Raw genomic sequence first — 144,179 nt, forward strand, 5'->3', positions numbered from 1 at the left:
ACCTATTTTATTCAGTTCAGTGCCTTCCCAAATGTACTGAATGGAATGAATTAAATTTTCTTCTCTTACTTTCACCTTGCCCCATGTTAAAGTAAAGAATAAGATGGTGTTGAAAAAGTAATTGACTCTGTGTGGTACCCAGCATTCTAAAATGACTCAAGATATCTGCCCCCTTGTGTCCATTCAATACATAATTCTGTCCCCTTGAATGTAGGCAGGACCTGTGAATATGAGGGGATATCACTTCCCTGATTAGGCTACGTTATGTGGCAAAGGTGAAGTGATTTTATAGATGCATTTAAGGTCCCTAACTTATCAATATTAAATCAATCAAGAGAGATTATACTAGGTTGGCCTGACCTAACTAGGTGAGTCCATTAAAGGATGGAAAGGATGGTTGTGAGGTCAGAGATAGAAGTCAAAATGATAAGAACCATCAAAGATTCTCTCCTGTCAGCCTTGAGGAAGTGATATTTCATGTTGTGGAGAAAGCCACAATGTGGGGAATGGTGGGTAGGCATAGGAACCAAAGATCTCAGTTCTACACCCACCATGAACTCAATTCTGCCAACAACCAGTGAATTCATACCAAATCCAGGCAATACCACAGCCCCAGACAATACCTTGATTTCAGCCTAGTGAGACCCTGAGCAGAGGTTCTGTGCCCAGACTCCTAACCCACAGAAACTGTGAAATAATAATTCATTATAAATATTCATTATTCATTGTCATTATTCATTCTGCATCAATACAAAACTGATTTAACCTAAAAGGTAACAAGATAAGCCAATATACTTGGAAATTAAACTCTGTAAAAATAATGAATATTTATTACCCATAATTTATTAATCAAATATCCCTTTGGGGTTCAGTATCTTCCAATCTGTGAAATGGGAATGTGAAGAAAAATATTATGCTTCAGCCATGGCTCCTAGACTTTTGGCTCTTATGGACCAGTAAAAAACTTCAGAAAATTACTTTTAAGACCAATTTATAATTTTCAAGTACTTATTTTACAAAGAAAGTATATAACTGTCTATTACTATTAAACTAGTGTGAAAATAAAGAATGTTGTAACGTAAAGGGTGATGGTGAGTTTTCTGCGTCAACTTTATTAGGCAACAATCCCCAATTATTCAATCAAGCTGTTGCAGTGGTGGTACTTTGTAGACATAATTAAGGTCCACAATCAATTAACTTTAAGTAAGGGACATTACCCAGCATAATCTGCGTGGTCCTGATTTAATCAGTGGAAAGGCTTTGAGAACAGAACTAAAGTTTCGCTAAGCGAGAAGACATTCCACCTGTGAATAGCAACTACAGTTCATCCCACAGAGCTCTAGCCTGTCCTTCCTGACAGCCTGCCCTGTAGATTTCAGACTTGCCTTGACCGTCTCCACAGTTCCTTAAACCAGAATCTTGCAGTGTATCTTTTAATATATACTCCTATTGGCTCTGTTTGTCTGATGGAATCCTGACTGATAGCCCATTATAAAATAATAAAATAGTAATAAATGTAAAGTTGAGGTGACCTCCTACACCACAATTATTTTTTATTTATTTCCTCCTGACTTGTCATTGAGATGGGGTTAGCCTCAGCACTCAATGGATTCACAAACTGCTTTGAACTGTATTCGTATCATTTTAAGCACCCATAATCATCAGAATAAAAAACCAAACCAAACCACCCAACATCTTTTACTTTGTCTAGCCCTGGCAAATGAGAAAGCTGAATAGGTAAGGTATATGAGTACCCAAGGTTCCATAGTACAGAGAAATGAAGGAGGAAGGGCGAAGGCAGGAAGAGAAAGAAAGCAGGCCTGATCCAGCTGCCTGACTCCTCCATCTTCTGAATTAATCTTACCAACAGTTGAACGGCTGCATCAAGTGTTCATTTCATCTTGTGAGTCACAGTTACATCAAACTCTACTCCTGGTTTAAACAGAGAAGAACAAGATTCACAGTGATTGGAATGATCATGTTCTGTGGTGACGTTCTGCAGAATTGCTATTAGAATTGCAATAAGCAATTCCATTCCCCACTTTTGGGAAATGTCTGGCCTGCTGATTGCTTAAATTACACACATTACTTTCAAAAGCTGGGGTTGACTTTAGGAGAATCTGCATCACAAAAGTAGTGCTGTTCAGAGGCAGTGCTGTGTTTTCTTAACAATGACATTAGTCCTCAATAAGTACTTTATAGAGCACATGAGAGAGGAATATCTTGTTTAGAAGCATAACATTTTATTGACACCTCCGTATTCTTGGAACACTTTTGTTGAAGACTTGGTAAGCTAGATTTCCTGGTCAGTACCTTGGCAATGGTTTTAGAGCTGTACAGAGGTTCTTAAACTGCATTAAAATCCTTTAGGCCATGAACGCTTGGTTCTGCTCAAGTGATGTTTATTAGGCATCTCACAATCCAGAGAGGCAACTTGTAAACAAATAATTGCAAGAAGGTTGATGGGGGCAATAATATGGGACCTAGAAGTTGTGAACTCCTGAAGATCCTGGGGTAACAGCAATAACAACGCAAACAAAAATAGAAGCGTCTGTCCATTGAAGCTTGGAAACCGTTTTTATACATCTGAAGACAGAAGAAAATACAGGGGACTTTATCAGGCTGTTTTCAAACTTGTTCCTTTTGATGGAGTTTAATGTAGATCACAAAAATTCTCTTTCATCACTGTCCAGGAAGATGGAGGGGTTTTAATGTGTTTACTTTCCAGAATCCTATTCTTACTATATTTGTGGAAAATAGCCCCCTTAGACATTTATCACCGTCTTGATTTTCTGGAGCCCAAAACAAGATCTCACTTTGGTGGATCTGAAATTATTGGCCTACTAAAATTTTAAATGTAAAATGAGTTATTTAAAATTTTCAAGAAGATATAGATCCCTATCCAGCCCATAAGAATCTATAGCCGATGAGGTCATAGAACATCATCTAGAATTCCCCAAAAAAAAAAATTAGACTAATGGGAGACGCGAAAGTCTCCAATTAGATATCCGCCCATCAAAAACAACTAAAAAAAGTGGGAAAATATATGAAGGAACAGTTTTAAATATCAGACAACAGCACAGAGATGCTTGGGAGAGGGAAAATACACAAAGTCTCTATCCATGTTCCAAATTGCTGAAGAGGGCAGTGGAGCCCACATAGAGAGCACGATCATCTCGTTTAACTGTATAAACAAAGGTCATCATTTTGAGGGGTCCGCTTGTCAAGCAACCAGCATTTGCAAGCTTAGGTAACATAGAAGATATTTTGTGAATAAAATAGGGTCTACAGATCTGCCCGTCAGTGACTTTGAGGTTTGGGCCAAATATTAAGTTGTGTCTTGATAGAGTGAAACTCTGCACGCTATGGCAGAAAACAGCTACCTGGAATCTGTGAACTGAATAGAGCCGTGGAGGTGGCCTAGTGCTGGAATCAGCCAGAGTGGAAAGACCTAATTTGAGATGCGACATTTAGTTGCTACCCTAGCAGGCCACACCTTAGAAGGAATGCTCTACTAGCGTTAGAATGAGGGCTCTCCTGGATCAATCCTAACAAAGATTCAACCCGGGCTTCAACAGTATAAAGCTAATTCTCCACTGTATTTACAGGTTGCCAGAGCAAAACTCAACATTCTCTAAACGAACAAAAGATCCCCTTTCAACAAGGTAGTACTCGTTATATCCACTACTAAATTAAAATTTACCAGACATGCTAAGAAACAGGGAAACGTGACCCATACCAGGATAACAATCAACAGAAATATGCAGCAATAGCACAGTTGTTGGAATTAGCAGGAAAAGGACAATTAAAATATCTATTATATATATTCAAGTACTTAAATACACTCCTAGTGAAAGAAGAAATTGTAAAATCCCAGCTGAGAAAGGAAAACTATAGAAAAGAAACACGTGGAATTTCCAGAACTGAAAAATAGAGTAAATAAAATGAAAAAAATCCACTGAAGGAGCTTTTTAGCAGATTGGACACTGCACAAGAAAAGATCAGTGAATATGAACACATGTCAAAAGAAACCATCCAAATTACAGCACAGAAAGTAAAAAATGATCATTCAGTTTTTTTCTTTGGCTAAGCTGCTGCTGTAAATATTGCATGCTACGCCCTTCATGTATGGGGCGATCAATGAGTAGGTTGGCACAGAGGTTAGAAGGGCCCCAGTTCACTGCTGTGGGCCCATGTGTGGCCTCCATGGCCAGAGCAGCTCCCACCCCATCTCTGTGACTACAGTTCACGGTTCTAAGGTTAAATAGCCAGGTGCTGATTTATCCTCTAATTAAAGATTCTCCTGAACTTAATTGAACTCATTGGTGTGGTAGCTGGAGTGGGAGTTGGCCGTGGGCTGGGCGGTCTCTGCGGCAGACCCCGGCTGTCTGACGATCGGCGTGTCTATGGCTTCTCGTGTGTACATTAGCACCCCAACAGTCCTAGCTGCCACTGCAAACACAGTGTCCGCACCCTCCCCTCTCATATGACTGCAATCAGCATGGACAATGTCAAGATTTCAGTGGAATGGTCATGAGAGTCTGAGTCATAGGCAGGGGCCAAAATGAGCCCCAAAAGAATCAAAGAATGGATAATAAGTAGAACTGGAGGGAAGAAAAAACAAAACAAAACAAAACAATGATGTTGAAAACTTTAATTCCACCAGATGGTGTCTTGGCCTCAAGGAGCCACTTTTTAAGTATGAGACATGTTGGCCTCCAGCTCTTGCTTGAAATTATAAAATATGTGTGGGTCTTTGATATCAGTCAAGAAAAACTAAATGAAAGCCAGGATTTTGGCCAGAGAGTGGAATAACTAACGCTCAAGGCAGAGGCTGCGAACATTGAGAAAATAGACCCTATGTCACTTGAAGTCCTGAGAAGAAAACCAGAGTTAGAGTATATTTTCTAAGAATCCCACGTATGATGGGGGCAAATGAGATTGAGAGTTTTGGTAGTAAAGCTGAGGTGAGTTTTCTGAACTCAAGGTCAAATACAAACTCCTGTGTAAGAATCAGCCATGTAGTGACCAGAGATCCAGGCTGCAGATAGCTGAAAAACCCAAATGTATGGATAAGGACCTAGGTTGACGTTCTACCGAGATATGAGCAGGAGCAAAGAATAGAGTTTGAGGGTTTTATTTATTTATTTTTGTGAGAGAGAGAGAGAGGAAGCGCGAGCATGAGTGGGGGGTTGTGGGGGTGCAGAGGGAAAAGCAGACTCCCCGTTGAGCAGGGAGCCCGAGGCAGGACTCCATCCTAAAAGAATAGAGTTTGGAATAGAGCTGTGATTTTTTAACATTCCTTCTTTAAAGCAATAAAACCTTTTTATCTAAGATGAAATCTCAGTATCAGAAAGAAAGGAGGGTTCTAGCTGAAGTGAGGGCCGTGTTCCAGGAGACACATAAGCTCTGCCCTCTCAGCTTCCATTAGACCGTTTCCAGGAGAACTTTGATCTTTCCCACAGAAATCTAGAGCTTCAAGAAATGCAGTTTGGAAATCCACTGGACCAGGAGACTGAAGGTACCATTTCAGAATCAGGAATCTGAGGAGAGAGAAAGCCAACAACCTCAGTGTGACAGAAAGAGCAAGGGTTTTAGAGTCTGACAGACGTAGTTTTAAAAGCCAAGTTAAGCTGAGCAACCTCGGGAGAGAAGCTGCTCCCTGGGCTGCAGGCTTCTGCACTTTGGCTTGTGGTAAAGGGTCCAGAGGCATCTGAGTTGCTCTCCGAGACATCAAATGAGGACTTCATCAAATTTCTCCCAACCGTTTTTTCCAATTCTATCCCTTCTGTTTCCTACTACCTGGGGCTAGTACTCAACTAGTATAACTTAAGCGGACGGTCTCACTTGTTTCACGTTGGCACTCGTACTGACTGGATGTGCCTGCGTCCTACTGATGTTCAATATTTTGACCACTGTTCCAGCCAACAATGGCTTAATGACTGCCATATGTTGTGGCAGGCACTGTGCTAATACGGTGCAGACGTGAACTCAGATTATCCTCATGTTCACCTTCTGAAGAAAGCATGGATATGATCACCACTTTATAGATGAGAACTCTCTAGTTAGATCCTTCCCCAAAGTCTCTTAGCTAAGAAGTGATGGTGCTAGAATTTAATATTTAATATGCCAAATTCTTCGATCTCTTCAGCAAACCATATTCTCTCACTTAGCATAGATATTCGACAGTGAAAAAGCCCTAAAACAAATTAAAATAACAACAAGTGACCTATTATATAGCATTCAGGAAAAAAGGCACTGCCAAATATATCCACTGATACTGAATTTCAAGGGCTTTTTAAACGGGTTTCCAAAAAAAAAAAAAAAAAAAAAGGAACGAAATAAACAAAAACTGATTGTGTCAGTATGGTAAGATTTTTTTTCATCAATTCAAATAGGCTTAAAATATAAACAGTGTCAAAACCTTAACTACAGCAGTAAAAAGAGGGTCTTGGTAATTTGTTGATTTAACTAGCTTTTGCAACATTAAGCTGGATAAGATACAGATGTTATCAAAAATCACACGGGAATCTAAGAAGATCTATTAATAGTTTTAAATATTGGCTTAGTGACTGGGATATAATTGGTTTTTGTGTCTTTGGGTTCATAAAGCATTGGTTTTATGGTTAGTAGCTTATCTGCCTTTGAGCTAAAAAGACTTTATATTTTAATTGTGTGTCCAAATACATTTTATGGTGAAAGGATCTCTCATCAAAATGTCTGCAAGTTATTTTCTTGCTCCTGATGGCTAAGGACAAGGCCAAGAATGATCTAGAGCAAAAAGGAACATTGACCATTACAGAATTTCTGCTTAGTTGAAGGAGAAGATGATCTTTAGTTTTGTTTATTTGTTTGTTATTGAAACAAATGTAGCCACCTTTCTATAGTTGGGCTCTTTAGAAAAAGACTCCATCCCTGGCGACCTCCTGTGATTCTTTCACAGTTAAGTGGGCATTGTAAAGGGCTAAAAATATTTGTGTTGGAGATATGAAATAACCTGGTTCCATTAAATTGAATCTCTGATTTCTTTGGAGCAGGCCAGAGGAGCCTAGCATCATTTTATAAAAGCTATAGGATCCGTGAATTTGGTCAAAAGCACTGAGTTTGGTAAACTGGATTAGGTTCTTTATAAATGACAAAGGTCCTGTTAAGTCAGCACATCACAAATATTACTAGATTCCTTTCTTGAATTAGTATCTACCTACCCCCAGATTGCAGAATTCTATAACAGTTTTGCTCTCAACTGAAATCTTACTTCCAAAGAAAACTCCTCTGGATTTTGGAGGCCTCAAAGATGGCAGCAGGTGTAATCCTCTTAGTTCTCGCACGGGCCTCATTCCTCTCGCTGATCCAGTTTATTTTGTGTCCCACCCCCAAATTCTTTTTTGTGTTCTTGCAGCATTCAGAAAGAAAAAAAAAAAAAGACAGAAAGTCCTCTTTGAAAAAATATATGAGTTCCTATATTTTGGCAGGGATAAACACTTACTAGGTTAGCACCCACAGTAGCAAGACATCCTAGGGAAACCGGGGTTCAAAGAGATTTCTCACCCCACCCACTGAGCTCTTCAAAGGAGTCCTGCTATGTTATTTGCTATGGAAAGAACATCCTCACGACTTAGCATGTTTCAACACAGACTCAGGGAAAAATCTGCAAGCGTGTGTCTTTGTTTATCCAAGACGACAAGAACGGCTTTCCTGTTTATTTCTGTCTCTAGTTCTTAAATTCCTTGCTCAGCTCTTTTAGTTCAGGTAACTAACATAGGGAAATGCTAACACAGTTAGCTTCCCAAACTAGAGTGGTCTAGTGGTGACCTTTATTTTTATGCTGATTGATTTTTGTGTGAATAATTTCAAAAAGCTGTAATGCTCATGATGAATCCATATACCTAAACAAATTAAGATTGGCATTCCCATAATAAGAGCTCTTTACTAGTGAAATTCTGCTTGTCACAGAAATAATTGATGTTCATAATGATGACTTAAGACTTTCAGAGATTCCCAAGTGTCATCTGTATCATCAAAAAAATTAAATTATGTTCAATGGAGATGCACCTGTCTACTATTAAACTTTTAATCTGTTATCTCGTTATACTGTATAGTTATACTAATCACATTTTATATTTAATGTACTAGGAAATTCCCTTCCATGACCATGCCATACAACAGCAAGTATACTGAATTGAACTTGGGCTGTGTTTGACATAATCTATATGGTAAAGAGGAATTAATACTTCTTGAAAACCTACTATATTTGGAAACCCAGTGTTTTGAAAAAAATACATATTATAATGTAGAATTATAATGTAGAAAAGTTTTAGATTTACAGAAAAGTTGTCAATAGAGTACACAGACTTACCAAATGCTCCTCATCCAGTTTCCCCTATTGTTAACCTCTTGTATTAGTATGGGTCATTGGTCACAGTTAATGAATCAGTATTGATACATTACTATCAGTAGGGTCCATGGTTTACATTAGGGTTTGCCTGTTATACAGCTCTGTGGGTTTTGATAAGGATATAATGTCATGCGCTCCTCATTATAGAATCATACAGAATATTTTCATTGTCCTAAAACTCCCTTGTGCTCCCCGTTTTGGGTGTTCTCTGAACTTCCTGGATCTGTAGTTCTGTAATTAATTTTCTAAAGTTCTTATCTGTTATTACTTCAAATATTTCTTCTACTCATTTTTTTTTCGGTCCTCTGCTTCCGGTATTCCAATTATGTGTGTGCTATACTTTCGATATTGTACACATTTCTTAGATGCTGTACTCTGTTTTTATTTTTATTTTTTCTCTTTACATTCCAATCTGGGAAGTTTCTTTTGACCTATCTTCAAGCTGAATGATTCTTTTCCTCGCTGTGTCCAGTCTACTGAAGACCCCATCAGAGTCATTCTTTATTTCTGATACAGAGATTTTTATTTCTAGTATTACCAGTTGATTCTTTGAGTTTTCACCTCTCCGCTTACATTACTCATCTGTCCCTACATGTTGCTTGCTTTTTGCATTAGCGCTTTTACCATTTTAATCATAATTCTTTAAAATTCCCTGTCTGATAATCCTAATATCTAGGTTATATGATTTTGGCTCAAATGTTTGCTTTGTCTCTTCAAACTGTCGTCATCGTCGTCGTCGTCTTCTTCTTCTTCTTCTTCTTCTTCTTCTTCTTCGCCTTTGTCTTCATCTTCCTTTTTCTCTTCCCCCTCTTCCCCTCTTCCTCTTCTTCTTTCTCTTCCTCTTCTTTGAAACTTCCCTTCTCCCTTCTGCTCCCCCTGCTTCTTCTTCTTTTCTTTCCCCTTCTTCTTCCTATTTGACATGCCTTGTAATTTTTTGTGAAAAGCCAGACATATTGTACTGGGTAATAGGAACTGAGGCAAATAGCTTTTCAGTGTGAGGATTTAGTTAATGTGCCTACGTGTTAGGCTGTGTTTAATGTATTCTGCAGCTATACGTGCCAAAGGCTTCAAAGTCCTCTAGTATCATTCATTCATTCATTCATTCATTCATTCATTGTCTTCCCTCCTCACTTTCAGTTTCCCTAAGTATTCCTTCTCAGAGGCATCCCATGTCATGAATCTTTTCAGCTGAAGTCCACTGTTACTTTACTGGAGACTTCTTGGCATTGTAGAAGGAACTTTCTACGATCTTGCAATTAAGTCTCAGTCTTTCAGCGGGCCTGTATTTTGGTACAGTGACCTTCACAGATGTTTCTTCAGCAATACAGCTTTTTTTCCCTCTGCTTCTTACTCCCTTCCCTGGCTGCAGTATTGCCAATCTATTTCTATGAAGCCTGACCCTTGTTGAAAATGTATTTTTCCCTCTCTCAGATGAAATAGGAAGGCGGGAGTTGACTGGAGTGAGAGGAATTACCTTCCTCCAGCTAAGATAAGGCCTGGCAAAGTTCTTTCTGCTAGAGAGTAGGTCTTTATTCTGAAAAAGCTCTGGATGTATTTCATGATGATTACTCTTCTTTTCCCTCTGACAGAGCCACTTGGAGATCTCTCTCACTTTCTCAGATCATCACCATGGGAACCTAATGGGGTTCATGGAGGTAAAGGCTGTGAAAGTGTGAGGGCTTCCCTAAGGCTGCAGCCACCAGGAAATTCTCATTTACAGATTAGTCTCCAAGTCATCAAATTTCACATTTCTGTTTTGGGTAAGATCTCAGCTGTGTCTCTCTGGCTATGCCTGTCTCTCCAGATTTTGGAATAAAATTTTTGTTTAGCAACCTCAGTTCTCTGACGGGTACAAGAAAAGTCACTGATTTTCAGTTTATCCAACTTTTTCTTGTTTTGAAGACTTGGAATGATGACTTTCAAGCTCTTTACATGTTGGAGCTCTTACAAGTTGGACAACAGTATTTTAAAGATACAGTATTCACTTAAACTTCACATCAGTACTAGGATATAGGGAACTAATTTTATTTTATTCTATTTTATTTTAATTCCATATAGTTGACATACCGTGTATAGGGAAGTAATTTGACAGATACTATCTGTAAGGCAGAAGAGAAACCAGGATTTAAATTCAGATAATGTAAATCCAAAACCTTGTGTCCTCCCATTACCACACGCTGCTTTTGCATATTTCACGTACTGCCCCTTCCGATTACCAACAATGGCAGGGGAAACATGAAGCGTTGATGTGAATTCAGAAGGCAGTAGCTTAAATGGGCATCTCAGATCTGCAATTATTTTCAAGCTGAAAAATAATTTGATCCAGTAACTACTATTCAAGGAAAGGTCAAATCATTTCCCAGTGTACTTAGTGATGGATATTATAGTTCAATAGCTCTCACATGGAAAGTTTGTAATGTGGTCATTGACCTTGTGTATTGGCACCTGCATTATAAAGGAGTAAATTTACTCTATAACTGAAAACTTGGAAACATTGCAATAGGTCAACACCATATATCGCACATCCATTCAAAGGCCAATAAAAGCAAATGCTATAGCACTTGAGAGCTTGGGAAGGAGAGCAAAATAGCAACAAAATGAAATACTGATTCTCCAAGTAAATTTTTAAAACATTCCATTAGTTCTCATATACGTGAAAACATACACTACTCTTATTATTTGTAATCATCAGTTTTATGGATTTTTGACTGTATTATTTATAAATCTCACAACACATGCAAAAACGGATATTTTTATCCGTCCTCTGCAACTAAGGAAAGCAGAGAGAGGTTAAGTAATTTGCCTGAGTCATAGATTTTAAGTATTAGGGCACCAAGAATTGACCCTAGATTCATTATTAGCAAAGCTCATCTTCCTTCTACCAAATTAAGCTGCGAAGAAATTGATTGTCATGTGTTTTACGTGGGAGGACTGCACAAGCAGAGTGTAGTGGGGAGGGAAGACTGGCTCATCCTGATAAAGTCATGAGCTACACATCTTCTCACTCCTTTTCACCGGCACTCTTCAGCTAGATTTTCTCTGAGATGTTGTGAAGACAATGACAAAAGTCAGTGCCTGGCTTTGGTGAGAATAAACGCACAAACAGACTGCAACAAAGACTAGTTCACTACCACATGGATTCAGGAATGTCCTGGGAGTATATTTTTGTCATTTGTCTGAATGAGTATTCTATTTTCTCATGCATATGTGGTCTTGCAGAACAAAATGTGATCCTTAGTCACTTTTGGAACTTCTTTCTATTCACGCAATAAACCAGGATCTCTTTTTGTTTAGTCCTTTTTATTTTCAATGCCAAGTCAATGCTAGTTTCAAATGTCCGATTACATCTGTTTTGGTTTATATTAAGCCATACTCCCATACAAATCCTGATTAATTGATACTATAGGATAATGATATAAACAGTTTTACTGGTCCTACATATAATAGGTATGATTCCCTTACTTTAAATTCAACTTTAAATAAATAAACTTTAAATACATTATTATTGTTGTTTTATTAATATGATAGCAATTATTTGTTTTATTTAATATTTTATTTAAAATTGTTTATCATTTACATAGTCATGCTAATTATTATAATTACATAATCTCCACGAAGTCGTGAAAATTCTAGCCCACTCTACACACTTAAAAAGAAGATGCAAAGCAGGAAGACTTGTGAGCAGAGGGAACGGATGTCTGCCTGCACAACCTCATGTTTAATGTCATTGTCATTAGAAAGTTACCTACCTAAAAGTATGTGCCTTACTAGCCTGGTTCAGTATGGGTTTTCTAACATTAGCAGTTTGGTCCTTTGGTTTATTAAGAATTTACAATCTGAAGATTTAAGAATACTTTTGTATTCAGTGAGCTCTTAATATATTAAAGTATTTCAATTAGTGCAGAGGAGTGGGAGATTATAATGAACATGGAACTAAGACATGAAAATGAATGTATTATAAGGTAGCATGTGATTAATACCTTTTTAATCTCTCTCTTTTTTTAAACCACTTAGATATCTCTATGATATCATTTCAGGTTTAGGATTCATTGACAATGTTTGTAAATGATACTAAAATATATGTCATAATATAGATATGATCTAAGGGCCATTTATCCATTTATCCATAAGGAAAAATAAAGTAATTCTGTTTGGGAAGACTAGAACCGAGTGATTTCTGAGGGAAATTAGATTTCAGCTGGGCTTTGATGAGAAGATAGTGGGAAGCATGGTAAATACTGTGCTTAAGTGGAGTGGGATGCATGGGCTTTGGTTTGTCCTACCACACTTGGGCACATCACTTTTCTTTTCTTTTTTTTTTTTAAAGATTTTATTTATTTATTTGACAGAGATAGAGACAGCCAGCGAGAGAGGGAACACAAGCAGGGGGAGCGGGAGAGGAAGAAGCAGGCTCATAGCAGAGGACCCGATGTGGGGCTCGATCCCGTAACGCCGGGATCACGCCCTGAGCCGAAGGCAGGCGCTTAACCGCTGTGCCACCCAGGCGCCCCGGCACATCACTTTTCTGAGGATTATTTTTCTTATTTATATAAAGGGGAAATGGGGGTAAATTGGTACCAAAAATAGGTGCATGGTTGCTACCGCTGTCCCTTCTGTGTCCCTGACAGATATCACTAATTAAGTATAGCACTCTTTACAGATAAGCCTAGATAAAGCCTCAAAATCCTTTCCAAAATAGCAAGTGGATATAGATAAACTTATGGAATCTACAAAAAAATTCCTAGAAATAATAAGCAAATTAAGCAAAGCTGTAAGATACAAAAATCAATATACAAAAATCAATTCTATTTCCATATTCTAGCAATGAGATATTGGAATGTGAAGTTAAAGTTACCGTAGGCTACCTCAGAATAACCCTACGTGCTCTACATCCTGGCCTGTGCTTAGCATGGCCAGTCTTTCATTTTAACCATTTTACAAATATACAATTATAGCTCATTGTGGTTTTAACTTGTATTTCCCTAATGGGTAATGACGTTTACCATCTTTTTATGTGCCTATCCACATATCTTCTTTGATGAAGTGTCTATTGATACTTAATCTTACCCATTTTTAATGGGTCTTTATATTATTGAGTTTTGAGAATTCTTTGTATATTCTGGATATAAGTTTTTTTATTATACATATGATATGTAAATATTTTCTCCTAAAATGTGGCTTACATTTTCATTTTCTTAAGACTGATTTTGAAATCAGAAGCTATTAATTTTGGGGGTCAAAATTACAAATTTGTTATTTAATATATTTGATATATCATGTTTTTAATGTCAAAAGAAAAACAATTTTGCCTCACCCAATATCACAAAATGTTCTTCTATATTTTCTCCTAGAAGCATTAATTTTAAGTTCGTGATTTGTTTTTTGCTAACTTTTGCATATGGTGTGAGGTATAGAATGTCAATTTTTTTTTTGCATGAGTGGCCACATTTTCTGGTTCCATTTTTGAAGACGTTATCTCATCCCACAGAATGAATGATCTTTGCAACTTTATCAAAACCCAGCTGACCATATATTTATGGGTCTGTTTCTGAATTCTATCCTGTTCTATTGATCAAAATATCTTAATGCCAGTTGCATATTACCTTGATTACTGTAACTTCTTTACACATGTACCAATCAGTGCTTAATTGAATGGCTGAGGAAGACCCTGTAGAGTTCTCTGGAATTCTCTGTGGCACTGTGTCCTATGACTTCCTGCCACTTTGGCTTCCACATACTCTAAATTCCATCTTCTTAGCTCACTGAGCACAATGGACTCTGCTTAAGATCTGCCTCCCTGTGCTGCAACCTATAAACCTGAGCTAAAGAAATTACATGGTTTCCCTCATTCTTTCCCTATATTTCAGGGATCATTCTCCTTTGTTGCCTGATGTCCAGTAACTTGAGAGTCAAGTTTTCATACATTGTTTTCAGTTTCTAGGTTGTTTCAAGGAGGAGGGTAAATCTAGTCCCTATTCCACATTGGCCAGAAATGGAAGTTTTTCACATTATTGATTATTGTTACGTTAAATGAGTGCCTAACATGAAGATTCTTGTTAAGAGAAAGTAGAGACTTGAATAAATTAAAGGAAGAAATGAATCTTCCAGAGAGAGGGAAGACTCTGGGCTAGAATAAGTCTCTGCATTTAGGGAATATCAAGAAAGCTGGTGTTGCTGAAACAGAGTCAATGAGGGGAGAATAGTAATGGACAATTTTACAGAGGTGAGAAAGAGATAGGTGACTTGGATCCTTTAAGAACTTTGGGTAGTTTTCTAATCATCCTGCCCTATTATGGTTCTGATCAGAGGGATGATTGTGCATACATTTTTAAGAGATCACCTTAAGTGTTGTTTAGGGAATTAACTCTAGGAGGCAAGAGTAGGAATAGGCAAGAGATTCAGAAAATATAATAACCCAAATGAGAGAAGATAATGGATTTGATTAGAGTGTTAGCAGAGGTGCTAAGTAGTAGTTAGATTCAGAACATGTTTTATGGATAATAACTACAAGAATTTTTAATGGCTTGCAAGTTAGGAATGAGGAAAATAGATAAAGCAAAACAATTCCTAGGTTTTAAGCAGTAGCAACAGTGCCATTTATTGAAAGGAAGTTTAGAGGAGAAGGTACTTTCATGGAAGAGTAAATTAAGAGTTTAATTTTGGACATGCTCAATTTGAAATAACTATTAGATATACAGGTGGAGATTCAGATAGCCTTGTACAATCAAAGGATAGTCTTCTTCAAATGAATGTTATACTGTAGCAGTGAAAACTCACCTCATTCAACAAACTGTTTCTGATTACCTCCTCTCTCTACTCTCCATCTTCTATTCCTAGAAGTTGACACTGAGATTTAGTCTCCTGAAGCAGGACACACTGTAATCCTCCACCATATTCCTTTTTGCTATTCATTATGTAGTCCTCAGTACTTTCACCCTGGAGGACAAGACCTGTTCTGTTCATATTGCTCCTTGAAAAAAGAAGCTCTTTGAGGGAATTATATAGTCAGGGTTACTCTTTTCAGATAATAAAACTGTACAACCACTTCCACCAAAGCCCCAAGGTCTGAAGTGAGGCTTTGTTATAATAAGGAAAACTTGATTTCCTTCAGGAAATCCATTGGAATCCCAGAAACAAAGACAGAAATAACCAACATCTCCTCTGTGTATGACCTTTCATCATGTTATTTGGCTTTTATTCCTATGTAACTCTGAAGCTGTAAAAAATGTATTCATCTTGACAAAACTGAGCAATTCAAGGGTGGATTTCTTCTCTACTATCTTTTTCTACTGTTCTAGATACTTAGTAAGTTGGAAACAAGAGCTTAGATATTAAAGCATATGAGAAGATTCTGGAAAGTAGTAAGAAGAAAGAATTTGTTACTGCCCAATGTTGATGACAGATTTGATAGTCAAATGTTAATAATAGCAATAATAATTATTGCATTCTTTTTTTAAAGATTTATTTATTTGAGAGAGAGAGAGTGGGGGGGGAATGGCAGATGGACAGGGAGAGGAAAGAGAGAATCTCAAGCAGACACCCTATTGAGTGCGGAGCCCAAAGCTGGGCTCGATCCCACAACTCTGAGATCATGACCTGAGCCAAAATCAAGAGTTGGACACTTAACCGACTGAGCCATAGAGGTGCCCCTAATTATTACATTCTACATTGTGGCATTTTGTGCATTTCTATCACATTTATACTAGCCATCACATGCTATCATTCCGGAACAGATAGTCTCATTTGCTGGATATTCTCACCTTAAATCCTCTTACATGAAATTCCTCTTAAATTTTTGTTAAGAATAAAAATATCCTAAACTAACAATGACTATTATATATCAGTCAATGCATTTAAACTAAGTAAAAAAAGGAAATGTTCACTCAAAGTAGCACAACTTTAAGAACTTGAAGCAGAATTCAGACTAGCAGGCTAGATCTAAATAAGCTGTTAAGGAGTTAAAGATAGTTGTCATAAGATGAATTAGTTTGACATGATTTAGCGATGTGATGCAGGCATCTAGATGGCTCATGAAAATATTTTCTTTATTTATGTGGCCAGCATTATGGAGCATAGAGTTAGTTTGTTATCTGAAGTGTCAGCCCTCCTAACTCGGACATTATTTTTCCTGATTATATTCCTCCACATCTGTACCCACTAATCACCATCATTCTTAGTCTCATGGTTTCCAATTCAACCCATGATTGAATAGAGTATGAGTGGTTTAAGTTCCTTTTCCCATTGTGTATTGTGATGGGTGGGGTTGGCAGACTAATTGTTAAAGTGCTTTGCCTATTGGTATCAGAAGGAGCTAATGTCTGTATTAGTCTGACTAAAGACCTTCTTGTTCTACAGTTGAATTAAGGATACTTTGTTTTGCCTAAATGAATAGGACTTTACACAAAAAGCACAGTTAAGATCAAAGAAAAGGAACTTTTAATACTGCTTCTCATTCCTCATAGATTTAATGATTTGAAAGGGGTGAATCTCTCACCCTAAAGAAAGCAAAGGATTAACAGCTTCTCACATTCTGTTATATTAAAGTGGCTTTAAATGCCGCGGCTAACAAAAGGGACATTGTTCAAGAAGCAAGTGCCCATAGACCAGGTAAATGTATGCAGTTTGCTCACTTTGACTCTACCTACCTTTGGAAGATACCACAACATTATTTTGGGTCTAAAATGATTTTTGATGGCCATACACTTAGAGACCCTATTTATCTACTCTGTTTTAGGCTAGGCTTGGTCCTTCTTTAATCTGTTCCATCTTGCTGAGTACAGAATTGTGCATCTGTGGTTCAGAGAGAAACTGTAAAACACAGCATTGTGATTACCTCCCAACATCCATTCACCCTTTGTCATAATTAGCCTATGGAGAAGGATGTCCATGTGATACGTTTATGACCAATGAAGCATGAAGGAAAGTCACTGAGGTGGGAGTTAGTCTGAGGGAAGTCTTCCCATTCCCAAGAGAAGGCCACAGGCAGAGACTATCCCACTCTTTTGTCTGGATGTTGTTCTCTCTGACTATATTTCAATAAGTACTGAGGTCATCTTACTATACAGGCTGAGGAAGAAATCTCCCAAAGAATGAAGACTAAAAATGTAGAAAGAATATGGATCTTAAAAAAAAAAAAAAAAGATTTATTTATTCATTATTTTAGAGAGAGAGAGAGAGAGAGGATGTGGGGAGGAGGAGCAGAGGGAGAGTCTTAAGCAGACTCTGTGTTGAGCATGGAGCCCAATTCGGGGCCTGATCTCATGACCCTGCACGACCTGAGCTGAAACCAAGAGTCAGACACTTAACCAACTGTGCCACCCAGGTGCCCCAAGAATATGGATCTTTAATGATCCTGTTGATCCACTCATAACATCATTCTGGAACCCCACACTATTTCTCAAATTCCAATTATGAGATGATACATTTCTTTATTGTTTTCTTGCATTTTGAAAGAGGATTATTCTTGATGGGGACAAAAGAATCCTAACTGATATGTAAGTGTTTCAGTTAATGACTGTGCCCATGATGAAGGGTCATTTCATGTTCAAGTCTATGGCTTCTAGTAGGTGTCTTAATAGAAAAAGCATCAGTAGGAAGAGTAGGTTTTCTTTCTCCGCATTTATGAAGTGTTATCAATCCCTAAAATTAATTCCTTAGGTGCCTGGGCCCCATGTAGCTTCTTTCAATGATAGCTATAGTTATATTCTTCTGAAAGTGAAAGTCTGAATCTTTAGATTTGAAATAGGGAAGTGCTATCAATGGAACCTTTTTAACATAATCTAAAGAATTATACCTAATCTTACCTGGTTCTGGTTTTGAAAATACCAGTCAGTATTTAAAAAAGGAAGGCATGATATTTTATTTATAGATTAGGTCTCTAAGAGTTGTTGAATCAACTGAAGAATGACTGTGAAAAAGAGAATTTAGATCAATTCCTTGGTGCCTAACACTTTCTGGATGTAGCTTCCCTTATATCTGTCTGAGCTTGCTAGACCTCAGGGGAACCCTGCTGAAAACCTACTTACCAAAATAGAAATTAGGACATTCTAATCATCCTCAGGATCAAAATGAAAAAGTGGCAATGATTGGGGATTGGGAGGTTTATATGTTTTCATTTTTAGTTTCTAACTAACAGATCAGTTTGTTTTCTTTTTAGTAGATAAAATTATTGATAAAAATATAATTTAGCCTTTTTACAGGTTAGTTTATTGCATTGTTTAATAGAAATTTAATGTCCTATATATTGTATTTACTATGTGAGTCTTCCATTAATTTGAAATGTTATATGGCACACCATAAGATGTACATCATAGTATATCGTAGATCACATATGGTACATCGTTGGAGTAAGAAAGCAGAGTTCTCATCATTTTTCTGGGTGGTGTGGGGCAAGCCAGCTTCTGTGAATGTCATTTCTCTCATCTCAAAAGAAAGCTGTTGCAAGGATCATATACAATATTGTAGGAATAAGAACGCTTTGTAAGTTATATACATAAAAAAAGGAGTTGTAACTCTGGCACATTGGCAGCTTATTATTTAATGCATAAAACAAATATGTTGTCTATTTTATAAAATAGAACCTTGAATGTGAACTAAGCAAATGCATATGAAATAAGCAAAACACAGGAATCAGAAGTGATACAGAGGGAGTGGTGGGCTCAGGCTGAGGGGATGGTGGATATTCACCAAGAACTGAACACCTGAGCTGGATTTGGAAGTCTCCTTTCACAGAGTTATCCTTTTCCTCATCTACGTAATAGGATGCCCTGTATATAAGCATGGCGATAGCCAAGAGCATGTTATGTGCAGGGAACGGCAAGTCAGAGTAGCCCAAATCTAGCAGTCCTAGAGGAAGGAGGTGGGGTGGTCAGGTTTACCGTAGATTGTGAGGAAGTGTGGATCTGAATGGGAGCAAATCGGAGGGTTCATTTATGCTGGTGAGGGACTCGGGCACATCCTGTAGGCCTCGTTCATCATTGGAATGAGCAGAAGATTTTGGAAGTTATTATTATTGGCCTTATCCCAGACTTTCTGAATTGAAATCTTGGCAAGGGGATGGAGTGGGCGGTGAGACTCAGAGCTACCTCTATACAACCCTGATATCAGTTAGGTTTCAGACCCACCTGGATAAAAGGAAGCCACTAGAAGAATCTGAGCAGGAAAATGACATGATCAGATTTGCATTTTAAAAAAATGACTCAAGCAGCTGTATTGGGCATGGCAGGAGAGGAGCGCAACCCAGGGGATAGAATTCAGGGCATGACAAAAACCTGGGAGCCAGATAAGAAGGTTAAGAGCAGCAAAGCAGGTGGCCGGAGGGTGCTGAGTGGGCTGACAGAGGTGAAGGGGGGCAGAAGTAGGAGATGAGGTTGGTGGTGCAACAGCCTGTAAGACAAGGAAGGCCCTGTGGCCAAGAATAAGAATGTGACTTTTCCTAAGAAAGAGATGGGGAGCCCTGGAGCATTTTAAGCAAGACAGTGACATGATCCCCTGCTGGGAAATTGATTTTGACCTGATTGCAGGGAGTTTCATCAATGAGCGACACCTTAGCAAAGGTTCTCAGCTTGAAGCAAATGCTTCCTTAGCACAGGGGCCCTGAGGCAGAGAGCTGGAATGGCTGGTTCCTGCCATCGCTGTCAGAACTCCAGCTTCTTGGGGCACCTGGGTGGCTCCGTTGGTTAAGCAGCTGACTCTTGATTTCAGCTGAGGTCATGATCTCCAGGTCCTGGGATAGAAACCCAAGTCAGGCACCATGCTCAACAGGGGGTCTGCTTGAGGATTCTCTTTCCCTCTCCCCCTGCCTCTTCCCCCGCTCTCTCTCTCTCAAATAAATAATTCTTTTTTAAAAAAAAAAGAACTCTGGTTTCTAGAGCATGTTAACCCATTCAGGTTAATAAAGACAGGGACAGAGGAAACAATAAGGTCTGACTTACAGGAAAATATTGAAGAAAACCAAAGACAAATACCCCAGGGTAAGTAAAAGAAAGGAAGATCTCAATGTCAAAAAATCAGCCAGGTTTTCACTCAGGGAAAATGAATAATGTCTTATGATCATTGAATGTAGTCAAACACAAAGAACTCTGTTGTCCATAATTGGTTGCAGTTAACTGTAAATCTTTGGATGTCTTCTAAAAGTCCCAGATTTAAGTATTCAGCATTGTGGTCATGTGCCTATCTCTGTGTCCTGTGTTTTTTTGGGGAAATGTTTTTATTATAAGTCTAATACTGACTTTGTTTCTAGTTTCATTTGGTCTTGTGTAAATCATTTACATCTTGAATTTATTATAGTGAACAGAATTGGATTTGCAATTAGATCTGTATTTTTTTTAATTCCAGTGTAATTAACATACAGTGTTATATTAGTATCAGGTGTACAATGTAGTAATTCAACTGTTCTATATATTACTTAGTGTGCCTCATCATAAGTCACTCCTAATCCCCTTCACCTATTTCACTCATGCCCCCACCCACTTCCCCTCTGGTAAAACCCAGCTTATTCTCTAGAGTTAAGAGTCTGTTTTTTGGTTTGTTTGTCAAAAATATGGAACGCTTCACAAATTTGCATGTCACCCCTGTGCAGGGGCCATGCTAATCTTCTCTGTATCTTTCCAATTTTAACATTTAGCACATGTGCTGCTGGAGTGAGCATGATAGATCTCTGTTTTTGTCCCAAGTTCTTCCAATGGACATTTGAACGTGTTTTATAAACTTTTGAACCTTAATTTCCACTTCGATGTTTAAGGTCAACATGAGGGTCAAAGAACCCAAGTTTAGATAATATATCAAAACAAAGACAGACACATAGTAGGCCTCTGTAAAAACGGGTTGCCCTTTTCCAACTGCTGTTCCTCATTTTGAAGATGGGGCGATAGGGGAGAAGAGCAGAAGTGGCCAGCATGTGGCCCCCAAGACATTTTCACTTCTTGACACTCTATTTGCTGACAGCACTGGAGGAGATAATGCTAAGTAAAATAAGTCAAGCAGAGAAAGACAATTATCATATGGTTTCTCTCATCTATGGAACACAAGAACTAGGAAGATCGGTAGGAGAAGAAAGGAATAAAGAAAGGGGGGGTAATCAGAAGGGAGAATGAAGCATGAGAGACTATGGACTCTGAGAAAAAAAATGAGGGCTTCAGAGGGGAGGGGGTGGGGGAATGGGATAGGCTGGTGATGGGTAGTAAGGAGGGCACGTATTGCATGGTGCACTGGGTGTTATATGCAACTAATGAATCATGGAACTTTACATCAAAAACCAGGGATGTACTGTATGGTGACTAACATAATATAATAAAAAAATATTATTAAAAAAAATGAAACCAGAAGGAACCTCAAAATCCTCCCAACACAGAACCTTGAGCTGCATGGATGTGACATTTAAGATAAAACCTGTTTGTTATCCCTGCACTGGATAATCTCTAAGGTTGTAGCTGAGACACTATGAGCCCACAACAAATGGAGCCCAATTTTCAAAATCATACAACTGAGTGGAAAGCAAATTTCTCAAAGCTCAGAAGACACAAGCAATAAGATACAGAATGGGATAGTTTGCTGAAGGAGGCTTTCAGAAAACCCTGAGTGTGGAGATGAGATTGGCATTGGTCATTGTGGAAGTAGAATTTAGACCCCACAAAGTTGTCTATGTCTCAATTCCTGGAACCTGTGAATGTATTACCTCACATGACAAATGGATTTTTTGGTTGTGATTGAGAATCTTGAAATGGGAAGATTGTCCTGCATTACCTGGGTGAGCCCACTGTATTAACAAGTCTCTACGAGAGAGAGAGAGAGGCAGGCGCATCAGAGTCAGAGGAGATGTAAGGACAGAAGCAGAGTCAGAGATGCAGCCAGTCGAGGAAAACAAGCAGCTTCCAGAAGCTGGAAAAGGTGAAGAACTGCCCCCCCAGAGCCTCCAGAAGGAAGGCAGTCTTACTGACACCTTGATTTTAGCCTTGTAAGACCCATTTTCAGCTTCTGACTGCCAGTACTATAAAATAATAAACGTGTGTTGTCGTAATCCACCAAGTTTTTGGTAATTCTTTACAACAGCAATAGGCAATTGCTCCTTATCCTAAGTGCACTCCTAATCCCTTCCACCTATTTCACTCCTACCCGCCCTTCTTCCCCTCTGTGCTATCATCAACAGTCAAGTGTCAACAGTCAGGACTTTAAAGAAGGGCTTGGATAGACAATAAAAGAGGGACAGTTGGGGTGAGTAGTAGATGATAAGCAGGGGCTTAAATGTGAGAATAAGTAAAGTAGACAGTGGGAAGTATGGAGCCTGACCAGTTTGAAGCAGTGGGATAGGCTGCTGCCAAGAAGGAACCCAGCTCAAGAGTTAAGCCTTGGACAGATTTGGTACCCTGAATTTGAATCCTACTTCTGATGTTTTCTCAGTAACCTTGGTCCAGTTACTTAACTTCTCTAGCATTACAATGTTGTCTCTAAAAGTAAGAATAACAGTACTGCCTATTTCATTGGGTTAAATGAGATCGTAGCTGTAAAATGTCTAGTACTGAATAGGGCTCCATAATGGGAAGTGCTGTTTTTTTATGAATGGAAGACAAAGGTGAATTGCCACTTCATTAGATTATAAAAAACCCTGAATACCAGAGTGAGATTAGGAAGCTTTACTTCCAAGACATTGTGTGACCATCAGAAGATCTTGAATGGGAAACTAACTTAAAAACGCAAAAAGACTCCTGTGGTGAATTAATATGGCAAAGACAAAAGACAGGAAAACCACCCATTTAAAGGGCAAGTTTGAAGGATAGAGGTTGATCTTCACATTAATATAGGAAAAGTTAGGCACATACTGCTCAAGCATGTTGGCTGACTCTAAGGGTTTATTACAGGGGTAGAATGTAGTGGAAACATCCTTAGGCTGGTAGTTCAGTGAAAAAGGTTCTTGCTCTGGCTGTGTCAGCTGCTCATTACCACTTTGAGCGAGCCCCTCATGTATGTGGTGAAGTCAGCCCTCATGGCTCAGCATCTGCTGGGGCCCTGCTATTTCCAAGTCATGCTTCTCTTGGGCTTCTCTTTTCTGTGAGCCTGAGGTCAAATGATTTCTCTTCGGAAAACTGCAAGGATAAAAGACGCTTCCTGAAAAGCAAATTAGTCCTAATTGCTATGAATCTCAGTAACTATTTAAACCCTGCACTTACCAAATAATTAGATTTTTTTACAAGGTTATGCAGAGTAGCTATAGGACATTCAAAAGGTATAGATCAACATGTAAATATTGCATTTCATATCCAATCAGATTGTTTCTATCCATGCTACGGGAGGTATGGCATCTTTCGGACAGGGCCATTTGCCTAAAACAAGCCAAGGAAAGCGAACAACTATTTCCCCAGGTACTGCTGGTCAACCAGGATGGCACAGCTAGGCATCCAAATCGCAAATTTGTTTCTGGCTCATGAATTATTAGTTCAATAGAATTAACCTTACCGAGGAGAAAATCTCTAATAAAAATTGTCTAAATAGCATGTGAAAAACAGCAAAAGGTAAAAAAAAAAAAAAAAAAAAAAAAAATACTTGGAATAGTTTTAGGTCCAATATTTTCCAATAATAAGTGAGAACAGAATGCTTCCTGCCTTTAGCCAGTAACCCAGGGCCTAACCTCCACTTTGGTACAGAGTGAGATGTTGACAATAATTTGAAGAAAAGTGCTATCATCAACAGTCACGTGTCAACAGTCAGGACACCTTTGATGCTAAAGAAAGCTATTTAAATCCCTCATTTTTAGAAGAGGAAATAAATAATACAGCAACAAACAGGGAAGAGAATCATAGTTGTTATTTACACTGTCCAGCCATCACTGGATCCCCCACCTGGCTTTAGTACTTAAATAAAAGAACCCCAGACCCCAGTCTCACAAAGCATAAGAAGTCAAATGCTTTGCCAGGGGCCTGAGAATTCCTGGACTGGGGGAGGATGCAGGCTGTTCACTGCCCCAAGGACGGGTCCAGCTTCCAGCTCAGTTTTGACCTCTCTCAGATGGACCCTGACACCCTGCCAAGATTCGGAGCTGTTCCAACTCTCAATTTGGTCTGCTTTGATCCAAAACTTAAGCATATTGCCCCTCTCCCACGGTGTATTTCCTCCACATTGGTTATAGAAGCTGTCTAAACAGAGTTCATGGAAGATGGAGGGAAAGCAAAGCAGAATTATAGAACCAATCAGAAAACACCTTAAAATTGAACGGCAGCTCTCTGTGAGGTTAAATTTTGTGGTTACCAACTTCTGTGGGCTCTGGCTTCTCACCAGGTTGCTGAGGCCTCACTTCACCCTCTCTCAGAAAAAGTGTCTTCAAATCCTCCCTTCTGCAAATGTCCAGAAACATTGCTTCTATTTCCTTTGTTGGTAAAAGAGAGACTTAAAAGTCCTAGTCCTTCATTGCAGAGAGCCATTCGGCTCCTCTAAACAAAATTGCTGGAGCAGCCGTTACATCAGACACCTGCCCAGGTAATGCCTTTTCTCAAACTCAAGGGCCATCTAGCTGAGCCTCGAGCCTTAGCACAAAGCAACCGGCAGCATGGAGGTTAGGTGTTTAGGGCACGGCCTTAGGATTAGGGACGTGGGCGCATGTTTATCTGGACTGTGTGTTGAGTGTGGGAGACAGTGGGGGAAGAGTGGGGGTGTGGAGGATAGAAAGCTCTCTCCTGTCTCTGAACAGGCCCTGGAAATGCCGGGTCTTTTGTTCCTGTTGCTGTTGTTCTCATTCTTCTCCTCCACCTCCTCTTCCCTCTCATTCCTTCATCCTCCTCCTAGCCTTCCTTTCTTTCTTTCTCTTCTTCCTTCTACTCCTTTTTTAAAAAGGATTTTATTCATTTGAGAGAGTGAGAGAGCACAAGCAGGGGGAGAGGGAGAGGGAGAAGCTGGCTCCCAGGGAGCCTGATGTGGGGCTCGATCCCAAGACCCTGGGATCATGACCTGAGCCAAAGGCCACCCAGGCTCTTCCACCCCCTTCTACTCCTCTTTTATACCTCCTCTTCTTATATTAAGTTTGAGAAAATCACTCCTAAAATGGATAATGTATTTTACTAAAGAAAATCCAGATCTCTAACCTGTCTTCAAAGCTCTCTGTAATAAGGCCCAGACCGCCTTAGTTCCCAATTAACCCCTTTGTGTAGTCCATGTTTTAGCAAAATGGAATCATTTACAGATTCCCTGACCTCTCCGCATGGTGGAGGCCTTGCTCATTCTATTTATACCTACATAGTCAGGATTCTCCAGAGAAACAGAACCAATAGGAGAAAGAGAGAGAGAGAGAGAGAGAGTGTGTGTGTGTGTGTGTGTGTGTGTGTATACACACACACACACAGAGAGAGATTATATAGATAGATAGATTTATAGATAGATATATAGAGAGAAAGATTATATATAGGTATTATATATTTAGGTATTTATAGATATAGATATATAGAAAGATATAGAGATATAGATATATAGAAAGAGATATAGAGATATATAGAAAGAGAGAGAGAGAGATGATTAGATAGATGATGATAGAGAAATGGGCTTATGCCATTCTGGAGGCTGAGAAGTCCCATGATCTGCCATCTGCTGGTGGACTAATTCAGTCTGAGTCTGGAGGCTGGAGAACCAGAGGAGCCTATGACATAAATTCCATTTGGAGGGCAGGAGAAGAAGAGATGTGATTTCAAATAGTGAGGCAGGAACAAAAAGGGGGTAAATCCCTCTTCCTCCACCTTTTGTTCTATTCAGACTGTCAGTGGATGGGATGGGACCTACCCATGCTGGGGAGTCCACCAATGCAAATGCTAATCTCAACCAGAAACACTCTCACACAGAGACCCACAAACAATGTTTAATCTGGGCTCCTATAGCCACTCAGGCTGACACCTAGATTAATCAGCACAATACCAGTTCCATAGTTCCAAACCCAGCCCACGCTTGAAAGGTCAATTTAGCATTACATTTCTCATTATTCAAGTATAGATAGTAATCCTACCCTGACCACCTCCCAGGCTCCCATGAGGTTCTGCCTCCAGAATAGAGGTGGTGGGTACCTTCAGTCTGCTCTCCAGTTCCGCTACTTTGCATCAGATTATGGAATCAGAAGAGCTGGATTTGAATTGCAGCCCTGCTTCTTCTTAGCATTTATTTGTTTGTTTTACCTTGGGCAGACTATTTTACCTCTCTGTGCCTCATTTTGCTCATCTGTAAATGGGAATAAAATAATTCTTCAAGAGTTGTTGAGGGGATAAACGAAAGAATGTACACACCCTCCTTAGCACGGTACCCAACACACACAGAGCTCTACAAGCGTGAGCTACGCAGCACTATTTCCTAACACTTGACAAGCCTCCGTGGTTTAAAACCACTCCTCTGGATTTATAAGCCCCAAACACCCCATGAAATAGGTAGAACAAATTTTTATGCGTATTTTGCAAATAAAGAAATAGGGTTTTAAAGAAAATGAGCAACTTTAACTGGATTCTGGCAAAAATTAAAGGCCAAGCTAACTGTCAGCTTCATCTGTTTTTGACCCTGAATTTAGTTACAGATAAAATGCACTCACCTGAGCAGGACCTTTGTTCTTTAAGGAGCCTCTCACACAAATGTTCTAGAAATAGAAAGTGAGGGCTGCATGGACCCCAGTGCTACTGTTCAGGAGACTGAAATAGGGATGGGAGGAAGAAAGAAAGGTTGCATGTTGGGTTGTAAATTCCCCAGGGGAGAAATAATTGAAGAACTGTTTATGGTAGAAAACTATAATTAGGAGTAATGGGATGAAATTAAGGAGAGGGAAATAACAAGTTTATAATAAGGTTCCAGTATGAGGTATTCAAATTTAATTGTGTTTTTTAAGTAATGTCAGACTCCCAGATGCTGTAGCGATGAAGACTGTATACAAATGGGTGCATAAATAAATGACTTTATAATCCACGCAATCCAACTAGTGTGCCTTATAAGCCAAGATGCCGTTTTGCAATTGCACATTTAGAATTGGCACGGCAATGTGCAAAAAGAAAAAATCTTTTATTGGGCTGAGAATTTGATTGTTTCCTATGTCTTATAAGCTTACAACTTACTAAGAGGAATGGAGAAATCCCACTTCCTCTACCAAAAAAAAAAAAAAAAAAAAAAAGCCCAGGCTCTTCAGCTTATTAGATCTGCACATGTTGCGATCCATTTTTGAGTTGAAGCATCACACACTAGGAGGTTAATTTAACCAATCGAATGTATACAGTCAACCACTTCAATTGCATTGTTCAGACCGTCAGAGACCTAAGGAGTGAAGGGGGAAAACATTCATACTAATTTTTACATCTCCCACACTGGAGACGTAAGTTAATAAAGCCATTCAGAACGAGTGCTACAGGAAATGTGGGAACTTGAAGAGGATGCCCTGCTTTTCTGTTACTGGCTTCTCTGTGGAATTAAATTATTTGGAGTTCTTTGTTTTAAGGTCATTATTTTTCAGTAGACAAGCTGCTGCTGTTATCCAAAAGCTAATAGTGGGAAATGTCTGGCTGACACAACAAATACAGCCATAGTTCCGTTATTAATGCCACTAACAATTTAGGATACGATAAATGTGCGCCATGGCATTTAGCACTCACGCAGTAGCAGGGAACTTGCGGCTGCTCTGTCTTCTTAAAAGAGAACACACACACACACACACACACACACACGCAGGCGCATGCACGCACACGCTGAACCCATAACAGTCACTTGCTGATGGCTACCAAATACATCATGGCAACTAAATGGAATTTTATAAGTGTATTGTGTCCACGTGTGATTCACGATATAAGAAGAGAAATTCTGATACAAAGCCCTGGTCTGGGAATTTGCACAGCTTAAGGCAGCATTGACAGTCCTATTGCGCTCCTCCAAATGGTAAGGACCTATGCAAAGACCTCACTAAAATGTTTGAGAATCCTTTCCACCTGGATATTCCCAGTGGGAATTGTGTGACTGGCCAGTCGCTCACTGGTTCTAATGCTAAATGGGTCAACTCTAGGCTAGTCCTGGCCCCATGCACAATAACAGGATTTTACCTTCCTTAGAGATTTATGAGATGCATTGGCATGGTAAAGTCTCCATGGAGCTCTGTAATACATGGACACAACATTTTCAAAATTATTTGTGCATTGAACCCTTTCTGTTTGAATGACTAATTAACATTTTGCATACCAGCATTTAATGATTATTGGTTTGGAAACAGGATCTTAATCCTTCTGCCCCTTCATATACACAAACACACATGGGGAATTTTCATGATTCAGTAGAAGTAAGGCTGCTCCCCGGAGCTCTCCTACTGATGAAACTCGGATGCTCCAGTGCTTGGAGCACTATGGCCATGTCAGAACCCTTCTGCTGTGCATTCTTCCTTCTAACCCCAGTCTGGAGAGTTTGCTGGACTCACTTGGGTTTGTTGGGTTTCTCTTCTTATTCTATCCCAACAAAACTTCTGTTATCCAATTTCCAAACTGCACCATGGTTGGGGTACTTTCTCTCCTCACAAGAGCCCCCACATATCATCACAACCAAGCCAACTAATACGACGGATACAAAGCTGCTTGAGAGAAGCAGTCATTGCTGTATCACTGGAGTCTAGCTCAGTGCCTGTCGCAAGGTCAAGGCTTACTGACTGTGACTAAATTAAATGAAAACCACCAGGGCTTTTCATAGGTTCATTCTATTGGCTAGAATAGTGGCCAAAGATTTTCCGACCAACATTTTCAAGGTGTATCACTGTACTCCCAATTCTAATTATTCCCTGCTCACCAGCAATAAGCACGTATTCAGCAACCCCATGAACAGCTGAGTGCTTCGCTGGACAAGTTTAATTGACTTATTCCCTGCCCTTTGAGAGCCGACAGTCTCCATTTCTTTTCCTCAAAAGAGTCCATAACTTAATTCAGTTATGAGAATGTGACAAATTACTACATAACTTATATACCTTTTCATATTCAATAGTTCATCTAGTCTCCTACCCTATCAGGTTCCCAGGCAGATCAGCTCTTATTCAATACAGACTAAATACGTCCGTAAACCAGACGGTTCAAAACACAGATTAGCCGCTTTCATTTTCTGATTAACTAAAGGTTGTACTCCAGTCTGCTGGCCCGCTTTGAGCCTGGATGGCTTCCTGAGTCGGCCTCCTATTGTGTGGGTTCTGTGCTGTGTTAGAGATGGGGAATCATGACGCATAGGAGGTCGGGAGTGAGAGGCTCTTAGAAATTGTCTAGTAATAGAATAGTTGTAATGTGAATGGTAACACTTTCACTACATTATCTTTGCATAAGCTCCTTAAATCAGGATGTTCTCATTGTTTCAATCAGCCTATGAGACTGGCAGAAAATAAATACAGGGAAACACGGTGATTTGCTCAAGATCACGTAACACCAGGGTTTGGCACAGATCTTTTGCCTCTGAGTCCAGCACTCTCTATTATCTGAAGAGGAAGAAGAGGAGAAGGGGAAAAAAGAGGAAGGGAAGGAGAAAGGGGAGGGGAGAGGAGGAGTAAAGAGAAGAAAAGATAAAAGGAGAGAAGTACTTGACCCAAAGTATGTGCTTAGCAAAGATTTTTGAATGAATGATAATAATTCTTATATGCATGTAAACTCTTTGTGCTTTAGTTTCCTCATAATTAAAAAGGATAATATTCTCTACCACATATTGTTGTGAAGATTAAATGAATTGCTATCCAAAAATTAACATATGTGTATATGTGCATATATACATATGTATCTTCGAATAGTGCTCCGTATATAGTAAGAACTCAAATAATGTCAATCATTATTAAATGCACAGTACTGTATAAGTTATAAAAGTTTTGAAAATATTACCATAATTATTCTTCAAAATAACTACGAAATCTGTGATTATATCTTCATTTTATAGATGAGCAAATGGAAACACAAAGAGTTTAACTGACAGTGTCCAGGCGGTGATAGCTGGATACCTGCCCACCCCACAGCTACCTCCTTCAACTAGCCACAGTTGGGAGCAGAGACTTCACAGCATAAGTGGACGTATCCATGATTACACAGTTCAGTTAGGTGCAAGATGTTGGGCTCCATGTGTGCCAAACCCAGGACACAACCTAGATACTGGGAACATCTTATTCTGTCTTCAACTACCTAAACTGTCAGCTTGTTATCTCAAAATGTGTCTCTTTCTCTTGATGAGAATAGTTGAGAAAGAAAAAAAAATAATCTGCTAAACAAATGATCTAGTTAATTAAGCTCTAGCTAAGATTTTACTTTCTGATTATACCTTCGTAGTAGAACATTTTATAAACATCGACTATAAGGCAGAGAGACACACTAGGAAGGAACAGTTTAACCAGCCTGAATCTTCATTGGATTTGTAACTCAACCACTGGCTAAAACAGGGAGCTCCCCCAACTGCAGTCTGGAGCTTTGTCTTTTTCTTCATCCCTTCCTCCCTCCCCCCAATTTTGTTACTTTAAAAAATACTAATATACCGTCTCAAGGCAATTGGATCATAGCCCAAGCTAATTCTCACCAAGAGGGAACACAAAGAGCTGCCCTCCCAATGTCAACACAAGCTTCGATTAGGCCACTGCAGATGTCGTCTCCTGTGCGTTCTGTCTTGGGTGGATTGATCGGGTGTGCTGTGCTGAGCTCTGTCTCTCCTCTGGGTAGGAAGCACTTCCCAAAGTGTCCACTGGCAGTTTGCTCACTGGTTAGCGTCTTCACTAAATCAGCCATAGTGCGATCAGTGTCATTACTTGGAATTAGAAAGGACCGCCTTAAATCGTGAACCCACTGTTCACTTATTACATCTTTCTTCCTTGAAGAGTCAGTTGAAGCTTTTGCATCTCAGTTGCCCTATCCAAAAATATAAATAATAATATTCACCTCTGGGGTTGGTTGGAGAATGAAACAAGCTCATGCATTAATGATACTCAGTCTAAAATCCTGTTATTCACTATTCATGGGTAGGTATGTTGAATAGCTATTTTTGACTGTGAGGTATTTGGAATAAGTTCAATCTAGTCCCTCACTTTTTTAAGGTCCTGAGTCTGAACCACCCTGATGAACACTGCTAGCAACCACCTTCTGAAGGTCTGAGAGGAGCAATGTGTTAAAGAATTTAGGGAGACTTATTTAACCTCGCAATGAGATGAAAACCAAACTCTCCCAAGTCGGTTCTCAGCCCTGTCAACATCTCTGCCTTTGTCTCTCTGTTAATTTTGTCCTGTTGGCCTGGACTAATACTACAAGGCATTTAGCTGTGTTAATTAAAAATACCAGCCAAGCAAGATGCTTAAGGATGTTTCTGCCAAAGGCGGTCTCCCGTTTTAAACAGCCAGATTCGTTTAAGAGTTTTTAACCAACTGCTCTATAAATTTCCTGGCCAACAGCTTCGTGTTGGGGAACAGTAAGTGGGGCTTGGAAGCCCAGTGGTTTGCAGGCTCTTTGCCATATGGAGGGGCCACAGGGAGGGGAGTGAGAATAAAGCTTATCCTCAGGACAGTGGGAGATAGTCTGGAAGAGGACAATGAAGGGAAATTAAGAATGTTACTTCAGATCCAGGTGCAGAGTGATTCGCTGCTGTGTCTTACTTTGGTCAGAACTTTGGAGGGTGCTGGAGCCCTGCTAAGTAGACTGCAAAGTCTCAGTAACCCAGGCTAGCGGCTGGACACATAGAAATGAGGGCACTGCCTGGCAGTGAGGGTGTTTGTTTACTAAAGTCAGGCTTATGAGCTATTGGAAAAGGAATAGAAGATGGGACTCTGTGGTTTTCAGTCTGGAGAAAATAAACCACTTCAGTGCCCCACGGTCCAGATGGTGGGCCATGGTGAGCGACCCTACCATGAGCAAGGCGCATGCTGAGGCTTCAGGAAGCGGATGGAAACTGTGTGTCTCCACACTGCCAGTCAATCTCCAATAAGTTCATGACAAGGGAGTAGAATCGAGTCTCCTCTGCCTCTGACCCCCCAGTGGGGTAAGTTTAGGCAGGGTGTCAGGGTCTCAGCAGAGCTGGATTGGATTTAAAGATGCTTCTGAACGCTCTGAAACATGTGGGGACTTTCTCTTTGTGTTCTAGAATTACAGTCTAGATTTTGCCTACTTTTTTCAACACTTGAAGACATGAAGTCTCACACTAATATATTGCTTATCAGCCTTTACTGGGCTCCTAGAAGTTCATTAAAATACAGATGCCTAAGCCTCAATACAGACCTATTGGATCAAAATGGTGGTGTCCAAATGTCTGTATGTTTAAGAAGCACCACGGATGATTTTGATATTTACCCAAGGTCGAGAAGTTTATGGGTTTTACTCTTGACACAGTAATGTGAAGACAATGCCGGTGGGAGGTCCATACGTCCTTGCAGTTCAGGAGTCCTAGCTTTAACACTTATTACATAAGGGATTTGGGTCAATTACTTTACTTTTAAAGTCCTCAAATTCCTCAAATGAAAATAGGGACGATGATAGTAACTCCACATAACATCGATACAAAGATCATTAAATGAGTTTACATACATCGAAATTATTTGCTCACACAGCATCAGTCCTTTGTTCTCTCTCAGACACAGTCATGATACAGATACCCCTGAGAGACGTAAAATGTCAACCAGAGGCACCATATCAGAGTGGAAAGAATAAACGCAGGTCTGGATCCTAGTTTCCCTCTACTACTCTCTCCTTTTAGCTAAGAAATATAAACTCCTGACCCTTAGTTCTTTATTAGTAAATTGGACTCATAAACTACAAAGTGATCCAAATCTAGTGATTGTCTGTCTGATTTTGAATGTCCCAACCTAAGAATTCTTTTACACTTCTAAAGCGTTGTAAAAAAGAAAAAAAAAAAAAAAACCCAAAGAGAAAAATTATGTGACAGACCACACAGAGCCTGCAAAGCCTAATATATTTACTGTGTTTTATGTCTGTGTTTTTAAAGAAAACGTTTGCTGATGCCTGGTCCAATCTTAAATATGCACGCGAATCATCTGGAGATCTCTTTAAAATGCAGATTTTTATTTAATGGGTCTGGGGTTGGGCCTGGGGGTCTGCATTCCTAACAAGTTACTAGGTGACCCCGATGCTACTTACTCAGGGACCACATGTCGAGTATCAAGGGTCAGGCTAATTCAGATTTAACTGGTACGTGGTAGGCCTGGGCTCTCCTTATGTTTACAAAGCTTACCAAGTGACGATAACATGATGATAAAGAGTAACCAGGGCCTACAGCCACTGTTCTTGGGATCATCTGAGCAGAATTCATCCAACTGGCTGTCACCTTAGAAAACAGAATCAAGTCTCTGGAAATGTGATGCAAGACAGGTGAGTTGTTCTGGTAGCAATGAAGACAAAAGCAGATAGAAGGATGAACTTTGGCTGTTAATAGCCTATACATAAAATGCCACTGTTTCACTTCTGAATTTTTATGGGCCAGAATTTTTGTCTTATCCGTTCCTTTTTTGAATGGCCTTGGTTCTTCTTCTCCTTCTTTTTCAACCTATGGTATCTGCATGTCTGACCACGCTAAACTTGACTTCTGGTTCACTCAAATTGAATAAATATCAGCCCCCCTTCTGTCAGACTTACTTCATGGCCCTGACCCCAAACTGGAAATATGGACTGCTGGAATCTTAAGCATAATAGCTGGAAAAGAATCCCAAAGACTAACGTGGCAGTAAAATGCAAAACAATCTCTATTCTGATTTTGTCTTGCCCTCCCACTCTCCCTCTCCTATAGGCACACAGCATTATGACATAAACTAATATAATTAATTGTATGAACTGAAGGATTATTATTCCTCTGATATCCATCAAATGAATGAAAATACTGACAGTGAAAATAAAAACCCACCTCTCCCTTAGTACCCAAGAGAAAAGCAATAAAAAAGGACAGCTCTGATGCATCACACATATATCGCTTGCCAGAGTTTTTCAGGTGTAACTTGACATTCGTAGGTTTAAACTGTTCGGATAGGGTCTTTGGGTCTGCTGGCAGTTTTACAGAAGTGGAACTGTTCTAGAATTTTGTAATTTTAGGCATTTACTTTTATGGCCCTTTGATTGGCCAAGTTAAGGCTGAAATGAAACGTAATGTCACCAGTCTAAGAAGTTGGAAATAGTGACAAAGATCAGGCAAACAGAGCCACGACCTTTCACCGTGGCGTCTGGGAAGGAACACAATACAATAGAGGTGAGCCTTGGGCAGCGTAAAGAGAGATGCTGGGATGTTAGCAAGAAGAGAAAACAATTCAATTTGAGCTGTAAGCCTCAGAGCTGTGTTTGAGCCAACCACTGTCATCTGAGGCCAGGAACCAGTGCACAGGGGGAGACAGTGTGGCTGTGAAGCAAACAGATCAGGGGCCCGGGCCTCCAAGCACCAGCTTCTCATTGATAGCCAGCAAACACTTTATCTAACTGCCTTGAGCCGTTTTCTATAGTACCTTTTAATTTATATATGCGACACACCAAGTTGAAACTCCAGAAAAGGTTATCATTGGCCGTGGATTGTCCTTTGCGGTCAGACAAAGATGGTGGTCTCTGTCCACTGCAGGAAGGCTTAGCTTTGTAAATAGACCGATGGTCCCAGCCCAAGTATGGAGTGCTCAAAGGCCATTCCAAAGTAATCTTGAATCATTAGCATGCTTTGAAATGGATCTATTGTCGCCACAAATGTAATGTGATATATTGTCAACACAGATGTGATGCGTGACTTATAAATTAAAAAAAGAAAACAAAAACAAAAAACCAGTAACGCTCCCAAAAGGTAAGTTTGAGATACTTGGGCTTAGAGAATTGAATGGATGGTTTAGAAAAGAAAAAAAAAATCATACTAGATTTGGGAAAGCTCTAGTGCTTTTTGTTGTTTTGGTTTTTTCTTTTTGTGTTTTTAATCTTGATCATCTGGAATCAGCGTGGTCCTAAGTATGGTTTCATAGTTGGACAAGATTCACTGATCATTTTTTAGTTAAGTATGTGCACATTTGAAAAAAAAACAGACAAACAAAACCAAAACAAAAATCCAGTGAGCACATATGCTTATGCTGTGTCTAAACGTAAGATATGCCTTTAACGAATTCTAAGGGATCAGAGAAGTCATATGTACTTTCAAGAGCACAATAAGCAGAAATAGAACATTTACTCAGAAAAAAATCCGCTTACAAAATTACAGAGACCTGAGAATATCCACTGTCCCTTCCCTTGAGATCTTTCATATTGAATCTTTGTGAACTTTAATATGGGGACATAACATGTTCCTCCTTGTACTCTGCTGAGATTTAAAATGGAATTTCCTGTTTTCCCGACTTGAAAAGCACATCTCATTTTAAGCAATTTTTATTACATATGACATAGACGCTTATTGAGCTCTGCCTGGCTATGCCCAGAGTAAAATTTGGGGAAGGCAGTGGGGCCTGATCAGTGTCTATGGAGGTGCTTCTTCTGCATTCTGGAAGTCCACAGGTCCACAAACGCAGCCGCCCCCGGAACAAGTCCACTCAGCAGGAAGGGGCAAGGTTTTGCCAATATCGGCAAAGGAGCGGGACGGGAGCACAGCGCTCTTTTGGATCCCAGTCAGGAAGGAAAACAAAATGTGCCTCTTATGGCAGCAAATCAACTTTTGCTTAATCTAACCTCCCTGAGCTTCGATTTTTCTTCATTTATAAAACAGGGATAATGATAGCATCTTCATAGGTGCATTAGACAATTAAATGAGCTAGTATAAGCCAAACAAGTAGGACAGTTAAGTGCTACGTAATGTTAGGGATTACTAATAAAATACTCGACTATCACAAAATAGATAATCAACTGCTCATGATCACCTACCCTTCGGTAGTTACTTCTTTCTCTAGGATGAACTAAGGGAAACCACTTGAAGAAGCCAGACACCAATTCTTCTACTGCCACATCCCCAATTGTAACGTGTCCTGAGTCACACAACCAGTAGTGATTGGCACAAGAACCTGAATCTAGATCTGTCAACCTCCATAGCCCAAGACTCTGCTCTTTCAAATTCTTATCTCCCTGCACTTCGGTATTTCGTTAGAACTGAATTGATGAAGAGTGTTTGCAGCGAGGGTGAGCAGGCATGCAAGCCACTCACAGAGAGGGAGAATAGCTCGCAAGCCGGCGGAGCAGACACCCGCCGCATTTCCCCACCGCTTCAGCAGTCAGGGTTAGAAGCCTGTCCCAGCCATCCCCGTCAGTGAAAGTGTTTCGAGGAGAGAGGAGGTAAAAACCACTGGAACACTGCACTCTCAAAGAGGGTGCCCAATCAAGTGGCTCAATAGAAGTGGTTTAAAAACCTTAATCTTGTCTAAACTGAGACCAATCTGTTCAGAGTGGGCATCAAACCTAATGAGGCGGGTAGAGGTGACTAATGCAATGCAGAAGTTTTCCTTCACGCCTCCGGCTGCGGGAAAGCCCACACTGAGGTTCTGTAAAAGGCTGCTTCTGACAGCAGGTGTGACCCACGGAGGCACCTGCCCAACACACCTGCACCAGCTCAGCAGGACCCGCGGGCGATGTGTCTGTGCAAAGGCGGTAACACAGGGGTGAACAGAGCGACCCCTGGACGATCCAGGGACACTTGGGCCAAGGGAGAAAATGTCGACGGAGGGAAAAAAATGGCGCCCAACATTTTGAAGGCAGAAGTCTTCTCCCCTAATGATGTTGGGTCATTATGACCCTCGTGTTTATAAATCTAGACTTTTTCCTAGGAGAGAGTTGACAAGGCAATGAACGTAAAGACGAGGAGGTCTGGGTCTCCTTGAGATAGGAGAGAGGAAGAGATAAGGGCCTGACGCACCGTAGGCAGAGGTGGTGTTCTGCTGCGCTAGAAGAACTTTGGAATTGAAGGGACTTCCGGTTTCCGTTCATGCTTCAAGGCAAACACTGACAGTGCACTCCCAAGCCAGAGTACTCTCTCAGTAAAGGGAGTAACACTGGTTCTGTGGGTGAGCTTAGCAGGTTTTTCAGAATAAAGTTACCCAGAAACTGTGTGTGGAAGCAATCACCCCACTTGCATTTAATACACGTATTACACGGAGTTGCATGCAAATTAAGTATGTTAGCATTGTTTGGTGGCAGGAATATTTGTCCCGTATTTCAGATATTAACAAGAACGCTGAGAAAGGACAATTTACTGTGGCATGGTAATATTCCAGAAAGCTAATTACCCCAGAGAGAGTTTATGAAAGATTGCGGAGACTGTGGTTCTTCACACGCTTTTGCAAATGTGAGCCTTTTGCTTGCCGTTTTTCTTAAACCTCTGCGCCTTCATACATGCTGTTCCTTGCATGGAGGGGGTCACTTGTCCTTGTGTCTAGATAGTCTTGAAAGTGCTTACTTATCTTGTAAGACTCAGCTCCACTGTCACTTTTACTATGAAGCCTTTTATGACTGTCCTTTGCAAAATGGGTCAAGGCTTTGCTCCACGAACATGGAGCAATCGTAGCATAGTTGGTACAACATTGCATTTATTATTTAAATACCTGGTCCCCCTGGTAGATTAGTAACTTCTTCCTGGTGTAGGGGAATGGGGCTTTTTTTGTATCTACAATTCCTAGACTAACTCCTGGAACTTAGATATTATCTGTGGAAAGAGGGGAGAGAAGGACGGAGAGGCTGTGATTCCCCAGCAAGGTAAGGGAACTGCGCAGTGCTGAAAATGAACACATTACGGGGGAAGGAGGAAAAGCTTAAGACATAGAGTCAGAGCACATGGGCTTAAATTCCAATTTTTCCACTCACTGTCTCTGACTTTGGACAAAAGGTTAACCCTCAGTCTTTTAATAAAATCACAAGGGTGTTAAGATTAAATGAAATAATATACGTGAAAGCACAGGACACATAGTAGTTCCTCAAAGATTTAAATATTGAATATCGGTTGAATAAAGTATAGACTAATTACCTTTTAAAATTCTGAACAAAATAAAGCACACTTGGCAAAGACTCTGAACTTAGAATTTCTGTGTATCAAGATAATTTTCTTGTAAACATCAATTTACCTTTGTACTGCTAAAGCAATGGCAACAGCAAATTTTCTCGTTGAGAGCATGCCTCCCCCGAGCAGCTAATGTTATAGACTGACTTTTCCTGCCAGAATTAATTTTAAGGGGTGAGACATTTTTTTAAGTCTCTTTAGTCCATGAAAGTACATTGTCCTCATAAAAATCCCCAGGCTCATAAGTAAAGCAGAAGCCCTTAGTTAAGCAATTAACCATAAAAATAGAAAACTGATCAGAAGCACAGTGAACTGTATTGGCAGAGTGCCTTTCTACGCAGCAGAAACCCATTTCATCCCTAGCTATAATGGGCGTCTTGAAGAGGGGCCCATTTTTGTCAAACTACTCATAGAGTATATTTCGTAAAGACTCCTGTGGTCAATCAGCTGTGCTTGCAAAAGAAGGAGACAGCTTCCTCTTCCCCCTCTTTCTTTTCATACACTGCCGCCAGCACCATGCCAGGAAGATGCCAGCAGGAAAGGAGAGCAGGAAAAGGAGATACACATTTAATAGCTTCATCTTACATGTGACCTTCCACTTACGACCTCTGACCCTCATCTTCAGTTCCAATGCGGTGAACCTCTTCCTACTCTTTCATAGCTTCACATTGCATGCTCAGCTTCTTGCTCTGTACATTTGTGAACACTACTCTCTCGCCTTCTCTCTCTGATGTTCTTTGTTCTTCTCATTCTTACCCATCCTTCAAGACCCTTCCCAAGCTTCACCCTAACTGTGGAGCCTCTCCTGATGACTATGGCCTGCATCTTGTACTCTCTCCCTAAAACTTTCTCCTAAGTTTACATTCATACCTATCAACACCATAAGCAAGTCAATCTTGTTCTTTTATCACTTACTATATCCTACCGTTTCATAGCACACCTGTTGTGGCTTATCCTGTCCCTTATGCTATTTGTGTAGTCTAAGAAAAATTCCATTTCAGCACATGGGTAGGCACTCCGAAAATGACTGACTTTTCACCAATCAGAGAATCTTCCATCACTACCCTCTGAAGGATCAATAACAATCCTTGGCCCGAGGTAGACCTCACATGAATACAAGCATACTACATACATACACAAATTTGCCATGAGAAGAGCAAAGCATAGACTATAGAATATCTGTGTTCAAATCTACGTTCTGTCACCTACTAAATTTGTAGCCTTGAAAAATTATTATTAACCTTGGTTTTAAATGAGAAAATGTCTTAAATGAGAAAATAATATCTGCCAAGAAGCCATTTCCATCATTGTGAAATGAAGATAATAGTACCTACCTCATAAGTTTAATGGGAAGACTTAATGAGAAAATGGAATAAAATGAAAGATTTCAAAGTTGTGTTGGGCACATAGAAAAGTTTAATAATTTTAGTGTTATTATTATTATTATTATTACTATTACTATAATGGCTAATAAGTGTGTAATATGACTAAACCACCTAACATACTACTTGGCCCATGACACATCCTTACAAAATGGTAATTCTCCATCTTCTCCTGCTTTCTTCAATGTTCCCTTTCCTTCTAAAAATCTGAGAACCCCCATAGATTTTCACAGTTAATTTGTGAATGATCTTCCAATCAATCTTTCCACATCATTTTCTCAGCAGGAAAATAGCATTATTGACCTTTCTCAATAAGTTGAGGACTAATTTACAATGCTGGGGAAAGATGGCATGCCAAATGAGGTCCATCCATTTGTCTATAATGCTGATGGAAGAACTAATATCAGACATCACTCCAGCACTTGAAGCATAGCTGTGAATGAGACAGACAAACATCCTATAGGTACTAAGTTTGTTTTAGTAGGTGAAAAAGACAGCAATCGAATAATCAGAAGAAGAATAATTTCAGGTATTGACAAAGATAATGAGGAAGAGAAATAAAGCAGTGTGTCCTTATGTGACTAGAGAGGGTACGGCAAACACAATATGGTGATCGTGGAAGCCCTTCCTGGGAAGGTCACTTTGAACCTGAATGATGAGAAGGATACATACATGCAAGGACCTAAAGAAATAGTGGCTCAGAAGGAGGGAACAACAGTGCAAAAACCTGGAGGCAAAAAAGTGTTGAAGTCAACATTATTGGTATAATGATAAGGAACAAGTCAAAGATGACAATGATTACACTCCATGAATACATAAGGCTTGGGTATTTTTTTCATCAAGCTTTGAGTTCTGGCTATGCACCTACTCCTAGCCAAGGGAATATGTTAGTTCACACTGTGCATTCTGCAAGCTCACCATTCATGGCATGATACCAAATGACTTCTATTAGAGAGATGAACATCAAGCTCTCCTTTTTATAGCCAGTCTTTCTCCTCTAGGACAGAATGCTGGAAGCCCTCATTTCCTTAGTCAGCAAGATTCCCCACCCAAGACCTTATTTTCTGAATTATATCAATAATCATTTTTCGATGATGGCCCATCATATTTGTAATCTAATTCAGTGGTGTTTTTACAGCTGATTAAACTTTTCGCTCTGCTGTATCTTAGCTATAATATGTCAATAGTTTGGTCTACATTTATGACCTCCAAAGCAGATGCCATAATTAAGCACCTTGGTTTGACAGAATTGTTACAGTACCGCTACTTAGAAGGAGGAAAAAAGTAAGGAGTAAAAAAGCAATTTATTTTCCTAATGTTTAATGTTTATGTGTGGAGTAGATGCTAAATAAGTATATATTAGATGCTCTGCAAATAAGTGGCTTGGAATTGCCTGCTGTAATATTTTATGTTATCAGTGCAAAGTGGCACTTATAATACCATGATGCAATTAATATTCCATCTGAAAAAAAGTAAAGAGCCCTGTTCAAAGCCAAAGTCTAAAAAATATTAGTGAAAATTGTATCTACGTAACATTTATTGATTTGTTAGCACATGGGTGAAGAATTCAGTTAAAACAAAAATTACGGATAAAATACTATGGCTAAGCTACCCCATCAGATACTGTAAGGGTTTAAGAAGAAAATTAACCATAGACCCTTCTTGCTCTGGAAACCCATAGTATAGACGATAGAAGATATAAACCTGAAGGACTATAAACCATTGACCAGAAAGTAATTCCTTATAAAAAATGTTAAAGTAAAATATGGTAGTTTAGAGTCAACATTGATTAGGTTTCCTAGGAAGCATGGCATTTGAACAATATATTTATTGAAAAACTTATTTGGTTCATCATAAACAAAAGTATGGAGGCAGGAAAATACAAAGAATGGAGTACTTGAAGTAATTTTGTAGGACTATGCTGAACAATTCATTAGTAGAATAATGTGAAGTGACTGTGAAAAAGGGGGCGGAATTTTTAAATGAGGACCTGTTAGGTGAACAAAGAGGGAGACGTGTAACCAGCCTCTTGGTTTGGAGTCCACAAACCTCCCCAGGCAGGCAGCATTATTCCGACAAATCTGCTTTCCTTCTTTCCTTCCTTCCTTCCCTACCTCCTTCCCTCTCTTTCTTTCTTATATTCATTCCTTTGATATAAACCTTTCTTTCCACCTCGGTGCTGGAGTTAGGTAACATATGAGACAAGCATCATCCTTGGTGATGGTGCCTCATGGTGCTTAGTATTAGTCAGATTCTAGTGAGAAATACAGAAAAAAACTTAATCATAAAATAATGAATCTATAACATTATAAGTTATGATAAGCATTATTAAGGAAACAAAAAAGGAGGAAGTGAGTGTTACCTGCCTTAGAAAGGATAGTGAAATTTTTCTGACTATGTGGCATTTAAGCTGAGACTTCTTAAAAATAAAAAGATGCCAGGTGTTCAAAGAGGAGAAAAGGAAATTCCAAGAAGAGAGAATAATCTTTGCATAGTCCTTGAGCATGGTAAGAATGTAGATTGTTCAGACTACAGGAAGAACACAGGAAGGGCTGGAAAGAAGTGAACAGGGAAAGAGGAAGATGGGACCAGGTTATGCAATACTTTAAATTGGGTTCTAAACACAATGGGGAGTCAGTCACTGGTGCATTATTACACTGACTGCTCTGGCTGCTAGGAGAGGACTAGGTCATAGGAGTGAGATTAAAAGTGAAATTAGGGATACCAGCTAAAAGGCTCTAGTCCAAACAAGAGATGATAGTGTCCTGTAGTATCTCTAGGGTATGATTCTCAGCAGGCTTGGCAAAGCCGATTGAGAGAAATGGAAAGATTTGAGGTATTTGGGAAATAAAGTGAACAGATGATGATGGGTTGATCTGGGGAAAGAAGAAAAAGCAAGATCAACCAGTTTTACCAGGTTGTCCATTTGTCATCTTAGCTCAAAGCTATGTAATTTCAATTAATTAAATGTTTTTGGTTGAATTATGAGAGAAAGAACAGAAAGAGTATTATGAGATATCTAGATAAGTCCATTATTTTTATTTCTGCCTATAGTTTGCCAAACCCTCCTCCTTTTTTACGTTTGTGATCACATACATAATGTGAAAATAGTATTAATGCATTTATTCTATCAATTATGAAAAAAGGTTGCCTAAATCTTATTTCAGGAGGGATTGGTGCCAAATACTCTAAATAGTAATATAATTCTTAAAATGAATTTGTTATGGAGACACAGCTTTTGTCATGATTTGGTCTAAAGAAGTTGGTACATTCAACAGATTCTCATAAAATATCAGAATGTGCAATGATGTAGCATGAGATATTTTCAGATCGCATATTGGGAATAGCTGTTTTTATAAGCAAAATGGGTAGGCTGGGTAAACATAATTAGAAACCAGAGAGTGGGCTTATTATCTAAAGTCAATAAACTCCAAGGACGTGAGAAAATGAAGGGAAGATGAGACTTGCACTAGTTAAGAATTGGGAGTGTCCCATGTAGCTATTAATAGAAACCCTGACAGCAATCGTGAAAAGAGATACATCAGTAAAAGGAAAATGACTGCTGAAAATCACACTCAGACTATCATTGCAGCTTATATAAATTGGTCAGTGTTGCAGACTTCATATTGGTATTGAAACTGCAAAATCCAAACACAAATGATCATGGTGACCATTTCTTAAAATCCAGATCTTGGCGTTTGATAACCTCCAATAATTTTAAACATCCATGCTTTACAAAGTTGTGAATGCCTTTTAGTTTTACGTATCTATAATCTCAAATAAAATGTGTACCTCAGATGCCTGCCTATGAGAAATCTAATAAAAGAGAAATTTCTTCCTCAGATTCACTTCACATCATGTGAAGATGTAGTGCAGAGATACTGAGCATGACTGGGGCGCCTGGGTGGCTCAGTCAGTTAAGCATCTGATTCTTGATTTCAGCTCAGGTCATGATCTCAGAGTCCTGAAATCGAGCCCCGTGTCCGGCTCTGCACTCAGCGGGGAGTCTGCTTAAGGATTCTCTCTCCCTCTTCCTCTGCCTCTCCCCCAACTCTCTCCTTCTGTCTCTCTCCACCCCCTCAAATAAATACATAAATCTTAAAAAGAGAAATAGACCATGTTGCTCTGAATAATATCAAGCTAAAATAATATTTATTTTATTATTTAATATTTATTTTGGTTATAAAATTGATATTAATACTGGGGGAAGCATCAGTCCCAATACACATAAAATTATATTAATCAGGCATTATTTGTCCAAGTTATCTAGATAAATATGGAACTTCTAATTTTAAAAGCATGGACTCAATGAGCAGTGAATCCAGGTAATTTGGGAGTAGCTTGTTAAAATCCACAGCTAGTTCATGATGAAGACTGCCACAGGTTGAATTTTACTTGTAACATGTTGTTTTAAGATACATACTTTCCAAAAGTATAAACCCCAAACCATAGATATCATGCAAGTACAAGTAGAATTTGATCCTGCGTGACCTCCTGTTTCCAGATTCAGACATGCTGCTACACACAACGGGCCAGGTCTTTGTGTTCGGTCGTTCAGCCAGCGATGCAGGTACGGGCAGGTTTTAAACTCTCAAGTTACTGCTCTTTGCCTGGACATCCTGAGTGGAAGACATTTGCATCCCTTTTGATGGCAATCAAACAAACTACCAACTTGTTGAGGGTCACCACCTTGACCCCTTTGTCACCTTCCTTCCATGTGCAGGTGCATAAAGAGACACCACATCTGAGCCACTACTTTTTCATCTCCGTTCACACTTTTATAAGATCAGTCCTGTGACACAGCTTTCAGAGTGAAATATTTATCAATGCCACTAACAATGCAATATTAATAAAATACAGGGGAACAATCTCATCGTTGCACCAAGGGAAAGATTGACCACCTGCCCTGGCCTCGGCTACGGTATGGTTTAGGCCTTAGTCTCTGGAATACAACCATGACGTCTAGCCCAACTCCAGCCTTCTTAGACTCCATACAACAATCTGCATTCAATGCCTTCACTTTCTTCTTAGAAAATATCATAACAGGCATCTTTCCAATAAGTGGTTTTATTTCTAAACCTTGGACTTACCAGCGCTCTGTTCTCAAGGATGGAGCACCTGAGGGTTGCCTTTAGAGAAAATCGTCCTGAAAAGTTAGAAGCTTTTGTATTTCCATCCAGGCAGCAGAAACTCCCTTCTCATCAGCCTCCAGATAATTCTAGTTATCGTTTCTCAAAGCGTGAGAGGATGTGCACAGCATAATCTCAAACAATGGTCTTTAGAAAGCAAATAAACAAATAAAAAAGGATTCTAAGAGTCAGTATGATTGCTACATATTACAGTTTCCACCTCCCACTTTGGCAATCCTTTATGCATTTTAGCCTACAGAAGTGATGTGAAATTCTACAATAGAAAAACCTTGACCTTTAAATACCCCATATTTTCCAGAGTCATTCAACTAAGAAATCTCTTTATTTTGGGAATACCCACCAACATCTGGATCTAGAATTCTGGAAAATATGCTTTGGAAAGTGTTGTTAGCTCATTTGTTATTATTGCAGTTTTTATCTGTCTAATTAATTGTTAAATCACTATGGTCTCCACGAAGGCCGCTCACCAGTACCTCCCATTTTCCTTTCAGGTCCATGTGGGGATTTTGCTTCCCCTTCCCTTTTAATTTAGGCATGGCCATATGACTGCTAAATTTATGAAATGTGATCAGAAATGTGTCATTTTCAGACAGAAGCATTTAATTCCTGGTGTGATTCCATCCAGGGTGCTCCCAACCATGTTATGAAGAAGTCATTATCATTCCTATATTGTGAATGACAAAACTAATTTTCAGAGAAGGCTAGGACAGGATTCTAATTTGTGTATTGCAAATCCCTGTTTTTTCTACCACACCTTGCTGCCTGAAGTTGATATTCATATCACACTAAGATGCACCTATCTTCTTCCAAAATGAAATGTTATTCATTTAATGAATTTATTTTTGCAGCCATTATTCATGTGAAATTCAGGACACCACTCCACCTAAAGTTATGGTTTGATTAGTGTAAGTGGCATGAGTTTAAAGCAATATTACTTATTTTCCCACAAAAATTAGATATCTATGTATGTCTTCATTTGAGTTAATACAAATATGATGAAATCTAATATGCTAATTCATAGGATGGTGGACATCAAGATGTCTTCTTTCTCTTTTACATCATTCGCTGAAGAGTCAGAAGATTTGGATTCCTATCCTGTTTTTTTCTTTATATGTTTGGGAAAGTCATTAAACTTTTTAAGTTGTAATATCCTCATTTCTAAGATAAGGATAGTAACATCTGCTTTGCACGCCTCACAGGTTATTTTTTACTTATACACTCAGGAAAATTAAGTGAGATTACATAAATTTTAAAAAAACCCACTATTTTACACCAAAAAGGACACTGAAAATGCCCAGTATTGTTAGTATGCTCTTCCAACCACTTCGTTCCTTTATGTTATTCTCATGCAAAAACATTTATCATAATCATTTTCCTTCTTTTCTATATAACAACCAAAAAAAGTCAAAATTGCCCATCATCTCCAATAACCCTGCTGATATCCTAAGCTCTGAACACTAGATAAACTCCACTGCTCTTTTCTCATGCCTGAATCCTAGTAACCAAGCGCTGCTGGTGAAATCCATGTAACAAAATAGATTTGAGACATAAAATGCATAATCATCACCAACAGTTGGGTCTTTAACACCACACCCTAAACTTAACATTTCTCTTACATTCTCCCCAAACATTTTAAATATTACCAAGTCTCCTAAAACTCTGCTATCCACACCAAAACCATCTAACCAGGCACACATATATGCCTCTGTCCAGCTGATAACCTCCTTTTCGCTTTCCAGAGATTTTTTTCAGCATAAGTGTGTTGAGTGCCTATTAAACACCAGGCATTGTTCTAGGTACTGAGAACATAGTGATTCAATAGACATATTAACATCCCTGGTTTCCTAGTCTTAGGATCTAAAGCAAAAGACAGAGAATAAATATACGAACAGATTTCAAATAGATAAGTATATGAATGATTAGATTAACTAATAGAAGAATAGGCAGCTATAGATTGACCAGTATGATAAATTCAGGTAGTGATGTTTAAAGACAGGAAAACAAGGTAGTAGGATAGTGACAAGGATATCTTATACACAGTGATCAATAAAAGCCCTGCTGAGGAGGAGTCACTGAGCAATGAGGCAGAGAATCCTGGTTACTTATCCCAATATCAGTTCTCTCTTCTTAGCAACAGAGCTCCAATTTTTAGTGGGTACATAGTCACCGAAGACAAGTAAGACATTTCTGTACTCTCCTACAGCTAGGTGTCACTATATGACCAAGTTGCAGCCAGTGAGCGCTAAGAAGAGCCATGGATTGCTATTGGAAGTTCTTAAAAGGGTGGGGATGAGCCCTTCTTTCCTGCTTCTTCCATCCTACCTCCTAGAAGTTGTTGTTATTGCAATGGAAAGATGTTGGTGAGGTGGGGGGAAAGTCTGGGAATCTGCCCAGATTTGCACTTGAGAAGAACACTGGTTGTTGTCTGGAGAATGGACCATGGGCAACAGTTTGGAAGCAGGGTAACAGATTAGGACACTATTACAATCACCCAAGGCAAGATGATGGTAGGTAGGACAGATGCAGAGGAAATGGTAAAAACGGTCATATTTTGCATATCTTTTTGAAGAGAAGCCAACAAGATTTGCCATTAGCTGATGTGGAGAGCAGCAAATGAGAAAGAGATCCATTAAGGGTAACTTCTGTATTGCCGGCTGGGTCAACTGGGTGAATTGTGGTGCCATTTACTGAAACAGTAAATACTGGGGACAAAGCCGGTCTGAAGGAAGGTCCAAAATTCTACTTAGATGCTCAGGTTAAGCCTGGTGTGCCTATTAGGCATCCAAACGGGGATGTTGAGGAGATATTTGAACATATGAATCTAGAGTCCTGGAGGGTAAAATGAGACCAGAAACATAAATCAGGGAGTTCTCAATATATAGGTGGTATTTAAGCTATCAGGCTAGATGAAATCAATGAAGGAAAGAGGACAGATTGCGAGGGGCAGGAGGTCGTAGAGCATGTGACAGTGCATGGTCTTTTAGAGTTCTAGCCGAGTGAGGGACGCTAACAAAGAAACCTGAGAAGGAGAAATCTATCAGGTATGGGAGGGAAACCAGGAGGAAGCAGAAGCACGGGGTTAGGGAAGAAAGGGTATCAAAAGCTGCTGACAGGTTGAATAGAAGGAGAAAAGATAATTCATCATGGGTTTGGCAAGATGGAGATCACAACCTCGGTAAAAGCTATTCCAGTTAAGCCGTGGGAACAAAAACCTTCTTGGAATGGAGAACTGGGCGTAGGAAGGGGTGGGGGGAGATATGTCTTCTGTGCAGAGGGGCAAGGAAATTCAGTAGTAGAAAGAGAGAAGTTATAAAGGAAGAATTGTCTCTTGTTTTTTGTATTTTTTGAATTTTTTAAGATTGGGAGATATTTTTAAAATGTTGTCTCTAGGCCAATTGGAGTACTCCATCCAAGGATGTGGGTGAAGGCAGTCTAGAACATGTTAGAGAGGGAGACAGCTAAAGCACTAAGGTGAAGTTGGCCTTAGATCCGTGAGGGCAGGCGGGATCATCTCTGTCATCGATAGCCATTGAATTCTCAGTGCCTAGAAGAGGGCTCAAGACACAGTGGGCTAATAATTATCTGTTAAACAAATGAGTGAATTAATGAATGTTATGTTCAATAGTTTTAGCAGATTTTATCACAAAAATATTTAAATAAGGTCACTGCATTCTCTGTTTAAAATATTTGGGGGTGCCAACAGTCTCTTAATAAAGTAAAAAAGGGGGGGCACCTGGGTGGCTCATTTGGTTGAGCATCTGACTCTTAGTTCAGGTCATAATCTCAGGGTCTTGGGATTGAGCCCCAGCGGCCCACACTCAGTGGGGAGTTTGCTTGGGGATTTTCATTCTCTTTCTGCCCCTTCCCCAGCTCTCATGCACATGTGTGCATGCTCTCTCTCACTCTTTCTCTCGCTCTAAGATAAATACATAAATCTTAAAAAAAAAAAAAAAGTAAAAAAAATCATGAAATTGGCACGATGGTGCATAATGGCTGCCCTCTACTGCTTCTGGAGTCTCAGGTCTCAGACACCTGCTTGCCTCTGCCGTCTAGGCAGCAGTGAACAGCTAGTTAGAAGTGCAGCACGTTGTTTCCTGCCTTGGTGCCTTCACCACATGTGTTCTCCGTACTTGCAAAAACTTCCCCTCGTCAACACCCTGTGTGTTGCTACCTCCTAATTATTCTTTAAGACTACCCTCCTTTCTTTCTTTTTTTTTTTTTTTTAAGATTTTATTTATTTATTTGACAGAGAGAGAGACAGCCAGCGAGAGAGGGAACACAAGCAGGGGGAGTGGGAGAGGAAGAAGCAGGTTCATAGTGGAAGAGCCTGATGTGGGGCTCGATCCCATAACGCCAGGATCACGCCCTGAGCCGAAGGCAGATGCTTAACCGCTGTGCCACCCAGGCGCCCCAAGACTACCCTCCTTTCTGAGCTAGAATTCCTCAGTGCTGCCAAAGCACTGTGCAAACCTCTTATAAATAATTTTCATGTTAAATTGAATTTGTTTATTAACTGGTTTGTTTCCATCATTAAAATTAAGCTGTAAAGTAAATATGCTTTTTATCTCTGAATAACCAGAACCTAGCTCAAGACATTTAATTAATGCTATTAAATGAATAAATGATATCCATGGTATCCTGGTGACGGCATGTTTCTTAATCAATCAAAAATGTTTACTCCCTACACATCTTCCACAAATGGGAGTGCCTCTATTGAAACCCTCCTTGATTTTCTTGTTGCTATCTGATTAAAAATTCAGCTGCTGAATGGACCCCCAATCTTAAGAGAACTTGCAATGTAAGCGAGCAAGGTTATATAAAATAGCATAGCATCGTCATGAGTTAGTGGAGGGATTGCAAATATTGGGGTTTTCACTTGCCTTACCTTTATCCTTTGGCAAATATCCTTGGTTAATCACAGTAATCCTACTGAGACCGGATGTGGCCTTATCAGCTTTTGCAACATAGGTTTTTTTAGGCAGTCGGTATCAGAGTTAGTATAAGAAATTTTATTATCTATCCACTAATTAATATAATGGGTTAGACGAGAGTAATGCCCTCAATAAATGAAACAAAGTCAAAGTCAACTTTGGTGATGGAGGGAGATTAACACTAAGGAAGATGGAGAGAATAGTGTGTACTCTAGGAAAAGTCCAGGGAGCCTCATGGCACTAGGTAGCTTCCCAAAGGAGGTAGCTTAGTTAGCAGATGGGAGAGAAACCAACAAAGAATTTGGGATTTTTTTTGTCAAATGGTTTAGTATGGTTTAGTAGTTTCTTATAAAGACAGGGAACTTTCTCAGCCCACCATCAATCCCTTGTATGTTATGGAACTCTGATCCATATGGCGGGCTATGGAGTAGCTCCTGTGCAAAAGAAGAGTGATTGTGAAGGATCTGAAATCTGGTGTTCAGAAATATAGGTAAAAAGTTATCAAAACAAGATAATGCTTTAGTAGAACTCTGAGATTTTAATGCCAGATAGTACTAATAGCATTGTCTTCTAAAGGCTGTGAACTTCTTGAAGGCAAGAACCTCAATTTAAATATCTCTCAGGTGCTTGGCACATGGGTGTGACACAGGATTGGCACCTAATAATACACACCAATTCCAGGACTTCCTAGAATAGTTTAGTTTCTTAATCTCCACAGTGGCTCCTCCTGACCACTTAGGGAATATTCGTCCCATGAACCCTCCCAGAAGGAATAAACTAGAGAACAAGCTTCGGACAACCAAGAACAATTGGACAAACTGTGGTGTAAAGTCCAGGAGTGAGCTTTTAAATAAGAGTAAGTAGGTATGCCTGGCTGGTTCAGTTGGTTAAGCATCTGCCTTCAGCTCGGGTCATGATCCCAGGGTCCTGGGGTTGAGTCCCGCATCGAGCTCCTTGCTCCGTGGGGAGTCTGCTTCTCCCTCTGCTGGCTGCTACCCCTGCTTGTGCTCTGGCTCACTCTCTCTCTGACAAATAAATAAATAAAATCTTAAAAAAAAAGAGTAAGTAGAGAAGATAAGAGTGGTAAAATCATCGGTAAATGTCATATGTTCTGACAATGTAGCTATAATGTAATTAACACAAATGGAAGAAGATGAAAGTGCAAAGTAGAATATGTTTACTGATGGTCTCATTGGTATTAACTTACTAGACAAATGAAATTGCACAACCTTAAGCATCTGTAAGAGTGCAAAGATAGCTTTAACATAATATGTGTTTCTAAAATTGAGTAATGGAAGAGAGGGAGGGTAAGAGAGGAGAAAATCTTCCTTATCATTTATTGTAGGTCCCTAATAGATATTTTCTAAAGAAAGATGGCACCAAAGATAGTATATAAAGAAAGGTATTGGTCTAACAGAAACCACTAAAACAGAAGGATAAACTATCCTAAAAAACAAAATAATACCAACAAAAACCTTTTTGAAAATGACAATGTAATGAAATGTTTAGTGTAAGCATGTGTATTAATATATCATAAAACCATATGACAGAAATTAGAATTTCTAGTTTATTGTTAAATATATGAACTTAAATTTATTATGAGGGGGAAAAAAGGTGTTCAGACTGGCTAACAAATCCATATTCAACTGTTACTGAATATAAGAGACACACGCCGTACAGACTGATTCACAAAAGTTAAAGGGACAGCCAAAAATACACCAAGCAGATACAAATGAAAAGAAGAAAGAAGTTATAATTTTAATATCAGATAAGGCAGAATTTAACCCAAAAATGACACTTCATAATCTAAAGGTTACAACCAGAAATAAAGGTAAAACAGTTAATTATGTGCTAAAGAAAACCTACAGCAGCAAATGTGAGTTAGACATATTAGAATAAATTTTCATTATTATTTTCCTCAAAGTGCGTACTTCCTAGCTCTCACAACAGGAAAGGTTTAAAAGTAAAGTTCAGGAGCAATGAGCTCATCTCATGCCCATGTTGTGAAGCCTAGTACTCCAGAGGTAATGGATGATTCCAGATTTGGGGAAGCATATAGATGCTTGGTAAGTCTGGGATAGCTGTTGTGCCAGAGAGCAAGGAAATGGTCAAAGAGTTAGGGGTTATGTCAAAGGATACAGTGTCCAACATGAAGGGACCAAAGATGCAGAGACACAAGCTAAGCATCAGAAAGAATAACTGGGACTCAAACTCATTGTGTATATAAAAAGCTACCAATTCAAGATGATATATGAGAGAGAGAGAGAACATCACACCTCTCCCAATTCATTGGTTATATTAGAAGTAACAGGCCCCACATGCCTTCTCTAAAAATTTAACAATTATGCTATTCCTATAGGAATTGTATTTTAGGCTACCCAAACCACCTCATTATATGAAAGAATGTTTTTCTTTCTTAAAAAAAATTTTTTTGCAACCTCTAAGGCAGTCATTGGTTCTTGCAACAAACATTAGGGGCAGGAACCATCACATGAAATGCTGATGGAGAATAGAACAGAATGATGAGGCTATCACAACCCAAACACACCAGCAAATCAGCATCACTGCAAGGGAGGTGGTCAAGTATTTTGGGTCTCTTGATGTGATGAATATAAGACACACAACACTATCTATGAAGTAATCTTACCAAAATGGTTGAACATGATTCTAACGGAGGGTCAGCCTCTCGAACTTACTCTCAGTTTACAAAGAATAATAATGAAGAAGCAATGAGACACAGCCCGTTGTGGAACATTCTTCAGGTCAACTGACCTGGCTTTTGTTTTATTGCTTGTTTGTTTTTAAACAAATCAATAGCATGAAAAAAATAAATAAAATAAAAGGGAGACCTATTATTCTAACATTAAAGGGGCTTAGGTTCCTAACAATCATATGTAATGGTAGACCTGAGTTGGGCAGTCATTTAAAGAACCCACCAGTAAGAAAACAAGAAAGAAATTTTGATTATTGGCAAGTATTGGAGGGTACCAAGGATAAGCATTAATTTTGTTAGGTGTGATAATAGCACTATAGTTGTGTAAGAAAACACCCATGGGTTTTAGAGATACATATTGAAGTCTGTAGGTTGAAGTAATATGATGTCTGGGATCTGTTTTAAAATGCTTCAAGAAGACAAAATAAAGTAAAATAAAATAAAATGCTTCAAGAAGAAAAGAGAATGGAAAGAGACAGATAAAGCAAGTGTGACAAAGCCTAGATGAATTGGTGGGTTTGGGAAATGTATTTGTGGGCTTCTCATACTGTTAGCTCTATTTTGTGAATATCCGAGAGTTTTTAGAATAGTTCTTACAAAATGAAAAGAACAAAAAGGAAGAAGTACTCATTTGTTTAATAAAATATGAGAATAAGAAAAGAGGTAAAGCTGTTCTGGAAACATAGAGATCCAATTAAGAGCATGAAAGAGTGGCTAATTTGTTTTCAAAAATAAAACAAGTACACAGCACATCAAGCCATTTTTACTCAAATTGTATTGCAACTGCTGACCTTTGTAAATGGGATTTTTCTTTAAATGTCCCCTATGGCAATTTATATTTATTTTCGTGTTTATGGCTAAAACCAAGGAAACCAAACTCTAGTGAAAAAAAAAAAATTGCATTTCCTTTCCACCTGAGCCTAGCATAAGGGAGACTGGTGGCTTTCCCTTTCTCTGCATTTTTCCTTTTGTAATAAAGCATTTAAGTTTTTTTGTTAGCAAGACCCGTTCTGTGGTCAAGAAAGCTCTCAGGAGATCTGGACATTTAAAGCCAGCAAATAGAATCATGGGTGGCGAAGCTGATCTTACATTTGACTTGTAAGAAACGCTGAGCCAAAAATCTCACAGCATTCTAGAGAAGTCTGGCTGTGTAGTGTGCCTGTCTATTCACAAGCAAAAATAAATCACAGGATTAGCTTACCTAGCAACAAGCAATAGGGTGGTGAGTTTCAAAGAAATCAGAAAGACCACGTGTGCTGTTGAATGCCAGTCTTCTCTGTAATTCTGTTACCACCCACTAGGATGAGCATGAAGGGCTTGTCCCTAAGTGAAATTGCAATCGGGGTAACTTGTCTTGTAGTATCCACTAATCTCCTTGGTTCCCCTCTTTCCACCTTGATGTCACCCTCTTTCTTTTTCTTGGACCTTTTGGTCTATGGCAGCATATTCACTACAAGGAGCTCATTACTTCATAGACAAACCTTCGCAGGACTTCTGACATTTAAAAAGCACCAATACTTGATCCAAAAAGTATGGCAATCCATTAGAGGAATCTCAACAATTAACACGTAATATAAGTAGCACCAAGGAAGATAGGCAACCCCACCCAGCGATGGTGATAGTCAATATTGACTGAGTATAGACCATGTGCCAGTTCTTTACATGCACAATTCGTTTAATCCTCACAACTATCCTGTGAAGTAGATGCCATTGCTATCACTGAATTATAGGAAACAGAGAAGGAAAGCAACAAGCATGGGTCACACAGCAAGTCAGGGACAGAGCAATGTTAGGATTCAGTCTGACTCCAAACTAGTGATCGATATAAGCCTGGCAATGGGCTAGGCACTTGGCATTATGTACAGACTCCCCTTGCCTCTGTGATTTGCTCTTTGTTTGCTCATTTGTTTATTTACTTAGTGACTTGATTGAATTAATTTTGTGAAGCCTGTTTCCCCCGCAGTGTGAAGCCTCTGGTGTTCCTGTTCAGAATAGTTTTCCTTGTTTGTATCTGTTAGACAGGCTTCCTGGCGTTTGCTCCTAGGTCAGCATAAGCCACATATTGGTCAAAGATTATGCTAAAGCCCTATCAGTTAAATTCTTGCTCATTACTGTATGGTGTGGCTTGGAGACCACTTTCACAATTTAGAACATTTACAATTTTGGGGCACCGGGTAAGTCAGGCAGTGAAGCATCCGACTCTTGATCTCAGCTCAGGTCTTGATCTCAGCGTTGTGAGTTCAAGCCCTGCACTGGGCTCCATGCTGGGTGTGGAGGTTACTAAAAAAAAACAAAAATCAAAAAAAATTTACAATTTTGCCCCATATTCAACCAGGGACTAGGAGTTCGGTTTTGTCTCCAGTCACTCCTAAGAGGGCTCAGCCTGGGTCTTCTAGATCACTAGGGATGAGGGTGACTATTTTTAAGCCTGGCTTCCCAGGCATTGCCCCTGGTTCAGAGTATCACAATGTTCAGCCAGTGTTTGGTTAGATACTGTGTTTCGCCGCTTAAGCCAGAAAGTCTTCCCCCCCTTTGCTAATGGTTCTGTCTGTTGCTTAGGGAATTCTTTCCAGTCTGCCCCCACTCTGCTCTGACTCTTCCTGAGTGGAAGCAGCTTAGTGCACCCTTTCAGACCGTCAGGGGTGAGTGTGATCCCTGGGGGGCTCTTGGCTCTTTCCCTCTGTTAAACTTTTGGCTGGTCTTCCATTTTCACATGCTGTACTAGGATCATGGAACTACCATCTGCTTCTTCATTGCTTGGCAACAAAATCTGCATTGCTTTCAGTAATGTCTTTAAGCACGCCCCCCTTCCCACCCACCATGCTTTGTCCTAAATAACGTCAGCCCCTCAGAGCTGGGAGCTCAAACCTGGGAGAAGCAGCCTGCTTCTCCTGGAGGGACACCCTTGCTTTCCCAGTGTCAGGCAACATGACAGTCCCTGATTTTCTATGTTTGCCCCTTCCAGCATGAAACATTCTGGCTGGATATTCCCCCCAAGAGAGGAAGATCCATAACTCAAGTTCAAAGATAAAGAAGGGATTAAGGTCACCAGTCTTCAAAGTCTCTAATGATGCTCCCCAACATATGTTTATGGAAGAAGTTGTATAGGCTGAGTTAGCTTAACACAAAACAATATGCCCTAGATAATCCAGAGCAGCAAATGCAAGCAAATTGTGAGATTCTCTCTCCTGGCTGCGGATACATTGGACCTACCATCTATCTAACAGGTATGACTGATACTGTGACTTTTCAACCAAGGTACCGTATTTCAGGAGAAAATGTGGTTTAGTGGAATGGACACATTCAAGCCAAAGCCAAAAGAACCAAATTCTAAAATCACTTTGCTTTGTTAGGTCTTTCAAACCTGCACGTATGACAAGAATCATGTAACCTAGGGTCACTAATAGGGTAGTTCGTACATCTGCCTTGAAAACAAGTGAGAGACCGAAACCTGGGTTATTGGGTTTGTTTGCTTGCTTCCTGGCCCGTTTGACACCATAGTGCCCTTTGGGTTGCTTCACACAGACCAAAAGAAGAGACAAGAACCCCATGTCCTTTTATGTGACACAGCAAAAGAGAACTGAAGTGCGAAGCAGACGCCTGACGCTGGGGGAAATGCAGATTGGCTTTCCTAGAACAGCTCCGGCAGACGTTGCCCGGTCCTGTAAGAAGTCTCTAGGGCTCTCCAGTGGACAGTAGCAGGCTGGCTTCACTGGAACCCCGAGTGTGGCGCTCAGCCTAGCAGCCCAAAACAGAGCTGTATAGAGTCTGTGGGAGCCACTATTGGTGGTAGGAGGCAGTCAACCAGATAATATTGGTCAGAGGTTTCCATGCCATTCTTTATCAACCCTGTATTTTCCTCACTAGGGAGAAAACAAAACAAAACTCCCAGCAGATGTAGGGAATTTACAGATAAGCTAGATAGGGACTTCACATAAAAAGAGAAGCCCTGAGGGGCACCTGGGTGGCTCAGTCAGTTGAGTGTCTGCCTTGGGCTCAGGTCATGATCCCGGGGTCCTGAGATCCAGCTCCACGATGGGCTCCCTGCTCAGCAGGGGGAGTCTGCTTCTCCCTTGCCCTCTGCCCCTCCCCCTGCTTGTGCTCTCTCTCACTAGCTCTTTCTCTCAAATAAATAAATAAATAATCTTAAAAAAAAAAAGAGGCCCCGAGTTCTCAAATGGAGAGTATTAACAGAGGGGAAAAAAATAAAATATAAAAGCCAGTCATTATCTCCATTTTCTTTATTTGTTGAAGATTTATTTGTTTATTTCGGAGAGCTCGATCTCAGGATCCTGAACTCATGACCTGAGCCAAAATCAAGAGTCCGGACATTTAACCGGCTAAGCCACCCAGGCGCCCCTCACTGTCTCCATATTCACTGCTCAAATGAAAACACTGAGAGACTAAATATACAATCGGACAATGACCCGACGATATGTAAAAACAGAACTCTCACCCACGACCTGCAGCAATCAGCTCAAGAAGCCAACGTACCATTTATAGTAACCAGTTCAGGAAGTCCCGCTGTTATCTCTAGCAACTGGTTCAAGAAGCCAGACTTTAATCCCTATCAAAATCAGCCCCAGTTGACCAGAAATTGATGACTACCTTACAGTTTCCCAATTTTTTGCCCCCAGTTCCAACTTAAGACCAACTGCAGAAAGCCAAATATGCACCCCTTAACCAATCCCATAGGATGTCCCGCTGCTTCTTAGCCTGCCTACAGCTTCCCCCTGCCAGCAGGCTCCTTCAGGGCACACCGAAACCTTTCCTTTTTTGCTACTGTAAAGCTTTCTCACTCTTCTGCCTGCCTTGGAGTCTGCCAAACACAAGGATGGCGGCTAACTCCTTGCTCTAGCAAGCTCTCAGTAACTGTTGCTTATTCCAACTTGGGTGGTCTTCATTTACTTTAAACCACGGATTCAAATGCTTTCTAAACTCAGAAACAATACTAACAAATGTTGTCATGGTTATCAGGGTGGTTCTTACCTCTCAAATTAGGAAACACAGAACTAGAATGGACCCTTAAAAATTTCTCAATCTTTGCTTGTGCGTGCTCTCTCTCCATCAAATAAATGAATAAAATCTTTTTTAAAAAAAAGTCTTGATTGGTTGTTCAAATGAAAACCTGACAGGTATTGTGAAACCTAAGGCTCCTGTCCCTTCCTTGCCCTTTAATTCAGGCCTTAATATGCCACCCCGAAAATTGCTGATCTAGACTAACTCCCTCATTATCCAAATGAGAAAAATGAGATTCAGAGAGAAGTAACTTGCCCAGAGTCACAGAGCCAGTTAGTAGTCAGAACCCTTCTTGTCTTCCAATTCCTTATCAAAGGTAATCTCCTGTACACACCGTATCAATGCATTCCAGCACTGAGCCAGCTCTATGTACTTCTTGCCAGGTGAACAGGCCTGCAGAGGTTCACAAGCTCTCTGGTTTGAAATCAGATGGAAAAAGAAAGGAATGGAACAAAAGGATGACATTGTGAAAAATAAAAAATGCATCCACTCATTTTCTGTCAGATTTTTTAGAAACGGTACTAGAGTAGGATAGGCAGAGCTTATCTGTTTCTTTCTTTTCAATGAAAAGCAATGAGCACTAACCTTTTCTGCAACTAAAACAAGGAAAATAAAGGGAAGGAGGGGGAAAAAAAAGACAAATGATGGGAAGGGAGAGAAAATCTGTGGAAAAAGCTTGTCAGGAAGTAGCCTTGTCTGGGTGGGGATGTTGACGTGTTGATGTGTTGGTGTGCATGGTACTTGAGAGACTAAGAGAGAAGAAAGAATGCTGAATGACCCTGAACAGCAGTGCACAGTAAGTCGTGTTGATGGATTTGAGCATAAATTGACTGAGGAAAAGTGGTTGCAACAGACAGCTCATGCAGAGGCTCGGAATGGATTTCTAATTGGATTAAAGGGATATGACTAGGCAACCCACATTATGCTGGTCGTTATGCTCCGTATCACAGTCCGTATTTCCCCAGAGGGAAGAAGGAGTCAGGTGGGAAATCAGAAAATGCAAGTCAAAGCAGAATCTTCTCTTGTTGGATACGCCTGTGGCTCCCTCTGTGCCACTTTGTGTAGATTTAAGACACAATTACAATTTTGATGAGAGAGCCATTTCATTGGACTATAGAGTTCATATTTTATGTTTATCCTTTAAATGATGTATCTGTTCTAAATGATGGGTTATGAATGGGAACCAGACGCATTCACGCTATGCCAGGCTGGGTTTTCTAAGACAATTACCCATTATTGTTGGGATGCTTCATAGTTAATAACTCTCAAAGAGTAGCCTATAATTGAGCCTCTGGATGGCAGTAATGCACATACATCTTTTCAGCGAGATTTATAGATTTTTTTTCCTATTCTCATTTTAATAAACCTGTAAGGCTTAATCCTTTTTTTCCCTACTCCATTGATGAGGCATGTATGGTTTCATTTTATAAGTTATTTTTCATATAGATTCTTCCTGTTCTCGGTGTTAGGGGAACTCACAGACTCCTATAAGGGCGAAAGTAGGGGGGGGGGAAACTAAACTAAAAATCATCTACTTTGATCTCTCATTTCATTTCATAAGAAAATTCATATCCACAGATATTAAGTCACTAGGCTAAGGCCACAGAAATAGTTCCTGTCACTGCATGAGCTAAACTTCAGGTAACGATATAAGTTCATTCTATTCGACTAAGAGATCTAGTTATCCCCCTAATGGAAAATGACATTATAAGTTAAGTGGCAAGAATACGTGTTTGTTGTGGCTCGGAATCATACATCTTGTGGAAATTGTGACAAAATTGAAACAAACACATGGAAATCAGCCCTATGAGAAGAAAAGAAAAATGGGTTTCCTAATCTAGTTAGGCACACATAATTTAGGTGGTAATTGACCAATAAATGGTAGGCATTGTTTTTAGACCAATTATAGAAGTCATTTGGAAGGTAGGAAAATAGCTGAATCTTTCACTTGCAAAGATGAACCATAAATCTACTTATGTGTCTGCCTCTGGCACAGCCACCTTAAGTTATGAACATATAATATTTTCCCAGAGAAATGTGTGTGTACGTGCGTGTGCATGTGTTTCCTCCTAAATTGTTTTAGAAATAGAACAACAAATGTCAATTTGGTTTTGACCAAGGGTGCTGTTTACCCAATCGTGTGTTTAGTCCTTGGCTGAGAATATTTATTAAGCACCTATAATATGTAAAATGGCATCTAGATTAATCCTAGAACAATCTGTGTTCAGAAAACAAAACAAAACAAAACAGAAACCTTCATTACAGAGCCTCCAGATCTGGATATCATTATTTAAGGAAACTCCATTCATACAAAAAAATCAATGTTCCTAAAGGAGGCTGCATGTTAGAGTGTGGGGCAACAAACAAAAAGTGAGATTCCTAAAAAAAAAAGAAAGGAAAAAAAAAGGAAAAAAGAAAAGAAAACAAAAATGTGACACTCCTAGGCTCCTCCTTCAGAGATTCTAATTCTGTAGTTTGGGGATGAAACCTGAGAATCTGTATTTTTCCAAGTTCCTTTGGTGACTCTCCTGCAGTTAATCCGCATTTCCACAATCTGGAACCACTACATAAAATAATATTCTACTTCTGAGAGTCAAATGTATTACAGCAAGAAATTATACTTAGTACCTATAAAGCATATTTCATAGCATTTAATATGAGAGTGAGGACTTTCTGGTCTTATTTCCTTTAGTTGCCCTTAATAGTCCTGAGAAATGAGTATAATTATCTAAATTTTCTTAATGAAGGAACTGAACCTCAAAGAGGTTAAGTAAATGGTCCAATATCCCTAATGTATGACTCTAAGTCCCCTTGTTCTTTACACTGTATCATGCTGCCTCCTCCTTCCTACAAGTCTCTTTGAGGTCTACTCTTGGCTTATTTTTCAAAATTTTTTTTAAGATTTTATTTTTAAGTAATATCTACATCCAAAGTAAGGCTCAAACTCACAACCCCAAGATCAACAGTCTCACGCTCTACTGACCGAGCCAGCTGGTGCCCCCCCTTGACCTATTTATTCAACTAATATTTTTAGGATATTTGTTAAAGGCTGGATACTGGGACTTCGCTATGCGTGTGAATTCTCTTTGAGAGCTCTTTTGCTTAAATAAAAATAAAAAGGCAATTACTCATTTTAGATTTTGACTTAGTGATTCTCTCAATGAAGAACTAGGCCTGTATTTTTTAAAAAGATTTATTTTTTTGAGAGAGAGAGTGTGTGTGCACGCGTGCAAGTTGGGGGAGGGGCAGAGGGAGACGGAGACCTAAGCAGACTCTGCGCTGGGCACGGAGCCCCATGCAGGGCCTGATCTCACAACCCTGAGATCACAACCTGAGCTGAAACCAAGAGCCGGATGCTTAGCTGACTGTGCCACCCAGATGCCCAAGACCTGTATTTAAGCAGAGACGGCTGGCACTCACCCATGACAGCCGAGGGGCACTTAACATCAACACAGTAATATTTAATCTCTCTTTCATTCAGTTTGGCATTAACAATAAGATTATCTATTTGGGGCAATGTGAAATTTTGCATTAACAACCAGTGGGAAAGGAACACGGAAAAAACAACTGGGCTCAGAGGAAGAATATTTACTGCCCTGGTTCCGCAACTAACGGGTTCTCCTTTAAACTCTGTACGTGATGTTCTTCACATAAAACACAAGGAAATCGAGCGTATGTCCTAATTCTAATCATCTCTGAATAGCATGTCCTAGAAAATATTTCTACCAATCCTTTACCCACCCTATTTCTCCTACAAAGACACACAGAGATACACAGTCAACTCAAGAAAGAGAGTGCTGGCTGCCTGACCCCTCATTTCTAAATGTCCGCCAATATCTGATCCAGCAAATTCTGTGGATAGAATAATCGATAACTTTATGCTTTTACTCCAGAAGCAACCACATTTCAGCAACATGAGAGCATCCTGCTGGGTGTAGGTCTTTGGGAAGAAATGAATATTACAAAGTCGACAGTTGGAATCTTTGATGGTAGACATCTGGGGGGGGGGGGGTCAGTCAGGCTAAACACCGGGATAGTTTTGAGAAAGCTGTGTTCACATGGTGAGTTGCTGAATCTGCACTCTTTAGTCAGGGTTTTAAGGACTGTGTGCTCCATGAACATAAAACCCCGTAGGCAGCTGTGTTAGCTTTGAAGGAGAGCAGGCCAGTGCACACATTTCTTCAGATGAAAACACATAGCATTTGACTGCCAGGTAGTTGGGATTGACCCGTGACTGTTATTGCCTCACACCTACTGGCAGCCTTTTCAAAAATTCCAGAGACCTGGGGCGCCTGGGTGGCACAGCGGTTGAGCGTCTGCCTTCAGCTCAGGGCGTGATCCCGGCGTTATGGGATCGAGCCCCACATCAGGCTCCTCTGCTATGAGCCTGCTTCTTCCTCTCCCACTCCCCCTGCTTGTGTTCCCTCTCTCACTGGCTGTCTCTGTCTCTGTCAAATAAATAAATAAAAATCTTTAAAAAAAAAAAATTCCAGAGACCCAAATTCTAGAACTCACGCTGACGCCTACCAGCTGTGTGACACCTACCACACCCCCCATTTTTAGCCTCTGTTTCCCCACTGGATGATTGCATATCATAAGTGAGAGCAGGGGCCATCTTACTCCTGCTCACCATTAAACCCTCAGCATCTAACCTATAGATCAACATTTAATCTATAATAAAAACGAAGTTTGTATTTGTTGCCTTAATGAAAGGGGCTAGATTTGATGTTCTCCAGGGCCTAATTAGCTCCAGCAATCTATGGCTGTATCCATTCTGACACACACTCACCTCCGCTTAGGTCCTTGCTCTCGGCCGCTTCATTTCTCTTCTATATTGACAGCTTAGGTGAGGGCGAGCCTCTTGGGTCAGTCCCTTCCTCCCCTTCCTGACTCCTCATTACTGTACCTGTGGCCATCACTAGCTTAAATCCATTCCAATATCCACCCACCTCCTTTCAAGCCTGACCCCGTGCACTCGCACGCCTTTCACATTTGTGTATCATCTGTATCTTCATTTCCATTCTCCCGGTGCTTTCTCTTTATATAGATCACTGCAGAGTGAGTTCGAACTGACTTAAAAAAGTCAATACCAGGCCTGGCACCAAAGAAAAATATTCTTCTATATGTGCTATGCAGCTACTGAGAAGAGAGAAATTAATAGCAAAATATATATATATATTTCTAGAAATTCGGAGGAGATAATGAACACACAGATATACAAAATTAAATACCAATTACTGAGGGTAGATGAGGTAACCACAATTTGATAAAAACTTCATATTCAGCATACCACCAATTCTCAATTCTGGAAAAAAATCTCAGTGATCTTGCCCAAACTCTGTACTTCACTGATGAGATACCGGTCCACGTAATTTGTCTTGTCCTTCCTGCGGGTAGTGTAAGAGATGCTGGGTTATTTGTCTTTTTGTTTGTTTGTTTATTATTTTTTTCAGTGACCTAACCTTCTGAGATCAGCTCATTTTTCTCAGGGCTTTTGTTTGATCTACATAGAAGGTTTTTTTTCTTAACGTATCCCATTGCCCTTTGAAGCACTAGAGTAACACCGAAAATGTAATTGCTTCGGGGAGCTGACAACTAATTATCCCAAAGCGAAAAGAATGCTAGGCACTTAGATAATGAAATGTCAATCGGTGTAACAGAAGTGTCACTTACGTCATACTTGACTGTGTTTGAAAGGAATATGCACATTATTTGCAGACACGTTCAGGTATCCCTGCCGCCAGAAACGCTGTGGGTGCGCACGTATGTGGCTCTCCACATACTTAAAGATACCACACCAATAACATAGCCACACAGACCAGGGTGGGAAATACCGTGTGTGTGTGTGTGTGTGTGTGTGTGTGTGTGTGTGTGTGCGTGCATGTGTGTGTCTGTCAGCTCGCAGGATTCTATACATGCTGGCCTTCTTGATCTAACACTGTGAAGCCTGCATCTACAGCTGCATGTCTGCAGATAGCCGGGATGTTTTGTTCAGATGCAGCGGCAGTGCCCTTGACATTGAGCAGTGCCAGAAATCCAACAGCAGACCATCAACCAAGGATTTTGAATGCGTGAAAGGAAAATTTTCCCATGAATATTTATGGGAAACCCTGCTCTGCATGAGTGAAAATGATAAGGATGTGTTGTTGATAATCAAGTTGGGTGGTTATTTATATGTAATAATTTAGAAATCAGGGAGGGAAGGAGGAAGCCCTACCCTTTATTAAATAATCCAGATATTGGGTTATTTAAGTGTTGTGTTTTGTATGCCTTGGCTCCTTCCATTTTCCCTCATGCTGGGATCCGTTTCAGTTCTTTACAACCCTATGTGAGAGCAGCTTCGCTCTCCAGGGCAAAGACACTTCTTTGCTTCAGAAGGAATTTCTCGATACTCAGTGTCATAATTAACAAAGTCTAGGGTCATATAGCTCCAACACAGCCTTTTTGCGCTAGTAAGGTGATAATGACCAACTGGCAGTTCTGATGATGATAAAATGCACAAAAGGATGTCTATTAGTTTCCCGAGGCTGCTGTAGGGCACTGTGGCAAACTGTGGCTTACAACAGAAATTTCCTGTCTCGTGATTCTGGAGGCAAGAAATCCAAAAGCAAGGTGTTGGCCGGGCCATACTCCCTCCGGAGGCCGAAGCGGAGAATCTCCCCTCCCCTAGCTTCTGGTGGCTCAGGCATTCATTCCTTGGCGGTGACCACAAAACCCCAGTCTCTGGCCTAATTTCCACACAGCTTTGTCCTGTGTGTCTGTGTCCTCTCTTCATAAGGACATGAGTCATTGGATTTAGGGCCTGCCTGGACAAACGAGGATGATCTCATCTCAAGATTCTTCATGTAATCCTATCTGCAAAAACCCTTTTTCCAAACAGAGCCACATTTGTGGGCTCTGGAGGTTATGACAAGGACTCATCTTTTCAGGGAGGCCCACCATTCAACCTACCACAGGATGTCACAGCTCCTGCCTCATATGACTAAAAGGCTACACTGCCCAATGACTGAGACAGGCAAGTTGATCGCCAACTACAAAGACTAAGCACATTGAATCTCGAGGTTCTCCTTTAGATAACTTGCAGACTTTAAAAGCGGTACACAAACCCTCGCTCTACAGACCTATCTGTGACTTTTGTGTAATGCGATGCGAAGCCGTTAAAATATTTACAACTACTATTAATCCACCGAAATAGTATGAATAGGGTGAAAGCAGAATTAATATTATCTGACTGCCTCACGGGAAAGAAACAAACAACAGATGGTGTCAAAGAACTGGAAGAAAAATACAACAGAGTTAGCGGTGCTATGTGTTTTCATTACCTTCGGCGTGGTGCGGGTCATGCGTTGCACAATTAACTAAGGTTACATTTTAATTTTTCCACTTTTCTGTATTTACACTTAAATAATGTGTTTTCATCACAGATGCACTCAAAAGAAAAGTCAAAGGCATATAAATATCACAGAACATGGAACTTGAGAGTGAGTCAGGGCAAGCCTTAGGTCATCTAGTTTAGTTTCCCTCCTTTCTGTAACATCCCTAACAGAAGGGCAATCTACATCTACCTCTCCCTGCAAATACCTGGTGACAGGGACCTTTTTCCTTTACCATCTAACTCATTCTAGTGTTGACTGTCACCTATCTAAAAATTCTCCTGGGGGCGCCTGGGTGGCACAGCGGTTAAGCGCCTGCCTTCGGCTCAGGATGTGATCCCGGCGTTATGGGATTCAGTCCCACATCAGGCTCTTCCGCTATGAGCCTGCTTCTTCCTCTCCCACTCCCCCTGCTTGTGTTCCCTCTCTCGCTGGCTGTCTTTCTCTGTCATAAATAAATAAAATCTTTAAAAAAAAATAAAATAAAAATAAAAATTCTCCTGAATTATGTGAACTGATAATTGCATTAGAAAGTCTTTCTTACAACTTGTCCATTGGTTATGGATGAAAAAATCTGTGGGATGAAGACCCAGGAACTCTGGAATTCAAGGTTAAGCTCTACTATGAAGCAATGACATGATTTTGGACTTGGTTCTCTGTTTCAGCATCTATCAAATGAAGGAGTTAGACTGCACGGTCTCTATGGTTCTTTCTGTCTCATACCTCCCCTAACATTCCTGAGTGCTGAGGAAATGGTTCTCTATTTTACTTACATGACTTTGATCAAATTATGTAACCATTCTAAGTTTCAACTCAGAGTCATCTACATTAACAATATGATTTTAAGTGGAAAAAATAAAAAACCACACCTTAATATGAAGAATATAGTGTTTAACAGCAGAGATTCTAAGGCCAGACTGCCTGAGTTCAAATTCCAGCCCCACCATTTCCTGGCTGTGTGATATTAGGAAAATCACTTAACCTTTCTGTGCTTCCATTTCTTCATCTGGAAAGAAAAAGGTGTGTGTGTGTGGGGGCAATACAGGAACAGTTCTTGCCTCAGTTTTGAGAATTAAATGAGTTAATGCATGGAGAGCTCTTAGAAGGGTCCTTGCTACCAGAGAGTACAATGTAAGTGTTGCCATTATTATAAATGGATCCTGAAATTGGTTGAAAATGAAGCAGTCAAGTATTGTTTTTTCTTTTTCTATCTGGTTATGTGGCATTGGTAATTTGTTCCCTGCTCTGGAAAGTTTGATTCATTGCAAAGAAAATAAAACATCTGTCACTGACGATTTTTGTTAGGGTTTCATACTCTAATCATATTTTACCAATTTGAACATTATTTCATTTTGCTTACATTACTAGAAAATGTGCGTGTGGGGAACCCTTTGGTTGGGAAAGTCACCATCTCTATAAAGTTGGGGTTTTTACTGTGCAGCTTTAATTGAGATATATAGTAAGAATTACATGCTTTTAAAATGTTTATGTAGTTAGATTTATATCTGTCATTTTACTTTTTGTTTCCTGTGTCTCATATCATTTTTGGTTTTTTCTATTTCTCTTTTGCTGCTTTCTTTTGCATTCAGTGAATTTTTTCTAGTGTAATGTTTATACATTATAAAATTTATAATGTTTAATGATTTTTTTACTATATATATTTTAGATATTTTCTTAGCGGTAGCTCTAGGGCTTACCACATACATCTAAACTTATCAGACTCTGGATTTATACTAAATTAATTCCAGTGAGATATAGAAACATTATACCTTTATAGACCTATTCCCTCTTACCCTTTTCACGCCATTATTTTTATATATATTGTGCCTATATATGGTGCAAACTCAACAATACATTGCTATAATTGTCACTTTATTTAAGTATGATGCCTTTCAGTAAAGCTAAGAGAAGAGAGAGCAAGCATTATTTGTAACATTTGTTATATTACTCTTCTTACTATCACTTCTGGTTCTATTCATTTATTTCTGCAGATCTGAATATATATAGCTCTACTCCCATCCACCTCCTTTGTGTTATCATACCTTGAAGTATGGAGTTTTAAAAATCATTTGAACGCATTTATAATGGTTGCTTTGAAGTCTGTTAAAGTTAACATCGGGGCATTCTCAGAGGCTTTTGTTGCCTGCTTTTTTCCCCTAGGTATGAGCCACTTTCCTGTTTCTTTGTATGTCCTGTAATTTTTTGTTGACAATTGGACATTTTAGAAAATATATTGCAACAACTCTGGATATTGATCCCCACCCAACACCCACCTTGCCCCTCCCTCACCCCCCACCCCCACCCCCTGACTCTGAAGCTTGCCATCGCTGTTTGCTAGCTTATTTGTTTAATGACAGGCTAGACTATTCTAGCTTAGTCTATTTCCCTCACAGTGTGAGACCTCCCTTGCTCCTGTGAGGATACAGTCTTGCATGTGTTCCCTTTGAGCTATCCTTGACTGCCATTTTCCCTGATCATGGGCAGCTGTTGGGCTCCAAATGCCGGCTGATTCTTAATTGTTTTTGACAATTCTCTGGGTCATAAATTTCTGCACAGTCTGATTCAATTAAATTTGGGCTCTTTTGGAAGGGTTGTTTTGAAGCCACTGTTTGAGGTTGACTTGGACCCCTCAAGGGCTTGTTTCAGCTGCCTCTTTCCCTGGTTCTCTCTGGCGAATAGTTGGCCAGTGGTTTAGCTTACCATTCTCATGGAACTGTGGGCCTCTTAATTGTTTATCACCCAAGTCTACATTTTTTCCAATTTCCTTGAGGCTTGAATTTCCTTTAAGGAGAACTTTGGAGCTCTCTGTTCTCAAGGCCTGGCTATCTCCCTGGGCAGAATCTATGAGCCATGATTCAGGAGATGGGGGTAGGCACACTGGCCTGGTTCTCTCTAAATGGCACTCTTGCTTTAGGAGAAGTGTTCAACTCAAGCATCCCAGAAGTAGAAGTTCCCACAAATGCTGTTTTAAGTAGAATGTAGTGGATCTTGGCTGCTCAAAACATCTGAACACAATTCCTTGAACTATGGAATCGTCCATTTCTGGAGTCTTGGTAAGAAGCAAAGCCCCCACTGCTCACTTACAGTAGCTGAAAGCTGAGCCTGGGCATGTGACTTAGTCTTATTTAATAGGATGCCATGGAGAATTTGATTCTGGAGTGAATGGCACACAGAAGAAAAGACAGTTGAGAATTTATTTCACTGCTTGGGGCATTATGGATCCAGCTCTGGCACTCAATCTCCAATGGCAGCTGCCATGGCCCCTTAAGTAGGTGGCTCCAATGATGCTACTTTATTTATTTATTTATTTTTTAAAGATTTTATTTATTTATTCGACAGAGATAGAGACAGCCAGCGAGAGAGGGAACACAAGCAGGGGGAGTGGGAAAAGAAGAAGCAGGCTCATAGCGGAAGAGCCTGATGTGGGGCTCGATCCCGTAACGCCGGGATCACGCCCTGAGCCAAAGGCAGACGCCTAACCGCTGTGCCACCCAGGCGCCCCTTTTGATGCTACTTTAGTTGGTGTTTGGCCCTCTGCTTGGTCTTTGGCCATTTTACTAAGGTTCATCTTTTATCCTTCCTTTAGATTTTTTGATCTCCATCATATTTTTTTCTATTCATTCCCTCTCAGTTCCAGTTAACCAAAGACAGTTTCTGTGGTTTACAACGAAGAACGAAGATGTATTCAACAGAGACTGTGAATGTCCCTCAAGGAAAACCATTTCCAATAGTTACAAGTTGGGTGTCTTTCCTTTCACAGTTCTAGTTTGAAACTGAAATGCTATTGATGGAAGGACTACACAGTAAAAGTGTATTGCAGCCGGAGAGAACTGTCCTTCTTGCTCAGACACAGGAGATGCTGAGAAATGAAAGAAAAAGAGGCAGCTCGGATGGAAGAGAGGAGCAACACCTCCAGCACTGGACAATCCCTCAATTTAACCTTTGCTCTTTTCTAGCATAAATAATACACATTCTGCTCAGAGAAGTCTCTTTTAGTACCATCAGTTACTATTTCAAAACATGAAAAAAAAAAAGGTGCAGGAAATGATTGAAGAATGTCTTTTTCCTGCTCTAAATATATATGCTTGCAAAAAGCAAATATGCAAGAAAATATTGTCATGGTGGTTTTTGCAAGCCATTTACCTACAGTAGTAGCTCCTAAATGGTGTTAAAATATTCAAGAAAGGGTACAAATTCAATGCTCTAGCTGAACATCAAGAGTGCTTATGTGCTCCAAGCCCAACCTCCAGTATGAAAAGTAAATAAATATCACTGAGAACCCAGGACACCTGACAGTTTTGAACATAAAACAGAATCCCACAGCATAGCCAGAAACCAAGTAGTTCCTTTACAGGCAAATTCCTTTCAACAAAAAGCCTGGGCCTGATTAAAATGTTTCCCAAGTTCAAAGACAGGCGAGATAGATGGGGCTGCACGCTGTAGATATGGACAACTTATCAGAACCGTTACCATTTTGTTTGGAAGCATTAGGGCAAATACGGAAAAACTCAACCTCATCTCTCACAATGATTTGCTATATTTATCTGGTAGGCAAATGTTCTTTGGATTAAAATTGCTTCGCAACCAGAAGATTTATCTTAAATGCCATTTCAGAGAAGGCAATTTTTAACTTCTCCAATGATTCAGATAAAGAAAAGTGATTTCCAATTCTTGTAAAGTACATTTTAACTTCTTGACATGTCTTCACCTCTATTACATCATTCCAGCCTCAAAATAATGAGTGAGGTAGTCAGGGATGGGGAGGGGGAGCTAATGTATTTACTGAGTGCCTACAACATCCTAGGTAACATATATCTTCTGATTTCATCCTCACTGCAGCTTTTATTTAATATCTTTAATTTGTATATGAAGACCGAGAGAGGTTAAGTGGTTGTTCTAGTTCATTCAGATCTGGATCTAGATCTTAGGTCACCTGTCTTCCAGGTCTATGAAACTTTCCTCAGACTGTTGTGACACTTCCTGGTCTACCTAACAGCACAAAACTAAAGTCTTGTGCTCAAGAGCAGAGACCAAGCCCCACATCTTTCTGTGTTCCCATTGGAAGAATGACTTTGCCACTGATTGGGTATCTATGGAAAACAGAGTCCATCAACAGAATAGGCAACTAGACTAAGAAATCAAAGGCACAGAGTCTGAATGACAATGATAATGGAAGACATTACATGGAGGCTACTGCCACTCCCACTAAAGGACGTGTGAGAAGACCAAGTCCAATCAGGCCCCTGGACTTTTGTTGGTAAATGGGAGAGACTCCAAAATCACATTTACAAATGCCCCTGCTTAGTGACCTTGGGCAAGTTACTTAGCCTTTCTAGGCATCAATTTCCTTGGCTACAAAATCTTCTTCAGATGATCTCATTAATTTGCAGTCTGAAGTATAGGAGGACCTGAAAGGGTTAGGAAGCCTGGAAATTAAGAAGTATGGGTGGGCACAAGAGCTGACAAGAATGTGAAATCTCTGAAGATCTCTCGCCTCTCTGCTTGGAGCTTGTTCCTTGCCATATAATATTTCTTTCCTCTCTATTCGAGGCATCCATCCTGTTCCTTTCTCACCAACTCCAGGTATGAATTATGGACGTACACCCTAACCCACTAAGACATCTGCTGGGAAGACTCCAGATATTGGAACACCTGGGAGTTTAGGGAATATAGAAACATTTTTGGCTGTGTGAGCTTGAGCTGCAAACCTTCCCAAAGATATCTGGGTTTTATCAGGGTACTTTCAGTGCACCGTAAGACTAGAATTAAAAGAATTTTTCTCCCTTCTTTTGCTCCCTTCTCTTGTTCCTTGCCCCTGCCTCACTGTTTCCCCAAGGTAAAACTAACAATTTGGCCCTCTGTTGTGATTCCTATGTGAGAAACCCAGAGATACAATGAGATGCAGACTTTAAATATCATATTTAAGTTTTAGTCCAAGGTCACTGGATAGTGCCTAGAAATTACAAACACTGAGAAAGAGTTCCCCAAAGGTTTGATACAAGTAGAAAATTAATTATGGACACACACACACACACACGCACACACATATGTATATGTCTCCATAGTATACCAGAACCGAGAAAGCCCCTCTCCACCAAACAACCTGATCCACGTTGATAAATCATTACACACATATCCTGTGTTGCTACAAAATATCTGAACATAGAGATTCATTCCAGCTCTGTGACTAGACTTCTCTCTGACCCTGGGCAATCATATCACCTTTCCAGGTGTCAATTTCCTTATCCACAAAATGAAGATCTTGAACTGATTTATTTCTGAAATAGTTGGTAGTTCCTCAAATCTGAAAATCACTTCTTCTCTGTTACTCAAGCCCATATTATTTCCAAATGAAAAATCAATGTCTGCTCTTTTCCCCACTACTAAATAAATGATCTTTACATCCATTAAGTGAAAGAAGTGCAGAAAATACATAAATTTGAGACCGTGGGTTTTTTTTTAACTATCCAAAAGATTCTTGAGTTATATTTATTTAAATCCACAAGGGGTAGGAACAATTCAGAAATAAATATGTATTTTTGTGTAAAACAAATACCTTTACCTTAGAGATTTATTCTCTGCAGGTTTCTTACGTCATAGGATCTGAAGATTGAACTAAGTCTATGTTCCAGAACAATTCTTTACATGGAAGTTTCAATTCCAGGCAATCAAGGTTTGAACTCAGTCTTCTATATTCAGATCTGTTCCAGAAAAGCAGCTCCCAGGGAGTGTAGCACTTAGGCTGTCAGATTTGATTCTGAAAAAAAAAGCACAAAGTCATTGTCCACTGTGAAGTGTGCCCTCGAAAAAAAATATGTCTCTATCCCTCTTGTCCTCATTTAACTCTTTCTTTATATATAATTCTACATCATAAGCATCTTGTGTTTGGTTGTGTCTCCATATTTATAACAATCCTATTTAAGGCCCAAGGAAGGAACTTCAGTGACCCTTTCATAATACAAATATGTTGTGGGCTTTGAGTCTCCTTTTTGCTTTACAGGAAGTCACCAGCAGGAGAGGACTTAAAAGAGTTTCTCCTCTAATCCCCCCCTGGTCCAGCTGTGCATTTTTCACATGAGAAGAGTGAGAAATCTCTCCTTATCCTAATACAACGCACCCATTCATGGTAAAATCTCCAGGGCATTAGAAACTGTTCATTTTTCTGCTCGAAATATTTCCAGTACTTGAATCATCTTCACTTCAAACAGTGTTCTAAGCAAATTCCACGCTACTTGGATAAGCATACATTTCCAAGGGAACTACCTAGAAAACTCTGACTTGTTTCAGTGTATAAACTCTGATATTAAAAAGTCATTAAAGGCAGCCTGGGTGGCTCAGTCAGTTAAGCGGCTGCCTTCTACTCAGGTCATGATCCCAGGATCCTGGGATCGAGTCCCGCATCAGGCTCCCTGCTCAGTGGGGAGTCTGCTTCTCCCTCTGCTACTCCCCCTGCCAATGCTCTCTTTCTCTTTCTCTCTCTCAAATAAATAAATAAAATCTTTTTAAAAAAGTTTTTAAAAAGTCATTAAAACGTCAATATTCTAAACAAATTCCACACTACTTGGATAAGTATATACTTAAAATGGAAGTACCTAGAAATCTGGTACTTGTTTCAATGTATAAACTCTGATATTAAAAAATCATTGAAAAGGCATATGGCCTTATCATTACATATTGTTTACTGTCGATAAAAGACAGAAACATTGCTTATTATTACTCTATAATGACAACACAAAGTTCAAAGAAATGAACTTTAATAGAATGTGTATTCGTTGTGCAGATTAAGAATCAAACTCTGAGAACCACAGGAATGGGAAGATCTGGTTCAAGCATTTGTTTTGCGACCAGTGCTCTAGCTGCCATTCATCAAATCACCCAGTCCCTCTGGGACACTGTTCCCTCATCCATAAAGGGAAGGGCATTTGGGAATTCTAAGTACCCTTTAATTCAGACACACTAGGATTCTCATCTCATCCATTGGCCTATTCCCATGACAAATGAGGTCTTCTGGACAGTTTTAAACGCAGAAAGAAGTAAATTGAAAGATTCTTTCTAACAGAAGAGAAATAATAAAACTATACACAGGACACTACAAAATGATATCAAAAGAGACCGTGGCAAGTTACTCACTTTGCGAAAATAGCAAGAGAAGGAGGCAAGTGAAATGCCGCGGGGGGATGGCGGTGGCTGTTTAAATTAAGCAATGGGACACTGAGTGGGGGGTGGGCAACGTTCTGGGACAAATGACATTAGAGAGGGAAGTGTTCAAAACATAGAAGCTTTAGAGATGGTGATGTGAGGACGTGGAGTCAGTGAGCCAAGTGTGCAAAACTATATGCGACTGAAGAGGACGTGTTTGTATTTATAGAAAAATGTACGTCAAAGCCTCTCTCCTCCTCCTTCCCCAACAAGCCCAGCTTGGAGAGCCTGGTACTCTCTGTTACCAAAGGACAGTTCTGGAGATCAGAATCTTAATTAAGTCCCAACAACTTTATCACGAAGTCTCTCTAGCCTTGAAAAACTCACCTGGATTCAGGAGTTCATTTCTCAGGAGGCTGGTCAATGGGTCGAAGTGGAATAATCCAGAAGTTAAGATGTTTAAAGACCCACATAACTCTGGTGGCTTTTTAAAAGCAGAAACTCTGAGCTCTGGTGGGATATTCTCTGAAAGGCAACTTTTCAGTGCCTTCCTTGGCTTGCCAAATTACCTTGTAACTTCCAAACAAGGTTTAATAGCTGAATCCCAACTCCTGTTAATGGAGATGATTTCAATAGTGATGTTATGGAATGGATCAAGCATAGGAAATGTTCTAACATGCGGGTGCTTGGATGGAGTTTTAATTCACATTTGACAGTGGGGAACCCTATACTCCCAATTAATCCCAATTTTCTTTCTAGGTTTTCTCCAAATCACTCATTTCCACCACATGCAACTTCTAAAATGAAGACCTACAGAAATTTTCTGCTAGGATGTATTAGAAAGAAAAATGACATCATGAGGATTTAAATATGGAGAAGACATTTTAAAGCTTTCTGCTATTAGACTAACCCACTATCATCATCAGTTACAGTGCTGATAACTGTAACATGGTCTAGAGGATGAGAAATAGATGCCTTTGTTCCAATTCTACCTGATATTAGCTCACTGAGCAATTTCTTACAAGTTGAGCTCATGCCAGTCCCTATTATTAAAGTTTGATTATTGAAAGAATTCGTTCATTTCTAGCTTCACAGAAGACATATGGAATATGGAAATGATTAAAAAGTGTATTGAAAATATGAAATATTCTTTTATTTAAAAAATTACTGCAGGAGGGGCACCTGGGTGGCTCAGTCAGTCAAGCATCTGCCTTCGGGGCAGGTCACGATCCAGGGTCCTGGGATGGAGTCCTGCATCAGGCTCTATGCTCGGCAGGGAGCCTGCTTCTCTTTGTCCCTCTGTACCTCTTCCCCTCACCCCCAGTTCATGCTCTCTCTTGCTATCTCTTGCTATCTCTCAAACAAATAAATGAAATCTTTTTTAAAAAGTTACTGTAGTATAATGTATTTCAATCTGAAGAACTCACAAATCTTTACAATTACTTCTTTTGGAGGCTTAAAATCTCCCTTCTTGTCAGGAAGATGGAAACGAAGTATACTGCATTGTTTTAGGTGACGTAGCTAGGTATGGTTTGGTTTTATTGCTGTTTAAGCAAACTCTTTCCATACTCTGGTTCAAAAATTCACAATCTATAGGAAACAAATTCCAGGAGACAGAGTAAGATCTATTTTAAAAGCAGGAAAAGACAAGAGCAACTCTAAATCCTCCATAAAATCACACCATCTGTAGAGACTTATCCATCTCACCAATTTTCTGGGTAGTAATCAAAGGTAATCTTGTTCTCTAATAATTTCTACCTGTATCATGTAGTTGAAAAACATGAAGACCATGGAGCTGTGACAGTATAGCAGTAGAGTTGCCTAGACCCATCCGTACCTATTAGACCAGAGCAAAACTTTATTCATTTATCAGAGACAGAGAGAGAGCACAAGCAGGGGGAGTGGCAGGCAGAGGGAGATGCAGGCGCCCCACTGAGCAAGGAGCCCGAAGCAGCACTCAATCCCAGGACCCTGAGATTGTGACATGAGCCGAAAGCAGATGCTTAACCATCTGAGCCACCCAGATGTCCTGACCAGAGCAAGTCTTATTCAGTCATTTCCACAGGCAGCACATACCTCCAAAGGACCCATCTCGCTTGCCCAAAACTTCCAATCCGGGATAACAAGCCATTGTGCTCATGCAGGCCACAATCATTTATATAGAAAAATGTATCTAGGGATAAATCTTACTCAATCTTTCCAGACCTCTGGACATAAATAAAATGTTCCTTGCTTGGATTAATCTACCCCCTCTGTATAAAACTTGAGCCATTAAGTTCCCTTCTACCATTGTATCTCAAGTCCATGCCTAGCTCATGTTCCCTTTGATAGATAAAGGATAGTTCCATAAATGGGGATGCGGTAAGACTATGGAGAGTAGTCATTCTCTCTCGAAAATTATAGAATTGGACCAGACTCCCTGAAACTCTAGTGGGAAGCAACTAATCTTCCACCGTGCATGATATGCTTATGTTCATTCACTCTTCCATTTAATAAATGTTTACTGAGAACCTACTACGTATTAGACTCTGCATTAGGCTTCAGTGGTGCAATATGGACAAAGATAGTTCCCTCACTGAATGGAGTTCACGGTCCAGTTTGGCAAAAATAGAAGTAAAGAGTCCAATTGCAATTCAGTGTGATACATGCTATGTTAGGTCAGGTACAGGGTGTTGGAGTAGGAAGGAGGTCAAGTAAGGCCTTCTGGAAAACTCTTGCAAGTTGAGTCTTGAAGGATAAGTAGTCATCATCTAAAAATGAGGGTGAAGAAGCTTGTTGGAGTCCTAAAAGTAGTTCAATATATACGCTCAGTGGTAAAGAAAAAGACAAGATTTCATTTTTTTCAGCTTCACTGAGATATAATTGACAAATTGTAACATAAAGTATATAATATGATGATTCGATATATGCGTATCTTGTGAAAGGACACCTACCATTGAGTTAATTATCATGCCCACCACCTCACATATTTACCTTTTTTTTTTTTCTTTTTTGGTGAGAATACAAGTTCTACTCTCTTAGCAAATTTCAATTACACGATACAACATTATCAACTACAGCCACCGTATTATACAGTAGATCTTCAGACCTCAGTCATTCTATAACTGAAAGTTTGTACCCTTTTACAGGCTTCTCCCTATTTCCCCCATACCCTAGCCCCAGCAACCACCATTCTACTCTGTTTCTGCAATTTCTACTACTTAAAAAAAATTCCACTTACATATAAGTATTTGTCTTTGTCTCTGTAGCTTATTTCACTTGGCCTAAGGGCCTCCAGGTTTACCCATGTTATCACAAATAGCAGAGTTTTCCTTTTTTTTTTAAAGGATGAATAATATTCAATTGTATGTATGTATGACATATGTATCTATCTATCTATCTATCTATCTATCTATCTATCTATCTATCACATTTTCTTTACCCATTTATCTGTCAGTGCACACTTAGGTTGTTTCCATGTCTTGTCTATTATAAATAACATCACAGTGAACATGCAGATATCTCTTCAAGATAGTGTTTTTGTTTCCTTTAGATATATATACCCAGAAGAAGGATTCCTAGATCATACGGTAATTCTATTTTTAAGTTCTCAAGGAACCTCCATATTGTTTTCCACAGTGGCTGGGCCAGTTTACAATCCAACTCCATTTTAATAATGTGGTATATCACATTTATCAATTGGAATAATTGAACCATCCTTGCATCAGGAAAAAAATCCCACTTGGTCATGGTGAATGATCATTTTAAGATACCGTTGAATTTGTTCTGCTAATATTTTATTGAGGATTTTTGCTTTTACGTTCATTAGGAATATTGGCCCATATTTTTCTTTTTTGTAGTGTCCTCGTCTGGCTTTTGGTATGATGGCAATGCTGGCCTTGTAAAATGAACTTGAAAGTGTTCCCTCTTCTATTTTGTTTAAAGAGTTTAGGAAGGATGGATATAAATTTTTCTTGAAATGTTTGGTAGAATTCACCAATGAAGCTATCTGGTCCTGGAGTTTTGTTTATTGGGGGGTTTTGATTACCATTTCAATCTCCTAATATGTGGGAGCCACTGTGGTCTCTGGCTTTCTCTCAGAGGACATTGCTCCATGGGAGGAGAGGAATTCAGGATGCTCTTGTGTTGACGTTTTGGTCCCTACTCTCTCCATTCTCGACATGGCCTCAACACTTTAGGACAGTGTAGGAAATGTTAGGTGTGAGTCAGCTATAAAAACAGTATATGTATTTTATGAATGCCAGAATTTAGAATTATTAAAACGAGACAAGCATGTTTAGACAGCAAATTATAGTCATAATGGGTCACTTGACATGCACTCAGGAAGAGCTAGATCCTCGCCTGAACTTGATTGATGATACTTTGATTAAAGAATGACTACCCATTCTTTAGATGAGGTTTAGGGTCTTTTTCACTCCTAATCTTTTTGGATTTTCAAATATTATACTTTCGAGTACAAATAACTTTATTGCCTACAAGTTTTAGAAAAGTTCAAATGGTAGAAAAATCTTGTTTCGTTTAATTGAAAGTAAGCCAACTTGGTATAGAGGTCCACCTGAGATCTTTCTGCATGAACTTTAAGATTTCAAATTGCTCCATGGCACTGAAGGTGTATTGGTGGGTACAGTGCTATTCCTAGCCAAAAGTCAACGTGGCTTCTACAGGAAACCTTTGTCCACTTCCTGGATCTATTCTCTGTTTGTCTCCACCTTAGTATTCTCCTGTGGATGCTGTGGGTCTAGCTGCAGAGTGCTCAAAAACCCACATGCAAGTGTCCTAGATTCTCAGCAGAGAACATCTGATCTGGGTGAACTTTACATGAATCTTCAGTCACTGCACAAGGGTCAAAAGGCTTTTTTATTATTTATTTGTTTGTTTATTTGTTTATTCATTTATTCTTTATTTTTTATTGAGCTATAGTTGACCTACAATGTGACATTGTGTACATTGTGTTCAGGTGTTCAACATAGTAATTCAATGTCTCTATGCCTTATGCTCTGCTCACCACAGATGCAGCTAGCATCTGTCACCATACAATGCTATTATGATACCCCAGACTATATTCCGTATGCTGTATCCTTTTTTCCTCTGAATTATTCATTCCATAACTAGAAGCCTGTATCTCCCACTCCCCACGGAAGGGCTTTTAAAATCAATTTTTCTATTCTAGTCACAAATGTGTTTAAATTTGTTATAAAAGTGATCTCAGGGCTTGGGTGCTAATGTTTACTGAGAAGTTACTATGGGCCTTTCATCTTCCCAAGTACTTTACATATTAAGCCATTTGATTTAACATAACTCTATAATTGCTTTTATTATATTCCTATTATTTATCTAGGAAATGAAGAAAATAATTGGAGGATAGAGACATTAGGTAACTTGCCTGAAATTACACACCTAGCAAACTATAGAATCAGAATTCAAACCCAAATCACCTGATTTCACCAACTCCCAGCTAAACCACTATGCACATTGTCTCTCTAGGGTGAAGTTACAACCATTCCCGTCTTCGGTCTCCTTACGCTGAAGATACTTCCCGTTTTGTAATGCAATTTCGTGTTTACAAAGGATTCTCATGTTTTACCTCCTCTGGAACTGACACAAAGCTATTTGAGGTTATTGGGACAGATATTCAGATCTACATTTCAGAGCAATAGCTGGATGTCAGAAGGACTGACTTACCTAAGGTCTGGAGAGCCAGGACGACTGTAGGTCAACTGACCTAATAGGAACTCCTTTCCCTACTACAGAACATATTTTTACTACATAAATAAATGAAGACAGAAATACTTCCCAAGGCCTTACAGTTTGCTTAGGGAGATGACTGGGTGCTAACACTTTGATGCAGAGAAATGTAACTTAGAACTACAAAGGACTATTGAGGATCCAGAACTAATACTATCAATGTCAAATGTGGACTCCAAACTCGGGTTAATAGCACCATTTATGCCCGAAATCAGAAGTCATATCCATGAAATCAAGGAGTTGACACTGTAGCAAAGCAGAACGCTCAACAGCATGAACAAGAGGCAGGATCGTATGCACTGAGTATATTAAATATACACTAACTCAGGCTAGGTCACTTAAAGTCGTATAGTTGCAAATGTTTGTCAGAAATGGAATTAGCTTGAACCACTCCAGGCAGGGTCTCCTGCGTAGCCAAGTAAGAGTCAACTGGCTCAGGTAACTAAATGAGGGAAGTGCTGTTTCCTAGAAGTCTCCAAATATTCCAAGAAAGGGAGTTGACCTAGGGTGGGAGGAAATGCCTGAGGAGAGGAATCAGGGAGACTCGGATTCCAATTCTGCTTTTGAATTGATTTGTGATGATGTCTTATGTAAACCATTTGACCTCTCTAGGATTACTTGACCATCTGGAAAATATACACGCCCTTCTTGCTATAACGGCCTAATGTGAGAATCATATGAGAAAGGTGTAAAAGAAATTAAAAAGCACAGATTTGGGCTATACATAAATGGGGTGAAGTGATCTAAGCAATAAAAGGACTTGCCTTTAAATGGACCAACAGTATGTCTGGGAAGAAACATTCACTGACAGTGTATAATGTGCCAGGCACTGTATTAGGCACTTGTCACAGTTCCTTGATAGTATGCTATTATCAGTTTATAGATGAGAAAATTCAGGTTCCAACAGGTTCAATATCTATCTCAGAATCACACAGCTAGTAAATCATGACATAGGAATTCAAATCTAGGTATGCCTCCCACAAAAGACACCGGAAAAGCAGATATCAGACATAAAAGAGGACAACCTGAAAATTCCAATATCATGATAGAAATGGAGGAGAAGCTTTGAAGGAGGAAAGAATTTGATGTTTGAGGCCTGTTATGGTCACTTGAAACCTTTAATGAACAATTGCTATGAGTGTTATGTTTTTCTAGAACTCATATTTGAAGGCAGCTGAGGCCATCTGTTCATAGTCTTAAATAAACCATTTTGCTTTTGTTCCTTCACAATAAGAAGCTATGTTCTTCTCCCTTTGGCCCACCCTCTTTATTATAATAGGGACCTGTGAAAAGATCAAATGGGTAGATCAGGGTGAATTTGTGACCATTCTCAGGAAAACCATCTCCAAGAACTTGTCCAGTGGAAAAAGGATGAGTTACTCCAAGTGCATTTTTCTTTTCTTCTTCCTTCCCCACCTCCTTCTCCTCGTCCTTCATTTTCTCCATCATCATCATCATCACCACCACAGTATCACATGAAAGCTGTACAACCTCCTCTGTCCTTGAATAAGTCAGTTAGCTTTCATCACTGTAAGGCCCCCAAATGTAACACAAGACTGTTGGCTCAGATATCTCAGCTCCTTTCCCAATTCAGCAGCTCTAAATTTTTGAGAATTGTCGGATTAATTGTAATGAGCTCACACTACATAAGACAGAGAGCAAAGAATGTAACATAAATCACAATCCTCGCCCCCGAGGGGCTTAGAAACTAGACACCATCTGGAAAAGCTGGGATTCACAATAAAAATTAATTGAAAAATATCACTAGGAAATACTGAAATCTTGTTATATTAATATTTAATAATATTTATCATTGAAAGGTTAAATAGTGCTATTTGCCTCTTCCCTTTATCAGACCACCCTCTACTCCCCTACCCCTACTCCAAATACTCCTTCATTTCCACTTTCCAAAATTATATTCCTGATTGGAAGCCCAAGTCTCAAATGCCACTTCCATTAAAGGCCTTCTGCCCTCAACTGGAGAGGATCTCACCCTCCTTCCAATTCCGGCTCTGCTTCCCGTTTTGCCTGTATAACATCATAGCCTAAAGGCACCTGAGACGCATTCTATTTTGGGGGTCCTGATTCTGAAGTCTGGTTCAACCAGTGATCAGCCAACCGACTTCCCTAGGCCTTCGTTTCCTCTCCAGGAAAGGAAGTCTGATAATAATCTCTTCCACACAGAGCTGTTGTGCAGATTAAACAAGGGAACCTGCGAATGTGCTTAGGAGAGATTCAGTGAATGTGTCTGAATCCTCCCCTGGCAATTCGTTTATTCAGCTTTCTACTCCAGTCATTTGTGTATCTGTTTTATCTCCTTGGGGAGAGTAAAATCTGAGGACGGGAAACTCCTCTCACTCGTCGCCCCCACCCCTTCCCTCAACCCAGTACCTAGCACGGATTCTCATAGTTTCTGTGTATATTTATCAGGTCGGTCTCTGTACAAGCTGTCTCCTGGAGCCTGCTACGAATGGTTAGCATGCACACTTCACTATTAACAGGGGCAGCGTGGAAACCTCTCCTTTGTCTTCTCTCTCCCCAACCCTCGCTGCCCCCCCCCCCCATGGCTTTGGAGAGGAGGCTGCAGTTAGAATCACTGCACCATAAGAAAATCATCAATTTTCTAATGAAAGCCCTTGTCATTAAATATCCAGCCTCTGGCACAATCCCTGAGGGAAAGAACCCATTCCCGCAATGCACTGGGCCAATTTGTGAGCCCTGCCTTGGTGAACACAGACTCTCCCCTGACCCTGGAAGTCAATCAGCAGGAGCCCTGAACTATGGAGCATGAATGCTCACCACTGCGTGGTCTCTAGCTGACATACCAGCTCCTGTCACCGAAGGTCACCAGCTACGGAGCCTTGCAGAGAGTCGGTCACCTTCATCTCTCTCCTCTCCCTCTTCTCCACACGGGGCTCCCACGTAACCCTTTCCCCTGTCATTAGACCCTTGCCACTTCCTGAGGATCTGGCAGCTTCCACAGTATCCAACCTACCAGGCTGTAAATACCCAACTAAGAAACATGAGATGTGTTTATAGGACTTCTCATGGCTCCTCATCTAAACCATAAATATGAAATGCGTTTTGACAATTCTCAGAAAACACACCATGTCCCAGATTCAGTTGGCAGCACAAATTTACTCCGCACGAGACGGCACCAAAATCTCCACTTTGCAGTTTTCAATCAAGCCCACGCATGCAGCTGCATTGTGCTAACACAAATGGAACCTTATTAAATCACATACCCTGAGTGGTCATGCCTTGAGAGGATTATTTCCAAGCTGTAAGAAATTTGGTGGTATCTGAACTTCACAAACAGCTAAAATGGTAGCGTCTGAGATCTGACGTTCCAGACCTTCTCCAGCCGCAGCCGCAGTAAAGGTAGGCAGCTGTGAGTTTGCATACAACCACAGATTCCAGAATCAGGCAGACTGCTGCTCTGTGGCCTACGATGTGTCACTTGGGAAGTTAATGCTTCTCTGCCTCAGTTTCCTGAGTAAAAATAAAAGTAAATAAGCAAGAAACACTAAAACTACTGAAGAGAATGATCTGTGACACTAACATGCGTAATGTGTACGGATGTATGTGTGTGTGTATCACCTAGCCTGGTACTTAGCATTTATTAGACACTCGACGAAGGATGTCGATTGTTTAAAAGGTTTTATTTATTTATTTGAGAGAGAGAGAGCAGGAATGGGGTGTGGAGAGGGGCACAGGGAGAGGGACAAGCAGACTCCCCACTGAGTAGGGAGCCGGAGGCAGGGCTCCGTCCCAGGACCCCGAGATCATGACCTGAGCTGAAGGCGGATGTTTAACGGGCTGAGCAACACAGGCACCCCAAGAATGTCAATTAAAAAAGAAAACCTTATATCCATTACAAGATACAAATGGTAAAGCAAAAATGGTTACTGAGGCCTCAGACACTGTCTTATTCTGGTCGAACTACCTGGACTTGGAGCAACATCCAGGAAGATTTGATTTCACGTCCCTGATTCTTTTATTTTTTTTAATTTTTAATTTTTTTTTGATGTAAAGTTCGATGATTCATCAGTTGCGTATAACACCCAGTGCACCATGCAATATGTGCCCTCCTTAAATACCCATCACCAGTCTATCCCATTCCCCCACCCCCCTCCCCTCTGTAGCCCTCAGTTTGTTTCTCAGAGTCCATAGTCTCTCATGTTTCATTCCCCCTTCTGATTACTCCCCTTCTTTATCCCTTTCTTCTCCTACCGATCTTCCTAGTTCTTATGTTCCATAGATGAGAGAAACCATATGATAATTGTCTTTCTCTGCTTGACTTATTTCACTTAGCATTATCTCCTCCAGTGCCGTCCATGTTGCAGCAAATGTTGAGAATTCGTTCTTTCTGATAGCTGAGTAATATTCCATTGTATATATGGACCACAACTTCTTAATCCAGTCATCTGTTGAAGGGCATCTCGTTTCCTTCCACGATTTAGCTATTGTGGACAATGCTGCTATGAACATTGGGGTGCATATGGCCCTTCTCTTCACTACGTCTGTATCTTTGGGGTAAATACCCAGTAGTGCAATGGCTGGGTCATAGGGTAGCTCAATTTTTAACTTTTTAAGGGACCTCCACACTGTTTTCCAGAGTGGCTGTACCAACTTGCATTCCCACCAACAATGCAGGAGGGATCCCCTTTCTCCACATCCTCTCCAACAATTGTTGTTTCTTGCCTTGTCAATTTTTGCCATTCTAACTGGCGTAAGGTGGTATCTTGGTGTGGTTTTGATTTGAATTTCCCTGATGGCTAATGATTGTGAACATTTTTTCATGTGTCTGTTAGCCATTTGTATGTCTTCTTGATCCTTTTCATTTTGTCCATTTTGTTTGTCCTGCATCCATTAGGTGCTGTGATCAGGCCAGGATTAACTAGGAATGATGCTTTAGGCCTCCAGGAATGATTGTATAACATAATTGTTTAGGTCTGGGTGTCTCCTGCTGGAAGGTAAGCTCTCAAGGCCAGGACCCCTGTCATTCCTTTCTTTATTCTCATTACCTGTTTGTATTCAACAGGAGCAGGCCACAGACTAATTGTCAGTGTCGGGCCAACTCCCAGCTTGGAGTTGACTGCCTTTCCTTCCTCGAGCTGTTAGCTGTTATTTATCTCCTAGGTGGAAAAGACTGTCAAGGCCCTTGGCATCACGCCAGGTGCTTTGTTTATACGCTTTGTCTCATTTAATCTTCACAGTTATCTAGGAGATAGACACCCTGGTTGTTCTGATACTACAGATGAAAGAATTTAGGCTTACAGGGATTAAATAAATTTAGCAAAGCTTATACAGTAAGTGACTGAGCCTGGATCCCAAACCAGACCCTACCGAGCACAAAGTACACTGACTGACTAAACACCCATTCACAAGTACTGACCACTGTGCAAGGCTGGACAGTCATCACATAGGGTTGTCAGTGGGTTTTATTATTTTTCAAGTTTTTGCAGGCATCTTAACCCAGATTAGACCAACCGACTCCCCTTGAAAGTTGGAGAGGTCAAAGCCACTTATAATTACTGTTACAAGCATCTCATATGACCAGAAAGTCACAGAGTCAAACCTGACCCTTTTATTCTCAGAGATCAATTCTCAGCATGAAAATGTACAGTATCAGTGTAAGTGCCCTGTATGGAGCCTTCTGATATACAACAGCGCATGCTCCCCACCTCACACATCCTCACAGGCCAGAAATTTCCAGAAGTAGAGCCCCTATGCAAAATGTTGGTATATTTTTTCTCCATTTTTTGGTGGCTGAGCTAAAAGAAGATTTTGAAGCTTAGGACATGCACATGTCAGTGTAGAAATGAGCCAAACAAATCTCAGTGGATAGAAACATTGGACCTTAGCTGGAGGGTAAATGTCAACTGTCACCTAGAACACATCCAGGGGCCCCCACTTCCTACTTAAGTCCCTTCCAACTTTGAGACCCTAAGGGAGCTCTAGAGATGAGTCCAAGACTTCTTCTGTACTTGGTCCTGCCACAGGACAAGTTTATATTAATGCCCAGATGAAAACACACAAAGGAGGTTTAACCTATTTTTTAGATAACCCAGAAATCAGAGTCCGTGGGGAGCAAAGAAAAGTTTTGAGGATGGCAGAGTCATTTCCTTTATATGAACAGAAGAGGATTTTTTTCTGGAATCTGTACTTGGAAGTTCATAATGCCTCCCTAACAAAAATAAATCCTGTCCCCTCTGCCCCTCTTCTTCACAAGCCCTCAGTCAGTGCACATCTTCTATCCTCAGATGAGCCTGGCTAATTGATTCTCTGAACATTAGGAGTGACTTTCTCAGATGGTTTCCTCCTAACCTTTTTGCCTGTTTCTAATCCTATTAGCAACCTCCCATCACACAACATTAATGCAGTTGTATCCGATTTCAGTTTTTGCCAATACCCGACAAAATGCAGCAGCTTATTAGTGACTTTTATGTCATGTGGTTTTAGCAAAATTGAATGCTAATGAGATGTGATTGGGTGGAAAATTATAGCAATAGGGTGCCTGCCTTCTGTAATTGCAGCATGGGCTTTCGTCTGCAATGGGGGTACCAGGATTTCTTTTACTTAATAGCGATTTTCAAGGCACAGAAAGGTACCGTGTATTTGCAATTATGCAGCAGATGATTAAGCGGCTTTCGTGGGTGGACTGTTGGACAGACTTGCAAATCATAGGATGGTGAAGGAAAGCAGCAAGAAGATTACAATTGCATTGTCTCGTCCGAAGCCTCATTTATTAAAACACCCCCACCTCCAAACAGAAAGGAAAGGGAGGCAGGATCATAGCAAAGATGGTATTCTTATCTAAAACAAACTTATTAAAAGAGATGGAGTCTTTATTAACTCGTCAGGAGCCAAATGATTAAACAGCTTTACTTGCCATTGAATTCCGAGCAGAAATCAACGTACATTATACAGTTGCAGCCGCTGAGATTGCAAAAGCCCCAAGGACAGCACACGTACTGTGATTTACTGAAATATTTCATCACTGTAATGGTCAGGAGATGGAGTGCAGTTTGTCCATGGAGTATAACTTATATCTTGTTCATTTTTGTATGCGGTGGAAAAGCTACCCGCATAAACTCCCCAATTGTAGTATTCCTGTTGCAAAATCTGAAGTGTCCAACTGAAAAGGACTGTCTCCACATTCAGAGCATTTTAAAAAATGAGTCGTTGCTTTATGGAGACTTAAGTATTATCATTTAACTGTAGATGGTGCTACCCAGTGAATTTGGCATAGTTAACCATGACTAGGGGTTGTTAAATGCAGGGCTGGGTGTTCCCTGTGCCTCCCCCGAGCCCGACAGACAAGGGCAGAGAAGACACCGTCCCTTACGCTCTTACACAACCCAAACAACTAACTTGTTCTCATATGCAAAGTTTCTCTAACACCAACAGCTTTTGTGAATTTATACAAGTAATTATCCTTCCAATCTAAAATTTAGAGAAAGATATACAATTTTAAAAGAAGGAAAAATATAAACTCGACATGCACCATTCAGCACCCGAAGGATTTGCCTCTCCCAATGGTGTAAATGTGACATTATTTAATGACTTGAAAAATGTTTACTTCTACAAAGGATTTTAAGTGGCTTACAGTAAAAGCCATGCATCATCAAAGTTTTAGTTATCTCTCGCTAGGTATCAAACTACACCAAGACTTAATGGCATGAAATATAACCATTGTATTCTACACACAACTGTATGTATCAGGATCTGGGGAATGAAACCACAGGATGGCTTGTCTCTGCTCCAAAATGACTGAAAAGGTTTGAACACCCTAAATTGCTGGGACCATATGTCTAGAGTCTTGGGTTCTTGAGGGTTGCCTTGGGTCTTCTCCATGACACACCAGCTCAGGAAGGGATGTGCAAGGTGGTGTCTTCGTTCACGTCTGGCACTGCTGGTAGGACTGCAGTGGCTGAGGCTGGCTCCGTCTCCCTCTCTCTTCATGGATTCTCCCCAGGCAGTTTCCCCACAGCATACCAGTCTTAGGGTAGTTAGACTTCTTACATGGCGGCTAGCTTTCCTTTCAGATCTGAGAGGCCTGGGCAGAAACTGGGAGACGTCTTACGAATGACCCAACCTCAGAAGTGCCAGGGATGCCTGGGTGACTCAGGCAGTTAAGTGTTTGCCTTCAGCTCAGGTCGTGATTTGGGGTCCTGGGATTGAGCCCCGTATCTTCAGGATCCCTGCTCAGCGGGGAGCCTGCTTCTCCCTCTCTCTCTACCTCTCCCCCACGTCCCCCGCTCATGTGCACGCACTCTTTCTCAAAAAAAAAAAAAAAAAAAAAGTCTTAAAAGAAGTCCCAGAGCATGGCCTCCGACAGGGTCTAGTGGTCAAACAAGTCACTAAGGCCAGCCTTGATCCAAGAGGAGAGAATGAGACACTATTTCTCAATAGAAGGAGAAGAACAGATTATGCAACGATCTTAATGCACCTAGCCATGCCGTAAGTGCAATGATGATCATTTTAAAGTGTGAAGAGCTGCACAATTGAGGGAACAAATAATTATACTAGAAAAGCAAGGCTAATAACACATCCTGCTACGACCAGAGAATTTAACCCCAAGTTTACTCGTGATCAAGGCAAAACGGAAAGAACCAGCAATATAGCGTTCTTTGTTACAAAAAAAAAAAAAAAAAAAAAAAATCATGCTTACTTTTCTTTTCAATTATTTTCCAAAGAATAAATCAATAACCAACAAGCATAGACCACGAGATGAGTTTCTTTCTACCTAACCCTCCTTTTCTGCCTCAATAACACAGTTCAGCCCTGTGGTGATGGTCAGTCTGATAGGAAACTAACTGATTAGAATGGGACCCGAGATGGAGAAGGGCAGAAGAAGAAAGAGCAGGAAGGAGGGTGAACCGAGGCAAACACAAAGCAAAGGAAAAACAAATGGAGGAAAAGAGTGGGAGGGGATTCAAATTTTGTTTTGCTTTGCCTTGTAAAGAGTTTCGCAGCTCACAGACTCCAATGCCTACGAGGTCTGGCAAGTACCGAAAATATCTGAAATACGTGAAGTAAAAGAAAGCAGAAAGAAGTGGAGCCCCTGCCAAATGTCTAAAAGCCTCAAATTATCTTCGATTAAGTTGATTATAGGTGCTGTATTGCCAAATAGACCCATGTCTGTGACTGGCTTCAGGCCGCTCTTGCCTGCCAGGTTTCTTCTCTTGACTTTGCTTCCATGGAGAAATTCTGAGTTCACAGGCTGAAAAATCAACCTACCGGGTTTCCTCTGTCCTTCTTAGCAGGGAGATCCTCCAGGATGACACTGAAGGACGGATCACAGGTATTTGCAGACGTGACCACTCTCATTTCCTGGTTTCCTATGATCTAGGTCCTATCACCTCCAGAAAAATTTACTGGGGAAGAAATGAGAGGAGAGATATGTATTGCTCATAAGGGATAAATTAATGAACTAAGCCAGGCTACTGCCAAATACCTACTCTTGCTCAAAGCCAGTCTTAGAACTGAGAAATGCTTTGGCATATTCTGGAAAGTAGGTTACTACTCTGCTTTTCCCTCTGACTGCTTCTTCGTAGACATCTAATGTCCGAAAAGCCGAGAAAAGACTCCAGTTTGATCTTCATGTTGGAAGGAAAGGGAATGTTAGCACTCATCAAGTTCTGACCAAACGTTTTATTTTCCCTGTCTTCCTCCACCTTTTAATGAGCCACCATGAAAACCAGTAACTACCCAGAAAAGTAGCAGGGTTTCCAGTTATCTGAACTCTCCTTAGACTAATAAAGTCTTTGATTCTGAGCTGAGTGTATGGATAACCCATTTTTCTTTTGCTAGTCTCTTCACATTTCATCACCCTATCATTTCCAGTAGTGAGGGGGTCAAGCCTATATCTCTGTCCCCATGGCTCTCCTTTCAGTGTGGTACACCACCGTGCCGTATGCTTTTTCGGTTAACATGGTGCCACATTCACTTATGACTGACTTTGTGTCCCAAACTGATTTCTTCAAAAGTTGATCAATAGCAATAGACAATAATATAAGAATATTAGGTCTCCCAGAAAGGAAGTTGCAGCTCAATGGGATCCTTTGGTACCTATATCCCACATTAACTAATGGTGGCTCTTTCAGACACCACTCCCGCCAAGTGGATTTGGGAGAGAGTCCACATGCCTAGTGGGTCATTTTGAGACACCTAACTCAAATGTCACTAGGTGTTGTTAGCCTTTGCTGAGGTAGCAAAAGCTCAGTCGAGTCCCACAAATGATGTGGATTCTCAAGAGTTTGGACCTTAATGTTTTCTTTGATGGCCAGTTTGTTCTGACTCATTGATTGGAGAAAATTAGGTGAGGTAGAAGAAATAGAAATTGTTACTCCCTTTAGATTGGGAGTGATTATCATGAATAATGAAGTGAACTTTCTAGCAAAATGGCCCTGATATTTTCCATTCATCTATACACCCATTAGTTCCTATACTTCATTTGAAAAAAAGATTGTAGTTCTTCCCTAGTAGCACATTTTATCATTCAGCCTTAATTACAGACATAGATGTTTGTAGATTAATGTAACTGAACAAAAGATACATTTGATATGAAAAGATACAAAAGATATCATGAAAAAATAGTTTTGAGAGAAGAGGAAGAATTCATTTTATTTTAGGAAGAAGAAAATGTGTTATAGGCAGGGGCATTCCAAATCCTTTGGTTTCGTGAATATTCCATCTTCATGATAATAGACAGCTGTGCTCTTATGAACTTCTAAGAAACAGCTAACTTTGGTCAGAGTTATGAAAGGTAGAGAACAGAGAAAACAGAATCTCTCCTTCTGAGTGGGCATTTTCAGTGTGGAATTACATTAACCTTTCTCATCAACCCTTAAGCTGACATTCACAGTAATGGAATTTATCATCTTTTACTCTCTACCATGAAGAGCCCAGAATTAAAAAGGACCTGTCCTTCATTGTTAAATACTGCACAATTTTCCCCTTTCAGAATCTTATGTGAAGATTCTGCGATTCCTATCGATACTAGTTTTCTTCTAATAGAAAATTTCTTTCCTCTTAATTCATTTTAAAGACCCTCCAACATGTCCCAAACAGGCAATACCTATGGGTGACCAGAGAAGTTGGAGCAAATTAGAGACCTTTTTTTTTTTGAGAGAGAGAGGGAGAGAAAGTGCACGTACGTTCATGCGAGTTGGGAGGATGGGCAGAGGGAGAGAATCTTTTTTTCTTTTTTTTTTTAAAGATTTTATTTATTTATTCGACAGAGATAGAGACAGCCAGCGAGAGAGGGAACACAAGCAAGGGGAGTGGGAGAGGAAGAAGCAGGCTCATAGCGGAAGAGCCCGATGTGGGGCTCGATCCCTGAACGCTGGGATCACGCCCTGAGCCGAAGGTAGACGCTTAACCGCTGTGCCACCCAGGCGCCCCAGAGGGAGAGAATCTTCTCCATGTCCAGTGCAGAGCCCAACATGGGGCTCGATCTTGCAACCCTGAGATCACGACCTGAGCTGAAATCAAGAGCTGGAAGCTGGGGCGCCTGGGTGGCTCAGTCGTTAAGCGTCTGCTTTCGGCTCAGGGTGTGATCCCGGAGTCCTGGGATCAAGCCCCGCATCGGGCTTCTCCACTAGGAGCCTGCTTCTTCCTCTCCCACTCCCCCTGCCTGTGTTCCTTCTCTCACTGGCTGTCTCTCTCTCTGTGTCAAATAAATAAATAAAATCTTTAAAAAAAAAAAAAGAGTTGGAAGCTTAACTGACTGAGCCACCCAGGCTCCCCAGAGATCTGTTTTCAATGAAGGTTCCAGGTATAAATAAATGCAGGGACCACAAGCAATTGTGTGTCTCCTGGAAACATGGGATTATATGGCCACTTAAAACTGAAGTTTAATAGGGTGTCACAGGAATCACCAGAGCCTTCCATTCCCTATGGGTCCAAGAAAGAAGCCAAGGTGTATGTCAAGAGAGTGTTGACAAGACTACTGAGGTTTCAGGTTGCCATTTAAGAAAGGGAATGAAACCGTAGCCCCATATTTGTGCCTATAAGATCTTGGTAAGATTTCATAAAGGTCTGCAACTTCTCTCTCTTTGTTATTTTCATTACCGACCTAGCTATTTCTAGAAATTTGTTAAAGGAGAAGGACTTGGGTAGCCTGCATCTTCTTACAGCTAGACTTGCAAGGATTAGATCACTAAAGGACAGAGTGGTGATGGTCAGTGAAAGAAGGAGAAAGAACAAAAACAAGCTGAATCCCTTGGGCTCCCAAGAAAGAGGCAGCGGAGGTGAGCTAAGCAACAGAGCAAGAGGTTTGCCATTCACAAGGTCCTTGTGGCCCTTCTGCCTTCATAATGCCCTAGTATAATTGCACAGTGTCAATTGTAATGGAAACAATCATGGCCCTTAGAATAGCAACTTCACAGAATTAATATTTTACAGTATTAATTAAGTAGTATTCTATCCTTAAGCCCAAGGTCTCAGAGCGTTTGTCGCATAAGAAAAGAATGAGATGTCATCTGTGTCTGTTATTTTTGAAATGTCTGTTTTGCAAAGTTTTAAGAGTAAGGCATGATTCGGCAAGGGTAAGGTTCTTTCTTTAACGGTTTTATTTTTCTGACTCTGTTTATAAACAAGACTTATTTGGGATGGCCAAGTATATAAAGATTAAACAAAAAAGCCTATTTCTGAAAGTAGACATTGATTAGTGTTACAGGTTCCTCTTTGTACACAACCTAAACCAGGGCTCCAAATATCACTTGAGATGAGTATATTCAAAGTAGCCAAGAATAGTCACTGATGATGTAAACATATTTTTTATCAGGAGAAATACGCAATTGTGGATTTATTAAAAAAAGGAGAAGAACAAAATTAGCTCTTATTTATAAGAAGAAGAGAAAGAAAAAAATACAGAGACAGAAGGAGGGAAGAAGGGAGAGAGACAATGATATCGAAAAAACATTAAAACTCAATCACGGAATTACTAGGTATCAGATGAACCAATAAGATGACTAGATTTATCATAAGACAAAAAAAAAATATCCTCCCAGCAATTCTTGTGGTACTTAATCTTCTATCATTAGAAATCTTTTACTCGGCACTCTTTAACCTGCTGATAGTTATGTAGTATTTAATACCATTCTAGAACACACTCAGCAATGTGTAATAAACGCCTTAAGACCAACAACTTTCATTTATTCTAGGAATTTTTTCCCTAAAGAAATATGCACACCACAGAAGCGTGTTTTATAACACAAACAAATGGGAGTGCCTGGGTAGCTCAGTGGATTAAGCGTCTCACTCTTGATTTCGGCTCAGGTCATGATCTCAGGGTTGTGAGATTGAGCCTCGTGAAGGTCTCCACACTGGGCGTGAAGCCTGCTTAAGATTCTCTCTCTCTTCCTCTCTCTTTCTCTCTCCCTCTCTTAAAAAAAAAAAAGAAAAAGAAAAACGAACAAATGGAAATGACCTAAAGTCATGAAATAATAGGTGATGGCCTAAATAACCTATAATATATCCGCAGGATTGAATACTGTGTAGCCATATACTCTCAGCCTTCATTACTCCATCTTCTTAAAGTGAGATCTTAGTTTAAAATAAAGCGGTGGGAGGGGGGAATAAATAATAAAATCAAATAAAGAATAAAATAGAATAAAATAAAATAAAAAGCAGGGGGCTCTCACAAATTGCTTTGGGGTCAGAGCTAAACATGGTCTCACCCTTATCAAAGGATTTAAAGTGATCTGGTGAATTAGGCATGACCTGACATTATTAACCATCTCTGGTTAATACTAACATAAACAGCTATAGAAATTGTCCCTGGGACATCTACGTGGAAGTCTATTTGCCTCTAAAAATTTGGACTACTGCCACCATCATAAAAAAGAGAGGTAGACTGGCTTACAACATGGTTTAGTATTTCAAATCGTAATGTGGAATAATTTTTCAAAGACATCTACTCCAATCGTTCTAAATGATGATCCACAGATAGATATCTAAGATTATGAACTTCAAACTCAATATGGATTTTTTTCTTTTATTAAATAGTAATTAAGGTAAAATTGATTGTTATGATTTTATTGCTATATACCTTACTTGGCATATAAAAATTTACCAAAACTTTTACTAATTGGCAAAATCTAATTTTCTGGGAACTACTGATCTAATCTAAGCAACAGTCTCTTCCATTCAGTGATGAAACCCTCTCTAGTCCTTTGATCAATCATCTAACCTAACTTGAACTCCACTGGAGATGAGAAAGTCAACACTCATAAGCAACTCCACTCCATTTTTGGACACCTCCAGATGTTTGGTAGGTCTTTGGTATACACCGCTAAAATACATTTTGAGTAATTTCACCAAATAGTAATACTTTTATAAGACACATTGTACAAATAATAAAATGAGAAGAGAACTTACTTGCACCAACTAGTGCGTAACAAAGCTGGGACTAATCTTAGTTCCAATATACTTCAAACCCCACCCTCCCAACAAACATGACATGCTGCGTTTTGAGTCTTCCCTATTAACATCATAAAGAACACGTCCTCTCCCATGTGATTATCTTTCACAAATTTAAAGATAATCTTTATGTTTCTCTGGGTTTTCTCTTAGTTGGGATGAATACAGACAATTTCTTTAGTTGTTGCTAATATGACATGGTTCCTTCTTATCATTATTAGTAGACTGGTTACTCTTCATTATTTGTAAGTTGCATAGGTGTCAATGTCAGGTTGTAAAAAAAATACGGGCTTTAAAGACAGGCTCACCTGGGTTTGAGTGCTGGCTCTGGTATTGACTAGTTTTGGGCCTATTGAGAGCTATTTATTTTATTTATCAGAGTTGGGTATCAGTTTCCTTATCTGCAAGATGAGTAATATGCCCAAATGATACTGTGGAGATGAAAAGAAAAATTAAAACCTAAATGGCCTTTGCTAGTTCAGTCAGCAGAAAATTAAAGCAATGAACAAAAAAAAATAGGTGTGTGTTTATAGGTATCTGGACTACAATAGATAAAAATAATGTAAGAATTAACTTGATATGATTTGCTAGTTTCCCCTAGTTCTCTAAGATATCAAATAATGAGAGAAGATAAGCGAAGTTGACGTTTTCCTATTGCTCTGATTTACATCAGGATTCAAGGATTACTTACAATTAACTTTCTATACTTGTCTCCCATTGATCACTTGCTGCGTATGCTTGCCTGGAATTGGATTGTTATCCATGCATGGCAAATTAAACTTCCGATTTAACAATTAAAACCATCAGGCTGACGAATGAGACCGTGAGGCTGATTTATTCTGGGTGAGATTCTGGCTCCCAGGCATAAATGAGACTCTCTTTGTTTTCAAGAGCTGCCTGGCAGGCTGGTTCAGGTGGCACAGCCTGCGACCAATCTCATTCTACAATAATCACCAGGCATCTCCACTCAAGGGATGAGGGTCCATAAGGTACTTAGGAGTGAGTCACTCATGTAGGACTGTGATGTCATTCTCTCTTCATGGCCATAAACGACTGGTTTACCATCCAGATAAAGTATTTTCTAGAAGAAGCTTTTAATTGGCTTCTTATTCTTTAATACAGAATAGATGATAGATAAATGGATGGATGGACAGATAGATTTGATAAAATAGATGATGAATAAATAGATAGATGGATAGATTTTATAAATTGGTTTCCAGGTTTTCTCTTTGGACTCATCACACCAAGTGAAACTTTCTATTAAAATGCTTATGTGGTACCCTAATCACATGAAAGCTTTAGCTATGATGCACTTACCTTTGGAATCAGATACATGTGGGATTAAATTCTGCCTTTAATACTCAATAGTAATTATATAACTTGGGTACCTAGATTATACCTTGGGTATATAATTTAGTGAGTCTGAATTTCAATTTTATCACTTGGGAAGTGAAAAAAAAATGTATTCTGCAGGATTGTTTTGAAGATTAGGGGTAATTAATAAAGTGTTCAGCCAGTCCTCCGGCCCATAAGAAACACAATAAATGGTAGCTTCCATGTAAACTGTTTCTGGGCTATCAAGACATACACAAATGATCAGACCATAGTCACTTGGAACATTTTATTAATTTTATGAAGTCAGACAACTATCTGGGCAAGAGAAATACGACACCTCAAACTCTTCTAAAAATTCAATATTATCACCCCTATCCTCACTGTATATCTAAAGGGTTAGACTTGAATCTGACTTTTCTGGAATTACATATTATTAATAATATCCACGGGAAGTAGAACTGGCACCTGTGGATAACTTCTAACCCCTTCAGATTTCTAGAAACCTGGCTGACATCTCATTTTTAAAAATTATAGCTTAACTCGTACCAGAAGGAAACTGAGAATAAGAAAAAGTAGTCCAAAAAACTAAACCAGCTTAACAGACGGAACTTATTCATAGAAAGTCTATATGCCAATGTCAGAGCAGTCAAGCTATTCTACCTTTAGCTGACTGTTAAATCCCCAGAGGGAGAAGGTAGATGAATTGCTAAATGTTCCTGCTTGCTGCATGATCAGCTTCATTGTTTCAATATTAAGCCTCATGACCTTAAAGTATGTTCGGAAAATCTCCCTCCCATCCCCTATTATGTAACCTCAGCAGTCACCAGATAAGGAGACCCAATTATTAATATGCAACTGTGTGCAGTGAGCACAGCAGAATTATAAACATACATATAAAAAGATTCCATAATTCATTTCCAATAACTGAATACCTTCCATCCCCAGGATTCCTTGTTCTTTTGTTCCAGAATCATAGTTCTCTGTTCACCGGAGGGTCTTAAGTACCCACAGTGAAAATAGGCACATCACTGCTTTGATGGCTGGAGGTACCGCCATTATGGGAGGAGAGGGGGGGTGAGAAAAGTGAATGTTATTCTCAGATTATTAAACCTCTTTAATTTTTCCTTTTTTTTCCTGGTTGCAAGTGTTTTCACTTCCACACAAGTGCTCCCTATGTATTTCCCAGAATTGTGCAAAAGGGAATTTTCTGAGACATTTCCTGGTGGGTAAATAAAACTGTCAAGGAGATTCCTGATGCTAAAAGATTAATATTATCATAATTACTTTGTAAAAAATAAATTAAGAAAGTGCCAAAACAGCCTCTTGCTGGCTTTATGTCTCCGTAAAACGCAGCTAACCTGACGTCTACTGCCGGCCTGTGGGGTAGTCTGCTTTATTTGCTCCCAGGCTGCTGGATTTAAGGACTTAACGTGTCAGCAGTTCCTTTATTGGCTCTTAGCTTCCAAAGATTACTAACTTTTCACAATGCAATCATGAATATTCACTGGAGGCTAAAATCGGGCAAACAGAACCTCAGGAGAGTACTGAACTAGTGTGTATAGCTAATACTTTGAAATCAAGACTCCCTAAAATGTTGAAAGAGAAACTGTGCAATTTAGCAAAAGCTAAACGACAAAACTCTAACCTGAAAGAGTAAAGAGAGCTGGTGTGCGTGTTGGAGGATCTGAATTAAGGCATCGCCTCCTCTGTTAATACCACCCTTGGGCAAGTGGTTTACTCTCTCCAAGCCTGCTTCCTCCTACCTAAAAGGGAATAAGATTTGTTGGATTTGTTAGATTTTAAATATTAGACTAGTGATCTAACCTCACGGAAATCTGGTCTCTTAATCTGTAAATTGGGAACAGTGATTCGTTTCTTACTCATCATTTCAAAATTGTTTGAAGAGTGGTATATTTAGGTCACTTTGAACAAAAGTTCTAACTAAAAAGATGTGTTGTTTGCACCTGAGTGTAGTTGGCCTTAAGGACACCTGAGGGTTTTCTTCACGTAGTTTCCTATAGGAAACAACAGAAGGACTAATGCCACATCCAGACCTAAGCCGTTTCTTAATCGTTAAAGCAAGAAGATACCAGGCAGAGTACCGTTGTAGCAAGACATGATTAATTACCTAGAGTTTTAGTTCTGTAGATGTTCCTGCCTCCATAAAGTGTTTTTTTTATACATACAAAACTCCTAAGAGTGTACCTTCTAGAAAAATACTGTGTCTTTTATTAAAAACTACTTTGGGGGCACCTGGATGGCTCGTCAGTTAAGCGTCTGCCTTTGGCTCAGGTCATGATCTTGGGGTCCTGGGATCGAGCCCCGCATCAGGCTCCCTGCTTGGTGGGGAGTCTGCTTCTCCCTCTCCCTCTGCCCTCCCCGCCCCCGCTCATGCTGTCTCTCTCTCTCTCAAATAAATAAATAAAATCTTTTAAAAAATTATTTTAGAATGGTGTGGCTCTCACTATCAATCTAAGTATCACAGGGTGTCTGTAGCCAGGAGTAGTGACATTGATGGGTCTCAGTCTTGATCTTCTTTTCTTTTCACTTCTGCTTTTGCGCTCCTTCCTCATATTCCAGTTCTGGCAGGTGAGTTTTAACGGAAGTCTGATTTACTTCCGTAGAGCTCTCTGTCTCTTAAACTGCAATTGTTCAAAGTTCAGCCATCTAGGCTTGTGGACTTTTCCTTGGCTACAATGAAACTTAAAAATGAAGTTCCTATTAGCTATTGCAGAAACTCATAAACTTAAGGATTGCAAAAAAAAAAAAAAGGGGGTTATTGCTCTGAGATATTTATGGCCACTCACTTTTCCTGCTATGGAAAGATTGCTTTTACAGGCATCTCTGGTTTTAAAAATGGGAAAGAAATATATTTCAGGTAAATGCTCCCCGGAAGGATCTTCCCCATTACTCAAATATCGTGTGCCTAAGGCTGCACCATCTAAGATGAAAGCTCTCCATTTGGGATATAAGGTTTTCCTTGACCCAGGGTTAGTTACAAATGGGCTTTTTAAACAACTAAGCAGGGCTCAAAATTGTTAGAAAAATCTCCCCCAAATGTAGGATCCCTGCTTCTTACCTAAGCAAGAAGAGACTTGAGATAATCTTTCCAGAACCATCTCTCCTCCTCTTGGCTCCCATCAGCTCTCGGCACGTTCTCTTCATTTCTATTCTTCCCACATCATATCTTGATTGTTTGCTAGCTGTTTCCCCCGCCAGACAGAACTGCTTGGGAAGGGACGGTGCCTTATTTGTCAGATATGTTTGGTGCTTAACATGGTGAGTAGCACACAGTAGGCACTCACTAAATGCTTATTGATGGTTTCACAAGCACCGATTCTAATTCCTGCAGAAGGTAGGAATGAGTACCGACCCTGTTGTAATACCCTGTTCATTGTTTTTAAAAATTCAATTCCTGATACATACTTGGGTCTTATGGCTTGGCTGCTGACACCTCCTCTCTGAAATGCAGTGCAGAATTATACATTCTGCTTGAGATTTTACTGTGTATGATTTTCAGACGTATCACAGTAGTAAATGTACTCTGAAATGCAAATCCGGTAATTAAGTTGGGCATGCTGCAAAGCTGGCAATGTCTTTGAAACCATATTTTCTAGAAAGTAGGCCTATCTTAGATTCCTTCTCCTAATTTCCATTCCATCCATCCAGACTTCACGAACAGTAACTTTTTCTCCATTATGGGTGCTTTGTTAATTTTTTTCTTATTCTTCCCCTAAGACGGATCATTACTAACCATCTAATGAGCTATTCTTTATATAGGGTTTCTATGGAAGCAGCACAAAGTATGTTCTATTAAGATTCACTGCAGAATATACGTCCCTAAGAAAAAAATGACCTGATACAAAACAAGGGGGAAAGAGCCTTGGGAAGGAATATTACCTAATACATGGTGGAAGTTTTCATAAAGAAGACCTGGTTTGATGATGAAAACTGATCTCTCCCTTGGACCTGTTCCATAGAGCCCAGGCCCGTCTCCCGCAGCGCAGGGCGTCTGTGTGCACAAGAACAGGGCATGCGTCTTTGAAGTTGCAATCCACCGTACGAATGAGAAGGCAAAAGTGTCCTGAAATAATTAACTGCTGTATTAGATCTGCAGATGTTTCTGTCTAACACATGCCGTGCGTGCTTGCATGGCACACAGCAGTGTTGTCTGGGGAAACTGTTCATGTACCAGGGAAGTATTACATAATTGATTCAAATAATCTTAGGAAGCTGGCACAGCATTGCACTCTGCTTTTGCCAATGGGTGAGCCAGAGATGGGGATGCATTTTGAAAACAAAGAAATCTGGTTTCGTTTGAATTAATTATCAAACAGTCATTTGAATACTTACTCTATCAGTCACTGTCAAACCTTAGTGTGCAAGAGGAATTAGCTGGTATCTTGTTAGCAATTCAAATTTATAAACTTCCAGAAATTAAGATTCCCTAGGGTTGGTGGGGCCTGGAAGTCTGCATTTTCAGTAAAGCCAAAAAACGATTTTTATGAGCAGGACTCATCAGCTCCCCGCGTGAAAACTGCGGTAGTCTGAGTGTTTGTGTCTCCTCAAAATTCATGTTGAAACCTAATCCCCCAACGTGATAGTTTTAGAGGTGGGGTCTTTAGGAGGTGATCAGGCCATGATGGTGGAGCCCTCATGAATGGTATTGGTGTTCTTATTTTTTTGCTTAAGGTTTTATTTATTTATTTGAGAGAGAGCGAAAGCGAGAGAAATCACAGAGGGAGTGGGAGAAGCAGACTCACCGATGAACGGAGAGCCTGATGCGGGGCCTGATCCTAGGATCCTGAGATCATGACCTGAGCCCAAGGCAGACACTTAACCGACTGAACCACCCAGGTGCCCCTGGAGTAGTGTTCTTATTAAGGAAAGCAGAGAACTCCACCACTCACACCTTGTGAGGACACAGCAAAAGGACAGCCGTCTACGAACCAGGAAGCACGTTCTCCCCACACCCACTACCGATGACTACCATGTCTGACTTGATGGAATTTTGAATGTAGGTGTTGGGTGCAGGCAAGCACGTCAGCAGGCAGTTACTATTAGTATAGTAAGTGCTATGAGACACAAGGAAGAACTTTGGGTGGAGGACCTAGCCCAGACTTAGAAAAATCAAAGAATTCGGGCGCCTGGGTAGCGCAGTCGTTAAAGCGTCTGCCTTCGGCTCAGGGCGTGATCCTGGTGTACCGGGATCGAGTCCCACATCAGGCTCCTCTGCTATGAGCCTGCTTCTTCCTCTCCCACTCCCCCTGCTGTGTTCCCTCTCTCGCTGGCTGTCTCTCTCTGTCAAATAAATAAATAAAATCTTTAAAAAAAAAAAAAAAAAAAGAAAAATCAAAGAATTCTAAGAAAAAACTGGTAACCTCAGAAGGACAAGTACAAATGTAATTGAATAAAGAAGGAACTGGGACGGAGATTGGCATGAGGTTAGACCTGAACACACCCGAGGCGAAGCATGTTCAGAGATTGGGTTGAAAATACCTGGATTACAGTGCGTTGGGGAGGGGAGGGGTTGGTACAGCAAGGGAACTGAACATTGCTCCAACCATGCAGGGCCTTGGCTGTCTCATGAATGATGTTGTGCTTAATCATGAGACTAGCGTGGGACCCTCTGCTGGACTTGAAAACTACTCCTGGTTGAGTGTGAAGAATGGATTGTGGTAGGAGATGCCAGCATAGTATTTTCAAGGCACTTCCCACACTTTGCAACCTATCAACAGTGGAGTCATGATTCCTGCTTTGAAGTCCATGCTCTACCCGTATTATAGGGTTGCCCCCTAATCATTCTAGAATATAATCACAGCCTAAGACACACTTCCTTGATGATGAAGCCTAACCTCTTAACCAAAGGAATTAGTTTTAATTCTCATAGGAAGTTGACATAGAAGTCTTAATAGCTCATTCACCATGGGTGAATGGGTCAGCATTTGCAGGTGGATGGGCTGACCACCCCGCATGGCCTGCTCAGTTTTTGCAGGTCATAGGGTAAGGATAAGAATGCTGTTAATGAGAGAAGTTCTAAGGGGGAAATGAGGTTGTAATAAGCACTGCTTCAAGTGAACAGGGAGATTTTTCTCCTTGGCAGGAGTGTCTCTCAGTCTAGGAACTAAAGACCGGCCTGTGTTGCTCTTGCCTCTCATGGTTCAAAATAGCAAAAAGGCTGGAAGAAATAAATGTTCTTTGATCTGACAAGGCAGCAGAGGGGACAGCTCACTTTCAATGCCTCCCCTGGTTCCACAACCCAAGGATAAGGCAGAACTAGGGACCATATTCATATATTACATTGCAGTCTTGTCTACGAGTGGTTTTCAAAATTGTTGCTCATGGGGGTGTCATTTGTTCAAATACAGAGTCCAAGATTGTCTTTTGTACATGGTCCAGTTGTTCCTAGAAGCTGCCTTCAAATCAAAGTACTAGTTTTCAATTTTTGCAGTTGCCTTCACGCTTTCTGTGGTGCTGACCGAGGGCCCAAGTTAATAATGCCGGCAGCTCCCAGTGTTTCATCAGTTATTTATGGCATCTTAAAATAACTACAAAGTTTGCATTTATTTGTCATAATCTTGGTTAGATTTGTTCTTGCTATAACCTAAATTAAAATGTGCAACATCATTCATTAATGGTTACTGAAATTTTGCCATAGATTTAAAATGTTGAATTTAAAAGAGGTTATTATAAATGGGACTTGTGTGTGTGTGGATGAGAAGGAATTTGGAGGATGTTTACATAATAATGATATTCATATGATTAGTTTCTTTTAGGCAGGAATTATCTTCTTCATGTTCTCACACCAGAGATACTCAGTGGGTGTTAGGTGAACAAATGAACAACTGAGTTGTTAGTAGAAGTACTAATAATCCTTTTCTATTTCAATACAGCTTAATGACCTATTTATTGAACTGGATCATTTCATTTTTAATCTCATTTGAACATTTCAAATATCCTCTGAGGTAGACAGGATTCATTTAATTATCCCCATCAGAGAAGATACTACATTTGCTGATGAACAAAAGGGGATTTGAATCTAGGTCATTCACTAGCCAATCCATTGCACGGGGCAGGATGTCTAGCCTTGCCTTAAGAACAAGACCTTGCTTCAGGAAAAATTGTGAAATAGACACAAATCTGCTTTGCCCCCTCCCCCCCACTTCACATACCCTTCCTCACCTTAGGGGTGTCTGGTAAACCCTGTGCAAAGCTCTCAGAGTCCTCTTGTCCCTCACCTCTCCTCTCTTCCGTACCTGTTCTCAGAAAGGATTGAGAAATGCCATCATACCAAAGCACAGCTTAATAGTGACCCCTTTTGGGGAGGTTATGTTTTTAACATTGTATGTAACGCAATCTGGGACTGTTCATCATCTTCCTGGCCCTGAAAGTACAATTGATTTGTCAAAAGTCATAATGCAAGCAGTTCCTAAGAGCCAGCCAGCTCTGGTCAACATCCTTAGGATGCGTACAGGCTCATTTGCCCTCCTGCCTGTCTCCTTGACCTGTTCTTAGAGCGCCTCCATCCTGCAGCGCCATATTCTAAGTCCTGCTATGTGACTTGGGACCTTACTGTTTTTTTCAGCTATTTGGACGTTCTTCCCCAGTTTCTCTATGTCCCTCATCCAGGCTAGTCCTACCATCAGCCAACAGCTGTCAGATATGGCCCAACTCCCCCTGACCAGAGGATTTCTGGCATCAGCAACCAATAGGAGGGTTTTAGGGAAATGAAGGGACATTCTAAAACTCCTGAAATCACATTCGTTCTGCCTCTGCTTAAGGCTTACTGCTACAACCTGTTTATCATAGCCAATTTCTTCAGCCAAGGGGAGGATGTCAAAACTGTGTTTAAATGTTTACTCAAGCCCTTTCATGAGCTCTTGTGAGCCTGACTTCTGTCCCTCCCTACACACTATCCCTGCTCCCAGCTCCTACCTCCAAACACAAGTGGCATCCCCAACTGGTTTCTGACCTAAACAGGGTTGGGACACCTGTGTCTGAGCCTATCACACTTTTTAGGCCCCAATTTATCCAGGTAAGGGAGATCAGAAAACACCACATCCTTCTAGTGTTTTCTAATATTTGAACTCCTAGCTCTCAGAAACGAGGCATTAACAGAGCACCTTTTCTCCCCTGCCCAAATCTCTAGAGACAAATACAGACTCCATATGATTATTTTCACCCCTCTCTCACATGTGCTCTGGTATGGTACTGCTGATCCAAGTATTGATAACGACAGTAAGAGGCAACAAACTGAGCTTTGAGATGGTAACTTATGGGAGGTTTGAAGCTTAACACAAAAGCTTAAAATTCCACCATTTTCCTTCACAAAGGAACAGTTGAGATGCAAAGGCAGTTCACAAAAATCACATGTTTGGGGAAAAGTGACCGAACAATGAGTGATGATAAAGAATTTACAAAATATGTGTACGATCACACTTAAAACTAGGGGAAAATTGCTGCTGTTACTGAGACTGAAGCCTGGGACCAAAAGACATGTGTGATTAGGACAGAATAATAATCTAGAACGATCTATTCACGGTCTTGAGCAGCATGTAACAGGATCCTATTTTAGAAAATAACTGATATCTTCCCCTTCAGGGAAGATTTGTAGATTTGTTTCTCCTCCTGTGGGTTTGCTGTCCACCAATGTACTAGTCCCAACCCCTTGTCAATTAAGCAAGAGAACAATCATTGTAACAAAGAAAGAACTCTGGTACATTAAAAATACCACACTGTATACAAGGACAATGATGGGTCCCAGCTCGTGTGGTTTTTAGGCAATTGTCAGCTTCTCTAGCCCACTTTTTGCCCTCTGCTGTCCAGTCTTCAATGGTCCATTAGCTGTTCCCTGAAATGCAGCCAAGCCAGAGAATTCAGGCTAGTGCTCTCATGGTGAGAAAACATGGCTATAATTCTTAACCCCACCCTGGCAATTTTGATATTTTGTTTGGGGTAGTTTCACCAGAACTGAAAGGCTTTCACTCAGTATAACTTCTATCTTTCCCCCTGTTCCTTGGTTCATCCAACTAGGAAAAATTGCTGTTGTAGTGGGTACAGAACTCAGTCCCTTAAAAATATAATGTTCTCTATTTTACTATATGAAACAAAGTTTCCAGATTTAGTAACTGAACATGTTAGCTTGTTGGAATTGTATCTGGTAACAATCCAACTAATTTTTTTTCTGTGCAAATGAATCCAGAGGTTACTTTTTATGGCCTGGAGGGCATTACTTCTGTATCTAAACCAGCAATCTGATCCTAGCAATTTTTTGTTAAGTTGTGTAATAAATGCACTTTGAACTGGTCTTAACATCCTGCTGGTTCGTTAATGAGTTGAATAAAATTTTTGACAGGTGTTCACTTGATATTTGTATGAGGGTCACGTTTCTAACTTTTCAAAAATGATACTTGAGCAGTTTCAGAGGTTGTTCCACCAAAATACCTAAGCGGACTCATCTGACGGAGCCAATTAAACTGATGAGAAGAGTACCTCACAGGCTGCTTGAAGTCAGGCATGTGTCTTCTGGGCTCCCAGAGTGAATCCTAAGCAACAGAATTTTATCCTTGTTGGCTCTCTGTTTCTCTAGGCTTATTTGTTATTCTTTTCTGTTTTGGAGTATTTGTTTTTATCCCTGGTTTGCACATGACCTACAGATTACTCTTTCTTGGTGGCAACAATGATGGAGTATTTGGCGTAATGATGCAGCCATTTGGGATCTTGGGCCCCTAGACGATGGAGATTGGTCTTCTGTTTGGTGGAGGTAGAGAATCTGATTTGGTACCTCTTTTTGCTTGTCTCTTTATCAGTTGTGAGCACAATCAATTCAGAATTGCGTGCCAGTTAGGGAAAAAATAGATCTTTATGATCTGGACTGGTAGGTTTACGTATTTCCCTGTTTATGTGTAGCTGCAGAATAGAAACTAAAAGAGCTCTACGTATCTATAGTTGATACAACCCTTTAACTCTCATTGTATACATATAAAATGTTTTCCTATCTCAAGACAATAATAATAAATTAAATTATAACATCTTTTAAATTAAAGATACTCTATATTTATAAAAATCTAATATTCTCCAATTTCAGGGAGAATAAGAAAACTGAACTGCTAATAGTTTCTTCTTGGTTAAGCTTAAGATCTAGACTTAAAAAACAAACAAACTGTGGAACCTGCTACCTCAGATACATGTTTTTAATGCGATAGTTCAAGTTCACACAATTAAGGTGAATCCATGGACATATTAGACTGATTTAATAATTTTGATTTTTCAAAGTAAGTAAGAGCTATACGCCTTCCCCTTAAGTTTGTCAGGATGGACTACAATATATGTATATATTTTTAAATAAGATTTGGTTTTGTTTTCTCATAACAAGTTTAGTTACTCTGATCTACACAAAATTCTTATGCTGCTAATTCATACGTCACATAAGCCAACATTTCTCCCATATAATGTAGGGATATAGTGAATGGGCCTTCCAAAGAGATATTACGTGTGTGTGTGTGTGTGTGTGTGTGTGTTTGCACACACGTGCACGTGCACTATCCACTTGAAATAGGAGTCAGGGAATACCATGGATATGATGTTTTAGAATTTAAAAAGTGCTTCCCATCAATTTTCATAAATAGAATAATCATTTAGAAGGTATAAACGTGAGGTGTTTCCTGTGCGTAGAAAATAAGTATTATTTTATTTAATCTCAATCCCATGAGATGGCATGGCAAATATTACACCCCTTTTGTTATGAAGAAGACTAGGAGTGGTCAAGGTTAAGTGACTTAGAAGACTGCACAAATAGGGGCGCCTGGGTGGCACAGCGGTTAAGCGTCTGCCTTCAGCTCAGGGCGTGATCCCGGCAATCTGGGATCGAGCCCCACATCAGGCTCCTCCGCTATGAGCCTGCTTCTTCCTCTCTCACTCCCCCTGCTTGTGTTCCCTCTCTCGCTGGCTGTCTCTATCTCTGTCGAATAAATAAATAAAATCTTAAAAAAAAAAAAAAGATTGCACAAATAATAAGTGCTGAATCAAGAAAATAGCAGACTCAGAGCCCGTGCTCCCAGCTAAGTGTCTTCTCCACTCTGCCACTGGGCTCTATTTTGAGGACTATAAACTCCTAACAATAACCACGTTTTGGATATGCATTCCTAATGGCTAAATATTATTCATCTATTCTGTATATAACCATATATTACATGTATTCTAAAAGAAGAAAAACAATTTTAAATGAGAAGATATAAAAATACAAATAGAAGTTCTGCTCTTTTCTTCCCATGCCAAGGGGACCACACACCCTCACAGAAATGTAATAGACATTATTTTGCCCCTTATAATTTGTATTAGCTCTTATCTAGGACCTTTCATTTGAGCATATGGCCAGATTGGGACCCCAAAGATCAAGGGAGATATAAAGAACCCAGAGAAAAAGGGATTCTCTCTTCTTGGCTCTATTTCCTCCACAGTTACCATCTCAGAAATTCTGTACTTATTTTTCCCAGCAGCCTGGGATCCAACACAATTCTCTCCCTTTCCCTTGGTTAATGTTCCAAAAGGAAATATATCACCACATTCCCGTGCTGGTTGCCTCTGGAGAATCAGCTTTAGAAATGATGAAGTCTCCACGTGTGCTCTGGCTATGCTAGGCCAACCATCGCTTATGCAACCACAAAGGACCTTGACTGTAGAAATGAATCATCCCTCCTGAAATGAATATGTGCTTTTCTTACATTTATCCCTAAAACCTTCCTGTAAGGTGTACAAATCAGATATTATTTTCCATTTAACAGACAAGAAATTTGAGTCTGACAGTTAGTATTATTTGCCTGGTACAGTTTACAGAGCAGGCTATTAACAAAATTGAGTTGAATGAATGAATAAATGAGTCTAAGTACCTGAAGCAGAATTATTGCTAAAATCAATGTCTCCTAACTCCTAGTTTGGGATCTTTTTTTTTAAAACACAGTTGTCCCAAGCAGGTGGATGACCAGGAGGAAAGGCCAGACTAAATTTGCAATAGGAAGATTCGGATCCGGTTTTAAGCTATGTCCTAGCTATCTGACTTGAACAGGTCTCTCAACCTGAGCCTTAGATGCTGTAAAATGATGTATATAAACACCTGCTTAGCCCATTTCAAAAAGTTGTTCACAGAGTCAAGTTGGACAATCTGTATGGAATTGTCTAACACTATTCTTGTCATCTAAATCCCCTAGATGACTGAGAGATAGGACTTTTTTCCCCAAAAAATGCCTAGATAAAGAAAGCCACAAGTGTGGAGCCTATTTATTAGCTATTGGGAGAAATCCATTTTTTTAAAGTTTAGTGAAAGTTTTTAGTCATCTCTGCACCCAATGTGGGACTCAGGCTCACAACCCCAAGATCAAGAGTTGCATGCTCTTCTGACTGAGCCAGAAGAATCAGAATTGAGTGTTTCATTCGCCGTCCAGTCACAAGATTTACTTATAATGAAAATAATTATTCAAGACATACTATCAGCTAAGCAGTAGAAATATAAAGTACAAGATGTTGATGGTCCATTCAAGGAAATGACCACCTAGTTCGGAAGGCAAGTGCATTCATTTTCTAGGGCTGTCATAACAATGTACCACAGACTGAGTGCTTTAAATAACAGTTCTGAAGGCTAGAAGTTCAAGGTCAAGGTTTGGCTTCTTCTGAGGCCTTCTTACTTTGTCCTCAGCATCATCTTTCCTCTGTGCACATGCATCCTCATGCATTTTGTATGTCCAAATTTCCTCTTCTTATAAGGACACCAGTCAGATAGGATTATGGCCCACCCTGAAGGCCTCATTTTAATTTAATCATCTCTTTCAAGGCCCCATCTCCAAATATTCCGAGGTACTAGGTGTTAAGACTTCAACGTACGTATTTTAGGGGGACACAATTCAGCTCCTAACAGAAAGATCATCTAAAAGTGCATATAACAAGGAAGTGGCAGAAAATTAGGTTGTATAAATTCTGAGGAAGGACAATCACCAAGGGCTGGGAAGTGTGTGAAAAGTTGGGGAAAATGGGAAAATGAGATGTGTGGTGGGCTTTGAGGTGGTGAATTAGCAGAAGCTTCCCATCGGAAGAACAACGTGGGTATTCGATAGAAACAAGGAGGTGAGTGATGTGCTTGCTTACATAGTTATCTGCCCCGACTGCCCCTCAACGTAATAATGGGATTCACTGCTATGAGCAGTAGTTCAGCACATACAATATATTCACTGACATCCTCTCATTTGATCATAGTGTTAACCTCCTGATGACCTGTATTGCATGGATATTTCATTGTAGGTGTACTGACTCCAAAACAAATTCCTGCCACTGTATGACTTTTGTCCTAGCATTATGACTTTCAAAAGAGCACATGTGCGTCCGTGTTTTGCCTTGGGACAATTCAGAGCAGAAAAGATCCAGATGTTAGTTCCCTGGAAGGAAAGAACCCAGGACAAACGAAATCGTGTTGGAGGGGAGGACAGATCAACACGGTGCTATTCGGAGAAATCCTTTTTACTTAGTCGAAAACACAATGGGCCTCCAAATTATTATTACTGTATGTGTTAAGCTGTTACTGAGGGATTTTTTCCTTTTTTTTCTCTGCATATGTAAATCAAGAGAATAAAAGTTATTCCGAAAGAAGTCATTCCTATCAGCTGCCAGCTGTTTTGGATAATGTTTAATCACCTGACTGAGTTGGGTGTATATCTTAAGATATGAAGCCATTTTGGCTGATTTGGGGCTCCATATATTATCCGTGTGTCATATACTGTATTTGCATTCGGCACCAAGAATGTCTTCATAAATTCTTTCCTCAGCAACAGCTCTGATTCTTCACAAACTCAACACTTAAAATACTTAACTAGCATAAAGAAGTTCGGGCGTGATCAGATAGCTGGAATAAAATGTTACTTAGGGCATTATTAAAAATGGCATGGTGTCAGAATGGTGCGCAAGTCTGTAGGCAGGAAAAGCTGCAAAGATGGAATTATACAGAACTTCATCAAAGAGTTCATTCGAAAATTCTTGCCAATTTGGGAATATACGCAAAAATGCATACTAAAATGTATACCATTGAAAAACCAATTATACTTCTAGTAATATATCCAAAAATAAATAAATAAACAAACAAACAACCAGTAGCACGGACAAATATTTATGTACAAGGAAGTTCATTAGAATGATATTTTCAAAAGCCACAGGGTACATTTCCAGCATATGGAATTAATTAACTAAATTATGGTATGTTTATAAGATAAAATATTAAGCCACTATTAAGAATCATAGGTCTGCACAAACTCTCATCTTTGATCTGGATGTTCCTTCACCCCATATAGCTCTGGAGCTTTGCTATTGAAAGTATGATGTATAGACCACCTGTATCAGCATTCGCCAGAAGCTTTTGGAAACGGAGACTCTCAGGTCCCACGCCAGACCTACCAAATCAGAATCTGTATTTTTAACAAACTTCTCAGGGGATTTAAGTTTGAGGGGTCACATTTGCACATTTAAGTTTGAGGGGTCACACCCCAGAAGACAGGTGAGTGTCACACACCCTGCTTTGCAGATAATGACACTGAGGTACAAACATTTCCAGCCTGAGACAAAAGCTGAGGTGGGGCTGCATTTAAGCATCTTTCTACAATGATGATTTGACGGAGATAATGCAAAGCCATTTGTTATTTTTGTTGTTGTAGAACCCTTCTAGGGGCCAGACAAAAATTCATCTACTAACACATAATAGGGGGCTGGCTACAAAAGTGGGGGTGAAGACATTTATCAGCTACTCTGTCCTCAGAATCTCAGGCTTCGACTTTGTCCCTAACTCTACTTCAAAGGTATTTGAGGTGCCACAAGGAAGCCACGCACAATTCCTCCAACCACAGTGTAACATTGTAGTCAGAAGCAAAGAGAGCCAGCTCTGAACCCTTGTCAGGTATGAAAGAAGATTTCTGAAGATAAGGCTGAGCTTAAGGTGATGGATCTTGTAACACTCAGCATTCTGAAACACAAAGCCATTTCTCATAAAAGTGAATCCTGAGACCACTCCAACACCATACTCATCTGGATTTTCACAAAGGTTTTCCAGTGCCTCACTCAGCTAAGACCCTATATACATTTCCTTTCAAATGTTTAATATCCAGAGGATCACACTTACATATTGTCTCATAGGAAATCTCTGAGAAGCATATGACTCTGGCGTTTTATTCGTGTTAGCCACACGATTATTCATTCATTCGTTCATTTTTGAGCACCAACTATGTGCCAGGTACTGCGGATTTATGGCTGAATGCTAAATGATCCCTAGTCCTCCAAAATTCTCACAATCTAGGCAGATAAGTAGCAGAGTGACCGAACAGATTCAGTTCAGTGTGGAATGTGCTATCCTAGAGGCATGGTCCAAACGCTCAGGGGCGGCACTTACTTTCTTTCTGAGATGGGGAGAAGCGTAAGGTTCCCCAGAGACAGGAACGTTCTAGTGTGGCTTCCATTGCCAACCACTTCATTTATACCTTCCTTGTCAAGGATACCAGAGCCGTAGGATTTATTCTAACCCCACACCTAACAGAAAAGGACTATGAAAGACTGATTCTGAAAGACTGACGCAGGTGCCAGAGCTCCTGCTAGGTGTTTGTTTGTTTGTTTGTTTGTTTGAATTTGCATGCTTTTCTCCCAGTCTTTTGAATTTCAATTGGTGGTGCCAATATCCACCTCATTGATGAGGCCCAAAACTCAAGAATCATCCTTGAGTCTTTTCTTCCCCTTACCCTCACAATGAACCCATTAACAAGTCCTCTTGGTTCTACCCCCAACATATATCCCCAATGCCCAGTTCTTCTCCTCCCACTGCCACTTCCCTGGTCTAAGCCTCCATCAGCAGTCACCTAAACCGATACAATGGCCTAAATGAACCACCTTCTTTTGCTCCTCACCAAACCATTTTTCCTCACGGTAGCCAGAGTGATTGTTACATAATGCAGGTCATGTGATTGTTACATAATACAAATCATGTGACTCTCTGGCTTAAAGCCAGTTGATGTCTTCCCATTTGCCCTTAGAATAAACAGAAAACATCATCACAGCCTATAGCTACTCCTGTGATCTGCAACTGTATCCCTACAGCCTTACCCCCTATAATTATCTCCCCTCATTCTCCACTGGTCACATTTCTGTTCCTGATGTACTTCTTCACCTCTGAGCTTTTGCATGTTCTGGTCCCTCTGCCTGGGACTCTCTTCCTTCATCTTGCTGCTTGAATGACTCATTCCCATCCTTCTTGCCTTAACTTCTTGCCCATCTCAGGGAGACTCTCCTAAAATTGCATTCTCCCAAACACTGATCACACCATCTATGTGATTTCCTTTATAGAACTTTTCAAAGGTATCAAATGTGATAGTTTAGGGAAGAGAATCTATGACCCCCTATAATCTCCATCGGCACTCTCGAAACCAAGTCAAATCACATAAAATGTACATTATAAACAATGGGACTGTCATACGAACATGATTTCAGGATAACATCCCCAATCACCTCACCACCCTCCAAACAGGTGACGGTGCTTCATACCTCTGTAGAATTCTAGAGAGGTCTCTCATCATCTTCAAATAGTGTTCTTTAACACATACATTTATTGTTTATTGTGTGTCTGACACACTAGAATGTGAGCTTCCTGAGGTTCCGAACACATCATCGTGTAGGCTCGATACATATTAGTTTAGTAAATAAATAAATCAACTCTACAGGCACAGCTAGACTCTAACATCAATAAAATGCGAAGGCCAGGATCCTTCCATTGCCTCTTGTCTCCTCGCCCTTCAGCTATTCATTCATTCCTTGATTCATTTATTCAACAAATAATCAGTAAAAAATTATGTTTTATGCTCTAAGGATACAGAAGCAAACAAAACAAACAAAAAGTCCTGCTCTCAAGGATCTTATATTTTAGTTGGAAGAGACAGACAAGTAAATATAATAAGTGAGTAAACGATATGATAAGTTAAATGTAGCATGGGAAAAAATAAATGTGTCATGCAAAAAAAATAAATCCAGATGAACGAATAGGAAGTACCAAGGGAAGGTGGTAAATTTAAGCAGGACAGCCATCACAGATGACACCTGAGCATAGAACGAAAGGCTATACATTGCGAATGCTGCTTGTCATAATCGGTTTCACCAAGTTCACTGAAGTGCTTGGACCTTAATCACAGAGTGTAAGACCAGGAAGGGGTCTTAGAGATCTCTGTGGAGTGGGAGCTCCCAGCTGGAAACCAAGCCACACCTTTCCCAAGGGATTTGAATACCTCTGAGGGTATCTGCGTGAACCTGACTGTGCCTAAAGTCCATTCACGCACACTCGTTCCTTGTCTTATTAGTTTGCTTGGCATTTGCTGTTTTACTTCATGTCACTATGTTTTATTTTGTATGGGAGCACAATAAATAAACAGAAGAGGACAGGAGAGGCTATGTGAGAGTAATTTCCTGATCCAAACTCACAAACGTGTATCTTAGTCTCATGGAATGAATTTCAGCTGTCCCCTCTTCACACACTGGCTGATGCAAACTGAGCGTTTACAAGTTTGTAGTTAGCAATAACCCTTTTATTACTGTCATCGTCATCTCATTTAATCCTCAGCAGCATGTTAAAGGGTTCCTATTATTACTTCTTTTTAACAGGTGAGAAAACTGAGGGTAGAGAGATTGTCAGGCTAACCTCTCAAGTGAATCCAAACTAAACCAATATTCAAATTATACGGACCAATTCAGTTGCCACTTGAGAGAATGGGAACTTTGAGAAGATACTGTACTTTATGCTCCATCTCCTCTATCCTCCATTCATATTTTCAACAAGGGGAAATGAACAAATCTGTCTCCTCTTGCCCTAGACTTGTCCATAAAGACTGCAAGGATCTCCTTGTTCTGGTTTACTGTCACCCCACCCTAGGCAGGAAATCAGAATGGTTCAGAAGTGCTTTGTACACAGGATACTAGCTCTAGTCATGGCCCAGGGCCTACAAGATATATATATATATATATACATATACATATATGTATATGTAATAAAAAATAATAAAAGAGACTCCAGAAATTTTAGAAATGTTAACACATTTTTAAACAAGGATAAATCAAGTTCAGGGATCCAAAGGTAACCACCGTGCCTCCTTGCTTTCAGAAGCATATTCGCTGCTAAAGGAAGGAACAGAAGGCTCTGGAGATGCTCCAGCAAGCTAGAAGGCAGCCAGCAAATGCACTAAAGGTACCAATTTGGAATTTCCTACTGTCTTCCCTGAAGATAAGTTTAAACATTTACATGTTTTAAAATTCCCTAATCTGACTTACCTCAATAATTCTATCCTTTTCACACTTTCTGATTTGTAATCATTATAAGTCAATTTCTCTCCCAAGGGCAAAATCTGTAGAAATACATTCATATATATACATATATATATGTATATATATTAATATATATTCATTCCAAGGAAGCCTACAGCTGAGGTGGTTTTTCTCTCCTATTTTCATGTTGTAAAGAGAAAAGCTATGAATCAATGTAGTGCCTCTTTGCCACCTAGTGGGAAACTTAATTTTGCTATTTCTTCCCCATCTCTTGTTTGCCAAGAGATGATGGAAGTCTAAGCAAACCAGAGCAGAAAAGGGGAAAGCTATGTCTACGCTCTTAGCATAAAATATGAGAAATACAATGAATGTTCCAGAGAGAAGACTTGTCAGAGGTTGAAAGTGCAGGAGCAACATACTCCCAGTATATTCTGAAGTCTGATATTCTCTGATATCCTTGTACTGTTGTTTTCTGCATTCATCTTTCTGTATCCATCTGCATTTCATTGGATCAATACCGCCCATAAGATCTTATCCTGAGGGTGCCTGGGTGGCTGAGTTGGTTGTGTCCAACTCTTGATCTCTGTGCAGGGCTTGAACTCAGGACCAAGCCCTTCATTGGGCTCCACACTGGGCATGGAGCCTACTTAAAAAAGAAAAAATAAGAGATCTTATTCTGAAGAGTACTGCCCTAATAAATTAGTTCTATCCAAATTCAGTGTGTCCATGGACTTCAAAGTCTCTTGAAAGGGAGAAAAAAAATGCTAAGGCTAACTTGTCCAACCATGAAAATCCACATCACTAATAACGAACACTTGAATTTAATGAGAGCTTATGATGTACAGGACGCGATATTATAATGTCTGTGAGATGCTGAGCACGGCGGCTGTCACATAATGAGGACCCCAAAATGGAAGTTATTTGTTGCCAAACATACTGTGCTAATAATCACTTCACTACTATTATTTTGCTTTATCCTCACTGTGCCTTCAAAGTAATAAAAATCATTTTCCCCTATTTAACATACGATGAATTGAGTCTCAGAGAGTGCCACTGGTAAATGGGGGAAATCATGGCTCTTGTGTCTGGAACCAAAAATCTATGTTATAACCTGTACTCTCATTCTAAATTAATAAATAAATAAGCAAAATGAGAAACTTCTTGTAACAGTTATCTTAAGATACGATTCCATGGCAATATTACTTACCTTTTTAACAGTTATATATCTTTCTACCTCTAAGAGTGTCTTTATGTTGGACCAAGGATCAATAATACTTAAACTTACATGTCAAGGGCTGTGAATAGATCAATAATGATCTTATGGTATCCAGTGGCCTGCAAGAGAAAGCCCCATTATTTCAGATGCACATGTTACTACTCAAACAGTGGGTATCACCATGGTGGTTCGGCCACCATAGATTGACGGGTGAAATGTCAACATGATGGAGAGGGAAATACAGTTTGTTGTCATGTAAGAGCCCAGTAGGATAGTAATTATGAGCATGGACTCTGGAGTCAGAGATCCTGGGTTTGATGATGTCTCTGCCATTTACTAAAACTGACTTAATGCAAGCTACTTAACCCCTATTTGCCTCAATTTCTCCATCCTTAAAAGTAAAAATATTACTTCCTATCTCATGGGGTTATTGAAAGAACTAAATGAGTAATTCAACTAAAGCCCTTAGAATGATACCTAGAAAATAGTGTCAATGAATCTTTAACACCATAATCAATATATCTTTTTCTAGTCTGTGACTGTTCATATCCAAGCTGTTTTTCAGTCTGTGGGGAAAAAGAGACAGCCCACTAGATTCAAAGTGAACTACACTAGTAATGCTACGGAGAAAGTTATATTAGGAAGCAATTTCTCCCAGAGAGAAAGCTCCATCGTTAACCACAAACATAGACTGATAGGCGCTTGATGTGAACTTCGGGCCTTCCAGATTTTCAACACAATCTACAGGTCTAGGTGTTAGCCGCCACCTGGTTGTTTCAGAAAAGAGGTAAACTGTTCTGCACAATCAAAGAAGAGTGGGAAATTGCACTGGGTAAGGAGCTGCGCAGGCGCAGCAGGGAGAAAAGAGGAATTGGAAAGGCGTAAGGATGTTGGGGAAAGGGTGAGAGAAAAGAACTTGGGAGCAGCAACAGCAGAAGCAAAGAATGTTTGAGAAAACAGAATTGGTTAAGAGGATTTTTTTAACGTCCCCTAAAATATCTGAAGTAAATTCTACATTGCTCACTGATGCTTTTGTGTGAGGATATTCTTCGGGGAAATTCAAAGAGACATTTATTCCTGGGTTCGAGGGGATGCCAGGGAAACAAACCAAAGCAAACAACAACACAAAGGTGCAGAGGAGGGACCCAAAGACAGGGAGAAATTGCAAGGAGACATGTCCCCAGGTATAAGGAAAAATTGCGAAGAAATCTTCAGACATTCAAGGGCATGGAGTTGGTTGAAATCTTAGTCAATGGCACTAAACCTTCCTTAACTTCAATGACCTTAAAGGTGTTTTAAAGCTGACAAACGATCAAAAAACATTTTATTTTATTATTGCATTTTTTTAACTGCAGTAACTGGCAGGACAATTGTAAGACATTTTGCAAAGATACGATATGATATGGCATAGAGATTATAGACTGAGAATATTCTACAGAGAAGGAAAATAAGGGGCAGAAATGCAAGCAAAGATTAATGAGACTCGTCATGGTAATGAGGGAAGTTAAAAAGCTGAGTGGAGATTAAAGTCATCACAATTAATAATAGACATTTAAAAATTTCACAAACATGCTCACATCCATTATCTCATTTAATCTTGTTGCTAAGCCTTTTATTGAGACAGGATAGGGATTATTCCTCCCACTTCTTTGAAGCAGACTCAACCACCTCTAATAAATTACATCTTTAGCAGAAGAACAAAGCAGAACAAAATTGGGATGCAAACTTAAGTTGTCTGACCACTGGTCAGGAGTTCATTTGTTCTTTCATGCAGCAAGTTTATATTGAGAACCAACTCAGTGTCTTGGTCCGCGTTGGGGGCTGTAACTGAGAGACCTCTTGACTATAAACTATGCCTTCTGGGGACTAATGGCGAGTGGGGCCACGAGTTTGTAGACACATAGCTGGGGTAAGAAGTGAGTGAGTTGTGTGTCCAGAGATTCTTCCTACTCTTTGTACCTCTAGAGCAAATATACCCTGGTAATAGATGAACTTTCTGCCAGCCCACCCACCAGACTTGGCCCTAAAGAACATGTCAGGAGATGCTTGGATATCTGTGGCCAGGCATATGTTGTGGGTAGTGCCTTATTCCTGTTGTTCTGTCCCAGAGGCAGCTTGTTAGCTAGGCACTGAATAATACTGCTCAATTTCAAGGTAATTATCATTGCTTTGGACTGGTTTAAACGAATACAATGTATGTGCTCCCCGGGACTAGTTTCAATGGTACTTCCAACAGTCCCACTGTAAGTAGATCCATATATCTGATCCTCACTTCCATCATCTGTAAAATAGGGAGAATGATAGTATTCAATTCATAGGGTTACTGGAACACTGGATAGGTTTTTGTATAGAAGTAGCTAATTCGGGGCGCCTGGGTAGCGCAGTCGTTAAAGCGTCTGCCTTCGGCTCAGGGCGTGATCCCGGCGTTCCGGGATCGAGTCCCACATCGGGCTCCTCCGCTGGGAGCCTGCTTCTTCCTCTCTCACTCGCCTGCTGTGTTCCCTCTCTCGCTGGCTGTCTCTCTGTCACATAAATAAATAAAATCTTTAAAAAAAAAAAAAAAAAAGAAGTAGCTAATTCATGTGTTTAAAAAATGTTTTTTGTTACTATTATTACTAGTAATATTCTATTACACAGATGAGAAGATTAATTACTTAACCAAGATCCCACGAGTAGTAAGGAGTAGCAATTTTAACCATTCCTCTATCCTGAAACAGAAATGTAATTATGTCTGGCAATGAGACTGAAGCAGAGGGTCAATGAAAATGAAGTTAGTGTGGTGAGCATCAGAAAGGGGGGAAAACTGTAAAAAACCTTTACAATAACTTGACCTGATATAAGCAATGACTAGATTCAGTGAGAAGAAATACAAGCTAACGAGCCTTAGGGCAAAAAAGTAAGAACAGGGATTATTATCTTAATGGCTCATTTGCTTCGAAATATTAAACCAGTGAAGGATGGAGAGAATATTAGGGGCTAACACACATCAGAAACTTTCTGTACCTCTAAGAAACCAGAGACAGCATTGAAAGGCAACATGGGAAGATATGATAAACTGAGAGAGAAAAGGAAAAGAAATTCACAATGGATATTTTCACACAAAAACTAGAAGAAAACTCCCGAATATACGTGAGAGAAAAAAATAAGAATGGCCTTATAGATTAGTGTTCAGGAAAAAAAATTATGAAAATGAAGATAAAAAACTGTGCAGCAAAGGAAACCATCAAGAAAATGAAAAGGCGATCTAAGGAACAGGAGAAAATATTTGGAAACATATCCAATAAGGGGCTGATATCCAAAGTATACAAGGAACTCGTACAACTCAATAGCAAAGCACAGCAAAGCAAAACAAAACATCCCAATTTAAAAAATGAGCAAAAGACCAGAACAGACTTTTTTCTGAAGACGGACAAATGGCCACAGGTTCATGGAAAAGTGCTCAACATCACTCATCATCAGGGAAATGCAAACCACACTGAGATATCATCTCACCCCTGTTAGGATGTCTACTATCAAAAAGACAAAAGATAACAAATGCAGTTGAGGATATGGAGAAAAGTGGACTCTTGTGCACTGCTGGTGGCAATGTAAACTGATATAGCCGCTATGGAAAACAGTATGGAAGTTCCCCGAAAAATTAAAAATAGAACTACCCTGTGATCCAGCAATCCCACTTCTGGGTACGTATCCAAAGGAAACAAAATCATTATCTCAGAGAGTTATCTATACCCCTTGTTCATTGCAGCACTACTCACGGGAGCCAAGATATGGAAACAACAGAAGCATCTGATGACAGAGGGGTGGATAAAGAAAATATAAATACACACACCCACACACACACACACACACACACACACACACACACACTGGAATATTACTCCACCATATAAAGAAGGAAATCCTGCTATTTGTAACAACATGGATGAACCTGGAGGGCATTATGCTAAGTGAAATAAGCCAGATAGGGAAAGACAAACACCGTAAAGTATCACATGGAATCTAAAAAGAAAAAAAGCTGAACTCATAGAAACAGAGAGTAGAAAAATGGTTGCCGAGGGCTGGGGGTGCGGGAGAAAAAGGAAGAGATTGGTAAAAGGGTATAAACTTCCAGTTATAAGATGAATAAGGTCTGAGGATCTAATGTGTAACATGGTGACTATAGCGGGTAACACTGTATTGTATCATTGAAATTTGCTAAGAGTAGAACTTAAATGTTCTCACCAAAAAAACCCCAATAAGTATCTGAGGTGATGGATTTGTTAATTAACTCAATGTGCAAATCCTTCCACAATATGTACATGTACTAAATTATCACAGTGTATATTTTAAATATCTTATAATTTTGTCAATTTTACCTTAATAAAGCTAAGAACAAGAAAGATAAAGAATATAATAAAAAGTCCTGATGACTCCCATAATGTTTAGAAATATGTGAGGTTTCAGTGTCCTTAGCAATGACTGTTTTTAATACACTTTTTTCAAATAATGTGATCTTTCAGGCAAAAGACAGATCTATGAGAGTATATCCATTACTTATTATACCCCACTTACAGACATCAATATTTCTTTCAGTTGTCTAATAGGTATCAATATTTCTTTCAATGGTCTACCTTATGACCCAATACTTAAGGGCTTTAAATCAACAATTTATTATTTCTCACAGTTCTGTGGTTGATTACTTCTCACAATTCGTGCTGGTTTACCTGAGCTCACTGATGTGTAACATTCATCTGCCGGGGGCGGGGGGTAGCTTGGGTACAACGAGGATGGTTGCATTTCTATTCCCATTCTCGATTCCCTTTTATCCTTGGCTTTTTTTTTTCCCTCTTCTCTCTTGAGGGCTGTTTTTCAAGAGGTCAAAAGTAGAAACTGCACTTTTGGTTTGCACTTCTTCATGTGAGGAGCTTGGAAGCCACCATTCCATCCTAACAAGAAGTAAAAAGCTAAACGGACAAACAATCCTCAACTCTTCTAAGATCCACAGATAGGTGAGGACATGGGGCACGTCACTGCCCCCAAGGTTGGAGACACTAACAGGCAAATACAGAGCATAACAATTTACCAGAGTGGAGACTCAAGAGCAGAAATTACCGTAGGGGGTTGCGTGGGTGGCACAGTGAGTTATGCATCCCACTCTTGGTTTCAGCTCAGGTTGTGATCTCAAGGTCGTGAGATTGAGCCCCACCTTGGGCTCCATGCTCAGCAGAGTCTGCTTGAGATTTTCTCTCCCTTACCCTCTGCCCCTCTGGCTCATGCATGCATTCTCTCTCTCTCTCAAATAAATAAATAAATCTTAAAAGAAGAAAAAAGAAACTCCTGTAGGAACCAATGCTGGGGTAATTGATGATTACTGGAGGCTCGGTGTAGACAAGTCTGAGAGTTAAAAACTCCAGGGGTATCTAGGCATAGGGGCCACCAAAGTTTTGTGAGATTTACCTCCAGGGGCTCAAACATGTTCCCACAGTAAATATGAGAGAAAAATCCCTAATTCTTCAGGCAGAAGAGGGAAAAGAAACCATTTTTGAAATATGCCAGAGTACTCTGTTCTTCTTAACAAAGTCTGACCTCAAAGGAACTAGTTAAGCAGAGTTAAACCTCTGATGTATTTTCAAAGCATAACTGCCCTGGGTGAAGGGAACTACCCAACTCCAGCTAGCTGGAGCCTTCTGCTTATAAGAAGGGAAACACTCAACTCCAGCCTACTGCAATGAAAGCAGTTACTTAGAAACATAGCATTGAGTGGATACATTAGAAAAGAAGAAACATCTGAAATCAATAATCTAAGTTTCCACTTTAGGACTAGAAAAAGAAGAGCAAGTTAAACTCAAAGTAAGCAGAAGAAAAGATATAATAAAAATTAGAGCAGAAATCAATGAATATGAAACTGGAAATTAATAAAAATGGAAGTTAATGATACCAAAAGATGGTTATTTGAAAGATCAATAAGCCTGTACTCAGGCTACCTAGGAAAAAAAGGGAGAGGACATAAATTACTAATATCAGAAACGAAAGCAGAGAAATCATGACGGATGCCATGAAAATTAAAAGAATAATAAGGGAATATGATAACTAATTCTATGCCCACAAATCTGATAACCTAGAGTAAATGGACTAATTCCTTGAAAAACACGATATCCCACAGCTCATGCAAGAGGAAATAAACAATCTGAATAGACCTATATCTAGTAAAGAAATTGAATCAATAATTAATAATCTTCCAAAACAGAAAGTACCAGACCCAGATGGGTTCACTGGTGAATTCCACTGAACATTTAAGGAAAAAATTATATCCATTGTCTATAATCTCTCTCAGAGGATAGAAGCAGAGATAATGTTTCCTCATTCTATGAGGCCTACATCACCTTAATACCAAACCAAAGATATTACAAGAAAACCACAGACCAACATCTCTCATGAGCAGAGATGCAAAAATCCTCAACAAAATTAGAGAATCAATAAAACCAATAAAATTGAAAAATCAACAATATTAGAAAATTGAATGCAACAATGTATGTAAAAGAAAATTGAGGGGTACCTGGGGGGCTCAGTTGGTTTAGCATCTGACTTCAGCTCAGGTCATGATCTCAGGGTCCTGGGATCAAACCCCACATCAGGCTCCCCACTCAGCAGAGAGTCTGCTTGTCCTTCTCCATCTCCCTCTGCCCCTCCTCCCCGCTTGTGCTCTCTCTCTCTCTCTCAAATAAATACATAAAATCTTTTAAAAAAATGATATAACATGACCGAGTGGGATTTATCCCAATGATGCCAGGCTAGTTCAACATTTGAAAACTAATTCATGTATTCTATCACATCAACAGACCAAAAAATAAAAATCATATTAATAAATGTGGGGAAGTATTTGACAAAAATCTAACATTCATGATAAAAACTCTCAGTAAACTAAGAATAGAGGGAAATTTTGTCAATTTGATGGAAAAAATCTTCAAAAAACTTACATCTGATGTCATAGTTGATAAAGAACTCAAAGCCTTCCCACTAAGGCCAGGGAGAAGATGAGAACGTCCCTTCTCACCACTCTTTCCGTTGCACCATAAATCCTTGCTAATGCAGTAAGAAAAGGAAATAAAAGCTGCACTGATTGGGAAGGAGGAAATAAAAACTGTTTTGTTCATAGATAACATGATCATCTATACAGAAACTCCCTCCACCACCAAAAAAAAAAAAAAGAAAGAAAAAGAAAACAGAAAAACTCCTGGATTATAGCAAGTTTACAGAGTTAATATACAAAAGTCAATCACTTTCCTAGACACAGCAATGAACAAGTGGAATTTGAAATTAAAAGCACAATGCTGTTTATAGTAGCACCCTCAAAAAGAAATACTTAGGTATAAATCTAATAAAATATGTACAAGATCTATATGAGAAAAACTATAAAACCCTAATGAATTAAATCAAAGAACTGAATAAATGGAGAGATATCCCATGTTCATGAATGAGAAGACTCAATATTTGCCACATGATGTCAGTTCTTCCCAACTTGATCTATGGACTCAACACAATGCCATTCAAACTGGTAGCAAGTTATTTTGTGGATATCAACAAACTAACAATAACATGTAAGTGGAAAAGCAAAAGACAGAGAATAGCCAACACGATACTGAAGAAGTTGGAGGACTGATACTTACCCAACTTCAAGAGTTACTCTAAAGTTACAATAATCAGACTAGTGTGGCACTGGTGAAAGAATAGATAAATAGGTCAATAGAACAAAATAGAGAGCCCAGAAATAGAGCCACATTAATATGGTCAACTAATTTTTAATAAATAGGAAAAGGCAATGGAGCAAAGATAGCCTCTTCAACAAATGGTGCTGGAACAACTGGACATCCACATTTAAAAAATGAACCTAGACCCAGACTTCACAATCTTCACAAAAATTAACTCAAAATGGATAATAGATTTAAATGCAAATCTGTGCATTTTTTAAGATGCAAAACTATAAAACTCTTAAAAAAAAAAACTCTACAAAAGATAACAGGAGAAAGTTTAGATGACCTGGGGTATTGCAATAACTTTTTAGATGCACTGCCAAAGACAAGACCCATAAAACAAATAATTGATCAGCTAAAATTCATTGAAATTAAAAACTTCTGCTATGCAAAATACAATGTCAAGAGAATTAGAAGACAAGCCACAGACTGGGAGTAAATATTTGGAAAAGATACATCTGATAAAGGACTGTTATCCAAAATGTATGAAGAATTCTTAAAACTTGACAATAAGAAAATAGACAACCTAGTTAAAAAATGGGCCAAAGACCTTAACAGACATGTCACCAAAGTAGATATGCAAATGGGAAATAAGCATATGAAAAGATGCTCCACATCATGTGCCATCAGGGAAATAAACATTAAAACCACAATGAGATACAACTACACACCTGTTAGAATGCTTAAAATCTGGAACACTGGCAATAGTAAATGCTGGCAAGAATGCAGAGCAACGGGAGCTCACACATTGCTGGTGGGAAGCAGAAGAGTGCAGCCACTTTGGAAGACAGTTTGGACATTTGTTACAAAACTAAACATACTCTTAACCATATGATCCAACAGATGGGCTCCTTGGTATTTATGCAAAGGAATTGAAAACTTGCGTCTACACAGAAACCTGCACACTGATGTTTATAGCAGCTTTGTTCATAATTGCCCAAACCTGGACACAATCAAGATGCCCTTCAGCAGGTGAACGGATAAACAAACTGTGGTCCCTCCAGATGACGGAATTATTCAGCACTTGAAATAAACTATCAAGCCATGAAAAGACATAATGGAAACTTCAAGGTATATCACTAAGTGAAAAAAAGCCAATCTAAAAAGGCCACACACTGTGTGACTCCGACTATATGGCATTCTAGAAAAGGCAAAAGCATGGAGACAGTAAAAAGATCAGCGATTGTCAGGGGTTGGGTGAGAGGGATGAATAAGTGGAGCACAGAAGATTTGGGGGACAGTAAAAATACTCTGTATGGTATTGTAATGATGACTCTACGCCATTATACACCTGTCCAAATCCACAGACTACGCAACACCGAGTGAGCCCTAAGGTAAACGATGAACTTTGGGTGATTATGATATGCCAACTTTTTTGCCAAGGTTCATCCTTGGTAAAGCAAAACAAAACAAAACAGTGCCACACTGATAAGTGTTGTTGGTAATGGGGGAGGTTATGCATGTGTGGGGGCAGGGGTATATGGGAAATCTTTGTACCTTCTTTTCAATTTTGCGGTGAATGTAAAACTGCTCTTTAAAAAATCAAGTCCTTAAAAAAAATAAATAACAGTTACAAAGCCCTAACACCTACGTTACATTTGGGTGGTCAAAGCAAGTCACAAGGCAAGCCCAAATTTGAGGGATGGGGAAGTAGACGTTACTCCTTAATGGAAAGACCTGCAAAATATGATGGTCATTGTTTTCAATCTACTCTGGAAATATGATAGTTTGAAAAATAGCAGACGGACTTCTGATTGGTCTTCATTTCTTCCAAATTATATAATTTAGTGATCTGAATAATCCCTGGAAAATCTGAAATCCATGATTGCCACATCTCCTTCAAGACTAATCACTTCATTTTACTTTTTCCTATATACTCTTTTTTGGATGATATTATGGGGAAAAAAATAAAAGCAAGGCAGACCTTTTTGCTTGATCATTGGTGGATCCAGATTTAAAATAATATGAAAGAAATTGTATGGTTTCTTATGAATATCTAAATTCTCCACATTTAAAGAATTAAAGATTAACTGCATGGACCTGATAGATCACATCTCAGATCCTTGGCAATTCTTTCCCTCGTGAATATTATTAGGTCTTATTTATGGAAGAATTGCTATGTACAAGACTGAAACTGCTAAATTTCTTTGAGGTAGAAAAAATTAGTCAAACATTCAAAGACAAAATGTTATTCCTCTTAAGTGACATTTGGGAATCAACTTTTACAAATGTTGGCCCGGACTGTTGTAAATGTTTGAAAGAAAGTATGCGAAGGGTATCAATTTACTATATTAATCTTATGTAACTGCTCCCTTTCACCCGGTGCTGGAGAGGCCCTATCTTGTGTGGTCCTTGGAAAAATGCAATGGTAATTGAATTTAAATAAAAAAAATTTTTTAAAAAAGGAAAAATGCAATGGTAACTGAGACCACCTTTGGGTAGAATCAAAGTGTGTCTAGGCAAAAACAAAACAAAACAAAAAGCTAAATAAATGCTTTTTTTAAATGCCCAACATGCAATAAAATCACTCTTTCTACTTTCAAAGAGGACTTGTGAATTGATTAGGATAGAGTGTTATTGTAGGAACATCTCTGAATTTAGATCTACTCCCAAAATGTACTTTGTTCACAACACTATATATATCTTCTCAAGCTAAATAGCCCAAACTGTGGTGTCACAATCCCAATAACTACTTAACAGGATCCGCACTGATGTGTGCTGCCTAATCCATGTTAGCTCCACACCTCGTAAACTGCACACTAGCGTAGCAGCAAAACTGTCACCAAGACACAACAACTTGTTTACTGTCCTATGAGTCGTTCTTGGATTTTTTTTCACAATGTTCAGAAACACTTTTCAAGTTTCCTTGGGATTTTTCCCCACCAACAGTCTATATTCCTAATTCCCACCATTAAATTGAAGAATGGTTAAATGAGAAGTCTCAAACCCAGCAGTTGAGAACAATTTCAATCAATTAATTTAGCGAAAGTGACTGGAAGCATTATGAAGACTGACTCAGAGGGCCCAGCACATACGAGAGCACAGGGGAGGTGTGCAGGGGTGGTTCCGGAGAGGACTGGTGGATGGCTGACTCGCACCGGCACAGAAAGCCCAGTTGGAAGGCTAAGCACGCTGGTGCAGACACCTGGCTCATCTGGCAGCAGCAGCAGCAAAAATCTATACCTCCTGGGATTCACCTGACGTGTGAAACAATACGCATGGCACATCTGAACCTCAGACAGAAACAAACTCGAGGTGTCCCTCGAGAAAATTGGGAAAATTGCAAAATTTTGAAATCGTATGTGAAAACCTATGCCAGTGCCACCAAGCTGGAGGGAAACACGTCAGGATTTCATTCCATGGTCATGTTATTTATTTGTAACTTACTGGGATATTTTGAATAGTTAACATAAAGACCAAATGTCTTAGGTTCACTTATGATCTCATCCTCGAGAAGTCCAAAATGAACTAACCCTTTTAGCAGACTATCCAATGTACCTTGACCATCAGAGTCTAAATTTCTGGCGCATCCTTTGTATGTAAGCATCCCTGGCAATGTACTAATTCTTAGGCACTCTTAGACATGGTTTAGGCTGGACAACTATGTGTGTTTTTCTGTTTTGCTTCCAAATAAAGCTAGTGATAACAATGACTATTTACAAACAACCACTAAAGTTTTCATATGTTGTTTTAAGTATTCACCTATGTCTAGCAAAGGAGAACATAAGGAAATTGGCATCAAATATGGGACATTTTCTCTTATATGGACCAAGATGAAAGTCAACCAGGATGTAGCTACCTTAAATGTTTGTTATCTCATTTCAGTTGGAATTTTGTGGCCCTTCCATTAGAGTGTGGTCTAACATCTTGGTTAAACAAATGATCATCATAAGTATTGCATTGTGGTAGCCTCTATGTATTCTAGCTTTTAAACACTTGAGGCTTGTTGACAAGTGCGTTGAAAAAACAGTAATGAAACCATGGATCATTGTTAAGCTCCATACCAGTTATTATACAGTGACTCAAATTTAATCACATGGACGATTAATTTATGTTAAACTTTTTCAACTTCACTCTTTTCTTGGCAAACAAATGTATGAAAGCTATTGGTCTGAGTGGGCTCTGAGCTAGATTCAGGCCTCATAAAGGTGAATAATACAGATGCTTTATGTCCACAAATATATATGCTATCTTACTGCAATTCTAAGCTTTTTGTTCTCAAGATCATTTTATACTCTTAAAAACTATTGAGGACCCTAAAGAACTTTTATATATGTGGTTCACATTAAATGACATTTGTCACATTAAAAATTTCAACTGAGATGTTTTGTAAATATTTTTAAATAACGATACTAAGCCCATTACCTATGAACAAAAATAACATATTTTGTGAAAAATATGTTCATTTTCAAAAAAATATCAACAAGGGTGGCATTATTTTCTATTTTTGAAAATCTACTTAATGTCCGGCCTAATAGATGACAGCTGGATTTTCCTACTCATTTTAGCCTTCAATCCTTATGACATCATGTATCATGTAGACTCTGGAAAACTCCACTGCACACTTATGAGAAAATGAGAGTAAAAAAGGTAAATAATGTCTAACTATTGTTATGAAAATAATTCTTACTTTCTGCAGTCCCTGGACCACACTTTGAGAATCATGACTCTATTGCATTAAACAAATTATATAAGTAATCACAACGGTATAACCAAAGTCATAGTATCATCACTCATAAACTATTATTAGGGCATAGGAGGAAATTATAAAGCATCCACCACCTGAAAGAGCTCCCTAGATGGAGAAGAGTGATGGTACTCGAGACAGAGAGGAAAATACCATGGACAAAGGCTTGCAGGGAGAAATAGTGTATTATATTGGAATAATAGGAAGAAACGCCACATAAAAAGAAAGAAAATGTAATAGATAAGACAGGTAGAGCAGATTTGGGACAGACTAAGATTTCTGTATGTCTTGATTAATCGTATTTAAGCAATATATAGAGTTGTTTTTTTTTTTAAGTAGGGAAGTAAGAAGTGTGACATGTTGGCTTAGAACATATTTAAAATTCTAGCAAAGTGACATGAAACAATCAGCCTCTGAGCAGTCATTCATAAAACAGAAACAATATTATCCCTTTCCATTCTCTAAGCAAACTGTAGAATTGTTTGGACACTAAAACAAGTTAATGAGTTTAACTCACTTATCTCAGTCCTCACACCGTATATAGGCTCCACAAATATCAGTCATTGTTGCTGTTATCATGTATATACTTAGAGATGTTACTCTGGAAGCAGAGAGGAGATGTTATGGGCTTGAGGGAGGACAAAGGCAAAGGGACGTTAAGAATTCGAGCAAATAAGCCTCGCTAAGTTTCTCCCAGTGCACCGTCACTGCCTCATACTCAACCTATCGTATTCCTCCACAAATGTCCACTCTTCATGCAAACCCAGCATAAGAATACACAGATCTGTTTCTCTGGCTCTTGATTTCCTTATGAAGTTTCTTGTGTCACATGAAACTTACACCAAACAAATTAGCACACTTTCCCCCTGTTGAACTGTCTTTGTCAGTTTAATTTTCAGACCCAGCCAGGGACTGTAAGAGGGTCAAGGGAAACTTTTTCCTCCCCTATATCTCAATGTGACTGTATTTGGAGACAGGGTTTGGGGGAGGTAATTAAGATGAAATGAAGTCATTAAGAATAGGGTCCTAATTTGGTAAGAATAGGAATTGAAAGCCACCTTTTAAGAACAGAAAGAGAAAGAGCTCCCTCTCTGTCTACATTCAAGTGCTGAAAAAAGGTCATGTGAGGACACAGTGAGAAGGTGGCTCTCACCTTGATCGTGGACTTCCCAGTCTCTAGAGCTGAGAAAAATACATTTCTGTTGTTTAAGCCATCAAGTCTCTTGTGCAATGTTATGGCAGCCTGAGCAGATGAATGCAGTTGGCCAACCGAAAGAGCTTGCAATGGGCTAACCTGAAACAATTTGAGCAAAAAGTCATTAAAGTAGCATTGGATTATAACCCAAAGTCCAAAATAAATGCCCAGGAATCCATATAAATGTAGTTATTGAACAAATAAGGAAGTGGGGAAGAGATAAATCTCCATCCAGAAGGATTCTAAATAATTTATGTAGCTACTTTGCCCTGTAGAAGGTGAAATATAATTCATCAACTCTAAAGTGTGCCTTCTTTTCAAAGAGGACAGTATGGAAAGGAAGAGGGAAAGAGTGAATTTATAGTGGAGAAAACTGAAACACACAATCTCAGACAGATGATCAAAGGCAACATCAACAATACTAAGTCATGGTGATAGTACGTATCCTCATCCTAGTCATGAGAAATACTAGATAAATTCCAACAGAAGGACATTCTACAATATATCTGACCAGTGCTTCTCAAAACTGTAAAGGTCATTTAAAAAAAAAGGAAAGTCTGAGAAACTGTCATAGCCATAAAGAGGCTTAAAAACACATGATAACTAAATGTAATATGGTATCCTGAATGGGATCCTGGACTAGACAAAGAACATCGGGTAAAAGTAAAGGACGTTTGAATAAAGAATTGGCTCCAGTTAATAATAATGTATTAATATTTGTTCACTGATTATAACAAAATACCAAGTAATAGATGATAATAATTTAGGAAGCTAGGTGTGAGGTTTATAGCAACTCACTGCATCACCTTCACAGTTTTTCTGTAAACCTAAATCTTTTCAAATAAATGAAACTTTTTTTCCCCTAAAAGGCAGCATGTTGAGAAAAGAAGTCAGACACACAAAAGCATATGCTATGTGCTTCTGTTTATATAAAAATCCTGAACAGATGAATCCTTCATAATAGAAGTAAGAATAGTGGGGTTTAGAGTGTGAGGTAGGGATTGGCCGGGAGGAAATACAAGGGAAATTTCTGGATGATAAGATGTTTCGTGTGTTGATTGGGATGGGTGTTACATGGTATGTAAGGAGGAGCCCGACTCCATCTTTTGATCTTTGCTGACACCTTTTAAGCCTCCCCCCTCACAATCTTCATTCTCTTGTGCTCCACATCTGGGCAAGCTTATAAGGAAGGCCGGGCAATTCCTCCTTTCACACAGGCAGAAGATTCGAACCATGTAAACCTCTGCTACACCCCAGGAACTCACACCCTGACCTCACTCCTAACCACAACATGCCAGGTCAATCTGCTTTCATTGCTCTCTTGAGTCATTTCAGACCCGCTTTAGGGTACTGACCACCTCTCCCCAAAGAGCTCTATTATGAAAGTAGTAAGCCTTCCCATACCGTCCTGGGGTGTGTGTGTGTGTGTGTGTGTGCATGTGTGTGTGTGTGATTATCAGTCTCAATATCCAAACAAAATTCCAGGTAGGGGTCCACCTACCTTTGTAAGTGGCCATAATTATATGGCTTGTCAAAACTCATCATCCTGTTCACTTAAAAACAATTATGTTTTATTGTACATAAGTCATATTTGAATTAAAAAAAAGAGTATTGAGGAAAGTAAATATTTCTCTCCAACATTTGATTAGTAAAGTGATGTTAGTTTAAATAATTCTTTCCATTTGGTGTTTTACCCATGTTAATATTGCTAAGGTTCTGAAGCTAGCCAGGTAATTAGCCATACCGATGAAAGCTTAAACCAACAGGAACTTAATGAATACATTGTATAAGAGACTCAGTGTATAATGCAGTAGATCGAAACACCCAGATGATGCAGACTTTTGCTCATGACAGACAATGCTCTAGACTTTGTAACTCAAGCTGGATAGAAAAGCAAAATTCTATTATTGTAGTGAATTTGATACAATGTATTACTGAAAAAGTAATAACCATCAAGCTTTGATGTGAGTAATGGAAATGATCAATTTCTTAAGCTAACCTGAAATGAGAAAGATCAGTTAGGAGATAGTAACTATATTCCAAGCAAAAGACAATAGCACCTGGTAAAAGTAATTGGACGAATTGAAGAGCACGGATAAAGATTTTGGAATACTGATATTCAGAGGCAGTCCCCTGTGAATGCTGAAAGCCAGAGATCATCTGCTTTCTTAAATTTTAAGTGGTATGTGAAATTCAGATTACATTTTTTTGTTTAAAGATTTTTATTTATTACTCGACAGAAAGAGAGAGAGAGAGCACAAGCAGGGGGAGCAGGAGAAAAAGAAGCAGGCTCCCCGCTGAGCATGGAGCCCAATGCGGGACTCGATCCCAGGACCCTGAGATCATGAGCTGAGCCAAAGGCAGACGCTTAACCAACTGAGCCACCCAGGCACTCCCTTCAGATTACGTTTTATTAAGATATTTTGTATTTCCTCTATATGATTATTTCTGGTTTTGATTCTTCCAAAAGCCTTACAAGGTTTTCTATACTTGGAGCTATATTTTTAAATTTCTTCTAAGCTAGGTTAATTAAAAACAGGGAAAAACTCAACCTTATTAATGTGCTTTATAAATAAATTTTAAACTATTTCATTACAAGGGTGCCTGGGTGGCTCAGTTGGTTAAGCGTCTGCCTGCAGTTCAGATCTTGATCCCAGGGTCCTGGGATTGAGCCCTGCCTTGGGCTCCCTGCTGAGGGAGCTTCTCCCTCTGCCTGCCGCTCCCCCTGCTTGTGCTCTCTCTCTCTCACTCACTCTCTCTCAAATAAATAAAATCTTTAAAAAAATGTATTTCATTACATGTGACATAGAACATGGAAAAATCATAGCAGCTTAGAGTTCCGCAGTTGCATACTGTCACCCAACGGCCGACACTCCTTGACAAAAGGCCGAGTTGGTATTCATCCAGCCTGTGCATGGATAGGGTTTTGGGTAACTCAGTCTTGCATACCCTGTTTCACATGGGGATAAATTAGATGGTTGGAAAGGTCTTCTTTAAGTTTACTTTAAACCTCTTTCACTATAGATTTTGGTACCATTCAGCGTTCTAGAGCAGAATTTTTCCATTTCGGCATTATTAATATTTGGGGCTGGATAATTATTTACTGAGGGGGCTGCCATGACACTGTAGACTTTTTCGCAGCATCCCTGACCTCTACCCACTAAATACCAGAAGCACATCCTTACCCTCATTCACAACAATAAAAAAATATCTTGAGATATTGCCTGCTGTCCCCTGAGGTGCAAGATCACCCTAGTTACGAACCACCGCTCTAGAGTAATCCAACAGAGCCAAGGCCATGAATTAGTAATGACCCCGTCTCCAAATCTCAGTCTGCCAACGGCGTGACTTTGGGCGAGCCACCTCCCTTCTCTGAGACCTGATTTCCTTACTCTTACAGTGGGGCTAATAGTGGCTAATCTCACGGGGATAAGATGCGGTGAAACAGCTGCAAAGCATGTAACATGCTTCCTCGTACTCAGTACATGATCAGGAAAAGCTAGTGCTTTTCACAGCCTCAAAAATTCTTGCTGGTTGGTTGACCCTGGTACAAGGCTGTATATCAAACCACATACAATCAGAAGAAAAACTTGAGAAGTATATGATACAGACTTACACAAATAGAAATACTCATTCCTATTTAGAGGGAGTATAGGTGTACATTCCCCCTAAAAAATATTCAAGATAAAACTGGATTCCAGCCCACAGACCCAGCTATTACTTTTATGGCATTAAGGGCATTGCCAATGTTGTTGGCACTACAGTGCTTTCCCTGTAATCTATTTTCAATAAATGCTACGCTTGCAATTAGAAAAAGAGAGGACTTTAAAGAATGGGAAGTATGCATTTTGGTGAATGAAAAAGCCCCATGAAGTTTTCAAAGGCAGGGACATTGCTAGAATGTACCAGAATTAATTACATTCAAATGGCACAGAATATTTTAGCGCAATTTAGTTTGAATTGTGTACATTTCTTCAGTTTGAGAAAGAATTTGCTGCTTTCAGAGCAATTTTATAAACTCTTTTCTTCTTTCCTTCAACATTAGGGTTCTAGAAAACATACAAGACGCTCAACTAAATTTGAATTATCACGTAAATGACAAACTTTTAGCATAAGTATATCTCAAATGTTGCCTGGGACATGCCCGTACTGAAAGATTAGTCACTGTTTACCTGAAGTTCAAATTTAACCGAGCATCTTGTTTTTGGGTTTGGGGGTTTTGTTTGTCTGATTTTTCTAAATCTTGCAACTCTACTCGATACTGCTATACGTCTAGCTTACTCCAGGTTCTTATCAGATTTGCCCTGAAATACACAGACCTTGTCTTTCCCTCCAATCTCCCTACTCTAAACTACACAGAACGACATGTTGCTCTCCAGGGACAGAGCCTAATGTCAATACACAGCATCCTTCAAACCAATGTACCTTCCACTTGCCTTGACTGCCTTAACTACCCCTTCTCCTCCAAAACACTTTTCTTCCCCTGCAAGTCTGTGCTCCAGCCACATCATTGCTTTTGTAGGATGTACCTTTTGCTTGTGACAAGCTTTCCTTTCTGCATCCTCCCATCTTCTGCCTATTGTACACCTGCTCATGTAACAAGTGCAAGCTCAAATACTGCCCCCTTCTGGGTAGGCTTCCATTCCTCCAGACCAACTTAAGCCTCTCCTCTATGGACTTGGGCTCTTAACAGTATACTTCCTATTGCAGCACTTTATATTTAAATCGTAATTCGATATATATGTCCCCACAATAACAAGAGATCTCGTATTGCTCAGTTGGTAATTAGCTACTTCACCTACTCTCTGTTCTTATAGTGGGACAGAAGGTGAGCTAACTTTTCGTATAGGCTCACCCTTCGGATTTGAGGAAGGCTATCTCTGTACAGACGGAATTCAGGAACTTTACAGTAATGTTACCTTAATTTTATAAGAATTGATGTTTCAGGGAGCCCACTCATCAAGTTAAAGCAAGGTATTGTGTGTTACTTTTTCCCCAAAATGTTTGCCTTTTTGAACAATGAGTTCTGTGAGTGTGACAGCTATGGTTTATTCATCTCTGTGATCTCAGAGCCCAACGTAGTGCCCGACTCAGGAGAAATAATTGATAGAAGATTCCTGGCATTTGTTGAGCGACTAAATGAAATATGGGGTATCACTTGATTTGTCAAAACTGGGAAGATATTTAATCTGGTTTTAGTATGAATATATAAATCCACCCAACTTGCCCAAACATGCCATTGTTATCATGACTCATTTTCAGCACCATTTATTTTTCCAATAAAAAGACATTCTTAACATTCACTATGCTGGCAAATAGGCCTTCTTGTGTAGACTTTGATAATGCTATCGCTGTGTACTAAGAACACCATGCTTGAGAGGGTGTATTTGTGATAAAGGCACTACAGGTTCCCATTAACACATCTCCAGTGGGTTTTTCTAATCTTAGCAGCCAATAAGGTGTAGATTACAGTTAACTTGTATACACACAAACTGCACTGTTTGCCCTGAAGTATTTGGAATAATAATTTAAAAAATAATTTCCAACGTAAACACCACTACCACATCTCCTATTCAGGGATGGTGCTCTGCATATGTATTCAAATGGATAAATCATGCTAAGGAAACTTGGTTTCTTGACCTCAGTCCACAAGTTGCCTCATTCTAACATGATGATGCATCTCAGGATTTTTTGTAATGGACTCTATTCCAAGGATCTAAGTATTTCTTTTATTGATTAATAGCTATAAATTTACTAAATGTTCTTTTCTAATCTTTTCTTCTATTCAATGAAACAATCCCATACAACTAAATATGATTTAATTTAAATATCTTCTTAGGAGTTTTCAAATCAATAAATTCACTTTTCAAAAAATATCTCCTAACACCATATTAATTGCTTTGTTTCAGAAATACAGTAAGCAACAAACCAGCTCCAGCCCATCCAACATTATCCAAAACACTATGCATTATTCAACATCAATAGGTGCTTTGGCTTAACATTTCTTGGATCCTTTGGTCTTTCCTTCATTCATGTCATTCTCTATCTTCTTTTTCTTATTGGCCTAACCTAGCCGCAAAAGCTGCATGAAAATGAAAATGAAAAAGAAAAAGAAAGAAAGAAAGAGCCTGCCAGCCCCCCCCCCAAAAAAAGCAAAAGTGTGCTATCTGCTTTTCAGAACAATGCTGTATATTATATTACTATGACATAGATTATAATAAAAATGGAGCTCTTTTCTCCTTATAATGAACATAATGAGAATTATAAATGGATTCAAATACAATCTATTCAAAACACACTGCTCAGACTTGTTTCCCTCTTAGTTGCTCTATATAGCCCCGTTTCATCATGTCATTATCTTTTTTGAAATTAAAAAAAAGAGAGAGACTGATTAAAGAATCTGTCACATATACTTTATATATGTGTACTACAGTATCTCCAATTTAGGAGACATTTCCCTGTCACAGCACTGCTCTTTCAGTACGTACTCTGTTTGCCATTGAGTTAGGGGAATGCGAATTTCTAAAGACGATGTGTAGGGTAGTAGACCACACTAGCCGTCAGCTGCTGTTAGTTTCAGCCCTGTATTCATTCTTTATTGCCATTGTAATAAGTTAACAGAAATTTCATGGCTTAAGAGAACATGAATTTATCTTACAATTCGGTAGACTAAAAGTCTGACCCAGGTCTTACTGAGCTAAACTCAAGATGTCAGCAGGGATGTGTTCCTTTTGGAGGCTCTGTGGGAGAATCGTTTCCTTGACTTTTCCAACTTCTAGAGGCTGCTCCCATTTTTTTTGTCTTGTGATCCCCTCCCTCCATCCTCAAAGCCAGCAATTTTGTATCTCTTTAATCATTTTTTTCCATAGTCACATTCCCTCTGACCCTGAACTCAGCCAGGAGAATTCTTTTAAGGACTCATGAAATTAGATAGAGCCCAGCAGATCATCCAGGATAATCGCCCCATCGCAAGGTCCTTAACTTTAATTACATTTGCAAAGTCCCTTTTTCCAGGTAAGCTAATATAGTCAGAGCTTCCCAGAATCAGACATGGACATGGGAAGGAGGGCATTAGTTTGCCTACCAAGCCTCATCCTTAGCACTTTGTGATCTTAGTGAATCATTTAACCACTTTAACTCTTGGTTTCCTTCTCAGGAAAATGGGGACAGTTAATCACTCTGCCAACCAGGATGGCCTTTGTTTATTTTATTCTCTTTGCTACTTTACATAAGAATTGTCCCAAGGACTAAATAAGATAATAAATGTGAAATTCTTTGTGTATTAGAAATCAAGTTATCATTAGTCCCAGATTTGCATAGCGATTTGCTAAATTATTCACTAACTCATGTATTCAGTTACTAACTATGGAGTGCTTCCTATGTATCTAACTTGATTCTAATATTTTACAGATATAGCGATGATAGATAGATAAAATGCCTACTGTCATGGAATTTAAATGGAAAGATAGACGAGTTATGTAATTGAAAGAACATTGGGGGGCTACTCCAGTCAGGGTGGACGAGGACTACATTTCTGAGGAGGGAAACTGAAAGCTGAATGATGAGATGAGAAATAAATTCAAATGGACATTGCGAGACAGGAGAGACAGTATCCAAGCATGGAGGAAGCACCTAAGATGAGTTCAAGTTTCATATGTTCCACGAACAGCTGGGAAGCCATATTACTGAGCATAATGAGCAAAAGAGAAAGTGTAAGGAAGTGAGACAGGAGGTATAGGCAAATAATTGATTGAGTCTAGTAATTAAGCAGTGAGAAATGGTGAGGACTGGAATATATGTTCATTTAGAAGAAATTCACCTACGTTTCCCTTTTTCAATTTTATTGATTTTAAAAGGTACACTAAATAACTTGCCTGGAGAGGAATTTATAAAGATAATGTTTCACTATCTTCTGGCATCAATTTTTATTGAAGAAAATAAAATTCTATTTCTTAGTAGGTAACTGATCTTCCTTTTCCTACTTTTTCAAAAAAAAATTATTATTTTCTCATTGTCTTTGGGTTTCTGAAGTTTCACTATGAAGTGTCTAGAGTGAATTTTCTTCAGCCTCCTAAAAATCCAATATGATTTTCAAACTGAGGAGATATATATCTTATATCTCTCAACTATTATCTCTGCAAATATTGCCTCTTCCACGTTCTCTGCTTCTGGAACATCTGTTAGGTGTATGCTCTATCTTTCATGCCTTTTTTTTTTTTTTTTTGAGACAGAAAAAGAGAGAGAGCATGAGTGGGGGGAGGAGCAAAGGGAGAGAGAAACTCAAGCAGACTGCCCACTGAGCCCAGAGCCTGACGTGGGGGTTGACATGGGCTCGATCCCAGGACCCTAAGAGCATGACCTGAGCCAAAATCAAGAGCTGGCCATTGAGCCAACCAGGTGCCCCAATCCTCCATGCTTCTTAATCTTACATATTGTTTACATTTCATATTACAAGAGAGGCAACTCCTTTTGTTCTACCAGTTTAGGAAGTTTCTCTTAAATTAATAATAAATAACAATTAATAATTAATAGCAAACACTTTTAATGAGCTTCCTAGGTGCCAGGCACTCTTTGAAACCCTTTTTATACATTAATTCATTTAATCCTCACAACCTCATGAGCTTTGGTACTATTATTTCCCTCACATTATAGATGAGAAAACTGTCCAACTTGGTGTTTAACATATACTGAATTTTAATTTCAATGTTCTCCTTTATCACCAGTTTCTAGTTGTAGCCACCTTTCTTCCTTTGCCATCATATTGTATTTAAATGGATGCCCTTTATGAAAAAACAGTGTGTTTATTATTTGTGTGTAGTTTTGATTTTAAATAGATTATGTTTTCCATAGATCTCATAGTTTCCTACTTGTACCAACTCACACAATTTCACACATCTACCTTCAACTCATTATTATGGAGTTGAGATGAATTGCTATTTTTTATGTGGATATCTAGTTTACTGTTTCTGAAGTATTTCACTTATTAGTTAGTACAGATTAGATTATTAGATTATGCTGTGGTAACAAATGATTCCATCTCAGTTGCTTACAACAAAGATTTATTTCTCAAGATGCTACATGTCCATGATCTTCTCCTTGAGCTGTCTCTAATTGAAATGTTGGCACTCGTTGTATTCTGTTGGCTAAAATAAGTCATGTGCACAAACTTGACTTTATTGGAGTATGGTAGAAGTCCTTCCCTCTCTCTATATAATTATATAACTATATAACCATATAATATATATTGTGTGTAATCATACATTATATCAACGCATTAATACTTATTAATTATATGTAATTTATATATAAGTATATAATTTTATATAATTATGATACAATTAATGTATTATTAATAAGGTATCAATATTAATATCAATATATTACATACAATTATATATTTACATAAACAAACATATGTACATATATTTTATATAATTATCTATACAATGAATATAATTTATCCCACACCAATTTATGATGCCACTCCTGTTATACACCAACTTCCTATATCTGCAAAGATTTGTTTCTGGGCTCTCTGCTCTGTTCCACAGAAATCTGTGTTCCTTTAACAGACCTCACTTTTTTTTTTAAAGATTTATTTATTTATTTTAGTGAGAGAGAGAGAGAGCACAAGAGGGGGAAGGGGCGGAGGGAGAGGAAAAGGGAGAAAGAGAATCTCAAGCAGACTCTGCTCTAAGCACCGAGCCCAAGGCAGGGCTTGATCTCACAACCCAAAATCATAACCTGAGCCAAAACTAAGAGTTGGACACTCAACTGACTGAGGCACCCAGGCAGCCCAGGACCTCATTTTTTAAATGACAATGACTTTGTACTATCTTAATATCTGGTAAGTCTTATTTTCAAAATTACCTGATATATTTGAGAATATTTACTTTTCCATTTAGATTTTGAATTACTTAAAATTTTCTATTTGATTAGAATCAAAATTGAATTTAAAGATGAATGATTGATTAAGATCTTTACATGTTAAATTATCCTAGCCATAGGGGCGCCTGGGTAGCGCAGTCGTTAAAGCGTCTGCCTTCGGCTCAGGGCGTGATCCCGGCATTCCGGGATCGAGTCCCACATCGGGCTCCTCCGCTGGGAGCCTGCTTCTTCCTCTCTCACTCCCCTGCTGTGTTCCCTCTCTCACTGGCTGTCTCTCTGTCACATAAATAAATAAAATCTTTAAAAAAAAAAAAAAAAATTATCCTAGCCATAAATATGGTGTTTGGGTGTCCTCTTATGCCCTGTAAGAGTTTTTTTGTTTTGTTTTGTTTTGTTTTGTTTTTTCCTGTACCAAAGTTTGTATGCATCTTTGAATAGGTTAATTCCCAAATAATATATTTTTTAAATTTAACAAATAATATCTTTCATTCTCTTATTTTTATTTCACTATTTTGGTATTGAGAAATGGCATTAATTCTGTGGCACACTAATCTTGTATTTCACAAATTTCTAAAGGTTCTTATTAATTCTTATAGATTATTATTGGTTCTAATGGGTTTTCTATGGAAATTATATCATCTGCAAATAATGGCAATTCTAATTCTTTTACATATTTTTTTCTCCATCATATTGTATACATTTTTCAGAATCTTCAGTATGTGGGTGAACAGTTGAAGTGACAGATGAATCATTGCCTTAACTTCAAAGGGAATTTGTATCAAGTTAAGGCTTTCTTCAGAGTCTTCACCAAATTAAGTTCTATCTTTAGTTTTCTAAGAGTTCTTTCATCAAAATTAAGTGGGAACTTTTTCAAATGGTTTTCTGAATCTGGCAAGGTCATTTGAATTTTTCTCCTTAAGTATATTAATATGGTAAATCATAATAAAACCCATCACAGGTTTTTCCCTCATGGCTAGTATTTTTCAAATCACACTTAAGAAATCTTCCCCACCCAGATTTCTCACAGATTGTTTCCCATTATTGTTTCCATTGGCTTTATGTTTTTATTTTTCATGTTTCGGCCTTGATAGATTTTCTAAGCTAAGCCATCTTTATATACTTACTTTTATAAATGTTATTTATTTTAGCCTAGTTAGGATATTTGCAGATAAGTTTAAGAGTGAAATTATTCTTTTCTTCTCTCATATTGTCCTTATTCAATTCTAGATTCAAGGCTATATCACCCATATTAAATAGGTTAGGTGATTTTCCTATTTTTTATTTTCCAGAACAACTTAGATAAATATTAACTCCTTAACAACATCTGTGTGTGAAGAATTTTGGGAGAAAGAAACTATAATTTCATCTCCACTGTTATTGTTCTATTTTTTTTATTGTTCTATTTTCTATTTCTTCTTCTTTTTTTTTTAAGATTTATTTATTTATGAGAGACAGAGAGCATGGTGGGAGGGATAGAGGGAGAGGGAGAGAGAATCTCCAAACAGACTCCCTGCTGAATGCGAAGACAGACGTGGGGCTCAATCTCATGACCCTGAGATCATGACCTGAGCCGAAACAAACAGTTGGACTCCTAACTGACTGAGCCACGCAGGCACCCCATTTTCTATTTCTTCTTATGTCAATTATTCCATTTTATTTTTTAATTCTCAATTTCATCTTTCAAATGTACTAATACTTTGCAATATTCTTTTACAATAATTAATCTCTTAACATAGCTGTAATCGTTGCCTCCTTTGTCATTCTTAATTTTTTCTTTTTAGGCGGAGGCAGTTTCTATCTTATCTCCTCCTGTCCCCTCCTTTTTTTCCCTCAGTCTTACCGAAGGTTTATCAATCTTTTGAGACTTTTCAAAGAACCATGCTTTGGCTTTATTAATTTTACCTATGTTTATTCCCTATTCTTTTACTCTTGTCCTTAACTTTGCTTTTTTCTTTCTTTCCTGATTCTTCGTGGTTACTCTATCCCATTTTTCTAGCTTCCTTTGTTGCTCACTTGGTCTAAATCATTGCTGTTTTCTCATAAACATAGTCAAAGCTTTACTTTTTTTTTTTTTTTTTTTTTTTTTTTTTTACCAAGTACTGCTTCAGATTCATCTCACAACTTCCACATGTGGTGTTTGTATTGTCATTCGGTTCTAAGTATTTCATCATCTTATCTTCATGGCTTCCTCTCCAACCAAGTGATAATTTCATAGTATGTTTTGTCTTGTTTTAAGTTTCAAGGCATATGGGATTTTAAGCTATTTTTTGGTTACTGATTTCTAATTCTAATGCGCTGTTGTCTTGTTACCAGAGAATATAGTCTGTACCATACTCATTCTTTTGATTGTATTGAGGCTTCTGTGATCTCCTATAATGGATCCTGTGATGCCCTGAAAAGTTGGGCTCTTCAGGGCTGACTCACGTCTCCTCAGCCTCTTACTAGAAACCACCCTGAGGTGCAAGAAAATGCCTCTGGAAAGATTATGTCCCTTCCCTGGCACAGCTTGCAGCCAGTGGCATAGGAAGTCCCCTCATCTCAGTTTAAAAAATCTCCGAAGGTCCTTCCCAACCCCAGAGCTTCTGTCAGGGTTGGTTGAGCCGCACTTGCAACCTCACTGTGGGTCAGCCTCCCGCTCTGCCTAACCCTGCCACTTTCGTGTATGTACAGGCAAGCCCCTAGAAGCCTGTATGTCCCAATGAACATTCTACATACAACTCTCCACCTCAGGTTCTGTTTCTATGGGACTCAATCTAAGACATTTGTATAAATTTAAAGTTTGTAATGGTGGTGGGTATGTTAAAGAGAATGAATATTCTGTTTATGGGTGTAAAATTCTATAGGCATATTTTATATTGAGCTGACTAGTTTTTATTATTTTTGTCATCTTGATCTTTCATTTTTTGAGGAGTTGTTAAAATCTTTCAACTACAATTGATATTTTGTCTATATCTTCGATTACCTAGATCATAACTTTGTGTATTTTGACGGTATATTGTTAACTGCGTACGTAATCAGGAACTTTAGATAGAGATAAGAGAAGATAGCCAGGGATGGCTATCTAATTTCTCTCTTCCAGGTGTGTCAACAGCATGTCTCTGCTTTGCCCTGGGTAGACATTTCCTTCCCTGTTCCTGTAATGGAGCAGGAAAGACAAAGTTTCACCACCCATGGGTTGTAGGGTAATAGCCATCCTGGGGTGAGCAGCCAAGAGGAATGTAATAGTCCAAACTCAACATTTTTGAGGAACAACATTAATATGTTAGTTAATATTTATACCAGGACAGCCACCAGCACCCAGGACTGACCTGGATAAATTGGCATGTATGGTCACCCTAATTCTTCCCTCACCTCCCACCTCCATCCTATAGGCTAGGTAATTAAAGCAGTGTTATTGAGAGAGAAACCCAAAGAGATGGAATAAAAGAAAAAGTCTAAAATTCCATTCCCAACTGAACAAAGCAATATCTATGGATACAGAGCTCAATATATTGCAAGAAAAATTAATAAAGCACAGTGCATTTCTAAGTATATCCCAGAAAAAGCTCTGAATTAGACAAATGAAGAGAAAAATCCAGCAAGTGTCTATGCAGAAAAAAGTTAATCTACCAAAAAAAAAAACCATAAAACAAAACAAGAATTATGCCTTCCTCAGATCCCATCTTAAGATGTTTAATGTCAGAAAACAATGAAGTAATTTACAGAGAATTTGAGAAGGGAAATGATAGAATCTTTAGAGACTACAGTCAGCCAACTTATCTCTTACACACTAATAACAGAAATAAGGACGTTCTCAAATATATAAGAACTAAGAATATGTCACTCACTTAACTTGGGCAACCAGGAAGGCAAAATAGGAGAGCACAAATGAAAAATTCACAGGGTAAGAAAAGCCCGCAGGATGTTCTTATGGGACTCTAAAGAAATATAACCTCCAAGTCATCAGAGTAGTGCTAATACCAGTGAGTACTATGGAGATGAAGACTGTCATAAAATTGAGCCTGCCAGAAAGTAGAAGTATTTAGAATTCCTTTCACAATGACACCAAAATGAAGCTTAAAAGTAAGCACTCATTTTAAATTATTATCCTGTTCCATAGGAATAATGCAATGATAATGTACAAAGAATTGCCCCATAAAAGCCATTTTTCTCAGGCATGTTTATCAACAGATTCAAAAGTCCAATAGATATGATCACAGCTTTTTTACTGAAGGACTTAGGTCCAAAAGCCCTACAAAGAAATATACCAGGATGTTGATGTGACTTTCCTTAGTTATTTGGGTAAGATTGACTTATTTCTTTATGATGCTTTTCTGTGGTTTACTATAATAGTGAACAATATTACTTTGTAAATGAGAACATAAAACTTCAAATGAAGAAGAATAAAATGCCCAAATCTAGATCTCCCAGAAAAACATAAATTATTAATTATAAACTTAGGTCACCACGACCCCATCCTCATGTTATCTTCCTGGACTACATTTCTAGGAATTGTTTTTAATCTATTGAAAAGGCAAGAAAAATATTTTAAAAATTAAAACAAAAAAGGCAAGAATGTCTCTCTAGGCAATAGAGTATATATGACAGAATATACAAAGTAGAAGGGAACCTAGAGACATTTTATTGCAGTGGTTCAATACCAGGAGGGATTTTGACCCCAAGAACACATGCAATGCCAGGGGACATTTTTGGTTGTCGTACCTGGGCAGGAGGTAGCCTACTGGCATCCAGTGAGTAGAGGCCAGAGATGTTGCTAAACATTCTACAATATACAGGACTGTCTCCCTTCCCCCTATACTCCCTCCCCACTCCCACAACAAAGTATTATCCAGCCCCAAATGTCAATAATGCAAAGGTTGAGAGAACCTAATATAATGAAGCTTAGGCTTCACGTACTTAGCTTCCAGTCACATAGGCCTTGCCACATACTCATCACGACGTGTCCTGAGTCATTCCCTAAATTGGACACTGATCATAATACTTATTCCTGTGCTTGGTTAGACTTTCTACAGCTTGGTGCATGTCCTAGTCCCCTTAGACACTCAATGCATCCTTCCCCTTAGCCATGCTTTAATCTGCTCTTGGCTCAGTGTATTCCCAGGCAACTCGAAAGGTGATGACCTTCCCAGCTTGACCTAGGCTACAGAACTACAGTAACCATACATCCCAGTGTACCGAAAACAGTATGCATTGATATGTTTGGTTTCCCATCCAGTTAAGATTTTGTTTCTTATTTCTCATCTTGTATGAAGTTTCATTATTAATAGTTATTACAATATTATAATCACATTATAAGTAACAATGAGAGTATGCTGGAATGGATTTGGCAGACTTCCCTCCACTTTGGGCTCCCAGTTTCTGCTGTGGTTTCTCCCCGCAGTGTATGAGTCATGTGGGCAATTAACAGAATACTCACTATAATCGGAAGATAAATATGAAATATGACTAGTGATAATCTCTCTCTGGTTTCATGATCTCTCCCAGGAACTCCATTTCAAGGACAGCATATAGGATAGGTGTTCATAAAACAAAGGGAGTTCCAGACCAAGCAGCCAGGGATAGCTAACTCCTCTGGTTTGGGGTACCTGGGGACAGTTCTTTGATTCCGTGATACCTCTCAGCTACTGGAGGCATTAGTCACTTTTACTGTGCCGTAGCATGCAGTGTAAAATTCCGCCTGAGCACCAGTTAGTGGGGTTAGTGGGAATCGAGAGATATTGTAGTCGAGTTGTATTTGCAATACGTCATACGTGGGATGTAAAGGCTGAACCATCCTGCTGTAGACCAGACAGAAGACTGTCACTACAGGGGTGCCGGGGTGGCTCAGTCAGTTAAGTGTCTGCCTTCAGCTTAGGCCATGATCCCAGGGTCCTGGGATCAAGTCCCGCATTGGGCTCCCTGCTCTCTCTCTGCCTGCTGCTCCCCCTCCTTGTGCTTGCTCTCTCTTGCTCTCTCTATCTCTGACAAATAAATAAAATCTTTAAAAATTAACAAACAAACCATGGCTTGAAAGAAAGAAAGAAAAAAAGAAAGAAAGAAAGAAAGAAAGAAAGACCATGTGACTCTTGATCTAGGGGTTGTAAGCTGGAGCCCCACATTGGCTGGAGAGATTACTTAAAAATAAAATCTTTTAAAAGTAAATAAATAAATAAGTTAAAGCATTTAAGGAAAATATTTGTTATTGTGATGACAGATTTTTTTAATAGATATTTTGGTAGACCACAATGTTATCATTGAAAACACTGTTCTTAAAAATCTACGGAACAGAAATATACTTGGAACTAGATATACTAAAAATCTAATTCACATCTGTATTAAACTGTGTTATTCTATTGACTCAAAAGTTGCAAGTTGTCAAGATTTACAAACCCATGTGTGTGTATACATTCACAAAAATATACAGAAACATATACACAGTAATTAAACTACAATATATTTTAGACAAATATCGGCATTAAATATAAAACAGTGCTTCAGGGTGGCAAATCATTGCCTTTCATCAGTTGGAGTTTTTTAGAAATGTATGAGCCTTTTAAGAACTATTCTGTCATTAGCCATAAGGTCCTTAATATTATTTAACTTTTTTTTTAGAGTCTTCTCTCTTTCTT

General features: G+C 39.4%; 1 long non-coding RNA gene and 1 pseudogene across 1 annotated transcript; both read right to left on the reverse strand.

The window, feature by feature from the left end:
• Nucleotides 1-5,137: 5,137 nt before the first annotated feature.
• Nucleotides 5,138-81,673, reverse strand: LOC123001773 (uncharacterized). The gene is made up of 3 exons (XR_006411028.3): nt 81,589-81,673; nt 71,442-71,636; nt 5,138-5,543 (listed from the first exon to the last, which is right to left on the reverse strand). It is a non-coding gene; the product is annotated as an uncharacterized LOC123001773 (long non-coding RNA).
• LOC113265147 (U6 spliceosomal RNA) lies at nt 20,931-21,030 on the reverse strand (annotated as a pseudogene).
• Nucleotides 81,674-144,179: the final 62,506 nt, after the last annotated feature.

The sequence above is a fragment of the Ursus arctos genome, unplaced genomic scaffold (genome assembly GCF_023065955.2).
Source record: "Ursus arctos isolate Adak ecotype North America unplaced genomic scaffold, UrsArc2.0 scaffold_23, whole genome shotgun sequence".
In the NCBI taxonomy this organism is placed as follows: Eukaryota; Metazoa; Chordata; class Mammalia; order Carnivora; family Ursidae; genus Ursus; species Ursus arctos.